This window comes from Equus przewalskii, chromosome 3, assembly GCF_037783145.1.
Source record: "Equus przewalskii isolate Varuska chromosome 3, EquPr2, whole genome shotgun sequence".
Lineage (NCBI taxonomy): Eukaryota > Metazoa > Chordata > Mammalia > Perissodactyla > Equidae > Equus > Equus przewalskii.
In genome coordinates, this window is record NC_091833.1 from 17262530 (window position 1) to 17369918 (window position 107389).

The 107389-nt window shown below is 52.7% G+C and overlaps 7 protein-coding genes and 1 non-coding gene across 25 annotated transcripts; 5 read left to right on the top strand and 3 right to left on the bottom strand.

Annotated features, from left to right (window-relative positions):
- Positions 1-7989: 7989 nt before the first annotated feature.
- Positions 7990-12914, top strand: PDP2 (pyruvate dehydrogenase phosphatase catalytic subunit 2). The gene has a single exon (XM_008509086.2). The coding sequence runs from the start codon at positions 7990-7992 to the stop codon at positions 9580-9582; it is 1593 nt and encodes a 530-aa protein (XP_008507308.2). The 3' UTR covers positions 9583-12914.
- Positions 12915-27320: 14406 nt separating this feature from the next.
- CDH16 (cadherin 16) lies at positions 27321-37228 on the bottom strand. Of its 16 annotated transcripts, none has more exons than XM_008509116.2 (19): positions 37078-37213; positions 36525-36823; positions 36066-36123; positions 35706-35789; positions 35146-35301; positions 34937-35075; positions 34423-34581; positions 33395-33591; positions 32640-32762; positions 32281-32431; positions 31821-32048; positions 31650-31726; positions 31389-31577; positions 31045-31286; positions 30338-30471; positions 29250-29492; positions 28972-29079; positions 28540-28656; positions 27321-27704 (listed from the first exon to the last, which is right to left on the bottom strand). In XM_008509116.2, the coding sequence occupies exons 3-19, from the start codon at positions 36108-36110 to the stop codon at positions 27607-27609; spliced, it is 2490 nt and encodes an 829-aa protein (XP_008507338.1). In that variant the 5' UTR covers positions 36111-36123; positions 36525-36823; positions 37078-37213; the 3' UTR covers positions 27321-27606. The 16 variants fall into 16 exon arrangements, with proteins under 16 accessions (XP_008507338.1, XP_070468188.1, XP_070468191.1 ...); XM_070612087.1 differs by having other exon boundaries at positions 27322-27704; positions 36763-36823; positions 37078-37227; XM_070612090.1 differs by having other exon boundaries at positions 27322-27704; positions 36638-36823.
- Positions 37229-39807: 2579 nt separating this feature from the next.
- Positions 39808-43117, bottom strand: RRAD (RRAD, Ras related glycolysis inhibitor and calcium channel regulator). Its single transcript, XM_008509126.2, has 5 exons — positions 42964-43117; positions 42341-42725; positions 41635-41708; positions 41301-41505; positions 39808-40451 (listed from the first exon to the last, which is right to left on the bottom strand). The coding sequence occupies exons 2-5, from the start codon at positions 42708-42710 to the stop codon at positions 40180-40182; spliced, it is 921 nt and encodes a 306-aa protein (XP_008507348.2). The 5' UTR covers positions 42711-42725; positions 42964-43117; the 3' UTR covers positions 39808-40179.
- Positions 43118-48603: 5486 nt separating this feature from the next.
- On the bottom strand, positions 48604-50996 carry CIAO2B (cytosolic iron-sulfur assembly component 2B). 2 transcript variants are annotated; one of them, XM_008509137.2, is made up of 5 exons: positions 50394-50996; positions 50160-50239; positions 49782-49907; positions 49281-49326; positions 48604-48814 (listed from the first exon to the last, which is right to left on the bottom strand). In XM_008509137.2, the coding sequence occupies exons 1-5, from the start codon at positions 50533-50535 to the stop codon at positions 48717-48719; spliced, it is 492 nt and encodes a 163-aa protein (XP_008507359.1). In that variant the 5' UTR covers positions 50536-50996; the 3' UTR covers positions 48604-48716. The 2 variants fall into 2 exon arrangements, with proteins under 2 accessions (XP_008507359.1, XP_070468200.1); XM_070612099.1 differs by lacking the exon at positions 48604-48814 and adding an exon at positions 48821-49075 and having other exon boundaries at positions 50160-50237; positions 50392-50593.
- A 545-nt stretch (positions 50997-51541) lies between these two features.
- CES2 (carboxylesterase 2) lies at positions 51542-61510 on the top strand. The gene is made up of 12 exons (XM_070612098.1): positions 51542-51812; positions 55623-55827; positions 56745-56886; positions 57548-57681; positions 57762-58020; positions 58298-58396; positions 58678-58818; positions 58941-59021; positions 59271-59415; positions 59852-59989; positions 60555-60627; positions 61079-61510. Exons 1-12 carry the CDS (start codon positions 51737-51739, stop codon positions 61263-61265), a joined length of 1680 nt encoding a protein of 559 aa, XP_070468199.1. The 5' UTR covers positions 51542-51736; the 3' UTR covers positions 61266-61510.
- A 4152-nt stretch (positions 61511-65662) lies between these two features.
- Positions 65663-77623, top strand: CES3 (carboxylesterase 3). Of its 2 annotated transcripts, none has more exons than XM_008509144.2 (13): positions 65663-66035; positions 67100-67304; positions 67411-67549; positions 67717-67850; positions 68381-68534; positions 68640-68744; positions 69427-69528; positions 69921-70058; positions 74834-74914; positions 76006-76153; positions 76837-76986; positions 77139-77217; positions 77324-77623. In XM_008509144.2, the coding sequence occupies exons 1-13, from the start codon at positions 65954-65956 to the stop codon at positions 77517-77519; spliced, it is 1713 nt and encodes a 570-aa protein (XP_008507366.1). In that variant the 5' UTR covers positions 65663-65953; the 3' UTR covers positions 77520-77623. The 2 variants fall into 2 exon arrangements, with proteins under 2 accessions (XP_008507366.1, XP_008507373.1); XM_008509151.2 differs by having other exon boundaries at positions 65673-65965.
- Positions 77624-78035: 412 nt separating this feature from the next.
- Positions 78036-100647, top strand: CES4A (carboxylesterase 4A). The gene is given in 16 exon segments (XM_070613525.1): positions 78036-88122; positions 91385-91556; positions 91558-91584; positions 93538-93547; positions 94933-95085; positions 95163-95289; positions 95437-95608; positions 97045-97086; positions 97154-97295; positions 97297-97314; positions 97458-97496; positions 98042-98110; positions 98113-98184; positions 99125-99239; positions 99479-99551; positions 100512-100647. Coding segments are annotated over 16 exon segments (1425 nt in total). The 5' UTR covers positions 78036-88064.
- Positions 89890-89997, top strand: LOC139082680 (U6 spliceosomal RNA). Its single transcript, XR_011538891.1, has one exon. It is a non-coding gene; the product is annotated as a U6 spliceosomal RNA (small nuclear RNA).
- Positions 100648-107389: the final 6742 nt, after the last annotated feature.

Here is a 107389-nt window from a genome sequence, read left to right on the forward strand (position 1 = left end):
ATCTCTAGGCCCCTTAAAAGGCTCTAGTGGGCCCCCCCACCACTGACAGTGTCAGTTCCTGGTGCTAGGCACTGTGGAGGGATGTACACACACACACTCCCTCCACCAGCTCTGGGAAGCAAGAGATGCTCAGGTGCGGCCTGCAGTGTGTTTCCGCCCCCTGGTGGCCACGTGGAAAGGTATAGCTTGGTCTCTGTCCATCCTAGCCAGGGATCCACCAGCAGGGGAGAAAATGGTTGTGCTAAGAAAGAACTGATATGGAACCTGAAGTGAGTTCGCTCACCCATTGCACAGCAAGCCAATCTCTGACACCGGGTGTAGTGGAAGAAAGTAGGAATTTTATTATTGCACAGCGCTGAGTAAGGAAGAGGGCAGCTAACACTGAAATCCCAAACTCCCTGAAAAGCTAAAAGGAAGGGTTTTTATTTGGGGTTTTAGGTAGGGGAGGGGGAGCACATGGCCTTGCTGGTTGGAGCTTTCCCACCAGCCTGTGTTTGGCCTTGAGACTACTTGCAGAGAGGAGGGAACCTGGGACCTTGCTGGTCAGCAGCTTTCCCAGCAGCCTGTAGCTCCTTGGTGTGGAGGAGGAGGAGGAAGAGGAGGGGGAGGAGGAGATAACCAATCCAGGTGGTTATGCTTGGCCATTTGTCTCCATGGAGGATAGTGGATTCTGGAGCCAGGAAGCCAGGGAGTAAGCAGGGTATGAGCGCTTTGGTTTTAACCCCACATATGATGGGTTCATTGTAGGGAAAGTGATATGAGGGCTGGTATCAGAACCTTGCCCAGGAGGTTACTACTTGTTAAAATATTTAAAATATTTTTTCTGTTTGTGCTCCTACTTGACTGGCACTCTAAACTCTTGCTTTTACTGATGTCCAGGGGCTCCAGCACTGGGCAGAGTGGGCAGCTGGTCGGTACCACTGGGCTACTGGGGAAAGGGCATGCATGAGGTAGTGGCCTCACTGTTCCCCAAAGGTATGGAGGACAGAGGAGGGCATTCCAGGCAGGGGAACAGCAGGGGCAAAGGCCTGGAGGTAGTTACACAGAACTGAAGGTTAGTGTGAAAAAAAAAAGCTGAATTAAATTTGACCCAGTCTCCAGCATAGCCTGGGGATGGGGGTGTCCTGATTACAGTGACAGGTCCTGGTTTTTCAGACAGAAATAACTCCGGAGCCAAGGAAAGGAGGACAGCTCCACTTCAACACCCCCACACACTCCCCTCTGCCCCTATTCTGTAGTCACTACACAGCTGGGGAGAGGTGGCTGCCCCCACAACATACGTGGGAATGGCTGCCCCCATTCAGCAGATGGAGGAACAGAGGCTCTGAATTCAGCTAAGGTCCCTTGCCTAAGTCATGCATCCAGTCAATGGCAGTGCTGGGGTTCCGTGTGTGCCTCATTCAAGGCCCAGCCTCTGAAACCAGCACATTACACAGGGTGCCTGGTGCCAGAGGAGGCTCTTGCCTGTCGGAAAAGCAGGTGTGAAAAATACTCGGGGGCTTGGCATGTCAAAAATGAGTCCCAAGGCCACAGTGCCACCCTGGTCTTCAGCAGGGAAGAAAAAACATCCAGTTCATGGATTCTCAGGCTTCTGCAAGAAGTAGGGTGTTCAGGTGGAGGCTTCGATTGCCACTATTGGCTGATTAAAGAATATTTGGTTTTCCATGAGTGTGTTTGAAATACGCCAGCCCTGCATTGCCCACTGGGGGACCAGGCTCAGAAAAGACCCATATATTGCTAGCCCACATGGAGATGAAGGCCCTATTTAAATCACAATTTTTGCCTAAAGATGGCTAAACAAAAACAGAGAATGGTGAGAAAGCATACAGGAGCTCTCCCTCTGGTTTTGGAGAAAACTAACTGGCCCCATGGTTACTAAATGTAGTAAGAAGCTCCTAGAAGAGTGGCTTGGTTGTGAGTCCAGGAAACAGGGCTCAGACCCGTCTCAGCCATAAGCTGAAAGTGGGACCCCAGGGAACCTGGGGACATCAGTTCAGGTCTCTGGACTTTATTTTCCTCTTCAAAGAATGGATATATGGGCATCGCACAAAGTACATGGGTTCTGCCAAATGTGAGTAGATTTTACAGCAAAAAGGAGGTTCGTGATGAAATGTTTAGAATGGCTGCAATAAAGATGGATAAATTCCTTTTACTGCATGCTTTTTCAGGGTCTTGACTAAGCCATTGGTCATTGTGAATCTCTTGCAAGGGTGGCCCTTTTCTCTCAGAACATTTTCTGAGATTGTGTTCCATGGAGCACACTTTAGAAAAGCACAGAGCAGATGCTCTCTTGGTCCTTTCCAGCCCTGGCCCAAGGGTTGGAGATGGGGCAGGCAGGCCTGGCCATAAAATTCAAGGCCAAGACCTTTATCCCTGCTGTCTTCTCTACCTGGAATGCTCCCTCCCAGATACTGCCAGGCTCACTCTCTAACTTCCTTCAGATCTCTCCCCAAAGCCTATCTTCTCTCTCCAAGGCCTATCTTATGCTAGGAGCTTCCCAGATTTCCTGATCTAAAGTAACATTCCCTCCAGGCCCCACCCCCAGGGCCAGAGGGTAGGCCCAGCCCTCACCCCGGCTGCTCCCTGGCCCCAGGACAGCCAGCTGTCCTGCTTCCCCACGACTTCTCTGTGCAAATGTGTAGAACAGACATTACTGGGGTTTTTCAGATTATTAAATATGTGCTCCATGTTAAAAAATTTTTAAAGTAAATAAAGAAATAAATGGAAAGGTAAAGAATGTGAAAATTCCTACCGAGTTTGGTGACCCAGAGATAACATTGTTGACTCCTGGCGTGTGTCCTACTAAACTTTTTTCTGCCTGCAAAGAGGCATGCACCAAGGGACAGGGAGGAGGAAGAGAAGAAATGCATAGATAAATAATTGTTGTTAGTATCAAAATTCCCACTCTTCTTTGTCGTAATCAGGTTTTGCTGTCTGACATTCTGTCCTGGCCAATAGCTCTGGCTCAGTTTAACCCCATGCTTGGGGCCCCTGCTCAGGCCGAGGCACTGACACTGGTAGCCCCCCACCCCTGCCCCAACCCCTGTCACTCCCTAGCTGTCCCTAGCTGTCCCTAGGGGCCGGAAAGTTGTGCTCATGTGCTGGGGCAGGGCCTCCCCGAAAGTGGTGATGCCACAGGGCATCTGCAGTTTCCTTGAGAGCTAATTTTCACAGGGTAGCACAGGCTGCAACACGAGGACCATTGCACCATTGCTTGCTGACTGAGCACACTCCAAGGTCTCTCGCTCAGCCTGGGGCTGGGGGAGGGGCAGGGTACCATCACTGCAAGCGAAAGCACGGAAGTGTGTGCTTCCAGGGGGTTGCAGGGCTGTCTCTCACCTTCTTTTTCCCTCCTCTTCCCCACACCAGACCCCTAGAGCTGTTCTGCTCCTCTGCAAATCCACACCTGTAGCCGCCCCTGACACAGGAGGGGTTAATAATCACTGGAAAAAGCTTGCCAACAAACTGTGACCCAGAGGTGAGAAGGCCGGTTAGCCAATGACGGGTAAGACCCCCTGGGGGCGCAACCTAAGCCAGGCGGGCAGCCGCCTGGGGCACAGATGGAGAAACGATATCGATATCGGGAGCAAGAGGGACCGTTGCCTAAGAGACCTTGCCTGCTCCGAGATAAAAATATAGGAGCACAGCAATAACATGATAATATCAAAACAGAGGCCAAGGGAGGGCTCCTTGAGAAATCACTAAGAATTCTTGGCATTCGCTAATTACTTCATCCAGAACACCTGTGTATGTTTAACAGATGTAAGCTATGTATATATTGAAACGCTGGTTATAATAAACTCGGAGTGGCCATCAGCCCTCTCCGCATCTATCCTGATGTGTACATTGGATTGCGACACCGACAACACCAAGAAATGATGTGAGTCACTGGCAACTTGGAGTGCAAATGACAACTACAAGGCCTACACACTGCCGTTTCCAAGTCGTTCTACAGAAGCTCAGAGAAGATAGTGACTAGCCCAGGATCACACCCAAGCAGGTGGCAGAGCTGGGCCTCACACTTGGGACTCCAGGGTGACAGAAAATTCTGCATAAAGTTAAATCACTTGATTGGGGATGGCATCAGTCTCTGGGACAATCGTCTCAGGGCACAGATATGCTCAGATCTGGGTTTATTCAGATGCCTTGGGGAGTGATGATCCACAGAACCACTGTTAAGGGCAAGCTCATCTACTCATCGGCAAAGAAGAAAGAAACCTGAGGTTTTTACAAACTCTCCCAGATATCAGGCTGGATGTTATAGTTTTGACACAAAAACTGGCTGCCGCATGTCAGTTCCTCCTGACACAAGATCATCCTCAAATCTAGCTTTCTAACATTCCATAGAAGGTCTTATCTGGGTAGCCAAGGAATCAGGGGACTTTGCCAGAATCATCCAAGAAATCTCTACCCTGCCACACCTCTGGCTGTTCTTTTTTTAAAAGGTTGGCACCTGAGCTAACAACTGTTGCCAATAGTTTGGTGTTTTTTTTTTGGCTTTTTCTCCTCAAATCCCCCCAGTACATAGTTGTATATTTTAGTTGCAGGTCCTTCCAGTTGTGGCATGTGGGACACCACCTCAGCATGGCCTGATGAGCAGTGCCATGTCCGCGCCCAGGATCCGAACCAGTGAAACCCTGGGCCAACATAGCGGAGCGTGCGAACTTAACCACTGGGCCATGGGGCCAGCCCCAAGTGGCTGTTTTTAAACTACGGTTTTGCTTCCTTTTTTTTTTTCCTGATTATACAAGATATGCCAGATGGAGTAATGTATACATACGTTTATTGTAGGAAATTTGTAATGTTTACCTTTGACTGTCTCTTTAGAATAAATTAAAAGAAGCAGAATTAGAGGATCAAAGATTTGTCCATTGGATAGTCTCAATTCACACTCCCATCTGCCAAGATGCCAATGCCCACTCACCAACATTACATATTAATCATCTTTTAATATTTGTCAGGTTGATTGACAAAAATCAATATCTCATTTTAATTCACATTTGCTTGGTTTTGAGTGAGGATGAATATTTTTACATATTTTCTCAGAAAATGACAGCTGAGCCAGCTGCAGCTTTCCCTTTCCCAAGGGAGACAGAAGTCCTTTCCCTTCATTTTTTTCTTATAAGACCCTGGGACAAGGAAGCCCTGGGAGACCAGCTGGGGTTCTTGGGCTGGCCACCATATACAGGGTGACTGAGCTGGTTAACAGCCTTTAAGCAAAAGTTCTGGTGCACACAAAATCCTCAAGGGAGCATTTTTACTTTGGAAGTGGGGAGTGTGTGGTAAGTTAGAGTGGTTTCAGACTTAGCAGAGTGATGTAATTTTTCTCCGGAAAACATGGTGGGGGCGGCCATCTGTGTGTCTCCAGTCGGCCCAGGGGCTGACATATTGTAGGCACCCAGAAATGCCTGCAGATGGAGTAAGTAAACTGTGCTGCCTCTGTCCTGAAGGATGACCTTCTGTAACCCAAAATGAACTATCTACACACAAAAAAAATTACACCCATTTATTTAGAATCCCTTAGAGTTATCTTTATTTTGAGTCGGAAACAGCCCTCTCAATATCCAGGAAGAGACATACTGCCAATTCTAACTTACCGGTAGAACTTCTTGAAAGGGCCGAGGGTGAGTGGCAATATAAATATCACACCAGGGGCAAGTCTGACAGGTTCTATTAAGGTAATTCATAAGGAAGCAGGCAATAACTGGAATTTCACCACGAATATCTAGCGTCCTCGTTCTCAGTCTTTCTCAAACTACCTACCACTTAACCATGTGCAGTTAACTGTCAGTGGCCAGGCCAACGTAATTGTCGGTTTAAGGCCCAAGGGTCAGTGGGGAGCCAATGGAGACTTCAGAGCAGGAATTTGAATTTCAGAAGCGTCACTCTGGCTGCTCTGTGGAGGAAGGGTGCCTAAAGCCAAATCACAGCCGGAGGTGAGGAGACCGGAAGAGAGGCTTGGAGTCGGATGGTGGAGTAGGCAGAGGCAAATATTTGGATTGGAGGGACATTTAGGAGACAAGATTAACAGGATTAGATAACCAACAGGAGAGTGAGTGGGGATGAAGGAGAGGGAGCTGTGAAGATGACTCCCAGGCTTCTGGCTTGGGTCTCTGGCAGATGGCTGGGCCATGACTGGGTTAGGGGAGGAGACGAAGAGCAGGTCTGGCAGGAAGAGCTCGGGGCAAGTTGTGTCAGGGCTTCCAGAAGGAAGTGTCCAAGTGATTGAATATGAGGGTGTGGCACCTAGGAGAAGGATCTGGACAGGACGGCACAGAAATGGAGAGGAAGCCGTGGGTACTACTAACAACGGTAAGGAAGTGGAGATGTTGCTCGGTTTGGGGTGTGCGGAGTGGAGGCAGTAACGTCGTGGGGCTGCTCAGCCACAAGACTGCCTGGTCTGGAAGCCCGCAGGCAGCCTAGCCACCTTCAGAGCCCCGGGGGTGGGCGGGGGTGAACCGGATTTGGCGCCTCCGGGTCCCGCCCTTCTGCCGCCCCTCTAGCCCTGCTCAGCCATTGGGCACTTCCGCTGTCCGTCAAGCGCCCGCCTCCGCAGATGAACCAATAAAGGCTGGCGAGAGGCTGCTTCCTTCCCGAGCTTGACCCGCTCAGGGAGCTGCTTCAGGGAGGCGAGACCCGGGTGGCTGCAGCAGCTGCAGCGTGCGCAGGCGCCGAACTGACGGGACGGACTCGGCGGCGGCGGCTCAAGCTGGTGAGAGGAGGGCTAGGGGCCGAGGAAGGGAAAGGGGCGAGCGTGGGATGTGGACGCCTCTAACCCCGCCGGGTCTCGCTGGCGCCCGGCCCTCTCTGGCCAGCGCCATCGGCTCGTGTGATGGGGTGGAGAGCCGAGGTGAGATGAGGAGAGGGGGCGGGCCCGCGGCCACGGTCACCCCACTGGCGCGCACGCGCCACGTGGAATCGCATTCTCGCCGAGGACCCTTGGCAACTGGGGCACACACGTGCTTTAGCCCTTGGAGCACCCCTGTGAGCTCGGCGTCTCGGCTGAATTCTCCTGTGTTACAGACTGGGAAGCTGGGGCTCAGGGACGTGGCCGCTCCGGGGTTTGGGGGATTGGGGGAGATCCTACTTGGTGGACGTCGGAGGCTGCGCTCTTATCTATAAGGCTGTGGGTCACAGACTTGAATTTGGGACCTGTTTTCTCTAGGGAAGCGAAATTGTTTGGGTCCGGGCTGCGGCCGACCGCCCTGCGTCGGGCACCACTACCTGGCTTCTCTACCAGGCAGAAGAGAGGTGGGGGACCCCAGGAGCCCTCTGCGCCTCCTGACCCACCGCTCCTGCCCCAAGTTCAGCGGGTGGACTGAGGGGAGGGCGATGGTCCTCAGTTCTAGGAGCTGTCAGTACCCCAGCAGACAGACTTGGGGAGAGCAGGATTCATTGACAAAATCTGAAAACTCATGGGAAACGCTCCTCTTCCCGTGTCACCCGAGAAAATAGAAAATAAAGCAGCATTTTTTGTCTAAGGAAAAATGCCACCAGAGGCCACTGAAGGTGCTAAGAAACTGTATCATTTATGCCCTTGTGGAGGCAGATGTGAACTTTTTGGAAATCAGTTTGGCAATGAGTCTACATCCTTTGACCTACTGAGTCCTCCTTTGGGAACTAAGTAGGTCAAAACCTAAGTAGGGAAAACATTGATGCATAAGGCAGTACAGTTTCACGTTTTATAAATAGGGAACCAGTGGAAAAGACCTCCAAATTCCCAATAATAGAAAATAGTTAAGTAAATTGATTGATTATGCTAAAATAGGATATTACTCATCCATGAAATGTGATATAAGTAAAATGCTCTTAACAGGAAAACTGTATTCTAATTTGTGGTTACAACTATACAAAAATGCGTACAGAGTGTCTGGAGGAGTATACACTTAGTGATAAAAGTAATAACTATCTTTTTTAAACTCTTTAATTTTCAGGTTTTAAAAAAACTTTTGCTGAAGGAACGTATTTGCTGATATATATAGTTTCAGAATGTCAAGTTCTGTGTCCTACTGGATCTTAAATTCTGCAAGGAATAGCATTGCCACATTACAAGGAGGTGGACGTTTATATTCAAGGTGTGCCTCAAATTGGAATAAATCAAAATGGAGGCTCTTTTCCCCGGCACTGGCCACTCTAAAAAATGATGCACCATGTGGTAGCTTTGCTCTGCAGAAAGCCTACAGACACACATCAACGGAGGAAGACGATTTCCACTTACAGCTCAGCCCTGAGCAGGTAAATGAAGTGCTTCGAGCTGGTGAGTCTGCCCACAAGATTCTTGACCTGGTCAACGGAGTTCCAAATTCCGTGTTGCGGTTTGAGAGCAACCAGCTGGCTGCCAACTCCCCAGTGGAGGACCGACGAGGTGTGGCCTCCTGCCTGCAGACCAATGGGCTCATGTTTGGCATCTTTGATGGACATGGTGGCCATGCATGTGCTCAAGCAGTGAGCGAACGGCTCTTCTACTATGTGGCAGTGTCACTGATGTCCCAGCAGACCCTGGAGCAGATGGAGGGAGCAATGGAAAGCATGAAGCCCCTGCTGCCCATCCTGCAGTGGCTCAAGCATCCAGGGGACAGTATCTATAAGGATGTCACATCCATGCACCTTGATCACCTCCGTGTCTACTGGCAGGAGCTGCTTGACGTGCACATGGAAATGGGACTGAACATTGAGGAAGCATTAATGTACTCCTTCCAGAGACTGGATTCTGACATCTCGCTGGAAATCCAGGCCCCCCTGGAAGATGAGATGACAAGGAACCTTTCACTCCAGGTCGCTTTCTCCGGGGCAACAGCTTGCATGGCCCATGTCGACGGAGTTCACTTGCATGTGGCAAACGCAGGTGACTGTCGGGCCATCCTTGGTGTCCAGGAGGACAATGGCATGTGGTCTTGTCTTCCCCTCACCCGCGATCACAATGCCTGGAACCAGGCTGAGTTGTCACGGCTAAAGAAGGAGCATCCTGCGTCAGAGGACAAGACAGTCATCATGGATGACAGGCTGCTGGGCATCCTCATGCCCTGCAGGGCCTTTGGGGACGTCCAGCTAAAGTGGAGCAAGGAGCTGCAACGCAGTGTCCTAGAGAGGGGCTTTGACACTGAGGCCCTCAACATTTACCAGTTCACCTCCCCGCACTACTATACTCCACCCTACCTGACTGCCAAGCCTGAGGTCACATACCACAGACTGAGGCCCCAGGATAAGTTCCTCGTGCTGGCCTCAGACGGCCTGTGGGACATGCTGGGCAATGAGGATGTAGTGAGGCTGGTGGTGGAGCACCTGGCTGAAGCTGGTCGGCACAAGCCGGACCTGGCCCAGAGACCTGCCAACCTGGGCCTCATGCAGAGCCTGCTGCTGCAGAGGAAAGCCCAGGGGCTCCAGGCTGCCGACCAGAATGCAGCCACACATCTGATCAGACATGCCATTGGGAGCAACGAGTATGGGGAGATGGAGCCGGAGCGGCTGACGGCCATGCTGACGTTGCCGGAGGATTTGGCGAGGATGTACAGGGATGACATCACTGTCACTGTGGTGTATTTTAACTCAGACTCAATTGATGCATGTTACAAGGGAGATTAAGAGTCTCCCATCCTATTGCTGAGATTAATTTAAATGCTTTTCTAAGACATTCTCACTTATTCTTAAACTGGCTCTTCAAACCTTGCTGTTAAAAGGTAGGCAGATGTAGCTTGTTTAGTGATAGACTAACGTGAGACAAGCAGACCAGGTTTAAAAGTGGTAGCAGTGATTTCATGTCCCTGTGTGTTTGGCTACCTCTCCTACCAGAGAGGGCAGAGCATGAGACCATAGAGCTGGCTTGGACTCACAAAGCCCAAGTCCTGTTAGAAAGATACTGTTGTTGAACTGTGCCAGCCTGGGCCTTCAAAGGGCAAATTTAATCATGATTCTAAGGCTATGAAGAACTTTGCGATCTTCTGAGGTCTTGCTACAAAATCTGCCAACTTGATAATTTTCAGTTCACCATCATGGACTTCTAGACTGTGAAGGGAGGTTTTGTTTGTTTTTTATTTTTAAGTTACTAAGACCTAGTTTTACAAAGCATATTACAGGATAATTTTCTATGCAATATTCTGACTTGTTTTTTTGTGATTATATTTGTGAAAACATTTTGTAATACTGCATTCTAGTTCTGTTTTTAGTTTATATTAAAACTGAGTCCTCAAACTTGCAAACACGCCTGCTGTAAGCATGCCTGGAATGACTTGTCTTGGTTTTCAGCTGAGGGTGAGAGGGGCTAGGCCTCTGGACCAGCTGGATTTATTTTTCAGTCCCTTCTACTGAGTCCTGTCCGCTGAACCTTTGAGCCATACTAGGAGGTAACTTCTCTCTAAGCCTTAACTCTTGGTCTTTCCAGCATTGATACGCTTTCCTCCAGGTCTTAGCCTCTGGAGTTTATCTGTAACACTTAACCTTTCTGATTATACCTCTCAAACATTCTTCTCTTAATTCCAGCTAACACTCCTACCTCTCTTCTGCTGAATTCTCTCACTCTGCTGCTGCTGATTGCACAGTGCTGTCTGGGAAGAATGCTCCCTCTTCAGTTGCTTGCAGGGAAAGAGAAAATGTGATCGCATGTGGTAATTGTGACAGATGTTTAGGCAGGACTGGCTTATGTAGTGGATTGTGGACTGAAGAGTTAGCCTGAATTTAGAGATGAAAGCATGAAGGACGTGAAAACAGTCACTAACCAAGCTCCCTGTCTGCATCCTGAGATGCAGTGGGGAGGAGAGAGGCATGAGATTTGGCAGATGCGACACCCGCCCCTAGACGGTGGGATAAATCGCCTTTGCTACTCTTCCAGGACTGGACCATATTTAGTATAGGAGTTGTGGCAAAAAAATAAAATGTAACCTGTAATCACTTCCGTGGGCTGCACAGTCTTGTGTTTACTTGAAAATTAAGCTTGTGGATCTTTTCTGGGGGGATGAATTTCATGTTCTCATGAATTGCTGTGCCATTTAAAGGACAGGAAATGGGTCCCTAAATGGAAACACAAATATAATCCTACAAAATTGACAGCTTTTTCTTCCTGTACTGCATTAGTTGACCCCTCTCCTCATTTCACCCCCTTGTGCCATGCAATGAAACTAAAAGAAAATAACATAAGTTTGGCTTCCTACAAACACTATGTCCTAGTGACATTCAAGTGTCCTTCTAGCCTGGGGACCCTGCCCTGGACATTTTCCAGTGTAATTCTTCAGTGATACGGCTTCATCTAAAAAATTCTCTTTTGGGTGCTTAAACTTTGGTCCTTTTATTCTGAAACCATTAGTATTCCTTCTGATCGCCTAGATCTTAACTCAGAAATAAGATGTGAATCACTCCCATTCCACCGGCATGAAGATTTGTTGCTAGAGCTGAGGACTCTGCTTGTCTGACATCCTTTGGTCTTTATGCCAACGAAACCCTGGCGTACCCTTGGAGCTTTCACCAGAATCACAGAGTGTCTGAATCCTGTTTTGGAGCCTAGCATGGGTCATAAATGTATCTGATTCAGTAACTTGTGGGACAGCTGAGAGAATACAGGCTTCCCACCTGTTTCTCCAAGCCTATCTGTGTATTCTCTCTGCCTAATAGACTTCCTGCTTCCTAATTGGTATATTGAGGGAAAAGAAAGGCCGGTTTATTGTCTGCCTTTTTCCACTGTGATCTCTTGTCAGCTCTTTCCATGAATGCTCCAAGGACTGCCTCCTGGTTAAACCCCAGTGCGCCTGTCTCCCTGCCCACAGTTCTGTCCTTGGCCTTCCTGAGACACATCGACTCCTGTTTGAGGACACTGGCATTTGAGAGGGGGTTGGTGGCACTTTCAGGCCTTCCGAAGACCGTCATTCCTTTTATGTAGAGATTTCAATATCGAGACTTAAAATGAACTCAAAATTGAGATTGAACGTATAATATTTTGGATGTGACTTTTGAATAAAGCATGCTTTGGTGCCTAAAGTTATATATGTGTCATTTTAGGTAAGAAACTTTGATATTATTGGCATAATTTAGATATTATTTTATAGATAAATAATGTGGCTCCTCTGGTTCTGGGGATCGCTCAAAATGGATAGAGAAGATGGTATTAGTTCTAAATTCAAATTAGTACGCTAGGTCGAGTTACTTAGATTCAGCTTCCTGAGATGTTATTTGTAACACTAAAGCTAATTTATTATAATGAAAATGTAAACTTTGAGGTATGTTAATATATAAACATATGTTTCCCAGAAGTACTGTTGGCCTAAAAGATCTCTAGTATCGGGCACACCGGCTGAAATTCGGGTTAGACACAGTTGAGCTGGCACCTTTTGTATATAAGTGAAATATAAACAGCTTGAACTTGAGTTAGTTAAAGAAGAGAATAATTAATTGTATGGAACAAAAAAATTATGTTCAGACTGAATCTGGCATGACTTTTTTCCATCAGACCCTGGTGACCCATCTTCATTTGACAGTTTTTGGGAAGCCTTAGCTTCCTAGGTCAAACCAGAATATTCTGGAACTGAGCCATGCTAGTTTCATCTTCAAGTGGTTCATTTGTCTCTGGACGTGGCTCTTTCCCGTGGCAGAAGCATCCCTGGTTTAGCGCTGGAGCGGGCTAGAAAGGCTGGTGGTGCCACTCGTCAAGCAAGCTGCTGTGTGGATCACCGAGTGGAAAACATGGTTGAGCTGTGCAGCCATCTCCTGGGCACCCTGAAGCTCTGGTCCTTATGCTTCAGGCACCTGATGTCTAACTTGCCTCCTGGAAAAGATTTCTTATCAAGCATTTACTTGGAAAAATTATTAACCGTGTTCTTTAATAATTACGGACATTTGTATTTTAAGCTGTATACCAGTGTTCGTATTTCACATCAGTTTTCTAACCGTTAGAGATATTTAAAGTTGTAAATAAAAGAGGCAAAATGAAATTTGGTTTCTTTTGGCTTGAATACTAATTTTTGTAGGCCCTTAGGGTACTAGATTACGGTAACCTTTGTTTCACCACCTTTCTCTGGCCGTGGGAAGATTTTAGTCTGTTCAAGAGTCCACCCAAAAGAGAGGTTCGGTCCTCTGCAAATATTTGGCTGCTGACCACAAAGGAATTCCTCATTTCGTGTTAACCGTGTGTGCTGGGACCTGAGAAGAAGGAAATGGAAGTGAAGGCATCTGTTGTGTGGGTCTGCACACGGAGCCAAGGTCCGCCGAGATTTCATGTTATTTAACTGAACTTGTAAAACTAGTTTCTGTGTTAATCTTAAATGCAAAGCTAGCTTTGGGGAATTGGTCTAGGCAGCTACCTAGATAGAGATGAAGACCCCAGGCTATCCCACTCCCACTAACTGAGCTATATCTCCTTGCCTCAGTTATAAGTCCTGCTCTAATGGGTGCTTCTTTAAATGCAAATACAATTATTAACACTTTACTGAGCCATTAACACTGGAGCCATTAACACTGTGAGTGAGGTTGGTTAAGCTGGGCCTTGAGGAGGAGCAGATTTGGGGGAGGGAAAGATGGAAAAGGGAGTGTCTGGGGTCTGGTAAGGATAACAGGATAAAAAGGGGCTATTACCGGCTTTTTAACATGATAAAACAGGCCCAGAGGTTGAAAAACTTGCCCATGACATCATGGTACTCTGGGCTTTGAACCAAGTCCACAGCCCCTGCACTTGTCCCAACACTGGGCTTTCAGAAAGGGATAATCATGCACGGAAAAACCTCATCGTAATTTTGGCCCAGGGTGGTTGGGGAGGGGGTGGAGAGGTAGGTGGTGCTGAAAAGAAGCTTGAAGGCTTTTTTTTTGGTCATTGCTGAGAATAAAATAGAATTCTGTTAACTCTTTTGATAGTCCTTTGGTTGTTATGAGTCAAGCTAGATATACTTAACATGTACATTACAATATCCCATCATTTTGGAACAGGATAAAAATAGAGGGAAAACAGGAAGAATTAAAATTTAAAAACTGAGTTCTTTGGGCTCTTTTAACTAGAGGGGTAAAAAATTAAATTTATACTCTTTCTTTCACCTCTAGAGTTTTTGTTTCCATTTTACTTTATGCCACTAAATGCCCTTAAGTGGTTTCCAGGCTGTTGAGTTTCTTAATTGTGGGTGGCTGGTGCTCCAAGCGGCTCCCTCTGGGATGGGTGAACCTTCACTGGGCTTCTGTGCGTCAGAGTGTTTTTGCTCTATTTGCCCCCAATCTTATCTGTTTCACGTGGGAATCCTGGCTGGGAGGAGCAAGGGTGGAGGGAGGGGGCCAGAGTTCCAGTTCTGACCTTCGCCAGCAAGGGAGTAAATAGGCTGGGACGGGTTACTTACCCTCACCTCCTGGAAAGTGGTCTGTGGAGGGACTTTCCAAAGCCCGCTCTGTCTCAGACCTTAAGTCTTCATGCCCTTCTGGATTCTGGAAAATCCTCACTTGCTCAACCCCACTCTCCTGCAACAAATGAGCAGAAGGAATGTGTACAACGAGCTGCTGCTCTGTTCAGTCCACCCTGCACAAACGTTGCATGCCCCGGGGCCAGGTATGAGGAGCTGTCCTGGGATGGCCCCATCCAGCTGGGTCACATGACATTGGGCACAATGGGGATGAGGAGAGGCCAGTCCAGCGAAAGGAGCAAGAGGAGTGAAGCATAGGGGTGGGTCCAGTCTGAGGTCAGGCTCCAGGGGCTTTGTGGATGTAGCAGCAAGAGTTGCAGTGCAGACTGAGGGTGATACCAGCTCAACACAAGGTTGACTTAAGGGAAGCCATATTGTAGAAAAGAAACAATATTGTAACTTTGAACAACCTCTGACTAAATAACCCAGACATACTCTATAGGTTTTATGGCCCCTCCCAGCTGCTATAGGTTGATAACTTTGTTCTTTTGAGTTCCTTAGGAATGTGATGACCCCCCCAGGAAGAGAGTCTATGCTGATAGCCATCATCAATGACAACTGAAAGATCAGGGTAAAGGGTGTTGCTCCACTCCCTGATGCATATCCAGTAAAACAAAAGACTATTAGGAACTAAAAGCAGACGTCTGCCCCCACCTGGAGATCAGATGGAGGACCCACTGGGATTAGGTGTATTTTTCAGTGACTTAAAATTTGGGTTGTCTATACTTCTTATCCTTCTGGTCTGATACTCGATTATAAAATGTGCCTTTAGGTGTTGTTCCAAAACTGTTGAGCAATGTACAAAATTCTCATAATGCAAAATGTCAATCTGAAGCTAGGAACAAGAGAATATTTGCAAAAGAGTGCTAACCCAGATCTATTCCCCAATTCACCAGGAAGTAGCTAGATCAGTCATCACCCCGAATCCCTCAAGAATGAGGAATGACCAAAGAATACGGGGATTGAAACCAACAAATAGTTAGCCATTAATGATTAAGTAGCTAGGAACTAAAGTTTTTTTCCTTTTTGCAATTACTGATTATAGCTTTTAGCTGTTTAACCCACCTATTGTTAACTGTGCTGCTGAGGCAATATGCTCTCTGACTCCCACTAGGCTCCTATAGGTAACATCTCCCAGGAGCCTGGATCACCATGGTAATGGGTGTGTGAGCTGTTTTTCAGGAATTAGAACCCCTTGTCCACTTCAGGCCAGTTGAGACCACCAACTCATCAACTGGGCCCACGCAGATGTCCAATAGGTGACCTTTTGACATCAAGAGGCTAAAAACTCCACCCTCAGACCATGCTCACACCACCATTTTGTGAACAAGCGTCCTATGAAGAGGCATGGAGTCAGACTACACTTGTGCAGATTGTCAATTACCTCACCTCTCCTCACCTCCAATCATCTATCTCCACATTTCAGACCACCTAGCCCCCTATCCCATAAATATGCCTGAGTCCCCATTTTTGGGGAAGCGGATTTGAGACGCATTCTCTCTCTTCCTCACATGGCTGCCTTGTGATTAAACGCTTTCTCTGATGCAATCTCATTGTCTCCATGTTTGGTTTTCTGGGCGGCGGGCAAAAATGAACCTGGTGCAGTAACAAGGGAGAGCACCCAAATGTATTTGGATGGGCAAGGAGGAGCCCCTCAGCTGATCTCCAGTGATGGAGAAGTAAGCAAGGCCATGCAGTGACCTCAGAAAGGACTGTGGGCATGGCTTGCCCTTCATCAGCATGGAGGTGGAGTAGGGGCCATGCAGAAAGTCCTACCTCAATCTTCTCGCTTTCCCTGTTATGTTTCAACCAGGTGTTGTTGCACATTTGTCTTTTTTTCCTCCCCACCCCCCATCCCCATAACTTTAGGCTTGACGTCCAGCCCCTGTCTCCCTCCTCCACCATCCCCTCCCCGCATCCTGCTGATTGCAGAATGAATGAGGAAGGATGAGGGATGGGTGGATGATTAAAGGAAGAGCAGATGAAGAGGAATCAGCAAAAGAGAGAGAGGTCAGAGAAATAGGAGGAAACTGTGAGTGGTGGCATGGAAGTGAGGAGAGGCTGAGGAATGTCCAGTTCCAGAAAAGATCATGGGTATGGATGGATGGAAATGAACAATTAACTAAAAAGGGATCACTAAGGAAAGGTGAGGGCCATTGTGTATTCTCACTTGAGACCCAGGCCCCAGGATGGGCTTGGATGGTGAGATGGGGTGAGGAGTTGGCTCTGTGAGAAGAGTCTGACTGAGCTCCTGGGATGACCCTTCCTCTCAAACAAACCAGTGCAGTGGGTGGGGAATAGGGACTGTCCTCAACAAGCTAACGTGCTCCTTGGCTTGTGGGAGGGGAGAGTATCCATGGCTTCATTCAGGGTTCTAGGGGCTTTGCTGACCCCGCACTGGACTTTGACATGGAGGGATGGAGGACGGGGCCTCTTCCAAGCTCTGCCTGGTCACTAAATTCTGACACGGCATGACGAGAACACCAATGGGGAACCCTGGGCTGGCACAGGCCCTTTGCCCTGGAGTTCTGTGGTGAGGAACGTGAGGCAGAAAGCTGCCTCTAGATGTCGCCATCTGGCCATGTTGGTGTCAGCTGCAGCTGGAGTGCGAGGAAAGAGTTCCGGAGAAGATGTGGCCCTGAGGCTGGCTCCCAGCTGGAGCAGAGTCTCCCTGGGACTGTAGCCTGGAACACCCCTCAGGGAGCCTCACCAGACCCTGGATGTCCTCAAGGCTGGGCACGAGTGTGGGATTAGGGAAGGAATTTATCTGGTGGTCGTTCAGCTCTGCCTTGTGGAAAGGGGGCTGCTGGAGTCCCAAGAGAGCCAGAGCCAGGTAGTGGGCTGCAGCTTGTGAGGGAGTGGCTGCCACCTTTTCCAGTCTCCCCAGGGGTGCTCCCCTCTGTGGACTGCCCCATACCTCTGAGCCCTTCGCCCCACCCTGTTCCCAGCTCCACTCTCTGCAACCAGTCCCCACAGCTACCCTTCCAACAGTTCTGGGGTCCGTTCCCTCCTGCCCACCTCCTGTCCCGCCTCCAAGAATGGTCCAAACCACCCTTATCCTCCACCATCCCCAATCCGGTCAGCTCCACCCAGCGCACAGCAGCGTGATCTGGGTCAGACTCACATCTGACCATGTCACATCTCTGCTCTGAACCCTTCCATGGCTTCCCATCACCCTTGGGAGAAAACTCAGAATCCTCTTCCCCGTGCTGACCTCACTGGCCTCGTCCGCCTCCTGCCCAGGTGTGTGGGCACTACCATCACACGTGGAGGAAGGAGTGAGAAAAGAGCAAGAGGTCTTCATCTTCCCCCATGGGCTGGAGTCACCTCTTCCAAGAATGGGCCAGTCCCCTCATTAGCCCTAGGAAGGAGCCTGCAACCCTCCACCTTTTGCTCCTTGTTTTCGTTTCAAGGGTGACTACAAATTCTTTGCCACTCCTCCCATCAGGGGGTGGGGTCTAATTCCCCTCCTCTTGAATCTGGGCTGGCCTTAGCAACTTGCTTGTAACCAACAGAATACAGCACAAGTGATACTGGGGATTGACAAAGTTAATGTGCAGCAAAGTCTTGATAATTGGTGAACCTGATGGATGGTTGTGATGGTTAATTTTATGTGTCAGCTTGACTGGGCTAAGGAATACCCAGATAGCTGGTAGAACATTATCTCTGGGTGTGTCTGTGTGGGTGTTTCTGGAAGAGATTAGCATTGGAATCAGTAGACGGAATAAAGAAATGAGTGGGCATCATCCGATCCATTAAGGGCTAGAATAGAACGAAAAGAGGGACGGGAGAGAAAATTTGCTCTCTGTTGAGCTGGGACATCCGTCTTCTGCTCTGGGACATCTGCTGATCCTGGTTCTCAGGCCCTGGAATCTGACTGGTTCTTACACCATTGGCTCCTCCTGTTCCTAGGCCGTCGGGTTTGGACTAGAACTGGCTTTCCCGGGCCTCCAACTTGCAGACAGCAGGTTGCGGGATTTCTCAGCCTCCATAATCAAATGGGCCAATCACAGTATTACAAACCCATTTACAGATGGTGAAACTGAGCTGGCAAGGTAAAATCATGTGCCCAAGGTCACAAAACTAGTAAATGTGGAGCTGAGTTTTGAACCCTGGTGTCTGACTCCAAAGCTTTCTCTTAGCTTTCAAGCAATCACTAAGTGATCATACAATTCTGTTGAATATTCACGTGATAAAAAAAATACATGCGCTATCTGCTCCCCACAAGCCTGGCAGGAAGAAGTGAGCTGTCGGTCCATAGAAGCATTCTAGCAGAAGCTGGGGGAACACTTGGCAAGATGTGAATTGGATGGACTGTGGGGGTCCCACCCTGAGGCTAGGCCCTCTGCTCATGCCTGGGATGGGGCTGTGTGGACACAACACAGGACAGACCCTGTGTATGGCCTTTCCCTGTGTCCCCAGTCAGCCTGACCTGTGGGGTTGGGCGGGAAAGAGCAGGTGGAAGCTAGGTGGGGTGCTCACCTGGAGCAGGCAGGAGGGACCTGCAGCCACAGCCTGCTCTGCCCTCCTGACCCCGTGGCCCTGGACTGATCTCTGATCCCCCTCCCTGTCCTGGGCCTGGCACTTCTGGCTTGGGGGAGGGCCCAGAGCTCATCAATCACACGGTGAAGCCTGCTGTCCTGCCCAGCACCTGTCAGAATTTATCTGAGAGAGAGACAGACAGAGGGAGAGAGAGGGAGGGTCAGACAACTGCAAAAGGGGGTTTGAACAAAAATGGTCATGGCACAGGTGTTTGTAAGAAAGAGAAACTGGACACCTCTCACACGTCCTTCCTCTGTATACTGGACAAGGAGATTCTGGTGCATCCATCCTGGTGGACTTTAAAAGTGACAGTAAAAAAAAGTGATGGTGGAAGATCTTTATTATTTGACAGGAAACTGCTAAGTGTAAATACAGTAAATGAGGGGGAGGGGTGGGAGATCAGATTATAAAACAGAATGTATAGTGTGACCCCAAGTTCAAATCCTTCCCCAGCCCTCACACACACCCCTCCACCAGCTCCCTCGTGACTTACCCCATTGGCCAGGGTCCAGCCAGTGGGGGAGGGGACTGCGACTATATTGGGAAGGGGATGAGATCACCCAAAGGCTGGCTGATTTAGAACCGGGTAACTTTTTCCACCCATGTGGCTCTCAGAGGCTGGCTCATAAACCTTGGCGCCAGCCTGCAGGGTGAGGGGGACCAAGTTCCCCCTCCACAGGGATGGAGATGGTGGCCGAAGCTGGATTGGCGCAGGTGCTGGGCTGAAGTCGAGACAAAATGGCAGAGTGATCTGAGGGTCCCCAGAGCCCAGATGGGACTCTACAAGAACTTTGCTCCCAACAGATCTGAGAGTCCTGTCACTCCCCAGGGACCTGTGTGGGCAGAAAGTGCACGTTGTGGGCACAAGAATATCCCAGAGGGTGGCCACTCTGTGGCAAACTGAGCTGGGCCCCCTGGGTCCAAGATTTAACCCCCTTTTATGCCTTGAGATTCCTATTTGCTGGCCTGGCCCTCCCCGGAGAGGATCCCCCTGTTTTGGGGAAAGCCCTGGTGGGGGTAGCTGTGAGGGGGAGAGGCCTGGCCTGGGAAGGGAACCGGGGTCCAATTCCAGTTCAGCAAAGAACTGAGTTCAGTTCAACACCCACCCTTGACCTCAGTGCCCATCAGACTCCCTCAGACCGATGCTCCAACCTCATGGAAACAGTGTGTCCCAATCCTCCGAGCTTTTCCCAGGCAGTTGTCCCGGCCTGGCTACCTTTCCCTACTCCAGCTGCCTTTGTCAACCCCTACTCCCGAGCTGAGTCAGGTGCCATCTCTCCCCAGGTCAGTGTCCATCACGCTGGCTTGTCCATGTTCATCTGGGGTGACCCTGAGGACAGGGACTAGCTCCAGGGAAAATGCTAGGACATGTTGAGTGAAGGAAAGGGAGGGCTCGTTGAAGGGATGGGGGATCAGAAGAGGACCAACTGTGGCAGTACTGTTCTGTGCCAGGGCCTCAAGGGGGACCTCAGAGACTCAGGCCCCTCAGAGCCACAGCAAGCAGCAAGAGAACCCGGTGCGCAACACCCTGACTGGGGCTTTGTGGGCGAGGAGCAGGAGCTGGGCAGAACCGGAATGAGCCGGACCGTCCCTCCTTAGCCTGAGCCCTGGGCAGCAGAGCTGAGAATGGAATTCTCCAGCTGAGTGGAGTTGTTCCCGGAAAATCTCCACAAGCCCTTCCAGAAACATGATTTTGTGCCTGACTCTGGCTCCTTCAGATTGTCAGGGAAGGGACCTTTTGGCGGCTGGGCTGCTCAGGCCAAGCCTTGCCCTCTCTGGATCCTTGGGACTGGTCTATGGCATAGCTGAAGCAGAGATTCACTCATCTGTTCAGCACCATCTGTCAGCTTCACAGAGTTCTCAACCATCCTCAGAGACAGGGATCAAGGTCCCCATCATTCAAGAAAGAAGCTGATGCTCACAGATACAAAATGGCTTGCCAGGATTCCAGGCCCACCCATCAAGGGTCGGCCTGCATACGGCTCCAGTCCCCCCACCTCATTCAGGATTCCCGAAAGGGCAGGGTGAGCCCACAGGCTCAGGATGCCACTTCCAGCTCAATCCCACTTGCCCAAGCCTGTCCTGGCCCCGCTCCCACTGCTCTCAGAATAACTCTGGTGGTTCTGGGCTCAGATCACTAGCCATCACCTGGGACCTATTTTTGTCCTTCGGGTAACAAGGAAGTCTCACCTTGTTCGGTAACTATTTAGGGTAAGGATAGAACATGTGACCCCTGACCCCAGCTGACCTTGCTGCCCTGCTGGGAAGTGACCCTGGCTCAGCCACGCTCCCTCTGTCTCCCTGCCCAGCCAGTTCCCCGAATCTGGCTTTCTACCCCATCCCCTCTTCTTGGCAGCCCACGCCCTCCCCCAAATACACTACGACTGGGAAACCAAGAGCATCTTCATTTGTCCTTATGATCCAGTGCCAAATCTTATGCACCTGAACAGCCAGAAAATTCTTTCTCACAGTTAGCTGAGGAAACAAGCCCATTTCCTTAGGCTCTGGCCAGAGGGTTCTAGAATCCAGGTGCAGGGGCCATCTGGGGATCCAGCACCTAGAATCTGACATTCAGAACCTGGGGTTCTGGAATCCTATGGGGCAGAGGTTGATGGCATCCGAGATGTCAGAAGCTATAGGTGGGCATACCACAGACACTCTGAGAGGTCAAGTACAATCTCAAGGGTCATGGACCCCAAAGGCCATTTATACAGGGGTTATCTCTGGGGGTGGGGTGCAGAGATGCATAGAGGGGCACCCCAGCAGACTTGGAGCTTCTCCTTTCTGCTGAAATCAAGTGTGTGGGGGTGAGGAATGTTGTGACCTGAACTCAGCAACATAAGATAAATGCATAGAAAAAAGACTGGAAGGAAATATGATAAAAGTGTTACTGTAGCAACAGAAGCAAGAAAGACTACAGTTATAATGACAATAATAATAGTAGTTATTCTCTTTTTTTGGGGTGAGGAAGATTAGCCCTGAGCTAACATCTGCTGCCAATCCCCCTCTTTTTGCTGAGGAAAACTGGCCCTGAGCTAACATCCGTGCCCATCTTCCTCTACTTTATCTGTGAGACGCCTGCCACAGCATGGCTTGACAAGTGGTACGTAGGTTTGTACCCGGGATCTGAACCGGGGAACCCTGGGCGGCTGAAGTGGAACACGTGAACTTAACCACTGTGCCACCGGGCCAGCCCAGCCCCCATTATTCTCAGTTTTTGAGGGCCAATTATGTACCAACCCCTGTGCTAAGTATGGGCTTTGCTTGTATTATCTCAGTTAATCCCCACAATGTGTTCTTCTCTTGGCGGCGTTGGCCAGTGGCCTGTGGGGTGAGCGCTATAAATGAGGTTGGTTTTTGCCAGGTCTGCAGCTTTGCTGGAGGCGGACCGGCGAGCCCTCAGGTCCAGTACACAGGGGATGCTGTGCTCTCCCTGCCAGCAGCACTGGGCATGAGAGGGCATGGCTGGGCCCCTCGGGGATGCCTTCAGGGAGCCAGCCAGGCCCACTGTGCTGATCCCGGCCCCCACTTGGCCCTACTCCTCAAGGCGTTGGAGCTTGAAATAGCGGTCGTTGGAGAGCTGACAATCAAAGGGCAGCTAAAAAAAGTCCCCTCAGTCTGGGCTCTGTCGCACACGGCTTGTAGGGCCTATTTTGGGGGAGAGGGTGCCGACGTGCCAATGGAAAATCCATGGGGCGGGAGTTTCCAAGGTGGGGGACCCATGTGCCTCCTTCTCTCCATCCTGCCCGTGCCCCCCCCCACACACACATTTGCAGCTCTTAGCCCACCTTCCTGACTGTTGGACTTTGTCATCCCTACAACAGTCCAGGAAACGAATGAGGAAGCTGAAGCTCAGAGAGGGGAAGTGACTTGCCCAAGGTCACACAGCCTGGAAGTGGGCAGGACAGTGGCCAGCCTGGGCCTCTGTGGCTCACTGCATGGTGCTCTCCCCATAGAGGCAGCCCCTACCTATGGCCTCTCTGGGGAAACCAACACATTGTCTTCTGGGGCATCGAAAGCTCAGAGGTGGTACATTCTGGATTGGACTGGGTAGGAAGCTGAGGATGACTTGAAGGTCTTGAGGACCACATGGGAAGAAATCGCCCTGAAAACCCCCAGTTCTACTGCAGTGTTGCCTGGCTGGAGGAGAGACAGCTGGCTCAGGGCCTTGTCCTGTGAGCCCATCCCCCGACCCCATCCCTGTGACCACCTCATGGCCCCCCTGCTCAGGCCCCCAGAGCCTGGCAGCCCCTGCCAAGTTTCCAGGGAATGTGTCAGATAAGGGGCTTGTGCTCATGGCTTGCTCCCACCCAGCTACTATCTGTGACCCTGCCGCCACCGCCAGGTGGGTAAGAATAGCAACAGCCCCGGTGAGTGGGCACACAGAGGGACAACACAGCAATGGCTTCAGGCAGGCAGCTTCAGCCCTCAGATTCAGGACAAGATTCCAGGTTCCCCTCCTCACCAGTTCTAGCCCCAACCAGCTCCCTCATTGTCCTGGCCTGAAGTCCCACAGCCCGTTATCATAAAGCAACAAGTCTTATGCTCTGCCCCTGCCACCTCCACGGAGGGCATCTGGAGGGTGGCATACCGTCTTGTCGATCCCAGCCTGGGGTCGGAGCCCTGCCCTCCACTGAGGAGCTGTGTAACCTGGAGCTGGACACTGTCCCTCTCTGGGCCCATAAGGAAGGCAGGGTGGCATGGCAGCCCCCTGAAGCATGGGAAGCAGCCAGCAAGGCCTCTCCTGGGGCTAGGGCCCCTGCTTGTCCTGGCAACCACAGTTGACCTGGCTCCTGAATGCCCCTGTGAACTCTGACCCTCTGACTTCCTGGTCAGCGGGGATATGGATAAGGTGAGGCTGTGGGAGTCCCTGAGGGGGCATGTTGTGGTTGAGTCCCCTGTATAAGTCTCCCCATGACGCTCCTGTGGGTGTGCTCCACTGTGCCGCATGAGTGTGTGAGGGTGGCCGCATCATTCTGAGGGAAGAGGCTGTTGTCATGGAACCCAAGGTGAGCGTCACAGTGACATCCAAAGCAGGGAGATCTAGGGAGCCTTGTGTCCAAGTTCCTGAGTCACTGTGACACCTGGGGGTGATCACAGGAGCCGTATCCCCCGGTCCCCACGTCAGCAGCCCCTGCAGCTCTCCCAGCCTGACTCACCGCATGGCTCAGACGGGGACCCAGGCCCTTCCCCCAACCCCCTCACCCCTCCGCTCCCAGCATCCTAGTCTTCCTCGTTCTCTCCCCTTTGACCCTCAAGCCTACCTCCTGCCCCCTCCCATGTCCCCCACCAACCCAAGGAGTCCCAGGAGGAGGGGGCCAGGGCTGCTACGGGAGGATGGAGGGGCTGAGCTGAGCTTCTGGCACACTTACACATTGTGACATAGGCACCACACAGGCCAGACTTTAACATACACTTACACACCCACAGACACACACGTGTGCACACACATACATGCCTGATGGAGTGACAGGGCCACCAAGGGATCTCCAAGCTCAGTCTCTCAACACTAGCCCTCAGGAAAGCGCCCGCAACCCCTGCAATTTTTTGGGTCGCCCATCTCCGAGGCCCTCTCATTAGAAACATACTCCCCGCAGCAGCAGGATGTCTGAAGGTGAGATCAGAGGATGAAGTTCTGCCTTGAGGCCCAAGCTAGAGTCCTGGGGTGGGTATAAGTGGGTGTGGGTGGAGTGGGGGTCTCTGAGGTCCCAAGACTGTTTCTCTCTTTGTGAGTGAGGGCCAGACTGAACTCTGGGCCTCCTGCTTCAAGAGCCCTAATCACCAGGGCTGGAAAAAGTTTAAAAATATCCTCATGTTTACATTCTTTCCAAGCCCGCCTCCGATCCTCAGTGCTGGGTCCCTTTGATCTGGCCCTGTGCCTCTGGAAGGGGCCTGGGAGGAGGGAGCATCAGCTCCCCACCAAGGCAGACCCCGGGACTCCCTCCAGCTCCCGACCAGTCTGAACCCTGTGAGACCCCCAATAGTACCCAGAGAGAGCCTTGGAGCTGGCAAGGAGCCAAGGTTGGAGAGGGTGTCTTGCCCAGGGTCACCCAGCAGGGCCACATGGGAGCTGAAGTTGGGGCTACCTCCCAAAAACCTGGGCCTCATGGGGCCCCTAGGGAGTGTGTGAGAGCATGTGTCTGTAAGCATCTGTGGTAAGTCCCCCCACACTCCATGGACCGGGGAACGCCACATGTATTGAGCTCCTGCTGCATGCCCAGAACTGTACTAAATGTGTTTGTGAGGGTTGTCTCATATAGTCTTCAACAAAAAGAAAACTAAGGCTCAGAGAGGTAAAGCGACTCATCTGGGAATACACAGCAAGGATGAGGCAGAGCATAGATCACATGTTCTTCTATGCACACTGACCAATAGTTATCTGCCCGTTGTCCTATCAGGGTCTAGGCCCTGCCTGCACAGCGAGGCCTGCCTCACTACCGTGAATCTGCACAAGCATACACTGACCACCACCAAGCCCACAGAAGGGCCAGTGTCGTGTTTCTCTCCCTCTGTGACCCAGGAGAAGCCACACCCCCCTCTCTGATCCTCACTTTCCTCTGTAGAGGATCACAGGAGAGGCTTATATCCACAGATGCTCAGGGAAACTGAGCCTGTGTCCTGGGGATTGCGGACTTTGTGGTCAGCCCCAGCACTGACACAATCAGAGAGTGGCCCGGGGCCTGGAGGCCCGAGAAAGAAGCCCTCAAACTGAGGCAGATGCCTTGATTTTCCCTGAAATCCTATCATCCACACTTTCCTTTGCTGGTGCCCCACCCACCTGCTTACCAACCCATCCATCCACCCATTTATCCACCCACCCATCCATGCACCCACCCATCCACCATCCACCAACTCACGCATCCATCCACTCATCCACCCACCCACCTATCTTCCTATCTACCCATCCAGAACAAGGACCCAGAGAGCAGGGTGATTCTGGGGCTCCAGCTCAGGTGCTGCACCCCACTGGCTAGATGAACTTGGGAAGTTCCCTCTACCTCTTTGCAATTCACTTTCCCAGCTTCACAAGAAGGAACTGGCCAGGTGATCTCTAAGGCCCTCTGGGGGATCTCTAGGGAGCAGAGAATAGCTGAAGGCTGTGGACACTTCTGGAGAGTCAATACAGACCTTGGCTAGACAGTCCCACCTTATGCTCTGCTTCTAAGACTCCCAGCTACAGCCCTTAACCTCCCTGACCTTCAAGATCCTCCCCTGGAAAATAGGGCCAATAATTCCACCCTCGCAGGTTGATGAGAAGGTTAGATGAGGTGCTGCCTTTGAAGAGCTTTGCACCCTGATTGGGCACAGGCCAAGCAGAGGATCCTGGGAGACAGGCAGCAAGCTCTGCTTGGACTGCAGTAGTCAGTAGAGCCTCCAGTGGGGGAGCCCGGGCCTGGGACAGCTGGGATCAGCCTCAGACTCCATCCCTGGGCTGGGGATCCTGGCTGAGTCTCCCTCAGGCCAACCAGGATGGCTTCCCTGACTCTCTTGGCTGGGCTTGGCCCCCATCCCACAGAATCTGCCAGGAGTGGAGAGATTATCTCCTAAAAATAGGGCCTGGGCCCCACAGAGGTTGTTTTTCTCCCTTCCCCGTGATTTAGCATCATCAGCTCAGGGTGCCTGGGACAGCAAGTTTCACCCTGGCTCCCCAGAGACCGTTGGGATGGGGGTGTGGGGAATCAGCATGTATCTGGGATCAGTCAATGGTCAGGGATTGGAGGTCAGCCTGGAGGTGTGGTCAGGGCTGAGCCGGACACCAGGGCCATGGCTTAAACTTGGGCCAGGGGAAGAGGTTCACCTGGGGCAGGGGCAGCTCCAGGGTGAGCCACAGGGGTTCCTGTCCCACCCCATCACTGTCCATCTGAGTGATTCTCATTTCTCTGACTTTCTGCACACCACCCCACCCCCCATGTGCTCACCAGGCTTTTCAGGAAACCCAAAGGCACCTTGAGACCTGCACGGGGGAAGGGGGATTCATCCCCAGCCTCACCTCTCCTGTTCTAGCCCGACAGGGCCCTCACAATTCCTGCTCAGACCTCTCTTGAGACTGAGGGACCCCTGCCCACTCCCGTGAGCAGGTGACTCGTGCATAGAGACATGAGTATGCTCACATGTGAGCATAGGACATAGACGCACAAGGCGCCCTCCCGTAGCAAATATGATGTCCGGGAAAACACAGAAATGACACTCTCGAGGACACCCTCCTCAACCGTCACCTAGACAGAGTTGACCCATCCAGGGTCTGCAGCCACTGGTCTCTGAATGCCCTTGGAAGTGACCCACCTTGCTCCAATGATGCCCCTGTGTCCTTCCCCATGGGGAACCCCAGGCTTGCCCCTCAAGCCCCCAGATCCTTTCTGTGCAGCAGGAGATGGGGAAGGCATGAAGGGGTAGGTGGATACAGGTAATACACACACGCACATGACACTCAGACATGAGCACAGCAGTCCCTTAGAGCCCATGCCTAGCTCTCTCAGGCTTTATTATTGGACAAACATGCCACCATTTGGAGCATTCCCATGGGCAGCGCATAAAGTCGGTGTTCAAGCTCTGCAGACATGTCTGGTGATGTCGCCTCCAGTCCAGGAAGGTGAAGGGGCTTCTATTCTGTGCTGGCCGCTGAGGATCTGCAGTGCTGGGCCCTCTCCCACTGGATTCAGGTGGAACCAGAGGCCAAGCTCCCAGCTGGGGCTTCCTGGACCATTCAAACTGCTGCCTTCAGGGGCACACTATCCACTGGCTGATCTAGATCCTTCTTCCTTGCCAGGGTCAAGTGGGTGAAGATGAGGATGAGGAAGATGCCTGAGGGGCCCGAAAAGGATGGATGAGCCCTCAGAAGGGGCCATGGGACTTGTCCATCACTAGGGACTCCCTGCTGTTGGTATTGGTTTACCAAGGGAGCAAAGTTTCCCAGACAGCATCCCTGAGGCTGGGCCATGTATGACTCTGTGGTCCTGGTGCCTGAAGAAGCCTGACTGCTTGGCCTGCTCAGCCCTCACCAGGGCCCTGCCCCCTTAAGGCTGCCCCAGAACACCCCAGTCTCCAAGGTCCCCTTCTCTGGGGAACAGTTTGGGTGGGTGTCATCTAGGAGCCTCAGTTTGGGAGTGAGTTGTTCCCACGGACCTCTGAGAGAAAGGCACATTGTAGCATTGTGCTAGAACCAGCAAAGAAAATCAGCCAGGAAAAAATTTAGGGGGCTAAAGAAATAAAGAGGATGGAGAAAGAGGCTTGGACTGAAGGAATTAGGCTGGAAAGACCTGGGCTCTGCTACACTCTGGCTGTGTAACCTTGAACAAGTCACTTAACCTCTCTGAGTGTCAGTGACCTCATGCAGAAAATGGGGAGATGCCAGGATCAACCTTACAGGGTTGTGGGGAGGATTCAATGTGATAATCCTATGCTTGGCGTAGGGCCTGACACACAATCAACATGTAATAATGTAACAGTAAATGCTGTTATCAATGATGATGATGATGACGATGATGACGACAGGAGGCAGGAGCATAATGACTAGGAGAGTTGGGGGGTTCCTTCTCCAGTCCTGGGGCGCATCATGGGACAGGGGAAATGTTTATCCAGAGGCTGTGGCTCCAACCATCCATTGCCCTCCCCCATGCAGGAGCCCAGCCTCCATTACCTATTGCTACCAAGGTGCCCACGAGGATGCCCACTGCCGATAGCTTCGTGGGCATGCCCTTCATGCGGCCCACCTTGCGCATGCACTGCCCCTCCAAGTTGCAGCGACACACAATCACTGGGGACAGTCAGGGGAGGAAGGTAAGGGTAGTGAGGGAGGCTCCCCAGCTGCTCAGAGCCCCTAGTGTGGCCCTGCGTGCACAGTGCTTTTGTGCACATGTGTGTATTCATGTGTGTGAGTGCATGCTCCTCTTTGCCCTTGCCTGCAAGCACACAGGCCTGTGTGCCTGGCCACAGATGTGCAGGCGCGCACAGGCCTATGCTGTCCATGTGAGCCTGCAAGCATGTACACCCAGCCCCTCCCCCTGCATCCCAGTGGTCCCCTCAGGAACTGTAGGCCCCTAAACTTGGCTGCACCCGAGCCTGGCCTCACCTCGGACCAGGAGCTGCCACATCCGTGCACTGTGGCTGACAACTACAGGGACTACGTGTTCACGTGGCTCCACCCAATGCAGGGCCAGGGTGAGATAGGCGTGGGAACCTGTTGGGACCGTAAGCAGTGGTCAGAGTCACTAGCCTGGACAGGGGTTCCCCTAGGGGGACAAGGCCCCCTAGGCCAAGCCCCACTCCCACAGTGGAAGGTCATCATACATCCAAGTGCCACCCACTCCCTGCCTTGGCGACAGCCTCTCCCACTTCTCCACTACACACCATTGAGAGGCTGGAGGCGCCAATCCCGCTGCACCGTGGGGTTGGGACCAAGGGCAAAGCTGTAGGGACCATGCCCACCAGCCAGGTCAGGGTCTTCACTGGGTCCACTGACAATCACACCATGGTCCTGGCGGGGTGTGCAGAGGTGTCGGGAGGGCACGGGGGCCAGAGTTGGGGCTGGGGCAGAAGGGGCCTTCAGGAAGTGGATCACGAGGGTTGCAGAGGTTCTCAGTGCCGGCTCATCTGTGGAGGAGGCAGTGCTGAGCTAGCCGGGGCCCTCGTGGGGGCTCTTGTGAGGGTGGGGGGGACCCTGGGCTAGTCCCTTCCCCACAGCCCATCAGCCTCATTCTGCTCATTCCCCTGCCCCACCCCCTCCTCTCTACCCCTGCTCTCCATCCCCATCATCATCCCCACGCCAGTCTTTTCCTCACAATACACTTCACCCCCTTCATTATCCAAACAGCTGCCAGGCCCTTCTGTGCCTTTCTGGATGCCAAGGTCGCCTTCACACTGTCCCCCCCCACCACCAATCCCACCACTGGTGCCAGGGCCCAACAATGTGGAGACACCCTGACTGTAGAGGAGCTCAGCCCTGGTGGGTCTGCCCTGCACCACAGGACTGCCTACCTCAGAGCTGAAACCTGCCTCCTTGACATACCCACCCCCCGGGCCAGCTCTTTATCCTGTCAAAGTGGCATTCAGAGCCCTCCATGCCTGGCCTTGTGTCCTGCTCAGGCTCACCTCCTGGCATGCCTCCTGCCCCAGACACAGCTCCTGGCCCTCCTTCCACCTGCCCAGCCCCACGCCCTCTGCTCCCAGCTATGTTTGAGACCGACACCTTGTGAAGTCCTCTGGGGCTAAGAAGTAGGGTTGGGAGATGGCAAGTGTCTAGCGAGGAGGGTGGTCTGACGTGTGGGGCAGAGGCCAGGCATTCTCAGAGAGGGATGCTGGACCCAGCCCTTGTCCTTCCCTCCTGCCTGGGGCAGAATAGATGCCAGCAAGGGTTCCAGGAGGAAGCCTGGTCCTGCCCCTCCATCTGTCTGAGGCTTGCTCTCCCTCCCAGAGGGCCCATGGCTGCCTGGCCATACCTGCATACTGGGCCTCCACAAGCACCGTGTACACATCCCCAGGCCGGGTGCCCCGCAGGGGCCGGGCTGTGTGCACCTCCCCAGAGACCTCCTCGATGCAGAGCAAGCCCTCTGAGTCATTGACCAGGGAGAACCTGAGGCCCAGAGAAGATGGGGGGCAGGGAGGCACTGGGGGGTCTTGCCCAGAGACCTCCAAGGCCGTGCGACCTGCTCCAGTTCCACATTCTCTCTGTGACTCAGGAGTGGCAGCCATGCCCGGGATGCCTAGTCTCTCTCTCCAGCTTCAGGGACTTTTGAGGGGGCAGGCCTGAACCACAGAAGTTGTGGGTGGAAGAGGGACTATCAGAGCCTCAGGGGCCTGACTTCACTCCTTGAGTCCCAGATCATCCAACAAAGGGGCCAGGATGGGGCCAGAGCCTGGGAACGGCCTTGTCTGTGCTGCAGTCTGGGTGAGGGGCTGGAGGAGGACCCAGTCCAGGACACCATAGGGAGACATTGCCCGAGCTCTCAGGGGGTCCAAACAACCCTCTGCATGTCCTGTCCAGCTCATCCAGCCCTGATCCCCCAGGAGTCACAACCTTGGCATGAGCCGCAATTTGAGGAATAGCCCAGGCCATAGATCATTTGAGTCCCCTCTAAGGCCCTGGGGTCATTCCTGGGGAGCAGGGGAGGTCCAGCCCAGGTAAGGGGCTGGGCTTTTAGCTTACCTGAGGGGATTGCTCATGGGGTCTGAGGGCTGGATGATCAGCAGGAGGGAGCCGGCTGGGGTGCTGACTGGGATGCTGGCCTCGTAGCTCTCCTGGTCCAACTTGGGGGGTGGCACCACCCTCTCCACCAGCACAGTCACAGTGGCTGTGGCTCCAGGGCCTGGGCCCGGCCCCACCACTTCTGCCACACTCCGCACCACCACAACCAACTGGTAACTTGGAGCTGCCTCATAGCTGAGGTTCTGGAACCAGTGGGGCCTGGGTCACTGTGTGGGCCAGGGAGTGGCACAGTCATGCATGCATGTGTGTTTGTGTGTGCCCCTTCCCCACCCCCAGCCTCTTACCTTGAGGAGTTGCAGTTGGACATGATTGGAGCCGGGCTCCCAAACCAGGCCAAAGGTCCCCTCCTCATCCCCTGCCTCGATGGCAAAGTCCATGAGGCGGAAGGCAGGCTCAAGGTCGGCATCAGTGGCCATGAGTGTGGCCACCAGAGTCCCGGACTCTGTGTCCTCAGGGAGGCATACAGGCTCAATCTGGAGAGATGGGGAGGGGCTGTGAGCTCCCCTCAGTGCCTTCCCAAGGTCTCTTCCCCTGCTCCTGCTTACCTGGGAGGTGGTGAACTCCGGCGCATGGTCATTGATGTCCGTGATCGTGACAGAGACCTCACATGTGCTGCTGAGGCCTGAGGCAGGGAAGGGCATTTTGGGGAGGCCAGGATAGGAACAGGGGGGACAGGGAGCCGGGTTCGTTATCAGGATCACCATCAGGGCACTTACCGCCCTCTGCTCCTCCTAGGTCAATGGCCAGCACCTGAAGCAGGATGTTCTGGCCGGCTTGGAGGGGGGCAGCCCCCAGTGTCACATTGCCTGAGGTGGGATCCAGCTCAAAGGCTCTCCCTTCTGTCCCCTCCTCAAGCTCAGAGCTCAGCAGCCGATACACAATGTGGGAATTGGGGGAACCAGGGGCATCCATGTCCTCTGCCAACAGTCTGGTCACCTTGGTGCCTGCAAAGACAGCAACAACCTGGGTGGGACCACAGCCCAGCCTGGAGGCCTTATTTCACCCACTCCTCTTTCGTGCTGGACTAAAACTGAGCTTGTGTGTGGGGGCGGGGAGAGGCCAGGGGGGACATTAATACAGGGACCTGAGTCGGGCCCCATCCCAGAGAAGAGCAAGACGGAATAGTTCATAGGGACTTCACCCCTCCCCCAGCCCCTGACAAGGCCCATAGCCCACCTGGCGGGCTGAGCTCAGCGATGCTGATTGTGGGGCCACGTGGGGGGCAGATGGGCACATTGTCATTCTCATCCATCACCACCACATGCAGTTCCAGAGGTTCTGTGTAGTCTTCGCCTCGGGTATTCTGAGCCCGCACCTGGAGCAGATACTGTAGTGGGCAGTGGGGGGCTTCAGATGAAGGCCAATGGCAGCTCCAGCCTGGCCTGGTCTGGGTTCCCTTCTGGTGGCCAGTGCCAGCTCTTCTGGGTGCTCTTCCACTGCCTCAGTGCCTGTGGGGAATGTGACACCCCCAGAAGCCAACTGGACAGTGACCAAGCACCCCTCAGCCTGCCCTCCTGGCGTCCCCCTCACCTCACCTCAGCCTGGGCTTCTCGGTCCAGCTCCCTGGTCACGTAGAGTTTCCCCTCTGCGTCCACATCAAAAAGTCCATGGGGCTGGCTCTCCAGGTGATAATGTACTTCCCTGCCACTCCAGTGTACCTTGGAGGGGGACACAGATGAGTGCACTCCAGGACAAGGGGCAGGAATAGCCATGTCAGCCCTTATGCGCCAACTGTTTCTGGGTGGGGAGCCTGGGCCTCCCCTGCTGTGTGACCCCACACAAGCTACTGTCCTCCCTGGAGTTCAGGTGGGGTCCTTTTATTTGGGGCACTTGCTGTTGAGACAACTCCATGGTGACCTGGCCTAGGTCCAATCCTGGACCCTGCCCAAAGTGCCTGAATGACCAGGTTTTTTATTCTCCCCCCTCTCAGGCTGGGCCTGACCCCAGGGCATTCCTCGAGGGAGCCTGAGACATTCCTGGCCTGGGTGACAATCCCCATGGCATCAGGGAGGTGGCAGCTGTTCTCCCTGAGGAAGCCTGGGGCAAGCTCAGGAGGTCAGAGCACAGAGCCCGCCTGCCAGAGGAGAGCAGGTGAGGAGCTGTGGGTCTGCTCCTGGGGCCTTGAATGCCCCACTCCAGGATGGAAACTGATGCGGACAGTGGAGGGAGGAGCACAGGTAGGGGAGGGGCCCCAGACCCCCCTGCCCCGATCGCCCCAAATCTCCACGAGACTCAGTCCCAGCTGTACCACCTGTGGGGCTACTTCAGCCACTGACAGCCACTCACTCACCTGGGCAATGTGGTGTGGGTACAGAACTTTGAGATTCTCTGCCAGGTGGACGGGATCTAGGGGCACCCAGGTGCTCTCTACTATGGAGACATCTATGGTGGCTGTGGCCTGGTGGCCTGAGGCCTGGTCACCCATGTCCTTGACCTGTACCAACAGCTTGTAGGGCCCTTCCAGGGCCTGGTCTAGGCTGGTGCTTCCTGGAAGGGGCAGGGTGGTCAGCTGAGCAGGGAGCCAGAGAGCAGGGGACCAGAGCATCCTTCTCAGCAGGGTACCAAATACCAAAAGCCAAGCATATAGCAGGTATTCAGGATACTCTCTTGGCCAAGGGATGAGAGGGACTTTTAGCAGCATTGTGAGCATCTAACTAGCACTTGACAGTTTGCAAAGTCACTTCCATGTCTATTCACACAGTAAATGGTTGACAGACTGGATGGGTGGATGGGATCAGGAGAGAGGTACATGGGTGGATAGGTAGGTGACTGGTTGGGTGAGTGGTTGGTTGACTAGGTGAATGGATGAGGGTTTGTGTGGGGTAAGATGGATGGGGATTTGAGTGTTTGGATGGCTTAGTTTGGATGGACGTTTGAATAGATGGGCTGCTTATATGGTTGGGTGGTAGATGAGTGAATGAGTGGCTGGCTCAGTGAGTGTATGATTGGCTTTTATTTCCATCCCCAGCCGGTGCTTCTGGTCTGAACTCCCAGGTCCAGGTCTCGCTTGCCATCAGTCCAAAGGTCTCCCAACAACATCCTAGGCTACAACTCCTCAGATCTCTCCTATCCTTGTCCCTTAGGCCCGGGTCTCCAGAGTGTGGGGCTGAGGCACTCCATTCATACATTTCTTAACCCTCCATGCCTGGTCCTGCCTCCATGCATAGTTCAAGTATAGCCTTTTGCCTTGCTCACCTCTCTCCACCTAGAATGCTCTTTTGTCCTTTCTCTCTCAAGCTCCAACCTACCCTACAGCTCAGATGGTGCCTTCGCAGCTTTTCCTGACCCTCTCTCCCCTCACACCCAGCTCAGGCTCACCCTTGGGGCTGAGGGCCAGGGCCCCCAGCCGAGGCTCCAGCTGGAACATGTCTGAGGAAGGCTTGGCTGGGGCCTGGTTCAGGATGTGGAATCGAAGGTCAGAGTTGGCTGTGCCCGGCTCATCTCCATCCGAAGCCACAAGGAAGAGGAAGGGGATGCCTGGTGAGTGTGGAGAGGGTACACCATTAGGTGTGAAACGGCTGGGGAGAGTCTCCCATGCCTCCTCTCTCTCTCCTTGGTCTTTGCTTCTGTATCCATCATCATATCGGGACTCTAGCGGTGAGCCAAAGCTTTTCACCTCACTTCACAGATGAGCAAACTGAGGCCAAGAGTGGATGGGACTTGCCTGAAGAGCCTCACTGGGGTAGAGGAGTGCAGGATGGGAGAGAACTGGGAGGAGTCAGCTTGGACTCTGGCTGCCCTGTCCCTATGCTGACTGTGGCCATTTCTACACTCTGCTCTCCCATCAGTGCCCACCTGAACTTGCTGTGAACTGGCTGCCCTGGGCACTCACCAGGCCTGGTGCCCCGGCTCAGCCGAACTCTGTAGACGGCCTGGGAGAAACGGGGCACCTGGTCGTTCTCATCCTTCACATGCACAAGCACAGGTTGTGGGCCCCACAAGACACGTCCATCCTCAGTCTCCAGGGTGACCTGGCAGTGAAAGGTAGTCAGTGCCCAATCTTGCCTTCTCTACTTTCTCCTACACCTGGCCCAGCCATACCTGTAGCCGGTACTCTGCCTGTTCCTCTCGGTCCAGGGTCCTGGTCACCAGCAAGAAGTCAGACTCTGAATCCACAGCAAAGGGCCCCTCAGCTGCCATGTCTGAGTTTCCTGACAGCACAATCCGGCCTCCAGCCTTCTTACGGGGCAACGCCAGCTGGCAGGGAAAAACAGAGGTAAAGGGCATGGGGGCCAAGCCTGGGGGATGCCCCCTCCACCCAATGGCCTAATTCTATATGTGGGGCAACCAAGGCTCAGAGAGGGCTAGCACTTGCCTGAGGTCACACAGCCAGCAAGTAATAGAACTGAGATTCAAAGCCAGAGATGTTTTCCCTGTACTCGATGCTCTCCAATACTCCCCGACCTTCTTTCTAAAGCTTGAAACCCCACCACCGATACTTCATTCTTTAACTTAAAGCTCTACTTTCTTCTGAGATTAAAATCTTGTTAGTCATTCACACGATACCACCTCTGGAGAGAAGAGTTTAAAAGTGAGCCAGAGCCAGAAAGAGAAAAGAGTGCCGGAGGTAGAAAAACAGCCCACTCAGGGCTCAGGCTCACCTTGGTCAGGTACAAAGGGAAGTTTCCACCATAGTTTTCTGGGACTTCCACATGCAGCTCTGCAGGCTGGGCCTCCAGGAGAGTCTGTGGAAGGATTCTCACCTTGTCACTAGGCTCTATCTTCCTGTCACGGGTGCCAGGGACCTGACAGGGAAGGGGGATTTCTGCCCCTTCCCTGGGCCTGGCCATACCTTAGCCCATCCACCCTCTGGCCTTTGACCTCCTGATCCCAGCCAGCTCTGACCCCACCCCCCAACTACTACCATCCATGGTGAGGGCAATTGGTCCAGGTGGAGTGGGAGGCAAGGGTGCCAACCCCCAAGGCCAGGATCTGAAGGAGAGAAGCAGGGCCCAGCTCACCTGGGGGACAGAGAGGCAGAGCAGCCACAGCCAGGCAGGGACCATGGTCAGGACGGGCCTGAGGGACAGAGCAGTAAGGATCCGCCCAGATTGTGGGCAGGGGTCCCTCCTAGTACCCTCGCCCTAGAGAGCATTCTTCCCCTGTCCTCACTCAGCCCCGGACCATAGCTTCCCCAAGCCCCAGGGGATCCAACTGTCCCTCCTTCTTCAACTGGACCTCCTCCTACCTGGTCACTATGGGGGAGGCAGTCAGGGCTCTTCCTGCCCCCTGTCCTTTGCTGCCCCAGCAACCCTCAGAGCTACCCCTCTTCATTCCACTCACTTGGACACTGTCCGCCTCCACTCCCGCCCTTGTACCCTGCCTCACCTCCTTGCATACACATAGCCAGAGGCACCTCACAACAAGCTAGCCTCCTCTTCCTCCCCTTTGAAGGGGGCCTGTGGCTCCCCATCACCTACAGGGTAGCGTCCAGCTCCTCGGCCAGGCTCACCAAGGCCCCCAGGCCCAGCCACTCTGCTGCCTCTCGGTTCTTGCCCCTACAAGGGTCTCCACGGGAATTTCACCTCCAGACCTTTGTCTTCTTCCCACCCAGCCTCCTCAGCTTGTCAATCCCAAAGTGGTGATTTTGGAGGCTGCTGAGGAAAGTTTGCAGCTGGAAAGACCCCGACGATTCTGAGGATCGCTTCCTGCAATCACCTCATGCTGCAGGCAAGGCCTGACCAAGGTCACGGAGGACTTGACCACAGAAGAAATCCTCCTGGAACAGAGGACTCATGGGTCAGGGTCTCCAGGACCATTCTACCTCCCACTGCCATCCTACAGACATGGAGGCCCCTCATCTCGGCATTTTCCAGCACTCAGCATGGAGTTGGGCACACAGAACGTGGACAACCACCCTGACCACTCCTGGAAATTCTTCCCTGGACGACGGAAGGACAGGATCGTGTCTCTCCTTCCCCCACACCAACCCCAGCCTCAGCCCTGCCCACCCCTCTGCTCCCAGGCCCTCACCCGCTGGTGCCTCAGGCTGGCTCCCTTGGTCCAGCTGCCAGGCAAGAGGCCTCCTTCTCCAGGGAGCTCTGGCCAGGCTGGGCCGGGTGGGGTCGGGCAGGGCGGACCCTTGAACAGGTAGGCGGTCCAGCCGCGCTTACTTAGGAGTGGAAAACACCACTGGGCCCACAGTAGCAGGCCTGGTCCTGCCCAGCCCCCTAAGTTACTCATTGACTTTGGAAAGCTGGGGGCTGCTCAGCATCCGTGACTGCTAGCCTCAGGAGGTGGGGAAATCGTTGGCCTGGCACTTCTCCCACCCCTACACAGCCCAGTGGGTACTTCTTGGCCCTCTGGACTTGGACACTCCTTTTTCTGTGGCTCCAGACTCAATCCCACTTCTCCCCCAGACGCCAGTGTCTGCAGCTCCACCTTGGCCCCTTCTGTTCCTTTTGTCTGGAATGCCTTTCCCGCTCCTTAATCTGTGTGGTGAGTGCTCGCTCAGGCTTCAGGAGTCAGCTCAAATTTTCCTTCTCTGGGAAACCTTCCCCGGGCTCCTAGGCTTGTTCAGGGTTCTCCTCTGGGGGTACTCTCCTCCCCGCCCCCCACCTCCATGTGCGACCTCTGTCACCGCAGAGAGGACACCAGACTGTCATTGTCTGTCTCTTTCATCAGACTGAGAGCCCCTGTAGGGCAGGACTCGGGGACCCAGCAATGGCCTGGCCCTTGCCTGGCCCTAGCAGCTCCTGACTGGCTTCTGGGACTAAGACAAGTACCTGCAGGTTGCACATGCAGGATAGCTGAGCGGTGCACAACCTGAACTGGGTATTTGGGGCTCTAGACTCCCCACGGTGGGACCGGTGGGGAGGGGGACAGCGACCTGTGAGATCCCCTGAGGCTCCCCAAGTGCTCACACTAGCCCCTGGACACCGACAGGGCTGGGACGATGGACGGTCTCATGCCTCTGAGAAGGAAAGAGAAGATCGAGCCAGCTCAGGTGACCTTGAGGGAATTGCAGGGCTGACCAGAGGCCCTTCCCCCAGTGAGAGCAGCCAAGTGGAGCCAGGAGAAGCTTCTGGAGCCTGAGAGTCCGGGATGAGAGGGGAGGGCAAGAAGGGTCAGGGATCCTGGTCTCCTGTCTCTGCTCGTCCTTAGAGCTTCCCATGGGCTCCCCTGAGTCCTCCCCATGCATATCTGCTTCATTTCTCACAGGCTGGAGGCTGGGCCAGGACTCTTCAGCTACCCCCAGCCTTGTTTGTCACAAGCTGAGTGCCTGCCTCTGGGTCACTCAGGCACCCCAGCCTGGAGCAGAGCAGTATGGGGATGGTGAAAGGCTCTTAGGTGTGTCAGGTTCCTACAATGTGCCTGGCACTGCTCTAAGCACATTTCCAAATTCCATTCACTCCATTCTGAAGGGGACATGGTCCGTATGTCGTACATTGGGGCACAGAGGTTGAGTGGTTTGCCCCGGGGTCACATAGCCAATAAGTGGCAGAGCCAGGAAGGTCTGAATCCTTCTTCAGGCCCCAGGACCTTCACCTGCTCTAAGAAAACCATGCCTTCCACGTGCCTCAGAGTACACTGGGGGATGGGAGTAGGGAGCAGCGGCTGCTTTGAGCGGTCAACATTGCCCTGGGGGTCATGTGGGTTGGTCACAGAGGTCGCACACATGGAGGAGCAGCCCTCAAACCTGCTGTTGAACAACTATAACTATAACTGGTGCTGTTACCAGGTGGTGAGGGCTCCCAGGGGTCTGTGGAATGAACAAATTGAACTACTGAAGAAATGTATGGACTCTGGTCCGGAACCTTCTCAAAAAGTGTCCCCTACTTTGCTCCAGGCTGCCTCCAGGCTCTGGAGATGGGCAGACCTATATACCAGTTGCCACTCAGCTACTTCCTCCTGGGTGATCTCGGGAAAGTGTTTCAGCTCCCCATGTGCCATTGCTGAAGGGGGATGCTCGCTCCTGAGACCATGTAGGTCAACTCCTTGCAGGCACCTGTGCCCAGAAAGGCTCCCCTCCCAGGTGCGGGTGGTGGGGAGACAGGCACACCTCCAGCTGTAAGCCAACATGCACACACTCCCACACAAATGCAGGGCCTCTCATTCCACGCAGGGAGGGCTCCAGGGACCCGTGCACACCGAGGCGACTTTAGCCAATGCTGAGCATGGGATGCTCTGGCTGGGCCCCACAGAGTGGAGAGAACCATGAGGCCCCCTCAGAAGCTCAGCCTCAGCTGGGAGGTGGGGAGCCACCCGGAGTCAAGTCTGCCTGAGTGTGGCTTCCTCATCCCCCCTTAACCAACCAGCCAGGGAGTCTCGGAAGTCTTCCAGGGCGCCCCCACCTCAGGAGATTTCCAGCCTCTCAGAAGAGAGAAGGGCAGAGACATCAGCCTGGAAGCCAGACCCTGGGTTCTTCCTGGCCATGAGACCCAGGGCAGGGCATGGTCCCTCGAGCAGACTCAGTTTCCCTTACGTACAGTGGGGTGATTGAACCTTTGATCAGCTGGGCAATGCCAGGCCCCAGCACAGAAGAAGAATCTGGAGAGCGAGCTGGGAGAGATGTGGGTCTCCTCCTGCTGCTGGGACCCCTAAGCAGGCCCCAAGCCAGCTGGCTGTATCTAGGCTCCAACATTAAGATAGTCTAGGCCACACGCTAGAGTGAAGCAGTGAGTCACCATGCCTCAACTTAGGGAACCCTTCCTGCTTCTGCAGCCCCCAGACAGGAGGAAACACAGAGTCAACAGCCTGATCTATCAGGAAATAGTCTTTATTACAAAAATCTGCATGTAAACAAATAGCCACTGCACTGAACAGCCTCTCTCCAGGGCATGCACGCCTGGATGTGGAGAAAAGCAGAGTCCTCTCCCCACACACAGGCCTGCCCCATGGGTTGGGCTCGGGCTGCTGCCTGGGACGCACATGGGCCTGCACACGCATCTCTGTGGGCCCAGCCCTCAATGGCCACTGGGAGCCACCTCCCTGGGCAGCACTGTCTGTCTGTCCATGACCATGAGGTGGGGGATGCCCAGAGTCTGAGCCAGCCCTGAGGCCCCTGGGGCGTTGGCTGGGCCAGCCCACCAATCTGCCCATCACTCTGCACAACGCAGTGAGTGCCCGTGGGGCCTAGAGCACCGAGAGGTCATGGCAGGACTTGGACTTGGCGCGAAAGGCCATCTTGCGGCTGTTGCGGGCTACGATGCGGCCCAGGAAGCGCTTTGCCTTCTTGCCAAGGCTCTCTCGCCGCCCAGCTTGCCGACGCGCATTGGCCTCTTTGCTGTCCCGACGCAGGCGTATCTGGCGCACGACACCCTCAAACAGCGCTTGGACGTTGTGGTGCAGCGCAGCCGACGTCTCAATAAACTTGCAGTCAAAGACTACGGCACAGGCCCGGCCCTCTGGTGTAGGTGGGAACAGACACATGCCAGTAAACAAAGAGTAGGTGGGTGTGGAGCCCACTCAAACCCTCGCCACCCCATGGCAGCTACCACTCAGGAATCTGTGGTTAAGGGAAGGGAGAGCCCTGGGTCCTCCCCCAAAACACAGAGACCCCCAGCTCCTATATAGAGGGTCCCGGGCATGACTGGGTCACCCAGCTGGCAGAGTGCGCAGTGTTTAAGGAGCTCACAAAGGCCCACAAAAGGAGACTTATTTACTGAAATAATCTGCAGTCTGATATGTAAATAAAAGCGCCGCAGTAGTCAACACAGGTAAATGAGAACTTTGTTGGACAGCTTAGTGTTTTGTGGTTTGCTGTTATATCATAATGAATGACCAGTGGAAAGAGGGGGATGTCACCAAGTCATTGCTAGGTTCCTCTGAGGGGCTCAGTTCTAGGGGCAACAGAGGAGGATGCTGAGCCCAAGAGAGGAGGGTCCTCTCCAGGGGCAAGCCTACACCAAGACTAGCCTGGGTCTGGAATCCAGGCTCTGACCCCCGGCCCAGCTCCCTGCATTCTTCTCACCCCTCATCTGTCAAGCCAGGGCCAAAGAGGACAGGAGAGGAGGTGACCCAGCTCAGCGCCCAGAAGCTTCTACCTTCCCTAGAGCGTTTGGTCTTTTCCCCAACACTCTCAAGTCTTTGGGAGTCCTGTGGGAGGGTAGCAGCTCTCCCTGTCTCCACCTCGAATTTTCTTCCTGAACATTTTTAGCCACTGACGATCCCCAGGGACTCGAGCTGAGTCAAGACTGAGTGGACCACAGCCCAGCCAGGATCTGCCCCCCCTTTCCTACCCGCTCCCTACTCACCATCCAAAGAGACCTCACGAGAGCGCACCAGGTCGCTCTTGTTGCCCACTAGGATGATGGGCACGTCGTCTGTCTGCCGTGCCCGCCGCAGCTGGACCCGCAGTTCTGAGGCCTTCTCGAAGCTTGCTTTGTCTGTCACTGAGTACACGATGACGTATGCATCTCCCATAGCCATGCAGTGGCCTGGTAGCCAGCGGCCACCATCCTAGGAAACACACATGCACACATCTACCCAATAGTCCTCATGTGACAGCTACAAAGCTGTCACTCTCAGCAGGCCCCTACCACCAACCCACCCCTCCCACCCTGCCCCGGGTGTCAGTCTGCATCCCACCTGCTCCCAAATGTCATAGACCATGAGCGATGCCTCTTCTCCGTCCACCACGATGGAGCGATCATACGTGTGCCCTAGGTGGGAGACCCGGAGTCAGGTTACCTGTTACTGCCCCCCATGCGCCAGGTTTCCTGTTCTGGCCACACCCTCCAACTCCTCCCCAGAGCCCCCCTAACCTTCCCCTCCACTGATGGCTGCTATGTGGCAACAGAAGTGACAGGGCTGGGAAGTAGGGGGTGGAGGGCACCAAGACACCCCTTCCCCAAGCTAGCTGGGTGTCCCGGGTGGCCACTCCTGTGGCCCTGTCCTCCTGTTGCCTGTGCCCCGGGCAGCTCTAACCACAGTGGCCTTTGTTAGAACAGTGACTGTCACATCTCTTGGGGGCCTTGGTCACCTAGGGCTCCTGTCGTAGAAACTCCTTCTGGCTGTGTTCTTGCCAGCTCTGGCAGGGAGGGATGCCTGTCCCCATCCTACAGAGTTATCCTATGAATGCCCTGGGCCTTCTACTCTAGGCATATCTTCCCCTACCAATACGGGTCCCTTCTCCCTTAGTTTCCCCATCTGTGAAATGGGTAAGTAGACGCATGTTTCTGAAAGTGCTTTCAGAATCCTATGTTAGTTGTTGTTTTTAAACCAGGTCCCTAGCCCTGCGGACCCCAGTCCTAACCCTGCGATCTCCCCTCGCGTGAATAGTCCCAGCCCTCACCTGCAGCCTCTGCTTCAGGCCCATCCTCTACACCACCGAAGATACGCGCCAGAGCACTCTTGCCCACGCCAGGCGCCCCCAGCAGCAGCACCTTGTAAACGCTCTCGTCTGAGTCGCTGCCCCCGGAGCTGAGCGAGTCGGAAGAGCCCTCGGGCCAGTCCAGCCTCGGACCCTGGGGTCCGGGCCCAGCTGTAGCCGCTGCCCGAGCTCCGGGAGCCAGCGCCGCCTGCAGGTCGCGCTCATCCACCGGCATGCTTCGGCGGTGCAGCGGGGGCGCGGGGCCCCAGGGGGTGCTGCCCCGACGGCGCTCGCGCTCCCGGCCCCCGCCGCGGCTCCCGCCCGCTCCGCTGCCGCCGCCATTCAGAGTCATCGCGTCTGACGCCGTCTGTGGAACGGGAATCGGCATGGCCGCGTAAGCCGCAGTGGAAATGGAGCGGGAGGCTGGACCCCGGGCCCGCCTGCCTGACTCGGGGTCAGGCAAGATGCTGGGGCCGAGGACCTGCCGCGGTCCCCTCCCAGCCGTGAAGGGCCTTGCGCCCTGACTGGTGACCCAGCCTCCCGACTCGTCCATCCGCGACCCAGACAGTGCGACCACCCGCACCCCGCTCCGCCAGGACACTCACCCACTCGCACACGGACACGGTCAAAACTAGGTCCCGGGCTCGGATACAATCCACTCGCAGACGCCGGCTCGGACACTCGACCCTGCCGCAGCCACCGCCTTCTCAGTCCGCGCTGGGTCTGGGCTCCAGAGCCGCCTATTTAAGCCTCTGCCCGCCCCCGCCCCCGCCCCCACCCCCGCGCTCGCCCCAGTCCACGCTGATGCGGGGGCTGACGTGTCGGTCCCCCTCCCCCGCCAGGGGAATCCCCCACCCTCCTCCTAGGACCTCACACCCACCAGGGCGGGGCGGGGGGGGGGCAGGCTTTCCAGACAAAGCCTGGGTCTGAGTGTGTGTGTGTGTGTGTGTGTGTGTGTGTGTGTGGTGGGGGGCAGAGAAGGAGGCAGAATGAGGCGGAGTGTGTGAGTGGTGCGGGGAAGGGGGATGGGAGTGGAGGGTGCCATCATGGGTGGGGGCAAGGGGGAAGGCAGAACCAGCCAAGTGCGCCAACGACCCCCTAGGTAAGAATAAGGCTGGCCCTTTAAAAGTGAATTCTCCCTTCCCTCTCCCCCAGTCCTGGCCTGTTGCCCAAGCCAGCAGGCCAGTTACAGGCTGGACAGACTTCACCCTTCTCTGCCCATGACACCCACTCCCCAGAGGCCCATATCTGAGCTAGAATTTAGCAGCCCTAGATCTGGGCTCCTAGCCTCAACACCAAGTCCTTCCCACTCTCCTCCCTGCCCTGGGGAGTTGAAGATTCTACCCAGTGAGCCTGCCCTTTGGGGTAAGGGTTAGTGTCACCCCATGAGCTCCTGGGGACCCTGGAGAGCAGTTGGGGAGAGGAGGGCAAGGAAGGGAGGCCCTCTGGCTGTCTATCGCAGGTAGAGGTGCATCCTTGAATCCTGGGGACAGAATACAGGTCTAGGGAAGGGAAAGGAGGAACTCAGTACCACCTCACTCCCCAGCACCCTCCAGGCAACTGCCAGCAACTGCTAAAAATACCTGGCCCTGGCCCTGGCCCTGTTCATTCCGCTCCTGGGCTGGAGGTTGCCCAAAGTTGAGGAACTCCTGGCAGACAGGTTGTCAGATGCCAGCAGGAGCGGGTAGGGGTGGGACTGGACCAGGTTCAGGGCTGGTTCCAGCCACTTTAAGAGTCTTCAATGTCTCCCTCCTTCCCTCCAGCCCCAGACTGGGCCTGCTGTTTGGGGCACACGCAAGGCCTGAAGGTTCAGACTCCCATCCAGGAGGGGCATAGGTGTAGAGTATGTGGGGGGTGATTAGCCACCACCGCCCAGAGCTCACCTCCTCCTCAGACCTAGGGTGGGCACAGGGGCACAGAGAGAAGGAAATGTAATGGGGAGGCTTGGTTTCTAGTTCTGACTCTGTCTCCAGGCTCCAGGGTCTTGCCTCCCTCCCAGCCTCACAGTACCCAGTTATAAATTGGGTATGACCTGTTCCCCCTTTGCTCATGTCTGGGGTCTGTGAAGATTAGGAGCAGGCAGGCTGTAAGGCACTTTGTGACAAGGACCTGCTATGAGACTCTGACGTTTGAGTGTGACAGTGTAGCGGGGGTGGTGGACATCCATTCAGTGCTCAGGTGACATCACAGATGGATGGATCCTGGTGAGCTGTTGTAGGTTGTCATGGAGACCTGGGTCTGGCTCTCTGGCTGCTCTATCAGTTTCCTTGGCAACATCAGAGGGGGTCTTGGAGTGAGGAGGGCCTGGCTAGGTAAGTGTTAGGGGGTTCATGCACGCCCCTCTGGTTCTTGAGGGGGTAATTAGCCACCACTACGCAGAGCTCACCCCCTCCTCAGACCTAGGGTGGGTGCAGGGGCACAGAGAGGAGGAGATGTAATGGGGAGGCTTGGTTTCTAAGCCTACTTGGCTTCCCAAAGTAGGCAAGGGCTGGACTGAGGGGTTTCTTGTCCATTTGTGTCCTTCACATGGCCTTGGGTATCTTGAAGGCCTAGGCAACCAATGCCGGCTTAAGCTTCCTGGACAAGGTTCAGTGGGAAGAAGGAGTTGTGGGTCACTTCTCCTGTCAGAGGATGCAAGTCTCAAGAGCCTGCAAACCACTTCCCAGCAGGAATCCTGGCTGGGCTTCTTACGGCCCCTCCCACCCACCTCACACATGACCCTGCTGCGGAAAAAGCCCCTGGATGTCCAGCAGAGGGTAGGTGTCGGGGGTAGCTGTGGCCCTTCCCAGAAGGGAGCCATGCAAGGAATTAGGGCTGGGTTTTCCCTCTGGTAATCTGAGCTCTTGACCTCAGCAGTGTTTCCTCATTGCCAAGGGAACTGCATCCACATTGGGCCACTCAGGCCCCAGCCATTCTCCAACAGGCCAGACTCATTCGCCACAAGCATAGGTATGGCCAGGGGCCCCAGGAACCCAGAATAGGACATGACCTTGAGACAACCCCACTCCCACCTCCTAGTCCTCCCAGCTCTCTGGGCTGGGCTGGGCTGCCCAGAAGGAGCAAACTGAGGCTGGAACACCCCTAGGACAGCCCAACCTTCAAACCCAGCTCTGCCCCTTGCTAGCTGTCTCACCTCTGCCCACTTATCTTGGCTGAGCCTCAGCTTCCTGCTGTGTAGAACAGGGATAATGTCTTCAGGAGGGTTGTTATAAGATATAAATAACATGAAATGCAGAGGTAAAGTGGTTGGCACATATCTGGCATATAGTAATGTCTCAAGAAGAACACTTTTATTATCATCCTGTTGGATGGGACAGGTTGAATGAATCTGTGGGCCCTCTCCTGCTGTTTCTCTCCTGCTTCTGCTCCCTTCTGTCCAGAACAGTGGTCTGCCCCAGAAAGGGGCAGATGCAGATACCTCTCCCCTCTCCCCCACATCCTTCCCCCCTCCCTCAGGTAATGAAACGTTGCAAAGAGAATTTGGCTGGGTTTCTGTATCCCCAGCCCTCCTCACACAACAGCCAACATGGCCCAGTTGCTCGGTTCTGTTCTAAGGCTTAGTTCATTCATTCATTCCACTGACCTGTACTACTGTGTGCCAGGCCCTTGTGCTCATGTCCATACATGTCATCTAATCCCTGAGTCGATCTCCTGGGCAATGATTTGTTGTTCCCATTTTGTAGACATGGTAACCGAGGCCTGAGAAGTCATAGGCCAGAAATAGCAGAGCCAGACACACCTGGTGTAGGACTTCAGGGAACTAAAACTTCACCCTCTACCCCATACCCGTGTCCTCAGACAGCAGCTGGAGTTCCAGAAAGTTCCCTGGGCGCTAGCCCAGGATTCACAGATGGTGTCCCTGGAGGCAGCCAGGGGCCACGCACAGATGAGTCAAGACTGACAAAGGGACTATCTGATACACCAGCTGTGATATGAGCTGCTTGATGTCCCTTGCCCACCGATGCCTGGCTGCTAGGAAGGCCAGCTGAATGACTCAGCGACACCTGTCTCCCCCATGACCGCCCATCCCCAGCTGAACACAAACACCACAGACACCTTAGACAGATGGGGGCTGTCAGTGCAGAGGTGCACGTGTGGTGAAGCCCACAGTGGGGTATTGGTGGTTGGGAAGGTTTCTGGGGCGGGAGCACTCTCTGGAGCACTAAGCTTCTTCATCTGTGGCTTTGAGGGGTACATGCCTAGAAGATCACCTGAAAATGGGCCCAGATCCATTTTAAATCTTCACAGAGCAGTCCCAAGGAATTGTCACGACTATTCTCACATCACACATGAAGAAACTGGGCGACGTGTTGATGGCTTCACCTCTGAGCTTGGACAGCCAGATCCTGGTCACTAGGTAGTGAAGCCACTCTGTTGGGGGTGGGCATAGGCCCTTCCATTCAGGCAACAGCGCCCCCTGCCAGCTGAGCTGTACCTGCTAAACTGCTTAGGTTCCTCTTTACTCCCTAGCCGGAGGTCTTGGGGAGTAAATTACTTATTCTAGGAGCTTCTTTCCTCAGCTGCAAAATAGGGACAATAAAGAATAGAAACTGCCACACAGGGCTGGATGGAGGGTTAACCGACTGAGTAGTATACGTAAAGCCCTCCGCCAATGCCTACTCCAGGACAGGCTCAATATTGTCAGCAGGCCCTCAAGAACAGCTTTGTCAAGTGCCTGGGCTCCCTGCTGAGGCCTCTGGAGTCTCTGCCCACAGTCACATCTGAGCCTCGGCAGGGATGAGATGGGCAGGGCAAGGCTTCTTAATATCCTCAGGGAAAGAAACTGCAGCAGGGAATCACGGCATTATGGCTCCTAAGTGGCTGAGCCAAGGTCTAAGCCCCATGGTTTGTCCTGGTGACCAACGGTGCTCTGGGCACATGGCTGGGGCAGGCAGAGGCCCCAGAACTGACCGCCTGGACTGACACACACCTCTGGGGCGCTGGTGGAGAGGGTGCTTCAGGTTCCTTTCAACAGAGAAATCTGCTGTCATTGCCCTGACCAGGGGACCAGACTGAGCATCACCAACAGTGGCCCCAGCTGGCATCACACAGCTACTGGTGGATGCTGAAGGATACATACAACACTCCTGGGTAAGGGTCTCATTAATAAACTCAAACCTGAACTCAATCAACTTCTAGTCTACAGGAAGCAAAGGAACAGATCAGATTGTGGGAATTCTCTAGGACAACTCCCCTGGACTTTCCAAAAAGTCAGTGTCAAGAAAGATAAAAAGGTGAGGAGTGGGGAGACAGTTCTAGAAGAGGCTGAAGATAACAACCAAATACAATACATGAACCTTGATTGGAGCCTAATTAAAAAAAACAACTGTGAGGGGGCCAGCCCTGTGGTGTCGTGGTTAAGTTCAGCATGCTCTGCTTCAGTGGCCTGGGTTTGTGGGTTCAGATCCCAGGCAACGACCTACACCACTGTCAGCCATACTGTGGTGACAACCCACAAATAAAATAGAGGAAGACTAGCACAGATGTTAGCTCAGGCCTAATCATCCTAGAGCAAAAAAAGAGGAAGATTGGCAACAGATGTCAGCTCAGGGCTAATCTTCCTCAGAAAAAAAAACAACATGAGAAAAGACAACTATGAGGGCAGCCCTGGTGGCCTAGCAGTTAAGTTCAGCAGCCCAGTTTCAGTTCCTGGGCGTGGACATACATTGCTCTTTTAGCAGCCATGCTGTGCTAGAGGCCCACATACTAAAAAAAAAATAGAGGAAGATTGGCACAAATGTTAGCTCAGGGCAAATCTTCCTCAGCAAAAAAAAAAACACAAAAAAACAAAAAAACAAAAAAAAAACCTATGACATTTTGGGGAAATTCATATGTGACTAGATATTAGATGGTGTTAGGGAATTGTTCATTCTTTGGCGAGATAAGAGAACTGTGGTTATAAAGGCTTAGGAAACACAGGATGAAGTACTCAGAAGTGAAATGTCATGTGTCTGCAGCTTACTCTCAAATTTATTTATATTATACACACACAGATAAATAAAGCCAATGTTGCAACATGTTGACAACTATTAAATCTACATGGTGGGTATACAGATGTGTTCACTACACTACTCTTTCCATTTTTTGGTATATTTGCAACTTTTCCTAATCAAACCATCAGGAGAAACTTTAAAAATGAATTGCACTCCCTTGATCCAGCCTGTACAGGCACTCACTATACCTCCCTCCTCCCAAACCTGGAATGACCCCACCAAGATGAAAGACTCTTAAGACACACTGGGAAATAAATATAAATTAAGGGTTTATTACAAAATGCAAAATGTTAGTTTCTCATTTTCAGTGATTCAAGAAAACAAGGCCATGAGCCCTGGATGGGGCTGGGGGCAAAAAGGTGGGCTCAGGAGCGGGCCGACAGGCATTGATTCACAACCTCCAGCAGGTGGGTGTTCTCCAGGGCTGCTGCCACTCGCTCCTTATCTGCAAGCTGCTTGTTGACTGGGTGGGAAGAAAGGAGTCAGGAAGGAGAGTCAAAGCCAGGCCTGCTGGCAGCCTCACCTTTAAGTCTGTGTGTATATATACACATACACCCCCACCAACAAGACCCTCCTGTCTTCTCCTTCCCAGGACCCCAAGCCTCCATCAGGCTACCCCAACCACCTGAGCCCACACCTAACCCACCTTCTTGGGGCCCCTCCCCTGGCTGTTCATGTCTGCCTGCCTCCTGTACTACAAAGCCTGACACCCTGGTCCTGTGTACTGAGAAGAGGGAGAAGGCGGGAGTGGGAGAACATGGTAAGCACAGAAGACCCAAGTCAAGTCAGGCAAGCTTCACTCTAGGCTGCCACCTCCACTGCAGAGTCACCCACCCAGTGCCCCCCCCCCCCCCAGCCACTTTGCCTTACAAACCACCATGGCCAGGGGAAGCCTCAGGGCCAATGCCCCAATGTCAGCCTACACGTACCTGCATGCTCTGAGGCATGGGTCCCTGGTGTAATGTGCACGTCCATCTGGGAGGGAGAAAGGCCAGGCCTGAGCACTCACCCACCTGTTCTACCCTCTTCTCTCTCCCCGACTCACCACCTCCTGATCCTTCTTCCTAATCATGCCTTTGGACTCTGGCTCTTCCATTACACCCCAAGCCCACCCACAGCCACTCCATCTCTACCCAAAGGCCTGGCCAACTGCTGGTGACTTCAAGGTGTGCCTGGGCCCCATCCTTGCTCCAAACCTATCTACAGCTCCCTACTGCCTTTCCTGCTACACTCCTCGCTACTTCTCTGCACATTCCAGCTCAGGCCTTTATTCTTGTCCCATTCAATTGGAAAGCCTCCTCCCAGGTTCACCTCTGCTAGTTGGGATCCTTCCAGGCCTCCCTCTGATGGTCAATGTTCAAGCTCTCCAAATCCTCCTCACTAGCAGATACTCACGCTGGCCCCGCCCCCAGGGCTCAGTTCCAGCTTACCTTGAAACGCTGGGGAAGGGATCGCAGAAGCTTGACTTTGATGGACAGCCCAATGAGAGTGGCCATGCTGCAGTGTGGAATGGTGGGTGTGAAGGCCACAGCCACTGTGCTCTCGGGGTCACTCACCTGGTTGCAGGGGGAATGTCAAGACTCGTGGCGGTCCCAGACCTGAGCCCCCTTTCTTAGTCTGTTGCTTCAGACAAGTCGTCTAACCTCTACAGACTTCAGTTTTCTCATCCACAAAATGGGCACAAGCCCCCCTTCCAAAGATCCCCTAAGGAGTCCGTGAGCTGAGAAACGCCCGCCCCTTGGTGCACAGCCGAGCCTTTCCGACTCTCCCGAGCAAATCGCTCCCCTCGGACGCCGGGAGTGACTCACCTGAACCCGGACCTGCTCTACGACGTTCAATTCTTCCAGCGTCAGGGGATGCTCCGGGTCATTGATGGAGCGAATCAGATGTGGCAAGTGAAGGAAAGGGGACTCTGCGCCTTTGCCCACTCAGAACCCTGTGCCGGGAAAGCCCGGCCCTGCATCGGCTCCACCGCCTCTTGGTCGTCACTTCAGCCCCCTCCCAGGCCCCGGACCCCGCCCGCGCCCGGCAGCGGCGGATATCGAAGATCTCGCGCGCGTCGATGCTGTCTGGAACCTGCTCGTCCTCCTCGCCCGCGGTCACCGGCCGCTCCCCAGAGCGCTCGTAGATGAGCGGGTTAGCGTTCTCCAGGAGGCCGCCCCCTGCCCCGCCGCCGCCCACCATCGCGGAACCGCTGCGGGCCACCGCCGCTGGGCACTTCCGCTCCTCCCGCCGCACTTCCGGGGAACGGGCAGGGGGGCGTGGCAGGGCGACGGGGTCGCGCAAGGGACATGCGTCCCTCCCGGCACTCGGGTTTGCGGGGAGCGGTGGCCTCAGCGTGCTCTGTGTGTAAACCCGGGAAAATGCGGACCGCTCCAGCAAAGGCACAGAGAAGGGACCCCGGCGGCGCTGGGCCGAGCGAGCCCCTGCTGGTCGGCGGAGGCCAAGGCTGGTTCTCGGGGGCACTGAAGACCGGTTTGAGAATGAGCCAGGCGTATCTTAGGCGCCACTTCCTCCGGGAAGTCTGCCCCTTAGGCTGGGCGGGCGCTCCGGTGCCCAGAGCTGCATCAATCCTGGCACAGTTCATTGTGTTTCAGAACCTCCAGGTGACGCGCCTGCATCCCCCGCTGTATCTTGGGCCGGCACTGCCCTGCCAGGTCCCCCAGCGCGCGAAAGAGCAGGCGTTCTTTGAATGTTTGTCAAATGAATAAATGACCGTGAACTAGAACTTGGCGGGAGGTGGGGAGAGGGAAAGCCACGGGGTGGGGTTGGGAGTGTCCTTAAGATAAGTGCCACAGTTACATGTGCATTTTAAAGGCGGACTGTGGCCGAGTAGGGAAGGGGCCCGTGGAGACCCTCAGACCAGGGAGAGTAAGGAGATGAAGGACCTTGAAGGCAGACCCAAGCAACTGATTCCTCATGCGGTTCCCTTCCCCCTGAAGGAAGGTCGTTACCATTTCTCCATCTATGGGAATCCTAGTCGTGCACCTCCTCAGGGAAGCTCTCCTGGGTTCCCCAATCACAGTTTATTCCTGAACACCCTTGCCAAGCCTGTGACAATAAGGAAAATGAACGCAGGTTTGAAGAGAGGGTTCTTGGTATTGCGGAAGGGCTGAAGAAGCTTCGCGGCCCTTCCAAGAAGGCCTCGGAGGGCCCGGGCAGAGAGAAAGGGGCAGTGCCTGCTCAGTTCCGCTCTGTTGCCCAACTCGCAAGTCCGCGGCCCGGACTCCGCGCACCCCGCCTGTTCCCTGCTCAGTCCAAACTCCAGTCTTGGGCGAGGCACTCCCTGACCGGTGGCCAGACCGGCTCCTGGGCAGCCCTTCGGTGAAAAACCGCGTGCCTGCAGTCGGGAGCGCGAAAAAGGAAGACGACCTGCGAGCCCGCCATGCGGCTGGACGGACTTCGCGCGCGGCTGAGCGCCGTGGCCTGTGGGCTTCTGCTTCTCCTCGTCCCGGGTCAGGGTGAGGCTCCCGCAGGGGGCGACAGGGACTGGGGTCAGACTTGCCAAGTTTTGCAGAGGCAGAACCTGTGCCTGCAGGAGGGAAGGCACCAGAGAGGTGGGCCCCACTGGAGAACGACAGCTCCCGCCCCGACGCATCCCAACGGCGAGGGGGCAGGGACCCTGAGGCACAGAGCGGGTCAAGGCTGGCCGTGGCCACACAACTCCGAGCAGCCAGCCAGCCCTAGGAGTCTAAGGAGCACCCGGGCGGGCTGGGGGGAATTCGGGACATTTCTCTTCTAGTGTTTGTGATGGAGCTGGCGCTGCCCGTGGGTAACAACAACAGCAATAATAATACCTTTCTGCCGCCATTTGGCTCTGAGTGTTGCGCCCTTGGCCAGAGGGGTGCCCAGGCACCCAGTGCGTCCCCATCCAAAGGGGCCCCATGCAAGGGTACCGGCCCTCGGGCAATCCCACTACGGAAGCCCCTCCCCCGCCCCCCGCAGCGGCCTCCCAGGCCTTCGCTTCAGCCCAGCACCGCCCCTGGGAAGGGAACGCATTGGCCTCCAGGGCAAAGGTATGTGCCCTTTGTGCAACTCTGGGTTCTCCCAGCCCTTATTTGTACTTTAAGATATGCGGGCACCGTGCCCGGGCCCTCGCAGCTCCTGGGACCCCTCTTGCGGGGAGTGACCCTCTTACTCAAACCAGCCCTACCTGTGCGACTTGACTGTTGTCTCCCTTCCGGTCGAATCTGCCCAGACATGGCCGCACTCATCCCTCCCCCATGGTCCACCCAACGGGGCTTCTGCTCTTGCCCGCAGCTGACCAGGCTCTTGGAGGTCACAGAGACCTTACAGCAGAGTGATATTCTAGGTCTTGCTAACACCTCCCTTTAAAAATGTTAATAGTTTGGATTGGACCTATGGTTCAGAAGGAAATATTGACACGCCATATGAGGGCATAGGTGATGGGTCTGACCCTCTCCTGCCCCACTGAGTCCAGGCTCCTCCACAGGGACCCTCAGGGTCCCCAGGGCCTTCCACCCCTGGCCAGGAGTTTACCCAAGAATGGATGTATGCGTACATCCTTGGTTTTCACCTAAATGGTCACAGACGTCCCCCCTTTCTGGTGCCTGGCTTTTCTACTTCCTGACAGGGGATCACCTCCCCACACCCCAGTATAGTAGAACTTCCTGCTACAGCTTAATGGAAGGGCTTCTCTTCAAGGAGGAAGCGTCCTTGATATAACTGGCCTCTGATCAGGGACATTTCGGCAGGTTTTGTCCTTCACTATAACAAACATCAGGCATCAGAGGCAGGTGGCAGCAGTGAATTTCATTGACAGACATCACTTGCTGCAAGGAACTGTGTGTAAACTTTGTGTTACTGGGGAGAGGGGTGGGCCTTTTGACTTGGAAAGGCATTGCTCTATTGCCCTCTGGGGAGCCTGACTCTGGTCTCACCCATGCCGGGCGGCATCAACCATATTGATTCGTGTTGATCTGATAGGTATAGGATAGTATACAACCCTGAGGCTCTTTTTTGGTTTTGTTTTTTACTTTTTATTATGAAACCAGGGTCAGATCTGCCAAATTCTGCAGAGGCAGAACCTAAGCCTGCAGGAGGGAAGGCACCAGAGAGGTGGGAGCCAGTGGAGGTACCACCACCAGGGGAACTACTAGCCTGACTGGTTACCCCCCTGCACCCTGAGAAACAGAGAGGGTCTGGGCTGCTCAATGCTACACAGCACAGAGGGGCTCTCCATCTGAGGCAGAAAGACTAATATAACAAACCCAATGTACCCATGATCTACCTTCAACAATTATCAAGACCTGGGCAATCTAGTTTTGTCTGGACCACTACCTCTCTCTTGCACCATTCTTTGAAGCAAATCCCAGACATCAGATCATCTGTAAATTTTTCATCTTGTTCTACTAAAAGAAAAGGAATCTGTATCACGATTCCTTAATGTAATCAGGTATCTAGTCAAACGTTCTTATTTCATATTATCTCATAAATGATATTTACAGGGTTTTTTTTTAAGGTCAGGATTCAAATAAGGCTCATACTTTGAAAATTGGTAGATGTATTTCTTTTTTCAATAACAGTTTTGAGATGTAATTTGCATAGCATGCCATTCACCCATTTAAAGTGTGCGATTCAATGGTTTTTGGTATATTCGCAGAGTTTACCACATCAATTCCCCTTTCCCCCCAGCCCCAACTTCCAACCTCAGCCCTAGGTAGCCATCAACCTGCTTTCTGTCTCCATGGATATCCCAATTCTGGACATTTCGTATAAAGGAAGCATCTAGTATGTGGTCCTTTGTGACTGGCTTCTCTCATTGAGCGTCATGTTTTAAAGGTTCATCCATGTTGTAACATGTTCTGTACTTCTTTTTATTGCTGAATAATATTCCATTGTGTAGATATGATACATTTATCAGTTGACGGACATTTGAATTGTTTCCGCTTTTTGGCTACTGTAAATAATCCTGCTGTGAACATTCCATGTACAAGTTGTTGTGTGGAGACATGTTTTCAGTTCTCTTGGGTTTATACCTAGGAGTGGAATTACTGGGTCATATGGTAACTCTATGTTTAACCTTTGAAGAATTGCCAGATTGTTTTCCAAAGCACGTGCACCATTTTACCCTCTCACCAGCAGTGTATGAAGGTTCCAATTTTTCCACATCCCTACCAACAATTGTTATTATCTGTCTTTTTGATGTGTTTCGTGAGTCTCTTTCAATCTTCAGATTCCTCCTCTGCCTCTCTCTTTACTTTCCTTGTAATTTTGTTGTTGTGTGGAAGAAACCAGTTGTTTGTCTAGAGAGCATCCCCGAGTTTGGGTTTAACTGATTACATCCCATGGTGTCTTTTAACTGTTTCTCTGTCCCCTGTATAACTTGTATTTATATGCCTGTAAACTTGTATTTATATTCTAGAGGCTTGATCCAATTCGGGTTTTAGATTTTGCTTTGTTTTGTTTGGGGGCAAGACTAATTCATATGTGGTGCTGTGGACTTCAATAGAAAACACACAATGTCTGATTGTCTTGCTTTCTGTGACAAAATAAATTGTTGTCATCCCAGTCAGATTTCAATGTGCATTTCTCTTAGCACAAGTGAGGTGAACATCTCTTCATTGGTGAGAGAACCATTTAGTTGTCTTCCTTATTCCTTCTGAACATATTCTTTCACCATTTCATAGTCTTTCCCCAAATATGCGCAGCTGGTATATTTCTTAGTCACTTGTGGAAATTCTTTGTCTGTTGAGAATCTTGGCTCCTTCTCCCTTAGGTGACTTTTAGTCACTTCCTCCCTCCCTAATACCCATAGCAGGGCAGGCTGTGCTCTTTAGTTCTACTCACAGCTACACTTCTCTTTTGTTGTCCTCGTAACATCACTCTCTGTTGGAGGATGCTGTCTTTATGTCATGTCTTGCCGCCTGGAGCATGAGATTCCCAAGGACAGGAACCTTGACTGTCCACATCCCACAGTTCTGCTGCCTCATCTCACCTGGCACACAGTCAGTCGAAAGGACCTCTCACCCCATCAAGCCCATGTAACCATTGTTTGAAGCTCTGAGGACTAAACCATGATGCCAAACCCCAAGGGGCCTCACCGGGCTTGGCGGAAAAGGCGGGGGCAGGACCTAGGGAAGGCAGTGTGGTGAGGCCAGGGTTACAGGCAGGAAATTTGTAAAGCAAGTGTTTGTACATCAGGGTCCCTTGAGCTGAGCTGAGGATGGGAAGGAGGCAGCAACATTAATAGTTTGGAAGGATGGCTCATTGGCTAGACCCAACCCTGATGTCCATTTCTCTGTCCACAGGCCAGGACTCTGCCAGCCCCATCCGGACCACATACACGGGGCAGGTGCAGGGGAGCCTCGTGTATGTGAAGGGCACTGATGTGGGGGTCCACACCTTCCTGGGAATTCCCTTTGCCAAGCCACCTCTAGGGCGACTGCGATTTGCGCCCCCTGAGCCCCCTGAATCTTGGAGTGGTGTAAAGGATGGGACCTCACACCCAGCCATGTAAGCAGGGGGTCCAGGGAACTCCACGCCCTGGGGTGGAGGGTATTCTGAGCTCTGGGCCAGGCTGCAGTTTTCATTTCATCTAAACCCCCACAGCCAGTTTTCCCTCTCGGTCTGGTGGATTCCCACGAGCATTTTTCTCATGAGCATGCTGAGGCTCAGAAGGATAAAGTAACTTTCCCAGGCTCAGGGCTTGGTGCTCCAAGGGCATTAGCTCCAGGTGCTGATGAGAGGAGCAGGGACACACATCTGCCTACGTTCTAGTTATGCCATGTGTTCTCTGCCCCCAGGGGGGCTGTCTCCTGGAGGAGTTCAAGGTGGCTCCGTGAACCTTGTAGGAGTCCCTGACTCCAGCAGCAGATACTGCAGATCCCTGAGGAGTGAGGAACCCCCACTCCCCACAGTCACTGTGCCAACCAACAGGGCCAGGTACCACTGGCCAAGGGGCTGTGTATGTTCTTACAAGAGGAAACTGTATGGGAGTGATGAGGTTCCCTAAGCATCTGGACTTGGGATGAGGGGGGTCCCACTGCCCTTCTCATGAGAAGTTAACATCCGTTCATTCAGGCAACATATGCATGTGGCCTACTCCCCTGTTCCAGGCCTGTCTGGGTACAGGGGTACAGTGGTGAGTGTCAATACATATAACCAATGGTTGTCATAAAGACGGCCAAGAGTCAAGATTTCCCAGCCTTGGGAGGATTTGTATCCAAGGCCCTCACAACCTTGAGGCCTGCCTGGAAGACTGGGCTCTGTCCCAGCTTCCCCAGAGCCTGTGGCCTGTAACTTGGTAGGGACCATGTATGAGTAGGGTATCAGGGGAAGGGGGACTGAGGTGGCTGGGAGCAAATCTGGGCCCAGCATCTAGTTTTGGCCACAGCATGTTCCCTGGACTGACTGCCTGCCACGGCCACCAGGTGTCTGCAGGACGTTTCGACAATGAATTCAATAGCTCAGAAACTGGTGAATCAGTCCCTGCCTTTTACCTCCACATCCGAAGACTGCCTGTACCTCAGTGTCTACACACCTGCCCATACCCACCAGGGTTCCAACCTGCCTGTGAGTACCCAGCCACAGCTGGCTAGGGAGTGGGAGGACATTTTTTCTGCAGGAAGATTAGAAAGGACAAGATCAGCCTGGGTGCCCTGCAGTGTGGGCCCTGTAGAGAAGCTTCTCAGTATTGGGTCCGAGAGAGTGCTTCTTCCCCAGGGTGAGCAGCTCACCCCTGGGCATGGGGTCACAGGACCCCGGCTGCTGCCAGAGGTCAGAAGCTGTGGCCCTGGGATGGACCCAGGACTCACCCAACCAATTCATGCCCAGGAGACCCACTCAGGTGCCTGAGGGCTGCACTTGCAGGCAGCTAGAGACGTCAGCCATGGATTATCCATCAGGCCCTTGAGAATGGAGACCACTTTTAATTAATGTGCATGTGGCATGATCAAAGAGACACCCCTTTTCTTTCCACCTCAGAGAAGGTTCTGGGAGAAATGGAGCTAGACTTTGGTTGATGGGCCGGGCCCCAAAGTATGGGAGGCCTAGTTTTCCTGGTAGAACTTGAGCCGCCTTTGACCCAGGTCATGAAGACACCACCTTGTCCTGCTTGAGTTCAGTCTATGTGGTTGGGTGGACAGAACCAAAGCGGTGGTTCATCTAGATGGGAGCCCTGGTGGAGTTTGTGCTGGGTGGGAGCCACATAGCATCTGTGCCTCGGTTTCCCCAGGTGATGGTGTGGATCCATGGTGGTGCACTTGTGCACGGCATGGCCTCCATGTATGACGGCTCCGCTTTGGCGGCCTTCGAGGATGTGGTGGTGGTCATTATCCAGTACCGCCTAGGTGTTCTGGGCTTCTTCAGGTGAGACTGGGGATGGGCTGAGCAACGTGGGCTGAGTGGAGCCAGGCAGCCTCATGACCCCTATCCCTGCCACCTCTCAGCACTGGAGACAAGCATGCAGCTGGCAACTGGGGCTACCTGGACCAAGTGGCCGCCCTACACTGGGTCCAGCAGAATATTGCATACTTTGGAGGCGACCCTGGCCGTGTCACCATTTTTGGCGAGTCTGCGGGTGGCACAAGTGTGTCTTCGCACGTCGTGTCCCCCATGTCCCAAGGACTCTTCCACCGTGCCATCATGGAGAGTGGCGTGGCTCTGCTGCCTAACCTCATTGCCAGTTCATCTGATGTGGTCTCCAAAGTGAGTGCCCCCAACTGAGGGAAGCCCAGACCTGCTGCCTCATCTCTTACTTCTCAGCTTCCATTACTCTGTCTGGTAAATGGGGATAACAAGGACTCCCCTGCCATCAGAGTACCTTGGAAAGTGCTGCCTATCCAGGGATTGTTCAAGGGTCAGAATCCACAGACCTCTGCCGTCACAGAGGCTGAGTATCATGATACTCTGTGAGATGTGGGGTGCACCTGCCTCCAACTTGGGCGTTGGGCAAACCTCTCTCCCCTGCCTGGTCTCTTTCCAGACGGTGGCCAACCTGTCTGCCTGTGGTCAGGTTGACTCAGAGGCCCTGGTGCACTGCCTGCGGGACAAGAGTGAAGAGGAGATTCTGGCCATCAACAAGGTTGGGCTGAATGGCCACGGCTGTGGAGGAAGGGAGCCAATAGGTGTGGGGTAGGCAAGCCTGGTACCCTTCATACTCCCTGGGCAAGTTACTCCATCTCCATGCCTTCATGTCCTCACAGCCCTGGCTGGGAAACTGAGGCCAGGCCATGCTAAGCCAGACATAGGACCTCCTGGTGGCGGGGGAGGGAGGTGAGCATCCTGGGATGAGCCAGGAAGGGTTAAAAGTCACTCAGAGGGCATCAAAAAATGTCTACAACCTGACTTTGTGTGCTCCCTCAGGCCTTCAAGATCATCCCTGGCATGGTGGATGGGATCTTCCTGCCCAGGCACCCCGAGGAGCTGCTGGCTTCTGCCGACTTTCAACCTGTACCCAGCATCATTGGTGTCAACAATGATGAGTATGGTTGGCTCCTCCCTTCGGTGAGACCTAGCCCCAAGCCCCCAGGTGCTGGGGAGCCCATCCAGTGCGGGGGGGAGGGAACATCAGGCCTTCCTAGTCCAGGCCCATCCTACCCCCAACTCAAGATTCCCCCATTCCCCAGGGCGTGGGCACCTTGGACACCCAGAGGGAAATGGACAGAGAGACCATAAAGGCTCTTCTACAGAAAACAGCAGCAGTGATGGTGAGGCTCCCGGAGTCCTATCCCAATGCAGAAGGGCTCCTTTCCTGTCCTGAGGCAGGGGAAACCCATTCCTCAGATATCCAGGCCATGTGGCATCCTCCATGAACAAAGGCTGGGGCCACCCAAAGTTTGGTCTCTTACCCTCATCTCCTATCCCATCCCAGGGTCCATCTCCCCAACCCTGCCCCTGCTGCCTCCCTGCCCCTGCCAGCCTGCCTAACCTGGCTATTCCTGATCCACCTGGGCTAGATGTTGCCTCCTGAGTTTGGTGAGCTGGTGATGGAGGAATACATGGGAGGCAGTGAGGACCCCCAGACCCTCCAAACCCAGTTCCAGGAGATTATGGAGGACTCCATATTCGTGATCCCTGCACTCCAAGTAGCATATTTTCAGCGTGAGTATATCTGTAACTAAAGGTCAGACCAGCAAGGGGTGGCTCAGAGCTGCTGGTCCCAGGTGAAGTCTATTGGTGTCCAGGGCCCAACCCACATCTATTTATTGGGCCCCTGGGTGCCAGACATTGATGTTGCCTCATCTTGGTAAATCCTCATAGGTGATCTGAGAGACAGACATTTTCCCCATTTTACAGATGAGGAAACTGAGATTCAGTGCCCTTCAGTGACTTGCCCAAGACCACAAAGCTAGGAAGTTGCAAGGCCATGATTTGAACCCAGGCCCTTCCCACTGCCCCTACTCCAGCCTGGGGCTCCCTCATCCACTATCCAGATTCCAACCAGCTTCGGACCTAGCTATCTTGTCACCATGGGTGATGCAGGAAAGCTCCAGGTAAGAGGCTGCCACATCACAGCCTGTGCACCCCACCTGCCTAGGTTCCCGTGCCCCTGTCTACTTCTACGAGTTCCAGCATCGGCCCAGCCTCTTCAAGGACATCAAGCCACCCCACGTGAAGGCGGACCATGGCGATGAGGTTCTCTTTGTCTTCGGAACCTACTTCTGGGGCAACTACAGTGAGTCTTCCTGGGCGAGGTCCCTCAGAGGCTCCTCTTTTCCAGGATGTGGGATGGGACCATGGCTGGGTCCCTGAGTGAGGGTGATTGCCTTCCCTGTACAGATGAGGAAACTGAGGCTCAGAGAAAGGAGAGGATCATGTTTCCAAGATCTTACAGCTAGAAAGGCTGAGCTAGAATTGCAGTCCAAGACTCTTCAGACTGGGGCCTGTGCTCCCTCCACCTCTCCCCACCCTGACCATGGGTATCTGGCATGGGTGCAGAGGGGGGCATTTCAAAGTTTTTTCAGTGCCTTTCCAGCGTCAGAAGGCAGAAGGGAGCTTTCTGGGTCAGGAATGGGCCTAGCGTTGGGTCAGCCAGAAGCTGGGATGAATATGCAGGGTTTGGGTACGAAGAGGGCCTGGCTCCACAAGACTGTGGGGGAGCAGGCAGAGAGCCAGTGCTGGGAGGGCAGAGGAAGAGCCAGGGAAAAGCTACACCTGGGATGGTGAGTATGGGGGCAATGACCCGTGTGCTAGACTGAGGTTGGCCCTGACCTGGGCCTTTGTCCTCTTCTTCTCTGTAGTTGAGGTGACTGAGGAGGAGTGGCTGCTAAGCAGAAAGATAATGAAGTACTGGGCCAACTTTGCTCGAAACGGGTGAGATGTTGCACCCCTACTTCAGCCCCCATGGGGGTCTTGAACCCATCCAGGCTTTGCTGGTCTGTGGTGACCTCATTAGCATACATGTGTCCTTAATTGTATGATAGCCTCTTCCCCAGCTCCAGGACCCACATGGACAGAGAGGGGCCCTGTGGGTGCTAGACACTGGTTCCATCTCCAGGTGACCTGGAGGGGGAGTGGCAGTGCTATGTTACCGGCAGAGCCTCCTTCTCTCAGGGAAGGACAAAGGTTGCCCTGCCCCGTGGTGGAGTTGACACTCTAGTGGGAGGTAGCTTCTTTCCTACATCTGGAAACCTCCCCCTCTCATTCCACATGCCCACCTGGCCTGTTTGGCTGCCTTGCTTGCCCCCAGTCAGTGTGCTCAGGCCTAGGCTCCGTAGGGCTCAGAGTGACCCTCGCCCTGCCTGCTGGGAGGGCTTCTCTACAGGAACCCCAATGGTGAAGGTCTGTCGCACTGGCCTACGTTCGACCAGGAGGACCAATACCTGCAGCTGAACATGCAACCTGCAGTGGGCCGGGCCCTGAAGGCCCACAGGCTCCAGTTCTGGACGAAGACCCTGCCCCAGAAGATCCAGAAGCTGATGGAGGCCAAGGAGAAGCACACAGAGCTGTAGCTCCCTGTGCTGGGAATGAGGGGATAGGGGTGGGCTTGAGTGCAAGTAGGGGGTCTGCCAGATGTGCCAAAACACACTCAGTGAGGAGCCACAGTTTTTTCCTTCATTCACATAGCCATTCATTCATCCTTCCATTCATCCTTCCAGGAAACATTTATTAAGAAGCTACTGTGTGATGTTAATTGCCAAGCCCGCCATGGATCCTCTCTTGTCAGATACACTCAATAAATCCTCCCATAAAACTATGGATGGGCAAACGTCAATGGAAGTTCATCTTCCCCAATGTCCCACTGGGCTCCAGGCCTCATCCTCCCTTCCTCACCTCCACCCCCTCCCCAACCTCTCTCTCCTCTCCCTTAGAAGAAGGGCACTTTGGGGAATGTTGCCCACACCTGGCTCTCAGCAAGCCCTACATGCCCTCACATCTGTGAGTGGCCAGTAGAAAACCTGGACACCAGGAGCCTGGGAGCTCTCAGATCTTAGCCACTGAGGCTACCAACTACTGAGAATGTAAAAGTCCCTGTCCTCGCCCATTGTCCCCCTAGATTAAATGTCATCTATCACTGACGTTTAAGCAGCCCTCTCACTCACTTATCAGTATTCCACAGAGGTGACTGACTCCATTTTTTGTAAGAAGCAGGACTGGGCTTGTCCATGGGCCCTTGAAGCCTGGGCCAGCTATGCTGTGGCCAGGAGAACCAGGCGGCTTCCTCAGTCGCCTGCCTCCTGAAGTTTGCCTTTATTCTCAGTGGTTCTGCAGACACTGTAGGGCCTGAACTTTACACGATTGTAGCACATGGGTGAAGATGTTTATTTGTGGGATGTTTCCTGGAAGTAGGATTGAGGGGTCAGAAGGTCCAGGCATATCTAGGAGAAGAGAGTCTTGTCCCCTGGCTCCCAAGGGCCTCTCCATCCAGGGAGGTCTCCTCTTGCCTTTTGGAATTCCCCTGGCCAGCCCCACCTCCCCTGCTCCCTCTGCTGAGCATCCCTCAACGCAGGATAGGCAGACACATCATCAGTTTTCCTACTTACCTCATTGTTTTCTCTAAACGTTCCCCACACCCCCTACCCCCCATCCCCCCCACCCCCACCTCCACCTCCACCTCCATTCCCCCCACCCCAACCTCCATCCCCCCCCCGACCTCCACCCCCCGCCACCCGCCCGCCCCCGCAAAAAAAAAAAACCCCTCTCATATTGTATCTCAGCATGCAAGGCTACCAAACTGTGTTCACCCTGCCTCTTTGTTCCACCAAAGCACTTTCTTTCTGTATAAGAGGCTATATCCCTCTTCTCGTAGACCCAGGACTCCCTCTAGGCCCCTACCTCTGACCAATTTGTCCTCTCCGGGCACTTGATTTCCCAGGGGGAAAGTTCCCCTTCATTCCCTCCGCGGCATTTAAGTCATAGAGCCTCCGTGAAGCTGGGCGTGAAGGATGGAGATTCCCGCATTGCCTGCTCTGGCCACCAGATGGCGGACAAGGATAACCTTAAGCCTGAACGGGCTTGAACTGGGAGAGGGATGGGGCTTTCCTTTTGGTGAACGCTGACTGGTGCCTAATGCTTCCCCAGCATCCTGAAGGCATTTATTGAGCACTCATGGCATGCACGCCTCAGTGTGCCTTTCAGTCCTGCTGATGCACAGCATGCTTCCCAGAAGTGCGTTCTCAGGACTAGTTTTTACGACTAGTTTTAGTAACCTTATTTTTTAACAGCTTTATCGTGGAATAATTTATGAACAATTAAATTCACCCATTTTGGGTGTACAGTTAGATACAGTTGGGTCACTGTATATAACATGCAACCACTGTCACATCAAGTTTTAGAATGCTTCTGTTGCTCCAAAAACGTCCTGCGTGCTCCTTGCAGTCAATCACTGCCTGACCCTGGTCCCATGCAACCACGGAACTGCTTTCTGTTGCTTTAATTTGCCTTTTCTAGAATGTCATAGAAATGGAATCATTTTTTACTGGTTTCTGTCACTTAACATAATGTTTTTGAGATTCCTCTAGTAGTTCTTTTCTTTTATTGAGTAGTATTCCATAAACAATATGCCACATTTTATCTATTCACCAGTTGGTGGACATTTGAGTGATTTCTGCTTTTTGGCTATTTTTTTTTTCCTTAAAGATTGGCACCTGAGCTAACAACTGTTGCCACTCTTCTCTCTTTTTTTTTTTTCTTTCTGCTATTTCTCCCCAGATGCCCCCAGTACATAGTTGTATATATTTTAGTTATGAGTCCTTCTAGTTGTGGCACGTGGGATGCCGCCTCAACATGGCCTGATGAGCGGTGCCATGTCTGCGCCCAGGATCCAAACCAATGAAACCCTGGGCCGCCTCAGCGGAGCACACAAACTTAACCGCTCAGGCACAGGGCCGGCCCCTTTAGCTATTTTTAATAAAGTTGCTGTGAACATTTTCAGACAAGTCTTTGTGTGGACATATGCTTTTATTTCTTTTGGGTAAATAGCTAAGAGTGGAATTGCTGGGTCATATGGTGAGTGTATGTTTAACTTTGAAAGAAAACGCCAAACTTTCTTCCAAAGTGACGATACCATTTTGGCGTCCCCACCAGCCTTATGTGAGGGTTCCAACAGTTCCATGTCCTCTCCAACACTTCATCTTATCAGTCTCTTACATTTGATTAATTCTAATGGGTGTGTAGTGGTATCTGATTGTGGTTGGTTCCCTGTTTTTCTGTGTCTCTCTCCAATGCTTGCACAAGCCTATGAATCAAGGTTCACGGATCAAGGTTAAGGGAGAGAAAATGGCCCCGCCAAGGCTGCCAGAAGCATTCAGGCAGCTGCACTACTTCCTTTTGGAGGAGAGAAGTCTGAGCCTCAGGCTTTCCAGTTCTAGGTACCAGCTGGAACCCAGGAGAGAATCCGGTATCTTGTCCAGGCATGACTCTCACCTTGTTCCTCACCAAGCCAGCACTTCCAACTGTTTGATTTAGCAAATATTTGCCAGCACCCCGCACTCTCCACCCATCCTCCCACCCCCACTCCCAGCCAGCCATATTTCTGACACTAAGGCCCAGAGGTGAGTCCTGCCCTTCCTTGAGGTGGGAGTCTCGCAAGCCAGCAGGGAGACAGACCCCTGCCCTAAGACAAGCTTCCATTGGCTTTGGTTCTGCACCTCGAATTTTCACACATGTAAACTTACTTCAACCTAGTGAGGTGGTTCCTATTTACATCACCGTTTTATGGATGACAAAATTAGGCCCAGAGTTGTGAAGCAACTTGTACAACATCACACAGCTAGCCCTTGGCAGAGCCAGGATATGAACGCAGGACGTCTAGTTCTTGAGTCACATTTTCCTGGGATTTGAGTTGTTAATAGGAATCTTCCTGCCCTTTTTCCCCCATCATCCCTCCCTGCTGATCTCAGCTCCTCGTGCCCAGGAGACTTAGGGCCCCTTGAAGGCAGTGCCCTGCTTCTGCTCTGTCACTGGAGGATCCTCCAAGAGAGTGGGCCTACATGAGAAAGTCACGCCCAACACACACCCGGGGTATCCTCAGTCCTGGAGCTCCACGGCAGCACTGCTCAGGCCCGGGGTCCTGAGCTCTGTAAGAGTGTCATCCAGCAGCTGTGGAATAGAGCTTGTCAGCTTTTCAAAACGTTGAACATAGAATTACCATATGACCCAGCAATTCTACTCCTAGGTATACAGCCAAGAGAAATGAAAACGTAAGACCACACAGAAGCTTGTACACAAATGGTTAGAGCAGTATTATTCATAACAGTCAGAAAGTGGAAACAACCCAAATTCCTATCAATGAATGAATGGATAAGCAAAGTGTGTTATAGCCATACAGTGACGTATTACTCAGGCATAAAAAGGAACGAAGTGCTGATATGTGCTACAAATCGAGTGAACCTCAAAACATTTATGCTAAGTGAAAGAAGCCAGATAGAAAAGGTTGTATGGTTACTTTTATGTGATATATCCAGAATAGGAAGTCCACGGAGGCAGAAAGCAGATTAATGATTATCAGAGGATGAGGGAGAGATGATGGAGTAAGGATGGGATTGGGGCATGATTACTTAATGGGAACAGGGTATTCTTCTGGAGCAATGAAAGAATTTTATAACTAGAGAGGCGAGTAATTGCACAAAAATAAAAATACGCTAAATGTCACTGAATTGTTTACTTTATGAGGGTTAATTGTATGTTATGTGAATTTAACCTCAATTTTTCTAAAAAAAGAGTTTCAACTTCAGTTCCCTCCGCCCTGCATCAGAGCACCCCCCCGGCAGGCAGGACGGGACACCAGTCCCTACCCTAGGCCTGTTGGCTCACTCGGAGTGGCACCAGAGTCATTGGCCACCACTCCCTCAGGCTGGTGATGTGTGTGTCTTGCAATGAGTGCACAGGGTCTCACGGAAGTCATTGAGTCAAGAGAGCTGGGATCTGACCCTGGGGCTGCAGAGCTCCACAACCCAGGCTCCTTCCCTTGCCTGGGGCTGTCATATCAGCCAGGCCCCTGTGGGGCACTCTCTAGCCCCAGCCCCTCCTCCCCCAGCCTGAGCTCCAGGCAGTGGATCTTGGGGCTGGCCACTAGCCAGGCAGGCTGGTCCACTGAGGTTTTCGTTACATAACCCTTTAGAGATTGGTTGTGCTGGAGGGCAGGGACTTCGTTCCACCTTCTGCCAGTTCTGCCCACAGTTGGTTGTGAGTGAGGAGCATGGGAACACTGGTAAGAACTGGATCCAGGGTCTTGGTCTGGGTGGCCTGTCTGCTCCTGGCATTCCCCGCCACACCCCCTGGTAAGACACAGCTACAAGACCTGCAGAGGTGGGAGCTTCTGGGTTGGCGGGAGGAGGCAAGAGTGAGGTAGGGACAAGGAAGGGTGGGCTGCCTGCTCAGGGAAGGAGCCCTCACTTCAGAGGAATGCCAGGGGTTGTGCATCCTCTCTGGACAGGGGCTCTGCCCTTGCCATCATGTGTGAGATGGACACACATCAGTAGCCCTGCCAGGACACATGATTGTCCGTATGTTTAAAGGGAACCCGGGATTTGTTTTAATCAGTAAGACACAGACACAGAAATGACTGTCATGAAAGGGGAAGTTTATTCACAGTTGCCTAGAAACAGGAGGCACATAGGAAAGCAGAGGGTGAGGGAAAAATGTGGGCAAGAGCCTTGTCATTGTTTCCTGGGGAAGGAACAGGTGAGGCAACCTGAGCAGGTTCAGCTTTGGCTAGTTTGAATAATCTCAGTGGGCTTTGGGGCATGGGGCTTTCTCTAGTGTCTGGTACCTGGCCCTGGAGTGATTAGAGCAGGTGGTTAGTGGCCTGGAGCCTGAGGGCCCCACAGAGCCCACTCTGGGCTCTGGATTGCTTGATTCCCATTTGAAAGTCGCACATCCCGGTGAGTTATTCAGTATTTCGAAGAGTTGGCTAGCCCTAGGAGGGGCAGTCCCTCCGGGGTCAGCAAGGCTCCAGATGTCAAAACTTCAGAATAGAGAAAATAAAAACACATGGTTATCACATCTTATTTAGCAGATGAGTAATCTGAGGTTCAGAGAGGGTGAGTGGCTGGCCCAAAGCCTAAGGCTCCACAGATAGGTCCGTGGGTGCCAGGAGAGCCTGGTTCCTTTACTCAGGGGGCTGGTTTGGCCTGGAGGAGAGTGGTAATGTTGCGGACAGACATAGGGAGGAGAAAGTAGGGGGTAATCATAAGGCCCATCTCACAGGCCTGCTGGGAAGTTTAGTCAAAGTGCTGTGTGAAGGTGCTCAGAACAGGGCCTGGAACAGCAAGTGTTCAGGGAGTGAAAGTTTCGAAAGTCCATCTGCCACCCCATGCCCTGCGGCCCCTCTGTCCTGCCTCAGGGTCAGAGATCACTCAGCCTGAAGTGGACACTACCCTGGGCCGAGTGCGAGGCCGGCAGGTGGGCGTGAAGGGCACAGACCGCCTTGTGAATGTCTTCCTGGGCATCCCGTTCGCCCAGCCACCACTGGGGCCTGGCCGGTTCTCAGCCCCACGCCCAGCGCAGTCCTGGGAAGGTGTGCGAGATGCTAGCACTGCTCCCCCAATGTGAGTAGCCCCCGTGGAGGTGGGCGAGTGGGCAGGTTGGCAGGGGTCCAGCTGCCAGGGCTTGTGGGGCTGACCCGCTGGCCCTCGGGCTCATCATTGGCCGCAGGTGCCTGCAAGATCTGGAGAGAATGAACAACGGCAGATTCGTGCTGAATGGAAAGCACCAGATCTTCCCTATTTCGGAGGACTGCCTGATCCTCAACATCTATAGCCCAGCTGAGGCCACAGCAGGGGCCGGGAAGCCCGTGTGCAGCCCAGAGGGCACTGTCCACCCATCCAGCTCTGCCCGGCCTGCCCCCTCCCCCTCCCTGCTCCCAAAGCACTCTGGGGGTCCCCAAAATGCCCTGGGCTGGTGGGTGGGCAGCTGGGGCCTGAAGAGCTGAGGATAACAGCCTCATGGCCATCTCTGCAGGTCATGGTATGGATCCACGGGGGCGCTCTCTTGCTTGGCGCTGCCACCTCCCAGGATGGGTCAGCCCTGGCCGCCTATGGGGATGTGGTAGTGGTCACAGTCCAGTACCGCCTAGGGCTCCCTGGCTTCTTCAGGTAAGGTGGCAGAGGGCGGAGGGCGTTGACTGCATTGAGCAGAGGCCAGCTTGTAAGATGAATTGGGGATCCAAGGTGAGAGTCCAGAGCTTAAATGGAGCTCTCTCAAGCAAACAGGGTGCCTAGGGACCAAGCGCCCCTCCCCCATGCTGTCTGGGGCAGAGTCGGGTGCTTCCTGAGGCTCCACCTAGGGGAGAGGCTCGAACACAAGCAGCATTATCCAGTGAATTTTGTCCTTTGGGCAGAACGTGTTGGCTCTGACCTGGGGCCAGGATCCCAGCAGAGGGTGAGGGAAAGGAGCAACAAGCTCTGCCAGCCACTTGAGAGCCAGGGCAGGCTGCCCAGTCAGGCCTACCCACACCATGTGCTGGGCACGTGGATACCAAGTGTGGCTCATAGCCAGGCCAGTCTTGGAAAGCAGGGGAGGGCCTGGAGTCCTACTGGCTGATTCAAAGCACACCTGCAAAGGCTGAGGAAAATCTGCCAGGGGGAGCTAGCCTGCACTAACCACTGTCCCACCCTACCCCCAGCACTGGGGACAAGCACGCAGCTGGTAACTGGGGCTTCCTAGATGTGGTGGCTGCTCTGCACTGGGTACAGGGGAACATCACCCCCTTTGGGGGTGACCCGAACTCTGTCACCATTTTTGGAGGATCAGCTGGTGCCTGCATTGTCTCTGCCCTGGTGAGTCACTCCCGGGGAGACTAGCAATGGTTTCTCCTGTGGTCCCAGACCTCCAAGCTCCTCTGCCCTCCTCTGACAGCCGTCTGTCCTCCACACTGCCTGCAGGTCCTGTCCCCGCTGGCTGCAGGGTTGTTCCACAGAGCCATAGCACAGAGTGGAGTCATCACCCAGCCAGGGTTACTGGATTCTGACCCTTGGCCTCTGGCTCAGGTCTGCATTTATTTCACTTTCTTGCTCAACATGTACCTGCTTCACCCAACCCTGTGCTTTTCCTGGAATCCCATAGTGGGTGTTACCAGTAGTGAGCTCCTTGTTGGCAAAGAGGGACCCATCAGGATGAAGGAAGCTCACACTGCCTTTGGCAGCTTAGAGAAAACCACCAGGGCCACCTGGGTATGAGATGATTCAGGAACCCCTCTCTCCAGACTCACTTCCCACTGACTTCCCGGCCCTGCTCCAGCCTCAGCACCTACCACCACCCCCTCCCTGCCAGACTGGGCATGCTGGAATCCCTCCCGTTCTAAACCTTATCTCATTTTCTTACTCACTCCACCAAACTTTACTGACGCCACTGGCTCTAGGAATATAGTTAACTAGATAATGACACTGTTCTCAGGGTGGGTGGGGGGAGGTAAATGGGATTCAGCCACACTCACAGATAATGACAGTGATGTAATGAGGGACTCATGGGGTGCCTGGGGACCACCCAAGCTGGTGGGCAAGGAATGCTTCTCAGGATTGGTGGCAGGTCTCTGGCGAGTCTTGAAGTCCCATCTCTGACATCGGTGACCAAGCTCTCCTACAGAGGCATCCCCTGTCTTCTGGAGGCAGTGGGATGGAAGGTGGGGGTTGATGGATGAGAGGGAGGCAAGACACTTTTGTCTGTCCCCAGAGCTTCGCAGACTTCTTGGCCTGCAGCTCCAACTCCTCAGCTGAGATGGTACAGTGCCTTCGTCAGAAGGCAAGCAAAGAGCTGATCCTTCCCAAGACGATGGTATGCCTACCCTTGGGGTATGGTGGCGGGCAGTGGCATAGAGGGAGTCCTATCCAGCTGCTGTGGGAGCAGAGGGACAATCAGCAGCCTGGGGTGAGGCTTGGGGCAGCCACCCATACGGGGAAGGGGCTGAGGGCCCAACTAAGCCTGGGGGTGTGGACGGAGGGCCACCCCAGCCCTGAGGGCGGGGCCTGTCTTCCAGGTGAGAGGCCTGCATGGAAGCATCGGTTGCCTGGTCTCCTGACTCCCTTTGGGCCCTCTAACCCTGGTGGCCTCCAGCCCCTCTTTCCCTCTAGGCTCAGCCACTCAGGCTTGCCACTGGGTGACCCCTGGGTCCCATCTTTTGAAGCTGGGGCCTGACTGGAAGGCCCCTGCCTTGCTTTCTCCTGCAGAGAATTACAGCTGCCTACACCATTGATGGCACCTTCTTTCCCAAGACCCCCAAGGAGCTCCTGAGGGAGAGGCGGTTCCACTCTGTGCCCTTCCTCCTGGGTGTCAACAATCACGAGTTTGGCTGGCTTATCCCCAGGGTGAGTGTCCAATGACCCCTGTGCTCTTCAAGGCCCTGCCCCAGCCAGTCCTCTTCCGCCTCAACATCATCACCACAGCCTGTGAGCAGAGCACTCCCATTTGATAGGTGAGAAAGCTAAGGATCACAGAGGTTTAAAGGATTTACTCAAGGTTACCCAGCTTAATTTTCCCAAAGCAAATGTTTCCTTCTTGGGGACCAAGCTTTTGCACAAAGTGGGCTTCTGGGCAGTGCTGATCCGAGGCATATTCCTGCCTTGATGTCTAGTTTATACATCAGGCTCTGTGAGACTGATTAGCATGACTCTGTACCTGAGAGACTAACTGGCTGAGATGCTCAGGCTTTAGACAACATCAAGCCACTAGGGGACGTCATGGCCCTAGTGCCTTCCAGTCCCTTCCAGGTGCACAGAACTCCCCACACAGAGTGTCAACATCATGCTTTCCTCCTGAGCATCTTGTCATATCCTTCTCACACTTCCACCCATCTTCACAGCAACTGATTTAATGACTGCAAAGCCTTCCACAACGGGAGGGTCCCATCATAAATTTCCTTCATTTCGGCAGTTGGGCAGCTTCTAGTTTTTACCACTGAAGCTAAGAGTGCAGGGAACAGTTTCATGTCCACAGCCTTTGTCTTCTGACTTATTCCTTTAGAATTAATCTCCAGGAGGGGCATTTGGGTGCTTGCTGGATGAGAGGCTTGTGCAGTCTTGACCCTCAAGGACAAAGATTGTGGAAGTTTCCAGGCCAGTCGTGAGTGTGTGTGTGTCTGTGTGTGTCTGTGTGTGTAATGGCAGAAGAGGGCTAGGGGAAACAGTGCCCTGGACTCTGGGAGGCAGCCTTGTGCCCACACTGTCAACCTGGAGTTATGAGTGTAACAGTGGAAGAGCCAACCTAGCTGGCTCCCAAGACCTGGGCGAATCTGCCTGGTGTGGAATGCTGTGCCCGGGGCCCTGTGGCCAAGGATGTTTCCCAGGAATCGGGTGGCGCGGAGAGCTGCTCACCTCATCGCTGGTGCAGGCTTTCCCTCTCACTCCCCTTGTATCCAAATGAGCACAACCATAAATTTTTCAGCCAGCTAGATGTTTACTAAACATCCACGGTGAAAGCTTTAGCCACGGAAAGCAATTCGTACCCACTATGGAGACCTCTCCACTTCTTACGCATTGCCATTGGCGCAGCGCTTTCCCAAATTGCTACTCCAATTTAAATTGCTGCCAGTTACTTGGGTGTACAGGTTTTCTTGCAACTTTATCAGCATTTGCAGACCATAATTATTTGAATATCAACTTTATTGAGATATGATTTACACACCATAAAATTTACCCTTTTAAAGTGTGCAATTCAGTGGGTTTTGGTATATTCACAAAGTTGTGCAACCATCACCACTATCTTATTCCAGAACATTTATATCACCCTAAAAAGAAGCCCATACCCATTAGCAGTCACTCCCCATCCCTTCCTCCCTTGGCTCCTGGCAACCACTAATCAACCTTTTGTCTCTGATCTACTTTCTGTCAAATCTATGGATTTGCCTATTCTGGACATTTAATATACAGTCATGCGCCGCATAGCAACATTTTGGTCAATGAGGAACTGTGTGTACGATGGTCGTCCCATAGGATTAGCACCACACAGCCTAGTGTGTAGAGGCTGTACCATCTAGGTTTGTGAAAGTACACTCTATGATGTTCGCACAATGACAAAATTGCCTAATGACACATTTCTCAGAACAGATTCCTGTTGTTAAGCAACGCATGACTGTAAATAGAATCATATAATATATGGTTTTTTATGTCTGACTTGTTTCAACTAACATAATGTTTTCAAGGTTCATGTATGTCGTAGCGTGTATCAGTACCTTATTCTTTTTTTATGGCTGAATAGACCATTGTATGGATATACTACATTTCACTTATCCATTCATAGACGTTCGGGTTGTTACCACCTTTTTGTCTATTATGGATAATCCTACTGTGAACACACGTACAAGTTTTTGTGCAAGCATGTTTTAATTTCTCCCGGCTGTACACCTGGGAGTGGGATCGCTGAGTCTTTAATCATTTGAGGAACTGCCGAACTGTTTTCCAAAACAGCTGCACCATTTTACATTCCCACCAGCAATGTATAAAGATTTCAGTTACTCCACATCCTTGTCAACATTTGTTATTATCTTTCGTTTTGATTATAGCCATCCTAATGGGTGTGAAGTGGTATCTCATTGTGGTTTTGATTTGCGTTTCCCTAATGACTAAAGATGAGCATCTGTTCATGCAACTTATTGGCCATTTTACATCTTCTTTGGAGAAATGTCTATTAATATCCTTTGCCCATTTTTAAATTGGATTATTTGTCTTTTTATCTTGAGTTGTAAGAATTTTTCATATATTCTAGATACAAGTCCCTTATCAGATGTATGATTTACAAGTATTTTTTTCCCATTCTGTGAGCCATCTTTTCACTTTGTTGATGGTGTCCTTTGCAACACAAAAATTTTTCATTTTGATGACGTCCAATTTAGTTTTCCTTTTGTTGCTTGTGTTTTTGGTGTCATATCTAAGAAAAGATTGCTTAATTCAAAGTCATAAAGGTTTACCTCTATGTTTTCTTCTAAGTTTTAGCTCTTACATTTAGGTCTATGATTCACTTGAAGTTAATTTTTGTATATGGTGTGCGTTAGGGATTCATTTTCATGTGGTTATCCAGTTTTGCGTGCATGATTTGTTGAAAAAACTATTCTTTCCTTATTATGTTGTCTTGGTACCCTTATTGAAAATCAATTGACCATAAATGTAAGGATTTATTTCTGGACTCTCAATTCTATTCCATTAATTTATACATCTATCCTTATCCTACTACCACACTATTTTTTTTTCCTGAGGAAGATTCTCCCCAAGCTAACATCTCTTGCTGATCTTCTTCTTTTCGCTTGAGGAAGATTTGCCTTGAGCTACCATCTGTGCCAATCTTCTCTATTTCGTATGTGGGTCACCACCACAGTGTGGCCATTGATGAATGGCATAGGTCCAAAACTGGGAATTGAAGCTGTGCTACTAAAACAGAGCATGCTGAACTTAACCACTAGGCCACGGGTCCGGCCCCACACTATCTTGATTACTGTAGTTTTACAGTAAGTTTTGAAATTGGGAAGTGTGAATCCTCCAACTTTGCTCTTTTTCAAGATTGCTGTATCCCTTTGCTAGGGCTGCCATAACAGAGAACCACAATCTGCGTGGCTCAAACAACAGAAATTGTCTCACAGTTGTAGAGGCTGGAAGTTTGAAATGAAGGTGTCAGCAGAGTTGGTTTCTTCTGAGCACTGTGAGAGAGAATCCATGCCTCCCTCCTGGGTTCTGGTAGCCTCAGGCATTCCTTGACTTTCTCCTTCTGTCTTCACATTGTCTTCCTTCTGTACTGTCTGTCTCTGTGTCACAACATTGTCTTCCTTCTGTACTGTGTGGCTCTCTGTCACAATTTCCCCTTTTCACAAGGATGCGAGCGTATTGCACTACGGCCCACCCTACTGATTACTCCTGTAATCATCTTAACTTAACTTGACTACCTCTGTAAAGGTTCTATCTTTCAATAAGGTGACATTCTGAGGTACTGGGAGTTATGACTCCACCTATCTTTTTGATGGAGATACGACTCAATTCATAACAATTGTTTGGGCTATTCTGGGTCCCTTGCATTTCCATATGAATTATGATCAGCTTGTTGATTTCTGCGAAGAAGGAGCTGAGATTTTGATAGGGATCACGTGGAATCTGCAGATCAATTTCGGGAGAATTGCCATCCTAACAATATTAAGTCTCCCGACCTATGAACACGGGATGCCTTTCCATTTAATTGGGTCTTCTTTAATTTCTTTCAAGTATGTTTTCTTGTTTTATTGTACAAGTCTTACACTCCTTTTATTAAATTTATTCCTAGGTATTTTATTCTTTTTAATGCTATGGTAAATGGAGTTGTTTTCTTACTATCATCTTCAGCTTGTTCATTGTTAGTGTATAGAAATACAATTGATTTTTGTATATTGATCTCGTGGAACAACATTCTTTAAAAGTTTTGCTACTTTAGCTTCTGTAGCCTTTAGTTTTAGTCCTTTAATTTCTAGTGAAGATTAACATCTCCCTTTGGGTGTACACCCTTTGTGTTTATTCATCTGTGAATTCTCTGTTCCTGTTCTCACAAAGATTAACAGAGACCCTAGCAATCACGAAATTGACTTTAATAGCTAAGATTTCCACAGCGCTTACTCTGTCAGGGCTTTTATGCGTACAAACTCAGTCCTCTCAACAATCCTATGAGGCAGGTTATTGTCATTCCTCTTTTACAGATTAAGAGACTGAGGCACAGAGACTTTAAGTAACTGGCCTCAGGTCATGCACTGAGTAGCAGAGCTGGAATTTGAACCCAGAGTCTGTGCCCTTAAAACTGTAAGATACAAAGCCAACATTTGACTTTAAGGACAACATTTTTAACTTTCCCTGTAGCCCCTGCTACAGCACCTGGAGGTCCTGATGTTATTTTATGAAAATATTGAACAAATTCTGGGGTTGCTGTTAACACTTGCCTGTTATATTTGATGCTATTTCCTCCCTCCCCAATCTGAGGTTTATGTCTTCGGGTCTGTGGACTTGTGGGTTTGGCCACACTTGGCTGTGTAATGAGTTCATGGGCAGAGGGCTGTGAACACTCACCTGCTCATGGCTGGAAGTGGGACAGGGGGCAGAGATCAAGCTGTACTGAGAGGGCCTTGGTGTCCCCGCAGGGCTGGGGTATCCTGGACAAGATGGAGCAGATGAACGTGGAAGACGTACTGGCCACGTTGAGGCCCTACTTAACCAAACTGGTGAGACAAAAGGCAGGAAGGAGTAGTCCAGTGGGTGTCCTACCGAGCACAGTCTCTGCTCCTACCCTCCAACACCCACAGCTACCCACCTACCACCAAGCCCCTTGGTCCAACTGCTGACTTTTAGTTCTACCCAGGAATCCCCTTGGACATGAATCAACAGGGTTCTCAGAGGAAACTCATCATCATCATCATCACTGTCATCCTAGACTGCCCCTTAACGAGCAAAGACTATGTGCCAGAGACGGTGCTGTGCTGAGCACTAGGAGGGGCATTCATCTCCTACAATCCTCATCACAACCCTGGGAAGTAGGAACTGCCGTCATCCCCATTTTACAGATGAGGAAATTGAAGCTCAAGGGCTCCTGGTGGGTGAAGGGCACAGGCGGAGCTTGAGCCAGCTCCGTCTGATCTCAGAGCTTCAGCTGTTAAGATCACGCTGTCAGATGTAGAGCCAGGTGGACCTGAGGTCAAATCCCAACCCTGGCTACTTGTCCACAGTTATCCTAACCTTTGTGAGCCCATTTCTTCACCTGTAAATGGGGACGATGTTTCTCACCCACATGAGCTGTTGTAAGAAGGAAACTGGAAGCTGCATTTGAAGAGTCTACCAGGGAGCTGGCACCCAGGAGGTGCTCAACATCTGCACATTTCCCTTCTTTGGGACCTCCAAAGCCCTCCCCATTCATACAACCTCATCACTGCTCTCTGGAGCTGTGGGGATCCCCCATGATTTGTCCTTTCACTAACTTCCTGCTTAACTTCAACTGAGCATCTGCTCCAGGCCAGATAACTCTGTACTAAGGACTTCACATAGGCTGCTAAGGCATCCTGCCAGGCAGGAACTGACTTTCAGAGAGGCTCGGCAACCTCTCTGAGGTCACACAGCCAAGCAGTGACTGCAAAGCCAGCTTTTGACTCCAAATCTGACATTATCCCTCCCAGACACCACCTAGAACCCCCAAGGGAGGTAGGTGGCTGGCCCCCGGCACTTGAGCCCTGGAACATGAAAGAGGCCAGGCCGGAGGGTGTGGGGCTTCTTCGGAGGGTATACTGTGGCTGTGGGACCTGAACCTAGCCTCCTGCCCCAGGATGTGCCCCATGAGGTGATGTCCACCATCATGGACGAATACCAAGGCAGCAGATCACACGCACACGCCAAACGCGAGGCCTTCCAGGAACTGTTGAGCGACATTATCCTAAACTTTCCCATTTTGAATTTCTCAAGAAACCTCCGAGGTGAGCCTATCCCAGCCCACCTGTCCCACCCTTCCCACTTTGGTCCAGGAGCTGAGTTATTGTAGGTGATGGGGTCCCCCTCCCACACCGCCCTCCCCCCCCACTGCTACCCCCACACACTGCTTCCTCTCTGGGATGCAGTGTCACAGTAAGGAGAGGTGACTCTGACAGGGCACTCTGCAGAGGAGAAAACCAAGGCTCAGAGAGGTGCAGTGACTTGTCAAAGGTCACCCAACAGGGCCCATCACCAATTCTCAAGGATTCATTTGACTCATGAGTGATTTTGTCCACTTTCAGCCCTTCTCTGGGTAGAAAAGTCTCTCTTCCTCCAAGCCTGGAGGCTAATCCCCAACACAGCCCTAGAACAGCTCCAAGTTCCTATCTTGGTAACCTGGGGCAAGACACCTAACCCCTCTGTGCCTCGGTTTCCTCATTTGTAAAATGGCAATAATAATAGAATCTAATCCATAGGTTGTTATGAGGATAAAATGAATGATGACACATAAAGAACAATTACACAATGGTGCTCGACCCCTGGCAAGTGCTCAGTAAATGCTTGCTGCCATCATTTTGTCATCATCATCATTATTACTGGCATTGGTGCTATTATGAGCCTATCCTGCCAAAGGTAGGACCTGATCAGGCTGTGGGTACCTAACTCTGATCCAGCCCTCTCTCCACAGATTCTGGGGTCTCTGTCTTTTTCTATGAGTTCCAGCATCGGCCCAGTTCCTTTGTGAAGATCAAGCCAGCCTGGGTGAAGGCTGATCATGGGGCTGAGACTGCCTTCATTTTCGGGGGCCCCTTCCTCACAGATGAGAGCTCCACACTGGGTAAGGACAGACAGACTTGCAATCCCTAGGCTGCCAGGCTCCAATGGGCCGTGGTGGGGCTTGCAGGAACAGAGGTATCCAGTCAACACAGGAAACCCTTGAGTCCCCTCTAGGACCCACCTGACCCTGATCCACATATGTCCCTCTCATAGCCTTTCCAGAAGCCACAGAGGAGGAGAAGCAGCTGAGTCTCACCATGATGGCCCAGTGGACCCACTTTGCCCGGACAGGGTGAGTTAGTGAGCAGGCATGCCTGGATTTGGGCCTAGATGACTCAGATCTGCCCCCAGGGGACCAACACAGGAGGTCTTGGTCTTCATTCATTCCTCTCACCCAGGAACCCCAATGGCGAGGGGCTGCCTTCTTGGCCCCCATTCAACCAGTCAGAGCAATACCTGGAAATCAGCGTGGTGCCACGGGTCAGCGAAAAGCTAAGGGAAGCCCAAAGGCGGTTCTGGGAAGAGATATATCCCACCAAGATCCGGCAGTGGGAGCAGAAGCAGAAGGGCAGCAAGGCCCAGGAGGAGCTCTGAGGCAGGGCCTGGGTCTTCTTGGCTGGGGGCCAACCCTAGGGGTGGCAGAGTCCCAGCAGGGCAGCCTCCTTCTCCCCCTGCTAAGAAACATTTACGCAAACCAAGCTGGTGTGTGGTCCTGTCCCTTAGAGCATCAGCCCCTCCATGTGTGGCATTGTGCTCTTTTGAAGTATCATCTGCTTCCCTCCTTGGGATCCTTTGCACAAACTCCTCCTTCTTCCTGAAGCGCCTTTCCCATTTGCTTCACTGAAAGTTCCAGCTCATTCCTCAAACTCCCCAGAGGAACCTCCTCCTCCAGGAAACCTTCCCTGTCTTCTCTGGGCCTGGCCCTGAGTCTGTGTCCCTTACAGCATAGCCCACTCTAGGCTAGCACTCTCTATGTCTCTGTCTCTTTCCTGCTCTGAGGAGCTCTGAGAGTGGAAATCAGCCTGACCCTACTCTGCGTGTCCCATACCAGGATCAAGCAGGACCTGGAGTCAGGGCCTGTTTGGTGAGTGAGTAAAAGGCTGAGAGAGTATGTGAATGGTGGCTGCTGGACATGAACCCAGACCCTTCAGGTGCCAAAGCTATGCTCAGTGCTGCACAGACGGTGTCCTCCCTGGCCAGAGGGTGGGTAGACTCCAAAGGCAGAGACCTGGGGTGAGGGGAGTGCTAAGGCATCAGGGGATCCTGCCTAGAACAGATCTCATCCCCTAGCGGCCTCTTACTAGAGCTGGGGGAGGTCCCCTTTCTCCATGTTGTCCAGTCTTTGCTCCTGAACAAGACAGAGCAGAGCCCAGCAGGGCCAGAGCCCTGACCCTTAGGACGTGAAGGGCAAGCTTCCCAGCCCTAGTGCCTCAACCCTTTATGGCCTAGCTGGGACCCCTCCCCTCTGGGCTAGGGGAGACCACTTCTAGGGGAACTCAGCACAGCTCCCAGAGCACCTACCAGGACACAGAACAGATTGGGGGAGGGTGTCTGGGCTGGTGCATCAGTCAGGCTGTTGTCACAGAGAAAAGAAGAAGGCTACCCACTCAGGCTACAACAGATGCAAAGCAGCCAGAGGTTTCTGAGTGGGGGTAAATATTTCTCTTCTTGAGGATCAATGCGCCATTCCCTTGAAACATCTGGATTTTAATACCTATCATAATGGCTTCACCTGCCCCCACTATCCCATACCACCAGCTGCAATCCACAGACACCCGGTCTCAGTCAGACGGAGTTCCTGGCTACCGGTGGTTCCTGAAGAGCACTTGCAGTCGGGAGCACTTGAAGTCTATTTGGGGCAGGAAGGGGAGACATAAAGCCAGAGGGACTCTGAGTCACGCACTCCCTGTTACCCTTAGGGCAAGCCAAGCCCTTATGTGGCATTGAAGGCCTCTTGTTCTCGTCCCCTTCTCTCTACCAGGAAAGCTTGTCCCCACAAGCTGGTAGAGATCCTGACAAGGAAGCAGGCCCCACTCACACAGTGTGTTCCTGGGGACACAAAGGGCTCTAGGAGCACAGAGGCCTAGACTGGCCCTGACATCGGGGACTGGGAAGGAGAGACGTCTAAGCTGAGAGCTGAAGGACAAGCAGAACTTAACTCAAATGTGCAGCCAGAGTAGTAGACTCGAGGGACGGGGAGCACGCGAAAAGGCTGTTCCTGGCAGAGGGAACAGCAGGAGCAAAGACCTGGAGGTTGAGACGTGCTGAGGAAACATAGCTCTGCACAGCTGGAGAGGTCGGACTGTGAGGGGCCTCTGGCTGCAGTGGGGGTGTGGACTTGAGGGAAATGGAGAGCCTTGGGAAGGCGACATGCACAGATCTGCCGTGTGGAGGGTGTTTGGGGGGATGGTGAGAGTGGGGGTGCAGAGCAGAGAGGGCGCCAGCGCGGGCTTCCAGGTAGACGGAGAGGCACTGGTGGGTTCTGGATTTAGAGTTGACTGACAGACCTGGTGACTGGCAGACAGACCTGGCGACTGGCGGGACACGAAGGTGAGGGGAAGGAAGACTCCTAGGGGCAGCTTGGAGGCGAGCAGGACTGGGCTGGGAATCAAGGACTCAGTTTGGCCCACGCTGGACATACACAGAGCCTCTTCCTGCAAGCCTGAAGGTGCACCACACCTGGCAGCCGTGTGGGGCACCATCACAGGCTTTGGTGTCACCATCGCCAGAGGGCTCTGGAGAGGGTAGGCAATGCCTCAGACCCTGTCCCACTGCCAACTTTCCCTCCCTCCCCTCCCTGCGGCTCCTAGAGCTTCCTCCACACGGGGAGCAGGGGGAATGGCCTGGCACCCCAGTGGCTGGGGTGGGGCGGGGCGGGGGTGTTCACACAAGGTGAGTGCTCCTGGGATCTGGCTCCTCTTGCCTCTCTAGTCCTTCTTCCCTGGGCCTCTGCCCCTGAGGCTCACGGAATGTCCCTCCCTTGCCAACGGATACCAGGAGCCAGGAGCCTTGCAGAGTTGGTGGGGACAAGCCAGGCGGCACCCACAGACTCAGACTTGCTGGGCCCTGCAGTGCGGAGACCGGTGCACCCAGGGGGCCTCCTTGCGGCCGAGTCCCAGGAAGGGCTGTGTGAGCTCTGTGAGCACCAGGGGGTGCTGTGGGATCATACGTGGACACCTGGACCCAGACACCCAGAGGTAAAGCACCAAACTTACACACACACACACACATACACACCAATAGTGTTCCAATCCAGTTCTGCAATTTACTGGATGTGTATCTGAGCAAGTTATTTAGCTTCTTTGTTCCTCAGTTTTCCCATCTGTAAAATGGTAGCAATAATGGTGTTCCCCCTCGTAGACCTACTGAGAGTGTTGAATGATCATTAACTGTAAAGTGCCTGGAATAGTGCCTGGTACACAGCAAATGCTCAGTAAATGCTCCCTGGTGTAGATGTGGACACAGACTCCAATTACACTGTCTGAGAAAATCATGTTGCTCCCTCACCTGCAATTTAAAGATGGAAGAATTGGGGGATGTTAGGGGATGTCATCATAATTTGGGCATGGGCCTTTTCCACCTTAAAACCACTCTTGGGCCTGTAACTGACCGGAAGAGGTGGCAGATGGAGCCCTGTGATGTTCTGAATGGTAGGCTGAGTGCCCTCTGGGAGTCCCCAGCCCTCCCTTAGGGTCTCAGGGAAGCCGTCATCCAAGCCCCTCCTCCACTCTACCTGCAGCCCCTCCTCTTGAATTTTAGACCCACCACCTCCCCTCCTTCCACAGTTCCCAGCCCAGCTTGCCCAGGCCCTGGGAGGGCTACTCCAAGAATTGAAAGAAGCTTGGCAGGGGAACACCAGCTCTGCTACCTGAGAACAGTGGCGTCCATACATCCCTCCTCCCTCTGCACTGGCCCTTAGGCCTCACTTCCCATCAGCCCCAGACCCCTCAGGACTTGAGGCATCATTGCTCACTCGAGCCTCTCCTGGGTTGGGTTTGCCCCTCCCTACTGTCCCTGAATTGGCCTTTTCTGATTCTGGGGCCTTGAGCAGGGCCCGAGGGCACAAGGCAATCAGCTGGCCAGGCGTCCCCACAAGGAGACTTACTGAGCTCTCCTCTGTGCTCAAACTTACTCACATCCATCCTCTCCCTCAGGTCTCTGGACAGTCCTCTGGGGTCCTGAGTGGTCCTCTGGGACCTTTGGGCAGTCCTCTAGGGTCCTGAATGGATCCCCACTTTATAGATGAGGAAAACTGAGAATCAGAGAGGGAAAGTGCCTTGCCTGAGGCTACACAGAGAGGGAGGACAGAGCCAGGACTCATACCCAAGTCTATTGGCCTCCAAAGTGCATGTTCCTTCCCCTCCAGAGTGTGCCCTCATGTCTAGAGTGGGCTTTCTAGACGCTGGGGTTTAGGAGGCTGATGTAGGTGGAGGGACTGGGATTCTAATAGGTAGCGAGGCTGGCAAGGGAGGCCCCGAGGGAGGGGTTTTGCAAGGCAACAGCTTCAGACCATGGCAACACAGCCCACAGAGAGATGACAGAGGCCAGCACTGCTCTCATTCAGATGCTGGTACAAGCCCCCTCTGTCCTTCAGGCCTGGACTCTGGACGTTTGGGTTGGTAAGCATGTACAACGCTCCCTGCAACCAGCCTCCGGGGCCTCATCCCCCATTGATGGGGTCTGCTGGTGTCAGGGAGCTTGCAGGGTAGAGGACTGTGTCGAGCCTCCCTACCCACAGAGGCAGTGGAAGGTAGTGGACCCTCTAGGGTCTCCTAGGAGACCAGGCAGCCCTCAGAGCTGACCTAGACTCACCACAGGGGTCTCAGAGCAGCAAAGTTGACTGGGTGGGCGCTGATCATTTGATCATCCCTGCCTCCTGAGGGGACCTCCCTGTGGCAGACAAGGGATGAGACAGAGCCAGGGCAAACCCCCAGGAACTATGCCCAGCCTTTGTCAGGACCACCTCCTTGTCCGGGAGCTGTCAAAAGTCACCACCCTGAGGGCTGGAGGAATGTGACTTGCAGTGTGACTGGGGCAAGCCCCTGTCAGGCTCTCTGTGACCCTCATATCAAAACATGGGTGAGGCTCCTGGCCCTTCCCAACCTCCCAGAGCCTCAGCCACACCTCGGTCTCCAGGACCTCCATTCCCGCGGCGCTGCACCCTGGCACCTGGGTGGCCAGCTGGAGGCAACCTGGGTTTCAGCCTGCGCTTGGGACGTGGTGCTGGAAATGCCAGGCCAGAGTTCTGGGAAAGAGACAGTATTGGCGGCGGCAGCAAGAGGGCCTGAAGGTACCCCGGGGCCTCTGAAGCCAGGGTTGGGACTGCCCCACCTTAGGCCCACCTGAAAAATATGGGTGGATGGTGGGAATTCCCCTGTTATCTCCTAATTGGGCCAGATGTTCAATGAGAGCAGGCTGAGGTCTGAGCTTCTTACTGAGCAACCCCAATCCCAGGCCTCCTCCAGGCCATGGAATAAGCCCACGTGGGGCGGCCAGGGCGGCCAGGGCAGTCGTTGGGAGCCAGGCTCCAGGCTGAGTGTCTCCATGAGCTCAGGCAGGTCCCTCCCTCTCAGGGAAGACTTGGGTTCTCCATCTATGCAATAATCCTGGGCAGGTTGGTCTCATGTAAGAGGCTGCAGGGGTATGACTCTGTCCTGTAGGAGTGTGGCCCATCCAGAAAGGCACCCTGGAAGGGGACGACATGAGTTTTGGAGGGTAACTAGGAGTTCACCTGGTTGGCAATGCAGGGAAGGGCATTCCACACAGAGGGAACAGCATGAGTGAACGTCCCCATCCTTTGTTCTCCTGCTCTTTTGCACTGGCAATAAGCCACCTTCCATCTGTGGCAATGCAGCTCACACTTCCTGTGGGGCCTTGGCCAAGTCATTTCTCCATTCTGAGTCTCAGTTTCCTTATCTATACAATAAGAATAATGATAATGATGACTATAACAACAATAAAGATGTTTGGAAAGAGTCTTGGCTGGGCCAGATCTGAGATTCTCATATGTAGCACTAGGCAACTCCTCTCGTGAGTCACCCGGCATCCCTCGTTTTTTGGGGAAGACCAAGGCTCCATCTAGTCCACTATTGGGGTTTAGACATACGTAGACATATCTGACAAGTGGGGTGGGGTGTCCTTAGAGGCCAGATTGCAGGGTCCTAGGGAGAAAAGGAGCTTGTGCTCAGAGCCAGCCCAGTAGGGGCCTGGAGTGAAGGCAGAGAGCATGGTTCTGGGCCCACCAGGGTTCTGACCTGACCTCCCACCTACATGGGGCAGATGGGAGCCCTCTGGGAGGGGCTCAGCCAGGGCCCTTTGCCACCTCTGTGTCCACAAGTGGTTCCTCAATAATGCTCAGCCTCAGCTCAGCTGTGGACTTGCTAACAACTCCTGGGTGCCCCTCCACGCCCCAGGGGCTCCCCAAAATACTTCCCAATCACTTGGATGTGACTCTCCATCCCCAGAAACACTCCCTGAGCACCCCTTAGGCAGCAGACCTCTTAACACCCCCTTCCCTTCCTTGTTCTGGAGCCAGCATTGATTACTTCATTACATGGTGACCGAAGCTTACATTCAAAGCAAATATTTTTTCTGATTCCTTTTCCCCCACCCCAAAATAGAATCTCATCCTTTTCTCAGGGCTGAGAGGTTTCAGCAGCTCACTCTTTTCTTTCTTTCTTTCTTTCTTTTTTGAGGAAGATCAGCCCTGTGCTGACATCTGCAGCCAATCCTCCTCTTTTTGCTGAGGAAGACTGGCCTGAGCTAACATCTGACTGGCCCTGAGCTAACATCCACGCCATCTTCCCCTACTGTATGTGTGGAACACCTGCCACAACATGGCTTGATAAGCAGTGCATAGGTCCACACCAGGGATGCGAACCGGCGAAGCCCAGGCTGCTGAAGCGGAACATATGAAATTAACCGCTGTGCCACCGGACCAGCCCCTCAGCAGCTCACTCTTGCCTTCCGAGTGCCTCCAGAGACAGTCTATAGCTCTGCACTTTGCCCGGGCTCACACTCTCTCAAGAGTCATTCCTTCCACAAAATTCCCCCTAACTCTTTCCTTTATTTATTTTTAGTAAACTTTTATGTTGAAGCATAATGTATGTACAACAAAGTACACAAATACTAAGTATACAGTTGGAGTAATTTCACAAATGAATACACCAGTATGTAACCAGCACCTGGCCCAAAAACCAGAATATTATTAGCTCCTGGAACCAGCCCCCTCACACTCTTTCCTGTCACTACTCCTCAAAGGTAACTGCTGTCCTGACCCCCAATGGCATAGATTAGTTTTGCCTGCTGTATAAAATCATACAGTGTATGACTCAATGAGATGGAATATCAACGAAATTATACAGTACATACTCTTCGTGTCAGGCTACTTTCACTCAACATTATGTCTGTGAGATGCAGCCAAGGTGCTGTATATAGTTGTAGATATTCCATCTCATTGTTACAGAGCAGTTCATTGTGTGAATAATATACCACGACATGTTTCTCCTTTCTCCTAACAGGCGTTTGGGTAGTTTCCATTTTGGGGCTATTGTAAATAGTGTTGATAGGAACTTTCTAGCACATGTGTTCTGGCGAACATATGGAAACATTTCCTTCAGTATGTTTCTACCTAGCTGGTAGAAACTGTTGGTGGAGTGAGGTGGAATTGCTGAGTCATAGTGTGCAGTTTTGCAACTTAAGTAGATAATGCCAAGCAGTTTTCCAAAGTGATTGGACCAATTTACATTCCCACCAGCAACGCATCAGAGTTCTGGTTGGTCCAAATCCTTGCCAAAATACTGGTATTGTATCTTTTTCATATTAGCTTTCCTCTTTTCTTAAACAGCTTTATTGAGATATAATTCACATACCATACACTTCACCTATTCAAAGTGTACAATTAAAGGATTTTTAATATATTCACAATATGTGCAGTCGTCACTAGAGTCAATATTAGGACATTTTTGTCACCTCAAAAAGAAACCCCGTACACTTTAGCTATCACTCCTCTATCTTACCCTAAGAAACCGCTAATCTACTTTCTGTCTTTATTGATTTGCCTATTCTGGACATTTCATATTAAGGAAACATTTAATATGTAGTCTTTTGTGATTGGCATCTTTCACTTAGCATAATTTTTTCAGGATTCATCCATGCTATAGCATGTATCAGTATTTTGTTCCTTTGGGCCAAATAATATTCCATTATATGGAGAGACCACATTTTGTTTACCCATTCATCATCAGGAGACGGACATTGGGGTTGTTTCTACCTTGTAGCTATTATGAATAACACTGCTATAAACTTCTATGTACAAGTTTTTGTGTGAATATTTGTTTTCATCTCTCTTGGATATATATACACCTAGGAGTAGAATTGCTAGATTATATGGTAAGTCTTCTGTTTAATCATTTGAGGAATCACCAGACTGTCTTCCCAAGTGGTTGCACCATTTTACTTCCCCACCAGAAGTCTGTGAGGATTTAGATTTCTCCATTTCTCGGCAACATTTATTATCTCACTTTTTTCTTCTAGCCACTCTCGTAGGTGTGAAGTGGTATCTAATTTTGGTTTGATTTGCATTTCCCTGATGACTAGTGATGTTGAACATCTTTTCATGTGTTTATTGGCCTTTTAAATATATTCCTTGGAGAAACATCTCTTCAGATCCTTTGTCCCTTTTTAAATTGTGTTGTCTGCCTTTTTGTTCTTGAGTTGTAAGTGTTCTTCATACATTCTGGATGCAATTCCCTTAACAGATATATGATTTGCAAATATTTTCTCCCATTCTATGGGTTGTCTTCACTTTCTTCATTCTTTTGCTCATGGCTCTCCAGTTGTCCCAACACCGTTTGTTGAAAAGACCATTCTTTCCCCCATTGAACCGTCTTGGCACCCTTGTTGAAAATCAGCTGATCATAGACACATGGCTTTATTTACAGACTCTCAATTCTATTCCATTAACCTGTATGTCTTACTTATGCCAGTATCACCATCTCTTGATTACCATTTCTTTACAATAAGTTTTGAAATAGGGAAATATGAGTCCTCCTACTTTCTTCTTGTTCAAGATTGTTTTGGCTATTCTAGGTACCTTGCGATTCCATACGAACTTTGAAATCTACTTGTCAGTTTCTACAAGGAAGTCAGCTGAGATTCTTATAGGGATGGCATTGAATCTGGAGATTAATTTAGGGAATATCACCATCTTAAATCCTTTCATCCATGAACATGACATGTTTCCCCATTAGATCTACTTTAATTTCTTACAACAATATTTCGTAGTTTTCAGAGCGTAAGTTTTGGACTTCTTTTGTTTAGGAGCCTCCAGGGCATGGAGGGGCCCTGGGGGTTATCAAGTCCACAGCTGAGCTGAGGCTGTACTTTCCTGAGAAGCCACCTGTTGATGCAGAGGTGGCCAGGCACACTGGCCGAGCCCCTCCCTTTCTGTATCCACCATCTGTTGCTTGGTCTTGGCTATACTCCCCTACCCTTGCCTCCCCTACCCTACTCCTGGCACTGGCCTCTAGGCTTCCTCAGTGTTGCTCATCTACAAATCTCTGCTAGCCTGAAGGTCCAGAAGGTCCCTTGATGGTTCCATCCTGACAGACACGCTCTCCCTGGGTCTGTAGCAGCTACCTTTCATGCTCTTTGGAAGGGAGAAGAGTAACTCCCCCCATTTGATATACTCCGGTGAGGGTCCACCGACAGCTGAGTTGCTTGGGCCCGGGATCTCAGCTCAGTGAGATGATTCTTCCACCCTCGCAGGTACCCTTTACTGCATCCCATGGGTGGGAGGTCAGGTGAGAACTCTGGTGGGCCCAGAACCATGCTCTCTGCCTTACCGTAGGCCCAACTTCTGGGCCAGCTCCAAGCCTAGGCTCCTCTTTCTAGGACCTTGGCTTCACTCTGCGATCTGGTCTCTAAGGACACCCCACCCCACCCGTCAGACATGTCTGTGTACATGTAAAGCCCAATAGTAGACCAGATGGGGCCTCAGTCTCCCCCAAAGAAGAGAGGATGCTGGGTGACTCGAGAGAGGAGTCATCTAATATTACATATCAGAATCTCAGATTATTACTCTTAAGATAGTTTTGCACCAGGGCCACCTGGCTGACCGAGCTAACCATTCAACATCCCCTGTGCCCCATGTGAGAATTGGATGGGACCCTCATGAGTCCTAGGCACTCCACTGAGTGCCTGGCCTGGCACAACTGCTTTCCATGTGGACCAGGTGAAGGATCGTTTCTTCCCCCAGGAGAGGTGGCAGCAGTGGGGCCAGCTGTTGGCAGGACCAGTCCTTAAGGCCCACACAGAACTGGCCAAGCTGCTGCACAGCTGGATAAGGTAGTCTACATGTGACTGGCTCCCAGTCCTGGCATTTATGGTCTTGTCTGCCTTCTCCATCACCCCCTTCCCTTGTCCTTACTCTCTAGCTTGGCACTTGCTTTGAGTGACAAATGCTTAGTGCATACAGATAAACCAACCTTGTCAGAGCCTGGATTTCAGCCCCTCTGGGCACCCAAATCATGGTTTCTTCTAGGTCCAGCTGCCCCAACTGGACTATGAGCCTGTGAGAGTAGTGACCATGTAGAAATGGCTCCCCCTGGGACTTCCTCTACGTGGCGCAGAGCCTGCCACTCTGTGATGATACTGTCTAAAAGTCAGGGTGTAGGAGGAAGGGTGAGGAGCACCTGAAGAAGAGACTGGACAAAGAAGAGAGGAGCAAGGAGGCCTGAGGCCCTTAAATTCACAGAGAGGAAACCTGGGGGCTGAGGGTCCAAGTGTCCCAGTGTTCTGCTCCCAACTTCACACCTCCTATGTGCTCAGAGATTGACTCACACTAGCTCAAATTTAAGCCCGTTGCACAGATGAGCAAACTGGGCAGAGATTGCAGTTTGGTTAGTTTTTTGAAGAGCCAAGTCCGTCTATAAGGACCTGTCACTCCAAGGCTGAGACAAGGCTGTGGGCTGGTCGGAGGGCTGGTCACAGTTTCTCCTGCCCCAGCACCTGCTGATGCGGATTGAGGAAAGATAAAAGTGGGACTCTCAGTGCTCATGCACTGTAGACACAGCTACAAGCAGACATCTGCAGCGTGGACATCACTCCAGCCCGTGGCAGGAGCTGGCCAGCCAGAGCATGAGCCGGATTCTGTGCCTGAGCCTCACCCTCTGCCTGATGATACAGACAGCCCTGAGTAAGACACCCCACTTCCTGAGGGGGGCAGGCAAGAGGGACGTGAAGGACACAGAGACAGGCCCCCAGCTCGACCTCTCCTGGGGGCATTGGGGAAGGGGCACCTAGACAAGGTCTCGGCAGATGGGGACGTTATTCCAGAGCGCTAATCCACCCAGCAGCTCGGGGTGTGGATATTTGTATTTATATTTTTTATGAAATATATTTTATAATTTATATAATTTTATGGTCATAATTTATTATTTTATGTTTACATTCTTTATAAAATTAATATTATATAAAATTAGTACATATTAGTATATGTACACTAGTGTGTGTGGATGTATACGTGCAACACCTACCAGCTCAAGCTCTACAGCATTTCCAGCACTGCACGTGCCCCTTCACAGTCAATAGACTCAAAGTAAAACTATTCTGACCCCATCATAAATTAGTTTTGCCTATATAAATGCATTAAAAATTGTGTGAATTTGAGAGAAATTTTGCTAAAATCACCTTTAGCATTTTGGTGCATTTTTTTTCGTCTTCTCATTGCATATTTGTACATAGCTGTGATATTAGCATGTATACAATTTTATACTCTGCTCTTTTTTTCACTTAAAATCTTATCATAAGCAATTTATAACTTGAGTTTATAGTTATATTCACTTTGCCTGGTTCCCAGATATAAACAACGCTTCCAGTACACCCTGTGGTATGTACGACTGGGGTTCATAAAGGTCTTTGTCTTAATGTGTTTCTGACTGTTTTTATGAGGGAGAGAACTGGAATTACTGCGTGCAAGCATGTGAACATTTTATGACTCACACATTTTGCCAAATTATTTTCTCAAGACGTGTCAATTTATCTTCCACCAACAGTATATATGAACGTCGTTTTCACTGTGTCTTTGCCAGAATTGGGTGCCGTCATTTTTTAATTTATTAGGTGGAAGTTGTAAGCCCTGGTTTTAATGAGCATTTTATGACTACTAAAAAGTGGAATATTGTTTTCATAAATGCTTACATACGGCCTCTGGGTGACAGAGCTGGGATGGAGACCACTCCGCCAGGGCTCCTGTTCCTGAGTGTGGAGCACTCTGCCACGTGTTCAGGGGCCCCCCCAGCGGCTGGGGTGGGAAGAGTAAAACATCGCCCTTTAGAGCAGAGCTAGGATGTGAGACCTTGAGCAAGTTATATAACCCCTTTGAGCTTGCATTTCCACATTTGTCTAGTGGGAAAATAATAACATTTACCCTCTAAGTTTTTAGGAGGATGAGATGAGATAGTGTATGTGAAGTGTTTGGCACGGTGCCAGTCTATAGCAAAGGATCAGTAAATCATAGTTGTTAGCTATTCAATCATGAGTGGACCCAGGATTCCTGGCAAAGCCGGGTAATGTGACAGACCTCGGCCTTCTGTCTCTGTCCTGTGAGACCTCAGGCTGGTCACTGCCTCTCTCTGGGCCTCCAGGCCTCCCCCAGTTCCTCCAGGGCCAATGAGAGCCCATCTGAGAGGACCATGTGAAAGGGCCTTGTAACTGCAAAGAACTGCACACAGAGAGGAGGTTTGAGGTAGCCCCTTACCCCCGCTGGCCTGCCTCCGTGCCTGAAGGGCCACCATTACAGCCACTCCTTTGTGCCCAGATATTGCTTATGTAAGAACTGCAGAGACCTGGGGACATGGGCAGAGAAGTATTTTTGGCCACTTGCAGCTGGGGGTGTGATGGTGTGCTCTACGACACCAATTCCAAATGCTTTTCCAAAAACCAGTTCCATCAAAATTTCCTGGTGCTCGCTTTGGCAGCACATATACTAAAAATTGGAACGATACAGAGAAGATTAGCATGGCCCCTGCGCAAGGATGACACACAAATTCATGAAGCGTTCCATATTTTTCTATAGTTAGTTTTTGGGTGGTAAACATGATGCAATCTACACAGAATTTGAAATATATTATGATGTACATCCAAAAGCTATATAATGTGATAACCCAATGTTACTGCAATTAAAAATAAATAAATAAATAAAATTGGAAAAAAAAATATCCTGGAGGGTCGGTTCTTTTTAAAAAAGATTTTATTTTTCCAGTACATAGTTGTATTTTTTTTTAGTTGTGGGTCCTTCTAGTTGTGGCATGTGGGATGCCATCTCAGCACGGCTTGATGAGCCGTGCCATGTCCATGCCCAGGATCCGAACCAGCGAAACCGTGGGCCGCCAAAGCAGAGCTCACGAACTTAACCACTGGGCCACGGGGCTGGCCCCTCCTGGAGGGGTTTTTAAATCTTAATTTCCTGATGCATCCCTGAGATTCTCATTCAGAGGGTATGAGTGGGGCCTAGGAATTGGTATTTTTGCAATGATTTCCCCAGATGATTCTGATGCACAGCCAAGTTCAATAATACTTGGATCAGATTTGCTTTCTGTCACTTTGCAGAGTGAGGCCCAGAGAACCAGGGCACAAAACAATTCAGTTTTGTGAGGGAGGAGGGGAAAAAATGACATGGGTGCTTCAGGAAGGGGCTACAGATGTTGCCCCTCAGCTACCCTTGGCAACAAGAGTAGGGCAGGATGAGAGCCTACAAGAGGAAGTAGTGCCCAGAGGAAGAGGATACATTCAACTTAGCCTAGTTCATATCTATTCCAAGAGCTGGCTATGGTGTGTGTAAGTTTCTAGTGGGTACGTGTGTTTGTGTGTTTGTGTGTGTGTGTGTGTGTGTATAATATGTGAATGTATGCTGCATACGGATACATTGTAACCTATGTATAACTGTACTTATATGCATATATATATGCATATGGGTGTGCTCTTGTATTTCTGCATGTTTCTTTGTAAATGAGCTATGCTCATATATACCTATGTATGTACAAATTTGCATGGAGATGTGAGTATTAATGCGAGCATATATATGAGTGAGAATGCATATACATGTGTGATTTCTTCCCAGAAATATGCCAGGCAAATGTTAGCAACAAGAAAGAGGTGTAGTTATATCAGTATCAGACAAATAGAAATCAAAACAAATGACACACACATTGACATTAAATCACACATTAAATGACACAAAGAAAAATACTTCATATAACAGATAGGAAATTTTATGCACCTACCAACACAGTTGTGAAATCTTAAATCAAATAATGAGAGAGAAAAATACTGAGAGAAGCACAGAAAAAATGGGCAAGTACACAATTGTTCTGAAAGCTTCAAGCTGCTGCTGGCGTCGTGGCAGATGGGTCTGGGGCTTTTCGGTGGCCGGGGTGGCCCTTCTCCTCTCTTCCTAGGTGCCCTGCACACCAAGGAGCCTTTACTGGTTACCAAATATGAGACCCTCCAAGGAAAACAGATGTACATAGGGAAGACACCCATCAATGTCTTCCTAGGAGTCCCCTTTTCCACACCTCCAGTAGGTGCCCATAAGTTTGCTGCCCTGGACCCCCTAGAGCCCTGGGAAGGAAGCAGATGCCACCACCTACGCCCCTCTGTAAGAACCAGAGGACTATCAGCTAGGAGGTGGGCAGACCCTAGGGAGGGCAGTGGACCTATGCCTGTCTCTGGGCCAGGGTTTAAATAACTCACTGACAAGAGTGTACTGTGTGACCACAGACAGGCCTGGGACCTATTCTGGGTCTCACCTTCCAAACCTATATAATGAGGTGATTGGTCCAGATGTTGTTTAAGGTACTGATAATGCTGTTCTTGGTTCTTTTATGGGAGCACTCTAGGCAAGGAGGCAGTGCTCACTGACTGTGCCCCCAGGACCTGCTGGGGAGTTGAGTTTCCGTGAATGTGCGTGAAGAGCAGTGCTTGCTCACACACACACACACACACACACACACAGTGATCCCTGAGCTCTCCCCTCTCCCATGGGGCTTGAGCCCAAGGTCAAGTCCATACGGCACTACCAGCCCTCTCCTACAGAAGTAGCTCTGAGATGGGGAAGGCATGGGCTCAGTTTCGGTTTTAATGTACCAGGATCTTAACGCAACCTCTAGCTGGCCTCAAACTCCGAGTCACATGAGCATGTTGGGACAATGACTGCCCTTTGAAACACTGGGCTTGGCAGTTTACCCAGAACAAGTGTATTTACTGTTTACTCAGACCGTGGAGTAACCCACTGTCCAGAACATTCTGTGGCAATCGTTAACAATGTTCAGCATCAGTTGGATAAAGCAATGGGTTTAGAAAAATGTCTGCTGTGAGAACCTGGGTGTTGGTTTATTAAAAAAAAATACAACGACCATCCTGGGTGTCTGTTTGTTAAGAACATGGTGTCCATTGTCATAACATGAATGACTGTTACTGGAACACGGAGTGTGAGTCGTTAGAACACCGACCATCACTGAGAGAAGCCCGGGCATTCTGAACATTCTATGACGATTATTTGGAACTCCATGGATCAGGTGATAGAACACGGAATGACCATTGTTAGACCTCTGAGGATCAGGGATTTAGAAACTGGGGTGCCCACTGCATAGAAGTCAATGTCAGTTGTTGGAACACTGGACACACCGAACACACTGAATGTGTCAGACAGTGCCTGTTTGGAACACATAGTGTCAGGTGTAAGAATCTGTGGAAGGCTTAGAACACACTGTGGGGTGGTGGTTAAATGGGGAGGAGGGAGAGAAGAAGAAGCTGTTACAGAGATGGTGGCTTCAACCAGGGTGGGTACTGCGGAGGCGGTGGGAGTGGTCACACTCTAGATTTATATTGAAGGTAAAATTGACAGGATTTGCTAGAGAATTGGATGTGAGCCATGAGGGAAGAAGAGTAATCAAGGTTAATGACTAGTTTTGGGCCACAGCAGCAAGGGGACTGGGGGTACCGCATACCGAAATGGAGAAGACTGGGGCAAGAGCAAGTTTAGGCAAAACAAGAGCTCGTTTTGAGGCATGTTAAGTTTGAGGTGTCCATTAGGTGATGTGGGATAGGTGGTTTGCAGAAAGGGGGCTGGAGGCAGACTGGCCATCAGCATGTCAATGGTGTAAAGCCCTAGGCCTGGATGAGAACAATTCGGAAGAGGGAACATAAGAATGAAAAGAACACAAGGGTTGTGGCCTGGGAGAAGAGGAGGAGTCACCAATGGGGTGGCAGGAAAGTCAAGAGAACAGGGTGTTATGGAAGCCTAGAGAAGGACAGCTGTTCAAGAAGGGGAGTGGGCTCAACCACATAGAGGGCTGCCAGGGTAAGTAAGACGATGATGGAGATTTAGCAAGATGGAGGTCATTAGTGACTCTGATGGGAATGGCTTTGGTGGTGTGAGGGGGACAGATGCCTCAGCTGCTCATAATCTGAGTTCTTGGCTGTAAGAGCCCTGGTCTTCCTGGTGGGATGTTGGATATGGTCTACTAGATGGCATCCTAACACCAGGATTAGCTGCTTCCGAGAAGTCAAGCAAGGAAGATCAAAGACAATCTGTAGAGATAGAGATGAGCTGCCTGCTGGTGACCTTGGAGAGGCTGGTGAGAGTGGAGGGGAAGACAACCTGTTGAAAAGGTTGGCCTTGAGGGGAAGAGAGAGATAGGATAGTTGCTGGAGAAGGTGGGTGGTAGAGGATAGGTTTGGACCAAGGCATGTTGAAGTGCTGTTGAGAAGGACTGCAGGGGAGTAGATGATGCTCTGGGGTTGAAGAAGCAGGTGTGAATTACACACACACACACACACACACACACACACACAAACACTGAAGACAGCCTGAGACAAGAGGAGAAGGGGACAAGGAACAGGAAGACAGGGATTCCTGTATCCAGCCAAATGGGCCCAGCCCCAACTGTGATGAGAATAGCCACCCTTGGGGCTGGGCCAGCAGGGAGGAAAGGCGAGGTGGCCTGACAGCCCAGCTCCGTAAGTACACCAGATGTCCACACAGTACAAGGCACTGGGCTGGGTGCCAGGTCTCAAATAAATCCAGCTCCATCCCTGCCCTTGGGAAGTACATGGTTGCTTGGGGAGCAAAACAACCCATCAAAATAACTCCAACCCAGTACAATAGTCCACAGTGGATAGAGCTTTGGGGAGTGCAGAGGGGGAAGTGCCCAGCAGAGAGGCCACCACTTGAACTGGGCCTTAAACATGAGCAGGAGTTTGCCCAGCAGAGGAGAAGGCATTTGGCAGAGGACAGAGGCACAGGGGCTCGGAGGTGGGAGGCAAGGGGCCATGTGTATCTGGAGCAAAGAGTGGCTGGGAAGGAGATGACTAGATGGAAAGGAGGGCCTGGGTCAGTATGGGTGAATCTGGAGTTTACCCTGAAGGCATGGGGAGCCAGGGGAGGTTTTAAGGATGGGAGTGACATGGTCAGATTTGTGATTTCTATCAATCCCTTCCGCCTGAGTGTGGAGGATGAGTTGGGAGGGATGTTAAGAGGCTGGAACAGTGCCCTGGCCAGAGGTAGTGATGGCCTTCACAGGGCAGCAGCCTTGGGATGGAGGGAGGGGGCCTATTCAAGAGCTGTTTGGGAGGCGGAACAGAGACTGAGAAGAAGATGGGGCATGGAAGACAGGGAGATGCCTAAGGTAACTAGGCTTCTGACTTGGCAGCACCCACAGGGTCTCCAACAGAAGCAGGGAACCTCTCCCCAGGCAGACTCATGACATCAGGTGCAAGGCAGGTGGGGGGATGGATCCTGGGGAGGCCAATCTACTCCCATCTCTGGACCCTAACACTAGCGGAGGCCGCTCGGACACGGATACACATCACACACACACACACAGGTTGCCTGGATTTTGCTTTTGGTTTTATTCCCTCACTGCGGAACCTAGGTTGAAACCAGTGTCCCCAATATCACCGCCACGCTGGGCCCCAACTCACACCGTGCCCGCAGGCGCATCAGGGGCCCTGGGGGCAGATCACCTACACGTGCTTCAACACATGGAAACAATACAAGCGGCTGCGCTTCAGAGAGAGTTGTCTGTACCTGAACGTGTATGCCCCTGTGAGCGCGCGCGGGGGAGGGGGGGCGGGGACGACCCCCTGCTGCCTGTTAGTACTTAATCTTCATCCATGCGCCATCCCACTCAGGCACCCCACTGCCATGCTCAGGCCTTGGCCTTCCTCGCCCAGGTATGGTTCTCAGGAAGCACCTTCCTCGTGGGCTCCGCCTCCACGCACGACGGCTTCGAACTGGCGGCCCGCGAGAAAGTGGCGCTCACGCTTCTGCAGCACAGGCTCAGCATGCGGAGCTTCCTGAGGTGGGCGGGGCCCAGGGCCAGGACGTTCGATAACGCCTCAATGGGGCGGGGCCTAGCTCTAAACGGAGAGATGCGGTCATGAGACCTGGTCTGTCAGGGGCAGGGCGTCCGGGCTGTGGACCCTGATCATGAGGCCCGGGCGTCCCGCACGGGCGACAGCCAGGCCTGCGGGAACTGGGCGCTGCTGGACCAGGTTGCGGCTCTGCGCTGGGTGCAGGAAAACGTCGCGGCCTTTGGCGGAGACCCAGGCTATGTGACCCTGTTCGTCCAGTCATCAGAGGCCATGTGCATCTCGAGACTGATGAGTGCAGTGCCTGAGTGACCCAGCACAGACACAGGCCGGCGTGTTCCCACGAGTGCATTCTCTGCTGCATGGAAACATCTGCAGATTTCCGTGTACTCAAACATCCCAGCCCACAGACCTGCCCTCACCCCTGGGTACCGCCCCTCACAGCCAAGGATATCTCCTCCATTCACGGGTAGCACTGATAAGAAAACCAAGCCAGGCCCAGGGAGGGCAATGATGAGAGTAGGGAGACTTAGCCAATCTGGGGGGCCAGAAAGATCATCCAGCACCTCCTGCCTCCCCACATTCCCACAGAGCTCTACCCCTGAACAGAGCTCACCAACTGCCCTCTGGGCAGGGCTGGGGCCACAGTCGAAGCCTGGAAGTCAAGGACCTAGAGTGTTAGGTCAGGTGCCCTGTGAGGGACACGTGGCTGGGAAGTGAGCAGGGACCACATCGCACAGGGCTGTGTGGGCCACAGTAGTAATAAACACTTGAGCACTTTCTGTTTGCCAGACACTCTTCTAAGCACCTTACATGTATTCATTCTTTAATTCCCTCAACAATCCAAAAAGAGAAATATTCCATTTCTACATTCTGCAAAAAGAGAAGTTTTCTCCATTCTACAGATGAAGAAGGTGAGGCCCAGAGAAGTTAAGCAACTTTATCCAAAAGACACTGGAGAACAGGGAAAGATTTTAAGCAGGGAAGTGACACAGTCGGATGTGCATTTAGAGAGATGGCAAAGACTGCTGGAACTGGGTTAGAAAGAAGCAGGAGCAGAGGCTTGGAGACCAACTGGGAGGGGGGATGGGCAATATCTAATGGGGGCTGGTTCTAAGATAGAGGCAGGAAGGATGGAGAGTAGAGGATGGTTGCAGAGTGGTGCAGGAGGCCAAATGGACAGGACTGGGGCAGCTGGGGTGTGGGGATGAGTAGAAGAGATAGGGAAGGCCCTGGGGCTGGGTAGATGGTGTAGGGTAAGAGATGCCACCAAGATGGGGACTGGCTGGAGCAAGTCTGGAGCACATGAAGTCTGAGGTGCCCGAGGGACAGGATGAGGGGTCATGGATACAGTTGTTCCCTCAACTTGGGCAGTGGAGAAAAGCTAAGAGTTGTCAGCACAGGTAACCAGGGCCGTGGGAACCACAGGATTCCTACCACCACCACCACCATTTCTAGCCCAGCAGCAGAGGGAGGCCCTTTCCTACACCAGCAGAACCTTTCCCACAATCTCTGATCCCCTCTGGGACCCCTGGGGCTCATTGCACAGATCAGGATATGGAGACCCAGAGGCGGCAAGGCACCAACCCAGGACTTCTGACTCCCTCACAGCCACTTGCTTTCTCTTGGCCCCTTCAGGCTGCTCAGCCATGGCCAGACAGGCACCCAAAACTGCCCAAGTGGCCCCTACTTGTGTGTTTCATGGCTGCCATGCTCCCCGCCCCACAGATGATGTCATCCCTAGCCGGGCTATTTTCCATCAGACCATTTTCCAGAGTGCACCGCAGTACTCAGAGTCGTCATCACTCCTCAACTGCTGAAGGTGACAAAGCTGGGTGGCCCCTCTCCCCCAGGGTTCAGCAAGGAGGAGCAGGATGGGAGTACCCTGAGCACCTCTTCTCTCCACAGAAGGTTGCCTGCCTGGCAGGCAGCAACCACAATAGCCCATGGATTCTGGTAAACTGCCTGAGGGTGCAGTCAGGGGCTGAGGTGATGGCATGTGCCCGAGAAGATGGTAGATAGAACTTCCTTCCGGTTCTCTGACCTGGCTGCCTGCAAGCCACCCTCCTGAGCTGGTACCCAGCTGGCCCAGGGACGCTGTCTCAGGAGCACACTGGGGAGACTTCCTTTACTTCTAGTCCCCTCTTCTCCCCTCAGAGATTCTTCCACCTGAACTCCCAGGAAGACCCTCAAGAGGTGAGAAGGCCCCGTTCTGTAATTCGAGCATTTATTGAACACCTACTGTGTGCCAGGCACTCAGGATACTCAGTGAACTGTTCAGGCCAAGATTCTTTCCCTAGTGGGGCTGATGTTTTAATGTCGAGGGACAATAATCACTTAAAATAATAAATTATTCACCTCTTTTGAAGATGATAAGTAAATAGCAACAAATGGAACAGGGTAAGGAGGTCAGGCATATTGGGAGGGGGAGAACTTTAAACAGAAGGGACAGAGAAAGCTCCATTGAGAAGGTGACACTTAGCAAAGATTTTCAAGAGGTGAGAGAGTGAGATATACTCGGATCCTTGGAGGCAAGCGTCCCAAGTCTGATTAGCCTCGTCCTGCCTCTTGTTGATCCTCTCCCACACCTGCCCTCCCAGGGGTCACCGAGCACAGCTTTTTCCAAAATGCCTATGGCTAGAGCAGTCTCTGAGAGGGACCTGCTGAGCTGGGCACCCCAGCCTGCAGGGATCCTGGGAGGATATGTGGGAGGGCTGGCTAGACACCCCCTTGCCTTGGAGATCATGTGGTTCATGAGCCCTGTGGTGGATGATGACGTGTTCTCAGACAACCCTGTGGTGCTCTTGACCCACAGGGGCAGGTTGCACCTGTGCCCTACCCTCTGGGTGTCAACAGCCTGGAGTTCAGTTGGCTTTTGCCTTTTGTAAGTGAATAGGAGGGGTGCCCACCACAGTGGAAATAGCAGAGGATGCCTCTTGGGTAGCCCTGGGCATCAGGTCAGATTCTTTTGGCCCCTCTGGGAATGCCCAAGTGCTTCGGAGCCTCCTGCAGGTCTTGAGCAGTGACAGTTGACCAGGAATGATGGGAAAGAGAAGAGAAGTGTGGCTTCTCAGAGGTTTTGGGGCCCCAAATCTTCAGATCATGATTTGGACGTCAGGGACCATAACGGGAAGATGTTATGAAACCATGTGATGGACCTAGCTGGGGACATTGCCTTTATGTACTCCACATGGCAGGCTGCCTACTAACACTGCATTATGGAGGTCCCCAAGAGTGGCCACACTCTGGCCACACATGCTGCTTACCAACTTCTCACCCACCCTCTCTATACCTCTGGGCTGGTGTGGGATTCCAAGATGCCACAGAAGAGGGATGAGGAGGGCAGGGCAAGGCCAGCCCAGAGGAGACAGCCTAGGGTGGTCAAGGCAGGCTTCCTGGCTGAGAGGACAGGCTTATGGGCACCTTAAAGATCCTGCCCAGGCCAACTGGGGCTTGGGGACCATGTGGGTGAAAGGCCAAAGGTGGGGCTGGAGAGGATAGACACTGAAGAACCTTAAATGACAAGCCAAGAGAGGAAATGTTCGGAAGAGGGAAGACGAAGTCTTCCATGATCCTTGCCACAATCCAGTGAATTAAGTTTTAGCATCCACAGTCTCCAGATGAGGAATTGCGGCTCAGAGAAGTTGAGTGACTTGTTCCAGGTCGTGTGGCTGAGTAGTGCAGACAGGCTTCAAATCTGCTTTCTTGATTCTGAAGCCCAGGTTCTTTTCCCTGCTTGATGCAGGTGGGTGGGATGCACGGAGTGGATCAGAAGCCCAGGCAGAGACTTTTCCTGCAGCCCTTCTCAGTTTCCTTAACCATAGATGCCACTTCACTGCCTACTGTATGCGTTTGGGTACCACGCTCCCACTGGCATCATTATCAAACCCTGCACTGATGGGGCAGACCATGGGGATGAGATCTGCTTCATCTTTAGGAGTGCGGTCTCCAAAGATGCTAAAGCCCCACCTGACATCCCCCATTGGGTGTTTGCTCTCCCCACCTTTGTATTTGGATCCACCCCTCTATTGGCTGTCCACAGAGAGCTAGTCAGTTCCTTATCTGGAATGCTCTCCCAGAGGAAAGCCTCCTAGGATGGAGGCAGTTGTGGAAGCAGCGGGATGGGATGTCAGCACGCCACGCTCTGTTCCAAACGCCACACCCCATTCTGCCCCCAGACCATTCCACAGGTGAGGAGAAAGTGCTGAGCCTTCAGATGATAAAACACTGAGCCAATTTTGCCTGTACAGGGTGAGTCGGCCCCCTCGACACATCTAGGCAGTCTTCCTGCCCAGCACTAGACCCGAGGGCCAGCTGCTTCAGATATTTGTGCCTGCATGTCCCATAGGAAATGCACGATCAGCCCAAGCAGAATGCCTTTCTCCCTCACCTTTCCTCAGTCAGTCACTAGGTCCTAAGTGTCCCAAGAATGTGTCCCTCCCTGTCCCATGACCATACTCTTCATTCACTCAAGCGTTCAACAGTCGTTCCCAATGCTCTTTTCTGCCCAGCCCAATACCAGGAGCTGGAATTCAAGGACATCACAGACATGACCCCTGTCCTCCAGCAGCTCATTAATGTTTAACAAAAACATTAAATTGCTGTAGTGGGGGAGCAGAAGGTACTATGAGAGCACAGAGAAGGTATCTGACAGAGCTGGGTGGGCAGGGGTGGCTTCCTGGCAGAGGTGACATCTAAGCTGAGCTTCGGCTAGCCTTGTGACTAGTTTCCCATCTCCACATTCTCTCTCCTTTCTATCCATCCTCCTTATGACACTCAAGGGGTCTTTCTGAAATATCATCTGACCAAGTCACTCACCTGCTTAAAACTCTTCATGGCTTCCTCAGCCCGCAGGATAAAGCCCCAACCCCTCAGCCTGGCACGAAAATCCTCAAAATCTTTCCTGTGTCATCTTCTCTCTACCTCCATCCTCTTCACACATCCCCTGTTTTACATAACCTTATACTCGTGCTTCCTCCAAAAACCCTGGTCTTTCATACCTCTATCCGTTTGCACATAGCATTCTCTCTGCCTGGGAGGCCCTCATCACCAACACTTTCCTTCTCTTTCTTAAAGATCTGTCTAAATGTCATCTCTGTAAAGCCTTCTTGGTCCCCAGCTCCCAAAGGGAAGGTGAATGAGGGAAGGGCAAGAGAAAGAGGCAAAGTGAAGAGGAGCTTGAATAACTCTCTCCTTCCTCCTTCTGGGCAGAAACCCCAATGGTGAGACACTGCCCTACTGGCCATGCTACAGCAAGAAGTACCTACAGCTAGATTTCACCATAAAAGTGGGCTTGAGGCTCAAGGAGGAGAATATGGCCTTTTGGATGAGGCTGTGCCAGCATTAAGGACCTGAGAAACAGGCAAATCTGAGGGTGGCTATGCAGGAGGGAACCTAAGGGATTGTCCCACCCCTTAGGCCTTGGGGAGACAGGCCATGGACACATCTGGGACAAGGGTCCTTCCCTCCCAAATCTAGGACCTGCAGAGGCTTCCTACTACCTCCAGGCCAGAGCCTCAGCCTGTTGTTTGGGGCCCTGCACCACCCTCTTTGACCTAACATCCCATGATGCCCACCTAGCCCACTGATCCATCAGGTTAGGCCAGACATTTTCACTGCCACATTGTAGCCAGCCACATGGCCTCAGAACAAACCTTTCTCTCCCATCTTCAAATCCTCCCACCATTCAAGGTCTACTTGAAACACTTCTTATGGGAAGTCCACCCAGACTGCCACTACCCCCACTGTCACACCCAGCTTGTCATTTACCATTCATCCTGCTCAGCCTTGTGTCTGTTCACATTGGCCTGAGGCCTTGGGCAGGTTATTCGTTATGTGGAATGAAGCCTCGATAATTTGGGATCTTCTCCCCCTTCCATACTCATCTCCCCGGGAGCCCCTCCAAAGCCTGAACACAGGGATGCTCCTCAATAAAAGCACGTTGACTTGACCTGAATTTCTCCATCTGCAAAATGGTTGGGTGACGCGGATGGTGTCTAGATTTGAGCCCTTAGAGGAAGGGAGCATTGCTGCCTGCTCCTTGTTGGGCTGAGCCTGCTATGCTGCTCTCACTCAAGAGGAGCCACAGCAAAGTTGCCTGGATTGCTGAACACTTGGCTGTTTTCTTCACTATCTCAAGTGCATCCCCCAGTGTGCATCCACACTCCGTGCTTATTTGTCCATGGATTTAAGTCTTGGCACTGCATCCAGAGTCCTTACTTTCCCGCAATCTGACCAGGGCATACCCCAGCCTGTCCCAAAGGTTTTTTGTTTTGTTTTGGTTTTTGGGGATTTTTTGGTGGCAAAATATACATAACATAAAACTTACCATTTTAACCTTATTTAAGTGTCCAATTCAGTGGCATTAGGTATATTCACATTGTTGTGTAACCATCACCACTATCCAGAACTGTTTAAACAACCCAAACTGAAACGCTATATCCATTAAACAGTAGCTCCCTATTCCCCCTTACCCCAAACCCTGGTACCCACTATTCTACTTTCTATCCTATGAATTTGACTGTTCCAGGGACCTCATATAAATGGAATCATACAACATTTGTCCTTTTGTCTCTGGCTTATTTCGGTCAGCATAATGTCTTCAAGGTTCATCCATGTTGTAGCATGTGTCAGGATTTCATTCCTTTTTAAGACTGAATAATATTCCATTGTATGTACATACCACATTTTGTTTATCTGTTTATCTGTTGATGAACACTTGGGTTGTTTCTACCTTTTGGCTCTTGTGAATGTTATGAACATTAGCGTAGTGTCCCACAGATTTTATGTCCCAAACTACAATGTTGACTTGGCTTTTTATTCCTCGGGGTTCCTGAGTCTCTGAGACAACTGGAGGTTGCAGAGACCTGTGGGGTGAGGGGCACCCAATCCTCCGTACCCCAGCGTCTAAGCCCTGAAAGCAAAAGGATGGTTGGAGGAGGGGGAAAAGCCCCTTTCAAGTGAACATTTAGCTTCACAACAACCTGTCACATGGATTTTATTACTCCTATTTTACAGATGAGGAAACTGAGGCACAAGACATAAAAGGCCTTGCTCAAGGTCATGACCTAGTGGTGGCAGAGTGGGAGTTTGATCCAGGCCTGTCTGACTCATCCTACCACCTCCCTCCAGACCAGAAGCAATCCCTGAGGGAGGGTGGCCCCCAGAGGAGGTGTGGCAGCTCCACTCTCAGGGGAGGCATAGCCAGCAGAACGGTCCCTGCCCACCTCCAACCAGGAGATAGGTAACTGTCAGGAGACAGCCACTCAGTGGGGACCTGAGTGCCGAACGCTGGGCGCTCAGCCCCTTGGAAGGTGGTCCTGGGCAACCTATGCAGAACTTAGCAGGGGCCAAGGCTGGGCTTAGTCACCCCGGTGCCTATAGGACATCCTGAGCTGGGGGTCCAGAGGTTTGACTCCAGGCTGGTCCAGGCCTGTTGCTGAAGGTCCCTCAGTTCTCCCCTCCTCAGGCTCTCACACAGGTCTGAGAAAGGAACTTTCTTCAAACAGCCACCCACCCAGAGGCTATCCTCTCCCAAATTAGAGGGAGTGTAGCTGAGCAGGAGCCAGGGCTCAGGCGGGACCCAGCCAGGCGTCAGCAGATGCCAGGATCATAAAGGACTCTCAGGGAAACCCTGGGACCTTCTCTGGGAATTGGAGCCTGGAAGAACTTTGGTAGGCAGCCAGGATGGGGGCCCGGCCCCCTGCCTCCCACAGTGCCTGCCGCATACCCTCCCCGTCCCACCCAGGAAGGTGCCCCTCTTCTTGTCTGCTCCAACCAGGGGGCACTGCTGGATGGGGAGAGGGGAGGGCTACCTATAGGGCACTGTCTCCATCCTGTCTTCCTGCCTGCACTGGGGTCCTCCGAGGGCCACCTAGAGTCTTTCCTAAAGCCCTCGCCAGACCCCAGCCCGCAGGGAGCGGTTCTCAGCACTGACTGGATCTTGACGAAGCCTCAGGACACCTCGGTAGCTGTTCCCCAGTTTGCCAGGGGCGCCAGGAGGACGAAGGCCCACCAGTGCAAAGCTGGTGCAGGACCAGGGCGCACACGCGGCTCCTGCGGGCCACGGCTGCTCAGCCCTAGCTGAGCCTGACTCCCCGCTCCGGAAGCGGCGCCCCTTCCTTTCCTCCAACACCCCGCCAGCCCCCCACCCCGCGAAGCAGCAATTACTGGCTAAGGCGGCTGGGGAAGGGCCAATTAGTGCGGGAGACGCGGCCCCTCCGCGGTGCCCGCGCTGCCCGCAGCCCCCGCAGAGCCGCCGCCGCCGCCGCCGGCCCCCAGGCTACCGCCGCTCGCCCGCCGCGCCCCTCCCTGCCTGGCCGACGGCGCCGACTGCCTGGGAGCCCCCAGGGACGCCCGTCCGGCCTGCCGCCAACTGCAGTGATGGATCCAGTCGCCTGGCGCGGGGCCAGAGCCCGGGCGGACGCAAGGGCGCCGGAGCTGAAACTCGCCGCCGCTGGGTGGTGGGGGCGAGCGGCCTGGGGCCTCCCTCCCTGGGAGGACTCCTATGCCCGCGACAGCCCGCCTGCGCCCTGGCGCCCGCCATCAGTCGCCCGGGCGGCGGACGGGCGGGCTGCAGCCGACGCGGTGGGAGCAGGGCGGCCCCAGTCTCAGGCTGGCCAGTGAGGTGCTCCAGGCAGGGCGGCCTCTGCCCAAACCCTCTTGGCGATCTCATGGTCCTCCCAGCTTTGGGACCTCCAAGGCTGGGCTTGGGCTGGCAGTGTCCAGAGCAGTTCCCTGCTGGTGACCGTGGCAGGGCCTGGCTTTTAGAAACCCTCGGCCAGTGCTGGGTCGTGCCCCCCGCTGCAGGGAAGTGGGCAGGAGGGTGGGTGGACAGCGCAAGGCCACAGACCAGCGCTCATCACTGATGAGTGAATGCATGGACTTCCTTCCCTGGGTCCTTGCCCTGCACAACCTGACTCGCTCACTTGTAGGCTCTGGGAGACCCAAGAGGGATCAGTCCTGCCCTCCAAGAGCCCACAGGCTGCATGAGCAGGGGCTCCAGGGGAGCTAATAGAAGCTCTGAGGTCCAGGGAGGCATCAAGTAAAGGAAAGAGGGGCTGGAAGAGGGAGCAATGGGGAGCGGGCACCATCACTTCAAGACTTCCCTTTCCCCAACTGATCCCTTTCCAGCCCAAGCTGGACACACTGGGGCCCTGTAGGGAGGGTCAAGGTGGGCCTATGCCCAGAACACGCTGTGGATGAGGCTGAAGTTTCTAGAAGGGAAGAAGCAGTGAGGGAGTGTTTAGGAGGAAGGTCCACAAATGGGATTTGACCAAAGAGATCTGCTGCTCAATACTTCTTCTGGTGCCCCCATCCGTGCCACAAGGGGCTGAGTTAGAGGTGCTGAGGCCCCTGACAAGTGCTGGATGCAGTGGTGTGGGGTTCAGCGTGGCCTTTTCTCTGTGCCCTCTCTCTGTCCCCACCCCTCTCAGGTCTGGCCTTGGTAGGGAAGGGCTGGGGGCTTGCTCTGTGCTGTAGAACCTCACTCAGGCCCTATTGGGCCAGACTTTCTGTGAGAGAGAGGGGATCAGTTCTCTAAAGGGGTGAAAACTCCCCTTTCCATGTACCAAGGTCATTAACTGTATGGAGAAAGAGAGAGAGTGCCTGTGAGGTATTGGAGTGTGGGGACTGAGTGAGGAAGGGACAGAGTGACAAAGACACTAACTTGAGTCCTTAATAGAATGAGGTGAAAGTATATTAAATTAAAGCATGAGGAAAGGAACAGAGACAGATGAAAGAGACAGTGGGCTGATCTCCCCAGAACGTCAGGGAGTAGAGGAAAGAAGCAGAAGCAGGTGGATACACAGCCAGACAGGCAAATGGACAGAGAGCCAGGGCGGTGCTAGGGGCTGTTCAGGCTGGAGGAAGGCACTCAGAAGGTGGCAGTAGGCAGAGGTCTGTTTCTCATCCCAGTCGTCTGACCACTGAGAGGGGGATGATAGAAAGGGTCAGCTGGAAAGACTGTGGGAGCACAGAGGAGATGTTCACCTAACTTGGGGTGGGGTCAGGGAAGGCTTCCCGGAGGAGTATCTGAAATGACCAGTGGGAAAGAGTAGAGTGAAGGGAGGCAGAGAGAGAGGGGAAGCCATGTCGGCCAGAGGGCACAGCAGGAACAAGGGCCCAGAGGCAGGAATTAGCCTGTTTCATCCCAGAAGCTCTGTGTCAATGTGGTCCACACAGGAAGGCTAAGAGAGGAAACAGGGCCCAGAGCTGGAGCATCAGGCCTGTAAGCCTAGGAGTGAGCACGGACTCTACTCTGAGGCACTCGGGAGCCATGGGAGAGACATGCCTGCTCGCACTTATCTTCCAGAAGGATCTTTGAGGTTACAGACAGCAGAGAAAGTGGAGGAGGAGAGAAAAGAAGTGGAGAGACAAGGCGAGGGCAGTGTAGAACTGGACAATGAGTCCTTCATGGAACAGCGCAGGCAGATGGGCAGGACTTGGCAGATAAGGGAAGGGGAGCGGAGGTAGAAGTTGGGAAACTCCTGTGTGTCCTGTTGTTCCAAGGAGCTTTGGGCCAAGGCAGGAGGTCAGCTCTGATCACTCCCTCTCCTCCACCCACATTATGGCCCCTGGGACACTTTGGCTCAGAGTTCTCCCACCAAGCCCAGCCTGGGAACTCACATGACCCCTCCCTAGGGCCTGGAGGACCTCAGCCCCTACCTACTGGGCCCAGGAAAAGCCCCAGGGAGGAGTCCAGTCCATGGTTGGGGCACAGGCAGGGCCAGGTATTGCTGGGGAAGGCCCTCCTCTCCCCTCTTCCCCCCATGGAATATTAATCCAGACAGCACTCTAGCCTCCCACCATTGACTCTATAATGGCAATGATAGCTCCACAGCCCTGAGCAGTTGAGTTTGTGCCTGTTTGTCTGTGAAGCAAGTCAGAAGGAGACGAAGGACCATTTGAGCCCTGAAAAGACTCAGAGGCTGAGATCAGATGGCCTCATAGAGCAGAGTTCAGCATGCGTCTTTTAGGCAGACTTTGGGAGCTGTGTGTTCCTGTCTGGGCCTGTTCTTCTGTGTGTGGCCTCAGGTAAGCCACTGTCCTCTCTGGGCCTGCTTGTCTATGCCCTGGAACAGTCCCTGTGGGAGGACATTACTCTAGCCCTAGCCCCCTCCAGCCATGGTCCAGGATTCCTGTCCACTCCCAGCCCTTTCAGCCATAGGCAATGCTGGAAGAGCATGCTGGTGACTTCACCAAGGAGCCACTGGGTGATCATTTTGGATCTCCTACTGTTAAGGAGCAAGAACTCTTTTCAGAGGGAGCCTGAAGGTGGAAGAAAAGGCTTTCAGGAAATTAGCACGAGTGGCAGAAAAATTCATCAAAAGCTGGCAGAGGCGCCTGTGGCTGATTCATGTCTCTTGCCTAAGGAGTAGCTCTTCTGGCCTGGAGGAAGGACTGGTAGCCTCCAGGGTCTTCCAGAGACCCCAGACCCAAGACTCTAGCCCTGTGGTTGGGCCTCTCGGCACCTGTCGGGGGACGCCACCATCAATTTGCTGCTCCCAAATCACAGGATTCTGCAATTCTAGGAAAGGCTACTGATGGGTAGGGGTCTTGGGTTTTAATACAACTCTTCCCTCTGCTGTGTGATCTCAGACATTCAGTTTGCCTCTCTGATCCTTCCTGCCAGGAGAAATCCTAACCTTACCTGGCTTGTAAGTGACCAATACATCTATAATACTCAGCACTTCTGGGAAAAGAATAATTTTTCAAAGAATGAGGATGCAACCATACCCCAACAACCCTCGATAGTGGGAGTCTAATGTGAGAAGCAGGGAACAGCCAGGAACCAATTATCCTGGGTAACAGACGCCTCCCTCCCACAGTGCCCAGGTGTGGCAGGCAGAAGACTTTTGCAGCACACACCTCCGGGGGCACCACTTACCTAGTTTATAGTGTGAATGAGCCCCTGGATGCAACCTGAACTCCACACCCTGCCCCTGCTGGGCTTGCCACCTACACATACGCTTACACCACGCGTGGCTCAGAGAAGGCTCTGATGGGGGGATGGCTTGGTCACCACTTAACTTAAAGCATCCACATTGGGCAGTCTCTGCAGCCCAATGGACTCCCACCAGCCTATATCC

Coding starts and splice junctions, on each gene's coding strand:
- PDP2 (XM_008509086.2), top strand. CDS start 7,990: ATGTCAAGTTCTGTGTCCTACTGGATCTTAAATTCTGCAAGGAATAGC.
- CDH16 (XM_070612084.1), bottom strand. Junction 35,302..35,705: donor TCCCTTTGTACCTGACCAAG/GTGAGCCTGAGC, acceptor TTTCCCTGCCAG/CTGGCGTTGCCCCGTAAGAA. Junction 32,049..32,280: donor CGCTGAGCTCAGCCCGCCAG/GTGGGCTATGGG, acceptor CTGTCTTTGCAG/GCACCAAGGTGACCAGACTG.
- RRAD (XM_008509126.2), bottom strand. CDS start 42,710: ATGACTCTGAATGGCGGCGGCAGCGGAGCGGGCGGGAGCCGCGGCGGG. Junction 41,506..41,634: donor TCTATGACATTTGGGAGCAG/GTGGGATGCAGA, acceptor TGTGTTTCCTAG/GATGGTGGCCGCTGGCTACC. Junction 40,452..41,300: donor TCGTGAGGTCTCTTTGGATG/GTGAGTAGGGAG, acceptor CACCTACACCAG/AGGGCCGGGCCTGTGCCGTA.
- CIAO2B (XM_070612099.1), bottom strand. CDS start 50,535: ATGGTGGGCGGCGGCGGGGCAGGGGGCGGCCTCCTGGAGAACGCTAAC. Junction 49,327..49,781: donor CCCTTCCCCAGCGTTTCAAG/GTAAGCTGGAAC, acceptor TCTCCCTCCCAG/ATGGACGTGCACATTACACC. Junction 49,076..49,280: donor CCATGCCTCAGAGCATGCAG/GTACGTGTAGGC, acceptor CCCTCTTCTCAG/TACACAGGACCAGGGTGTCA.
- CES2 (XM_070612098.1), top strand. CDS start 51,737: ATGCGGCTGGACGGACTTCGCGCGCGGCTGAGCGCCGTGGCCTGTGGG. Junction 58,819..58,940: donor ATGGTTGGCTCCTCCCTTCG/GTGAGACCTAGC, acceptor CCCATTCCCCAG/GGCGTGGGCACCTTGGACAC. Junction 59,990..60,554: donor CTACTTCTGGGGCAACTACA/GTGAGTCTTCCT, acceptor TCTTCTCTGTAG/TTGAGGTGACTGAGGAGGAG.
- CES3 (XM_008509144.2), top strand. CDS start 65,954: ATGGGAACACTGGTAAGAACTGGATCCAGGGTCTTGGTCTGGGTGGCC. Junction 76,154..76,836: donor TTTCTCAAGAAACCTCCGAG/GTGAGCCTATCC, acceptor CTCTCTCCACAG/ATTCTGGGGTCTCTGTCTTT. Junction 76,987..77,138: donor AGATGAGAGCTCCACACTGG/GTAAGGACAGAC, acceptor TCCCTCTCATAG/CCTTTCCAGAAGCCACAGAG.